Source organism: Phocoena sinus, chromosome 3 (genome assembly GCF_008692025.1).
Source record: "Phocoena sinus isolate mPhoSin1 chromosome 3, mPhoSin1.pri, whole genome shotgun sequence".
In the NCBI taxonomy this organism is placed as follows: Eukaryota; Metazoa; Chordata; class Mammalia; order Artiodactyla; family Phocoenidae; genus Phocoena; species Phocoena sinus.
In genome coordinates, this window is record NC_045765.1 from 77,432,652 (window position 1) to 77,576,830 (window position 144,179).

At 38.0% G+C, this 144,179-nt stretch overlaps 3 protein-coding genes across 5 annotated transcripts; 2 read left to right on the top strand and 1 right to left on the bottom strand.

The window, feature by feature from the left end:
* Positions 1 to 6,420: 6,420 nt before the first annotated feature.
* Positions 6,421 to 77,148, bottom strand: AP3S1 (adaptor related protein complex 3 subunit sigma 1). The gene is made up of 6 exons (XM_032626589.1): positions 76,918 to 77,148; positions 52,027 to 52,118; positions 48,561 to 48,672; positions 32,416 to 32,487; positions 16,798 to 16,905; positions 6,421 to 7,138 (listed from the first exon to the last, which is right to left on the bottom strand). Exons 1-6 carry the CDS (start codon positions 76,984 to 76,986, stop codon positions 7,010 to 7,012), a joined length of 582 nt encoding a protein of 193 aa, XP_032482480.1. The 5' UTR covers positions 76,987 to 77,148; the 3' UTR covers positions 6,421 to 7,009.
* ATG12 (autophagy related 12) lies at positions 77,148 to 102,651 on the top strand. Of its 3 annotated transcripts, none has more exons than XM_032626590.1 (4): positions 77,148 to 77,652; positions 85,905 to 86,041; positions 94,369 to 94,431; positions 98,730 to 102,651. In XM_032626590.1, exons 1-4 carry the CDS (start codon positions 77,490 to 77,492, stop codon positions 98,796 to 98,798), a joined length of 432 nt encoding a protein of 143 aa, XP_032482481.1. In that variant the 5' UTR covers positions 77,148 to 77,489; the 3' UTR covers positions 98,799 to 102,651. The 3 variants fall into 3 exon arrangements, with proteins under 3 accessions (XP_032482481.1, XP_032482482.1, XP_032482483.1); XM_032626591.1 differs by lacking the exon at positions 98,730 to 102,651 and adding an exon at positions 95,086 to 96,252 and having other exon boundaries at positions 77,182 to 77,652; XM_032626592.1 differs by lacking the exons at positions 85,905 to 86,041; positions 98,730 to 102,651 and having other exon boundaries at positions 77,360 to 77,652; positions 94,369 to 94,430.
* A 22-nt stretch (positions 102,652 to 102,673) lies between these two features.
* CDO1 (cysteine dioxygenase type 1) lies at positions 102,674 to 115,373 on the top strand. Its single transcript, XM_032626588.1, has 6 exons — positions 102,674 to 102,972; positions 103,110 to 103,315; positions 106,606 to 106,683; positions 108,276 to 108,430; positions 113,609 to 113,778; positions 114,641 to 115,373. The coding sequence occupies exons 2-6, from the start codon at positions 103,146 to 103,148 to the stop codon at positions 114,668 to 114,670; spliced, it is 603 nt and encodes a 200-aa protein (XP_032482479.1). The 5' UTR covers positions 102,674 to 102,972; positions 103,110 to 103,145; the 3' UTR covers positions 114,671 to 115,373.
* The last annotated feature ends 28,806 nt before the right edge of the window (positions 115,374 to 144,179 follow it).

The following is a 144,179-nucleotide window of genomic DNA, read 5'->3' on the forward strand; positions in this document are numbered from 1 at the left end:
TTCTTTCCCATGTTATCACTTGCATCTTACTACAGATTGTTGCTAGTTCTGCCAAACCTTATGATTTTGTGACTCTGACAGAACCCAGCTCAGTTCTGGATGTATGATCACTTCTATGATCAGATGCTTGTCTCAACCAGGGCCCAGGAGTACCCGAGGAACTGTTTTTCAAATTACGTGTAGTTTTCCACTACAGGTGGCAGTGTCTGACTGCAATGGGGTTTATGTTGTCATTGTTCAACGGCATGCCATAAGCAGCACATGGCATCTTTTGCCATAACTAACAGCTCTGATATCATTGGGTCTGTCAGGGAGTATGGCTCAAGGGGGAGGGACACTTACATTGCAGGTTGGACCTGCTGCAGATCCCTTTCCTGCTCTGGGTCTCACTCAAATCTAGAAGCTGTTTGTATGAATTGGTTAGAATAGTGTTCCCAGTATAAAATAGGCTGCCTCCAGAACCTGAAGACTCCCACCAACCTCTGTGTTTGCTTCTGAGTGGGGGAGCTGTGAAATACAATACTTTGTTTTTTACTTTGAAAGGGATAGGTTGGCATATCCTAGATCATCGGATCCCTAAAAACTTCACTGATGTGGTAGGGCCCTGAATCTTCACAGGGCTTATCATCCACCCATGGAGGGCATGTATCTTACCAAAGGCTTTGATGTGCTTGCAACTCCTTGTTCATCCAGTTCAAGTAACACAATGTTATCAAAGTGTGGACCAATGTCATAGTATATCCAGATGACCCAGATCCTTTCTGACTATGTTATGTTCTGAGGGCGAGTTAATATTCATAGTACACTGCTGTGTATCCATAATGTGAACTTTCTGGTCCTCTCACCTAACAGGGATGGAGAAGAAGGCATTTACCAGATCAACGGCCATATACCATCTATCTGAGACCTTGTTAATCTTCTCTAACAAAGATACCACATCTGGTACAACACCTACAATTAGAGCTACAACTTGGTCCAGTTTGCAGTAGTCCACTGTCATCCTCCAGGATCCACCTGTAGGGAACTGGTCAATAAATGGGTATGTGATGGAGGCCACCATTTTAAAATCTTTTAGGTCTTTAAGTGTCATACTAATCTCTCTCCTCCCCAAGACGCAATATCATTATTTATTTCCTATCTTGGCTGTGAGTATGGGGGCAATTGCAAAGCTTCCACTTAAGTCTTTCTTTCTATAATAGCTCTTATGTCACAGGTAACTGTCCATGCCAGTTATATTCGGGTATGGGAAAAATGACCAATAGGTGGATTTGTAGACCTGGCAGACTCACTATATCTGGGCCAGGACTAAATTTATTACCTAGCCCCCATATGCTCCCACTGTAATGGGGGCAGGGACCAAATGATGATATTTGGTCCCTAGTTAACAGTGTCAGCTTGGAAACTGTGCCCCCAAATCCTCAAAACATTGGGTATTTTCCATTTCCCAGTGTATGGTTATCCAAGTAAATAAGTCCCTTTAAGGAAGTAGTTGAAAAATCATTAATATTATGCACTTGCCATGGTGTGCAGGGTCCTTCCTCCTGGAGATTTGGTCCTTCTGTCAATCAATGAGTTCTGGGTCTGAGAACTGGCTCAGGACCAGAAACTGGAACAAAAGTAATGACTTTATTGTGGTGGCTGCTCTCAACCTCCTGATCATCCATTTTTTACTTCTTTAGATTATCTAGATGGGGCAACACCCTTACTGGCTGACCATCTACCTTGTACCTACTGAAGCTTCGTTCCATTAACCACCTCTACAGCTCTCTGTGGATCAGGATCTTTGGTTGCCACTCTGACCCTGCAGTTCATTAAGATAATTAACCCACTATGCACCTCCTGGTTAAGTGCCACAACCTGGCATCTATTATTTCACGATCTCATCATCCCCACTGTTATCAGGGCACCTTAAGTCCTGGCCTTCAGAAGATAGTCACTACCGAGTTCCTAAATGATGCCAGTGTCCCTATAAACAGTGACATATTCCTTACTGCTTTGGTAAATGGAGGAACTTCCAGGCTGTCTTGCCTTACACAGTATATTCACTTTAGCCCACACGCTTCTCTAAGGTTTGTAATCTCTTCTTCCCCTTGTCTGCCTGGAGGTTCTGTTATACTTCACTTAGCTGGGCCAAGTGTAGTGGCTCAGCCTTTCTCCAAGCTTCCAAGAACTACCCTAGCAGTGTGTCAGCACCGTCTCCTCAGGTCCCCGCCAGTGTTAAATGTTCTCTCATTGGAGAGCTTACATATAAAACACTCCCTCATCCAGCTTTATGTTCCTCTCCCCTTAAGCCAGAACCCTCAGGATCCAGGCCCAAATATATTCTCTTGGCTCTTCCAGGTTTATTTTGGCAAGGTTCTGCAACAACTTTGGCAGCCCTAGCACTTCCCTGGCCCAATTATGTTGTGTCTCGACCCGACTGGCTTGGTGATCAGAGCAGGGGAGGCAAATCCTGAGGAGGGTGCATGTTAACCTGCAAGGCAGAAGCTTCTGCATCCTCTCCAAGCAAGGAGGAGGAAGGGACTGAGTGGTAGCTTAACGGGAAGAAGTGGGCTACTTCTATAGGTCCGTATCCAAGACTTTTGCCCTGACCTTGGCTTAGCAGACATGATGAGGCTGGAATCCAATCTTCTCTTGAACTTTGCCAATCTTACAGTTAAGGCCTGGGCCTGATCCTCAGCTTTTTCTGTCCTCCAGCTGCAAGAGATGAAAGTCTTTTTATATGTTGTTAAGAAGCCCTTCTGGTCTTCATACATAGCCTTTAATTGGTAATTAATCACCCTCAGCATTTCTCTAATGGAATGAATGCCTGTAAGAACAGCCATCCAATTCCATACTCTTCATAATTACTAGTTCTCTTATATTTCTCAAATGCCTGGACACTGTCCCTACCAAGGCACTCCCAGTTCACCATCAGTGAAAGTTTCAACAATTACACTGCTATGGCATGCTAGTGGTGAACCATGCTCCACCTGCCACCAGTAACATGGTCTTCTGTTGCCAGCCTGCCAGTGGGTGGTCCAGCTCCAAAATCTCATTTTGGAATCTGCTTCCTCAGACCATTCTTGGCTCTAACTGTTTTAGATGGGCTTCCCTGAAAACCAGACTGAGACAGTGATTTGGATGCAAGCTAATCACTGTGATATGCCATTGGGATCAAAGCCTGAAATCTAAAGGAAGTAGGATGAGGCAGAGGGAAGAGTTAAACTGCAATGCAGGCATGACAAAGGCTTTAGCTGATCCCATGGGTAGCACTGGAGCTGGGATGGCCTTTCCGAGTTGTCCTGCCTTAGCCAAGTGGGTTGGGCTTTTATAACTTGGATGTAGGACGTCTTTGTTGAGGAGTCGTGACTTCAGGTGAAGTAGCTCCCTTCAGCTGGTGGCAATTCTCAGCAACTCAGCTGAGCGCTCTTAGCCACCAACACTGCCAGCAGCTGAGGAAATGAGTGCTTCAGTCCTAAAGGATGCATGCCAGAGCATCCACTACAGGCACCGAGGCACCTTCTCCTCTGCTTTACCCCAGAGTCCACATGCACAGCCTCGGAATTTTAAAATATCACCAATACCAGGATTACAGAAAACAATTTAATTTGGGGGGTGGGCAGGGAAGGTCTTTTAGTCTTGAGTGGTGTATAGTCAAGAGTTTTAAAGTCATGTGAAGCAGTTCCCCTTTGGGTGATTATGCCACCAACTCATCACATAGTTCAATTTATCTGCTTTGCTTTTAATTTTTAGGGGTTACTTTTTTAAAATTTAAGTTTGATCACTAATTACTTAAAATATTTACAAGGTTTCAAAACAAGGTACATTCCAAGAAGTCTATCTTCTATCCCCACACTTCTGCCGTTTCCTCCTTCTCACTATATATATATGTTGTATATATGTGTATGTATGTATGTGTGTATATATATATATATATGGTTTATCCTTTCATTTAGAAGTACACACACACCACTCACTCTCCCTTTTTCTTAGATAACTGGTAGAATACTGTGATGGTTAATTTTGTGTGTCAACTTGACTGGGGCACGCGAGTGCCCAGACATTTGGTCAAACATTCTGGGTGTTTCTGTGAGGGTGTTTTTGGTTGAGAGTAACATTTAAATCAGTAAACTGAGTAAAGCAGATTGCCCTCCATAATGTGGATGGGCCTCACACAATCAGCTGAAGGCATGAATAGTATTAAAAGGCTGACCTCTGTCCAAGTATGAGAAATTCCTCCTGACTGACTGCCTTCAAGCTAGGACGTTGGCACTTTCCTGCCTTCAGACTTTGAGTTTTATAATAAATCTCTTATTTAAACAAAATCACCAACTTGATGATTTTATTTAAAAAGACTTATTATAAGGAATGCGCCCCTGTGATTATGGAAGCTTATAAGTCTCAAGGTCTGCAGGGTGAGTTGACAAGCTGGAGACCCAGAGAGCCTAAGATGGAGTTCCAGTCCAGATCTGAAGGCTGGAAAACCAGGAGAGCTGATGGTATAGTTCCAGTCTGAAGGCTGGCAGGTTTGATACACAGGATGAACCCATGTTTCAGTTCAAGACTGAAGGCAGGAAAAAGCCAACATCCCAGTTTGAAGGCAGTCAGGCAGGAGGAATTCTTTCTCACTTGGATGAGGGTCAGCCCTTTTATTCTACGCAGGCCTTCAACTGATTTGGACGAGGCCCACCCACATTAAGAAGGGCAATCTGCTTTACTCAGTCTACTGAGTTAAATGTCAATCTCATTACACACACACACACACACACACACACTACTACTACTACTGGTTCTGGAGAACCCTAATACACATACCATCAATATACTTTTTTCCATCTTGATTGTTTTTCACTTAACATTTTATACTAGGGATCAATTTTCAGCAATATAGAGAGATATTTTTCATTTTGATAGCTTCATAGGACTCCATAATGTGGATGTAATCCAGCTTTTCAACCAATCTCCTTCTAATGGACATTTGGGTCATTCCAGTCTTTTGCTATTACAACTAGTGTGGTAGTTACAATAATTTATTCAACATTTCCTTACTGGTGGGCATTTAAGATATCTCCAGTTTATTATTGTTTTATTTTTAAAAGTTGATGAAATAATTACCTTTGTATATAAAGATATCCAGTAATGCTAAGAGAATAGAGAGTTCCCAAAGTGAGTCACGGGGTATGTATGATATGTGTATTTTTGATTTTTAAAAATTTTCACAGAACTTGGCACATTCTTTTTTTTTTTAAGTTACAGTAAATTACATTCCCACGAACAATGTATGACAGTTCTTATTCCTCACATCCTCTCCAACACTGGATACTGTCACCCCTTCTAATTTTTGCTAATATGACAGGTGAAAATAAAATCTAATTGTCCTTTAAACTTGCATTCCCTGGCTACTACTAGTGAGATTAAGCATCTCTACATATTTAGTGGTCACTGAGATTTAGTTTTCTATGACTTGCCTACTTCTGTCATCTGCACATGACTGGGTTTTCTTTTTCATACTAGAATATAGTAAAAGATGAAACCCTTTTGACTATTTCTTGAGGTTAAAGTATGATCCGGCCCAGAAGTTTCCCTAATTTTGGTACATTCTAACCAAGTCAAAACTTAAATCTTTCCATAATCCACCCCCACCCCCCAAAAAAAGGGAAAAGAGAAAAGTGTGGTACTGCATATATGTCCATGAGGACAGGGACTTGTTCACCTGGCACATTCAAATGACTGAAGACCAGGGACCTCCCTTCTGCTTTGTATAACCTTCCTCTAGGACTTTTATACATCTCTGAACTGATGGAAATCCCAATAATCACAGACTGAGTTTCCTGTTGCCTCAGCAGGATGGGGCTTAGCGTCAGATTAATTTTATTTAGAACAAATAATGACTTTTCTTACACCCCAGAGCTTGGAGTAAAATTCATACATGCCACACATCTAAGGAAATGTTTCAAAAAATAATATTTGGGGAGGGAGGACTAGAACTAGAAGGAAAACCTTAGTCCAACTGGAAGAAGAATCCCACTCATGGATCCCAAGATAAGATTAAATAAGAAAATGTGGGCAAATTATGAGAAACCAGAATATGAGAGTATTAGGACTTAAGAAAGTTTTGACTTTGGGATGAAACAAGTGGGGCCCCAAAGGGTTTTGTGTTCAAAAGCAACTAAGTATTTGCTATGAAATTATTTTTCATCATCTCAGCAAGAAGGGATCAGATGCAAGACTTAAACCTATGTGTGTAAAACAGATTTTGCAATTTCTCAATATGGATTTTATAAAAAGATTTGTCATCTCCCCCTCCAGATCTCATCCTACACAATATACTATGAGATACACTACTCTTGACTTGTGAAATAATTGAGTTTTAGAATAATGAGGTTCTGAATATTAAAAATGTAAGTATAAATTAAATAAATCAACATTAACAGCTGCTTAACAGTGATAAAATATATTTTTATTTACTTCGTTGAATCAGAGGGTCATAAAAAAAATTATTGCTAAAGTAGATACCAGGCAAACAGAATGGTGCTTTAGAAGTCCAGTTACCTTGGAGTTTATTTAAACTAAGAGAAAAAGGTCATAATGTTTTCATGCAATACATACTTCGTTCTTTAAATAACAATTCTGACAAATAACAGAAAGAATTAAGGAATGCTGTATTTGTGATCCATACAAAACACCAACATTTTGGGTTATACATAATTTAAAGAAATGTCCCAAACACTTTTCAAAATACTGTAGTAGCCAATACATAGAGGCATGCCTTAGGTGGCCATAGGAATGCAGTTTAGAAAATAAAGGAAAAAATCACACTGTAACTACTCAAATTCTTCAAAATCACTGAGCAAGAAAAGCAACAATGAACTTCCATACTGATTTTACATAACTTCTATACAGTACCTTGACTTAAATCCAAGAGCAAAAGTTAAGCCTCTCCTCCTCTATTTTTGGTAAACAACTGCATGGTAAACTTAGATGACATTTCCCCCGGATTTTACCTGGGAGTGGCCTTTTAAATTTTTTATTTAAAAGAGGGCAGGTTTGGCACTTTTATACTGATGTCACCAATGTTAATATTTCTTGGGATCTCAGGAAGATTCATATTCTTTACAGCTGATACAGCACGGGCTGGAGCTCCTGCTAAGCCAGCCTGTATACAGAAGCAAATAAAAGAAAAAGAAAATGTACAGCTCAGGTGTAGCCCATCAAAAAACACTAAAACTGGAGGACAATGATAAAAGAGTTTCATAAAACAAGCTTAGAGACCAGATGGTAGTTTGAATTGGTATGGAATGGTTACTTTGAAATACTAATCTATAAAGAGAAAACAGTTGACACCTTAAAAAATACAGTGAATACATGCAATGATAACAATGTAAAGATTTAAATACAAATTAACCTGTGCTACGGAAACATCACACACAATATTCAAATGACAAAGCTAGATCTTCACCTATATTTTGATTTAACTGACTTATGATGTAAGCATAAAGCATATTTTACATTAGTTTCCTTATTAGACATCTCTTGCAACAACTGTGATAGATTTTGGGTTTTTGCTTTTCAACTGTCATTTATTATTAATATATGCTGTGAAATAAAAACTGAAAGTAATAAATCATGTTCGTTTAGTTTCTTAGGGCTAAACCCTTAAAACATTTCAAAACAATGAAGTTTTTAAAAATTATTTTTTAAAATTGTAGAGGCTCTTCTAAACTTTTCTAGGAAAGTTCTAGGACATTTAAAAAAAAAAATCAGGCTTTTAAAGTGAAGCCGTCAGGACTTCCCTGGTGGTCCAGTGGTTAAAACTTTGCCTTCTAATGCAGGGGGTGCGGGTTTGATCCCTGGTCGGGGAGCTAAGATCCCACATGCCTCGCAGCCAAAAAACCAAAACATAAAACAGAAGCAGTATTGTAACAAATTCAATAAAGATTAAAAAAACATAATAAAGTGAAGCCTCAATCCAAAGAGAACGGCTCTGCCTAAAAATGAAACTGCAAGAACAGGATCAATCCAACCCTTCAATGAATTGGTAAAAATATAATGATTAAAAAAATTTTGTCATATAAAGTAGATTCAACATATGTTCACTTTACAATATACAAATTTAGAGAAAGAAGAGCATAAATGCAAAAGGTAGGATATATATAAATAAATGAATTCTAAAATTTCCAATACCATTAGTGTACAATATTTGGCTTTCATCTTAGTTGGAAAATTTATAATTTTTGAAATAATTTTGAGGGAAAATATGCTTAAAAATAAAGAAAAATGGGGCCTCCCTGGTGGCGCAGTGGTTGAGAGTCTGCCTGCCGATGCAGGGCACACGGGTTCGTGCCCCAGTCCGGGAAGATCCCACATGCCGCGGAGCGGCTGGGCCCGTGAGCCATGGCCGCTGAGCCTGTGCGTTGGGAGCCTGTGCCCCGCAACGGGAGAGGCCACAACAGTTGAGAGGCCCGCGTACCGCAAAAAATAAATAAATAAAAAAATAATAAATAAATAAAGAAAAATGCATATATATCACTTTTCTCAAATAGCTACATCAACAGTCTTCATATTTTTATGATTTAATTTATATACCAATTAGATTTCAGCAACTTTTATTCAGGTTATGTAATAAAGCCAACAAACACATGTGAATTCAGTGTCATACATTATCTTGCACAAAAGCAATTAAGTAACAAAAACAAATCTTCTACTTTGCTTAGATTACATATATGAGACAGTGTCCATGGAATCAGAAAGATTAGTTTTAGTGTCCCTTTTTGTAATTTAGTTTTTTTCTCTCATGTAATCCTACCTCTTTTGTTAATTAAAAAATAATAATAGGGCTTCCCTGGTGGCGCAGTGGTTGAGAGTCCGCCTGCCGATGCGGGGGACGCGGGTTCGTGCCCCGGTCCGGGAGGATCCCACATGCCGCGGAGCGGCTGGGCCCGTGAGCCATGGCCGCTGGGCCTGCGCGTCCGGAGCCTGTGCTCCGCAACGGGAGAGGCCACAGCAGTGAGAGGCCCGCGTACCTCAAAAAAAAGAGGCCCGCGTACCGCAAAAAAAAAAAAAAAAAAAAAAAAAAAAAAATAATAATAATAAAGCTGTTACCTGAGAAAAATCTTGACTGATACAAAATAGGCCAGTGTAAACTATATGCTGAATAAAGGATACAAACATTGTTAAGCAATGAAATAAAAGCCATAGATTATCAAGTTAGAATTGGAAATAATAGAAAAATCAGTAAAATAGTATTTAATAATATATAGTCCACACAGGCAATGATAAGGGTGATATGGATGAAAAACTCCATACCCAATTAAAGACTGAATAGGGTTGGAGAATTCAATTTTTATAATTTAATGGAGTGTAGTTGTTTTTGATGTATAACTAAAAATTTGACTGACCTCTACATTTATACCTACCTGAAGCAATGCAGTTTTTGTTATACCCCACCTCTCTCCAACTGCCCCCCAAAAGATGTTGGAGATATAGATGAATATTATTTAGGGTAGCATGAATCATATTCAAAAGGATCTTTAACTTGATCTTTTCAAGTTCAGTGTTTAACTCCCAAAATTTAGAATGGTTTAGGATCAGAGAAGACTAATTCAAAGAGCTTCCTTTTGCTAGGAAGTATGTTGTTTGCCAAGGGAACAAAAATTATTTTACAAACTTACAGATAACCTGGAACTAAGTATCATTTTTCCAGTAGAAGGATTTTATAATTTTTCTAATTAAAAAATCAATTTGCCACTATTGCTACTTTGGAATTTCTATACAGGGTGCTAATTATGAGTAGGCTATAGAAAAGTAATGACAAGGTATTTAACTATAAACATTTTAAAAGGCATGAATTATTAGAGGATTTTATTATTGAGAAAAAGAGAGAAAAGGTAGGGTGTGTATGTGTGTGTCCATCTGTTTGTTTTACTGGATGCTATGGTTAACATTTATAAGTAGTAAAAATACTTTTTTTAGTATTAAATGTCATTGTCAAGAAGCCTTCTTTTCCAAAATACCCTGTACCATGAGTAGCTAAACTAAAGAATAAAACTTCATCCTGTTAAATGTCATTAGATTAAGTCGTTTCTTTGTGACCACAGATGGTGTTGACTGTTAGCTGCTAATGAGAATACATAAAGTCAATATAGCAATTGATTTCAACAGCATACATGTGCCAAATTCATATTATGTAAAACCAAAAGAAGTTTCTAAGTCAACAAACTACAATTTCTCTAAACATAAGCAGCAAGCCATAGACATGCAAAGGATGGTAACTACTCAGAACACGCAAATGAATCAAGAGAATCAAATTATTTCTCAAGCATGTTCAATACTTTTGTGTAGTTATGTCACAAATTTAAATGATAGTAAATTTAAAAATTGTAATGTGTACTTCAATTAAGTTTTAATTAAACTAACATTTTAAGAAATCAGATTCTTTAGAATATAAAATGTAAAGAAAAATATGAGAAGGACTGTTGATCGCTATTCAGATGCTTAAATGAGCTGTCCATGTTTATATACAAAAACTCAGGGCTTAAAAAAAAAAGACTTCATGTCACTCAGGTAGTTAACACCAGAACCGCTATAAAACACATTTCAGTTTCAGACTTCCATGAACGTGAAGTCTGAAACATTTTTATTAAAGAATAAAATGTAAAAGAGGTAATTTGCCATTAGGAAATCAGTTTGCCAACACAAAGGTATAAAGGAATTTTCATCTTAGTTAAGATTTCTTTTTAGTAGGATATACTCAAAACAAGATAACTTTCATTAAACACAATTTTTTTGAACACTAAAATTTACAGAAATTAAGTTTACCTGACTTGTTAGTGGTATGTACAATTTTAAATGTAAAAATAAGATACTTCTGACAGTACAGCATAGTTCTTATAGATTTAAGATTACACAGTTGACATAAAGGAGAAATAAAAAGAATGAAACCCTACTGGAGAAATAACTTGTTTCCATCTATGTTGTTATACTTGAGCACCACCATGGCAGGTAAACTGCAGCAACTCCACTAACAAAAACAAATACATGAATCCAAAGCAGTTAAGAGTATGAATCGGATGGAAGAATGAAGTACAGCATATAAAAGAATGGTCATGTTTTCTCTCCCATGAGATTAAATAAATTAACAGAATTAAGAGAAAGAAAACAAAATGAAGTCTGCAAGTATACCAAAATGAGGCCAAACAGAAGACTTATACAGACATACTCTCAGAAATTTCAAGCACTTGAATCACAAAGATAGTAATGGATGGATATGATTTGGTTTTGATTTTGTTTTTAAATTGCCAGACCCAAAAATAAACAAAATATGTGCAAGCGAAACTGAAAAAGCAGCATTACTAAAACATATTTCAAAGAATCTGAAGACTCCCTTTTCCTCATGCAATAAGCAATTAGCTTTCTCCAAGGGAAAAGGAAAGAACCTAGATATTTACTTCATCTAACACATAAAATTTCCTACCATCTTAAAATATTTTTTCAAGCTTGATATATAGCATAATAAGATGGTAGTTGAAATAATTTGTACATACTAAAACCTTTACCCACCCATCCTGCTGGAAGTTGCTATATGCACATTCATAATTTTGACCTAACAGCAAAGTGAAAGAACATCAACATTAATAAAACACAGTATTAAATGGTTTCAGACTCAAAATCATTAACAAAATAATGGCAGGTTTTGAAAGCATGCTTTGAGCAGAATAGAAAATGTCAATATTTGAATTTCTGAATTTAAGGCAGAATAACTTTTAAACTGGGGACAGGCTTGCTCTTTGCTTTAAAGGCAGTGCTTTAATACTGCAATTATAAACAGATTAGAAATGCTGATGACGGTCCTCTAGTAAGCAAGAACTATGGCATTTTATGAAAATTTTTATCAAAATGAGAATATTTAAAAAATTTTAAACCTTTCAGTACTAGTCATTTTATGTAATCTTAAATTACAGTTTTAATTTCTAGCATAGGATTTACCTGTGTGAAATAAATATAGCAGGCCGATGTCATTTATGGATTTAATATAAATAGTTTTGACCCTCACAAGTGACCTCAAGGGTCCTCATCATAATTTTGAATAAGAGAGTAACTGTGTGTCAAAGTAGAGGGGCAGAACCAACTCACAAGCTGACTTTCCAACATCTGTATCTTAGGGCTGCTTTTCTTGTTATCTATCTTTGAAAATAGATACTTGATTAAAAAAAAAAAAGCAAATTACTAGTTCTAGTGATGGAAGTTATAAGACCTAAGTGATTGATGGTTCTTAGAAAAAGCAATTTAACATAAATTAAAGACTGGAACATAGAAACTAGCAGTGATTGAGATCAATGGAGTAAATGAGACCATTACATATTTTCTATTCCCAGGATAAAGTAATACAGATCCAGGGTCCAAAAGTGGTGTCCCTAGCTTCATGATACATAGCCCACTAACTTGGGATAAGAAATTGTAAAGCTACCTGTATGTTGCTGCTTCTTAAACACATCCAGAACGTAGTAATTTAGTGTCTAAGAAGCAATGCCAAATTCCCAGTGGCATTTTTCTAATTACTAAAGTGGTTAACCTAACTTGTTAAGTTTACACATTTTTTCCTTGCAAGGCACTCAATAAAGTATTCTCATTTTGAAATTTTTAAATGGAAGTATATGAACATTTTCATTTTCTTGAAATGTTTTTGTACAAAGAAGTTGTTCATCACCGTCTCTACATGGAAATGTTTAAAGAGTAATTCACACAGGTAACTTATGGTGTGAAAAATGCACAGGAACTAGCAGACAAAATTTAGTTTTGTACAGCTAGGAGTCTATTTAAAACATTTCCAAGTTTTGCCAATACGCTTTGCAAAAATTTTCAGGGTTTACTATACCTTATTGAGTCTTACTATGATATGCTTGGATATCAGAAGGTTGCTACAGTGAAAATACATTTTATTTTGGTCAATATATTTAATTCCATGTTTTAGAGTATTTATTTCTATTTTAGAAGATTTCTGATCTTACTTTTTGTTGGCTACTTCTAATATTCACCTGTTAGTCAAAACTGCAAAAGCAATTGTTAAGACCTTGGAACTGAAAACCATTAGGTCCGGGGAAGGGGACTATTTAACAGTCACTGTTCTAAGCCTTTACCAGTTCCCACTTTGTATGCTAATCTCTAAAGGCTCAGCTTTTGGTTTTTAAATTCACAGCTTCCAAAACCCAGCATACAATTTTATGTTAGAATCCTAATTTAGAAACATGGGGGAAAAAAATCTGTGAGAGTTAAATTAAGGTTCTGCCATATGATGCTAAAAATAAACTCTGATTTACATACAAAGTAAATTGTCATTTCTACAAATGTAATTTGTCAGTTAAATGACAATGTTTTAAAAAAAAGAACAAAAAAACTTAAACTTTCCTTTTACAATGCAGGCACACAAAACAGAACAAACATGACATCAATGATATACTAGTAAAATACACTAAGTCCAATAAAAGATGAATAAACTACAAGGAGAAACTAGAATGGAAAATAGGCTACAGGGACTATATGGGTTCATTAACACAAAGAATTTTTGAGTCTGGCCTAAATAATTAATTGCCTTTGACATCATTTTGCTTTCCCTTTGTTAAAATACATTTTTCTCAAAGTCAGCAATACCTTGTCTACCTGTCCTGTCTGGGAGATTGAAAGATAAAGGTCTGTAAGAGAGAAGAATGGAAAGAGCTAGAAAGATCAGGATGTTCGGAAAAAAGAGGACTGACTTTTAAAAAGTAGTGACTAAATTCAGACCCATTTATTCATCTTGAAAATCACATGAAATACATAAAGGCTAACAAGTCTCCCCAACCCCACCCCTCTACCTCCACCCCCAGGGAGTCCTTTTACTCCTAGGCAGATTCCTGAGTGCCTCTTACACTTCCCCCAAATCCCACCAACCTCCCAGCTTAAATCCTCCTTTCCCAAGATCCCAATGTTATAGTAAACCATTTATCTATCAAAGCAGGATAGATGAAAATATATTCAGCGCATATCTTTGCTTCTCGTCTCTTTAAAGATCTGGGTGATCTTTGCTTCTACCTGTCTAGGTAATGGGAATTAAACTGGTTCACTTTTGACTGTTACCAGAAATATACTACTTTTAAGATAAAATAATAAAATCTTTGATTTCTGACAAAGTAAAGGCGACTCGATACATCCATGTTATATTTTAAAAGCTGTATCTTAATTATATCCAGGCTTCTTAAAAGATAAATGATATTCTAAACATTACTTAAATTAATTTTTAAAACATGATAAACAGGTCTTTTCATCAATCATGGTATTCTGAATTTTAAGATTTGCTTTGTAGCTTTTTGCTTACATAATACATTTTAACTAAAATTTTGTAAGAGTAAGATTAATAAAAGCTTATAGCTTGCTCTCAAATAATTTTGGATTATTCTGCAGTCATATATTTGGTAGATATAACCAGTTTAAATAACATGGAAAAGGAACCCATATGAAAACTCTTGACATTTCACTGCATCTGGAATAAAGCTGGTAGCCTTCCAAACACACTTAATATATATGAAAATTTCTGAAAAATTACATAAAATCAACATTATTTCAACACAATTTCTTAAAGTATGATCAGAACTGTATGGCTTCACCGTGACTCAAAATTCTACTTTATGAGGAAAATATTAGCAGACATCACACATAGAGAAACACTTGATAAACATATGTTGGTTTATCCATCAGATTTAAAACATACTTTTTTTGTAAAGGAGAAAAAGAAAAACTAATTTGGTAGCAGATAACAATTGATTATACATGTTAAAAGACAATCAGTGGATGAAAAACAAATATTCACCAGTATTCAAAACCATTTTAAATAGCATGTTTCTGTTAAAGGACTTTAAGTTATAATGTTCTTATAACTATTTCCACTAAAAATGTAAATTCTTTATTTTACTGCTCTTTATAGATTAAAAAAAACTGGCTCATTAACAAAGTTTTACTGGACAATCAAAAAGCAAATATCCATTATGTAATTATTACAGGTCCTTCATGACTTCTGTCAATATTATATACAGCAAACCTAAGGAGGAAAAGGTGGGCAGGCGGGAGGAAGGGCACCACCAATGGAAAGGAGTTAAATACCTGGAAATGTGATAATTCCAGACAAGAGGTCGATATATTTTTACAGATGATTACATGGAATTCACAAATTACCACATATCCACTCATTTTAGACTAATTATTAATGGATTGTATCACTGTCTGTCTCTTGGCATTTAAAATCTATAACCATATAGTTTTGTAAAGCAAGGTTCAACAGACATAAATTTCAAGTTATCATTTTAAGACTTTAAAAACTATAGCTTAGTGTTTATGGTAAACCTTTTGCCATATTGAACAATACACTGCAAGCCAACTCTAGTAAATAATATTCTTAGTCCTTTTCCTTGTCCTAAAACAAGATTTTCTCTATTAATCTAGTTTGTTTTCCTTTTTCAAAAATCAGTATTTTAAAAATTGGCTGTAGAACACACAAAATATATACAATTACTTAAAAAGAATCATAATTTTAAGCTCTTCCCCATTACAACCCTCTCCTTTGGGAAACCAAGGAGGATGATAACTTGAGATAAAGAGAAATTAAGGACTATTTTAATTTAAAACAGAACATTGGAAAATGTTTTTATACAAAACCTCAACTGTTTCTAATCCTCAGATTTCAGATTTATCCACCATCCTGTGTTTCATTCCATTCCAATGAGCACAGCATTTTAAGCTGATCTTTTGAAAAGCCAACAAGATAAAAATTCTTCAGAACTCACCTGTTGTAAATTAATGCTAGCATATTTTTAATATCTTTCTGCTTTTATAGTAATATTTACTTTAGATCAACCAAATAACTGTACTAATAATTATAAATAAAATTAGTTTTCTGCATTATGACTATAAATACCAAAGGTAAGAGTATCCTCAAACATGTGTAGTATTGAATGAGATATCAAGACTATTCATCTTTCTAAATTTCTGTATAGCAATAAGAAACAACCAAAATCATGTAAACTTGAGAGGCTCAGCTACAGCACCTGGTACTGATATTCAGCCTTGTTATTGAGGGAAGAGTCATACAATTCTAAAGTAGAGTTTTACAAAAGGCTAAACTGCTGGTTGGTCTTCATTCACTCAATTTAGCAGCACAAAGTTAGCTGTATATAACTAACCAAATCTTTCTCTTCTAGAATGCAATAAAAGCCATGAATACGTGTATCATTATATGGAATGTATGATTTAGCTAACTTGTCAGTGACCTTTGGGAAGGATCCAGAATTAAAAGATTAGAGCATTGAATTTCTTTTTTCAATGTGCACTCAGGCCTACTAAGCACCCATTATAACATTACTTCTTTATGAGAATTCCATTTTCTCTCCTTTCCTTTTGCAGAAATAGTTTTATAAAACACTAAATTTATATATCTTTAGAAAACCAGTTCTAAGACCTCCTTGATAATTAATGACTAAGGTTTAATAACAAATATTGATTGCATTATTCATAATTTCTTTTTTAAGCAACAAGAATTGGGAATTTTATTCATTACCCAAAGCAATTACGACTGTGGCTAAAAGAATACACAAAACTATTTGGTGGGTAGTGGTCACAGAACATTTAACATACTAAAATGTGTATATTCCACTTCTTTTTAAAATTGAATAAGCATACCAGCTGTACCTAAAGGGTGATACTGAAGGACAAACAGTGAAAGCTACAAATCATGCATAATTTATGATCATGCTTACTACCTTCATTAACTAAAGCACTTTCCATTCTTACCTCAGATTTCTCCAGTTTATTTTGTGCATCAATTTGTGTAACAATCTCATTCATGTTGGTCTCCAATACCATTCCCCCCATCACCATTTCTGCAAGAATATTGTGAACCTAAGAAAGAAAATTCACTATAAGAATGTTTCATGATCCCAGTAATTTTTCTTTCAAGTACTGCTGTTTTATGAGCTGTAAAACAAAAATAATTTGGAGTGAAGACTCATAATACACTTATGTCACTACTGTGAAGCCTTAGGCAATTATACAAACCTCTTTAAATCTTAGTTTAATGAGCTGTAAAACAGAGATAATAATAGTATCTCCTTCACAGACTGATGGAAAGATTAAGTGAGGTCAGTGACCATGGAAGTGCGCAAAACAAAGTAAATAATCAATAAACATTAGCTACCATGATAGTATCAGGATTAATGCTAAAAAAAAAAAATGACCCATAAGGGCCTTTTATACCTGATTCTTAGTCTGTAATTATTAAGTTGTTTTATGCTCAAGGTACTCAATGAGGCTATGTGGCATTCCTACAAGCTCTAGATTTAAAATGAAGTAAAAGTTTCATTATATCATAGGTACTTTAATAACGCTTTTACCCCAAAGCCCTCTCTATATATCTAATTACTCAGATTTTTTATGATCAAATACATCTTACAATGACAAAAAACAACATTTTCCATTGGGGAGAAAAACTATAACCCAGGTGTTTTGTCATAAGGTATTTTACTGGATCAAAAATCACCAAGTCAAAGCTGGAGTGTCACAGAACAGTATACTGTGCTATAATTTTTAAAAAGCAATGTGGCAGCATTAAGAATGGAGACTCTGAAATTAGAAAGGTATAAATACTGACTCTATCACTTATTAGTTGTATACCCTTCAGAAGTTAGTTACTTGACCTCTCTGTTACCTTATCTGTAAAAGAGAGGTAGAAATAGTATGGGTACCTCATAGAATTATCATAAGGATTAAATAAATTCAAGTGAAGCACCTAATAGGTGCTTAAAAAATAAAACCTAATAGGTATTTTAAACAAAAACTTTTAAAAATTAAATATATAATTATACTGATTGATTTTCATTCCTTTTTAAGTTTTCATGCAAATGTACTCATGATTTTTAAAATTCCTATTATTTATTAATGTTTCATTTTGGAAAGATGGACACCTCACATACCAATTTTGAAGAATTACAGAAATTACTTTTCCTTAGCAAACAAAACCAGAAGCTACAATTGTTTTAAACAATAGTGCTAAATATCATCACTTCTACTACTATCTTTTCTGTTACTAGATACCATTTATTAAAACTCTGTTTTGATGCTGCACTTACAGTATCTGATTTAATTCTCACATTAACCTTTGTTACAGCTGAGAGAATAAACCAGCTCACTCAAGACGCATAAGCTAATATGTGGCAAATCAATGACTCAAACCTAAATCTGAGTGATCCAAGTCCAATACTTTGCTTTCTTCTGTTAACAATAATAAATGAAATTGATACAGCAAATCATAATCTACGAAAATTCAATTAAAGGTCAAGAAGATAACTAGGTGATAAAATAAAATTCCCTTATAATAGCTAATAGGTACTGTATGCATAAAAAGTGTTCAGAAAGAAAGGCCATGGCCAGGGGACAGAGATTCATTAAAACTTCTGTTTTAGCAGTGGAAATTCCTCTTTTCTTTTTAAAACAAATTCTTATGCAATAGCGTGACTTATATGCTGATAGAAGTGTAACAACTCCACCACCCCCGTTTTGCTCAGGCTTTCTTATGGGTTCATCCCTACATATACATTGTACTATTGCCTTTCGAAACATCTCAGAACACAAGCACTAGATTGGTGGAAACTACAGATTTCAGTAATACTGAAATATCTACCAACTTTAGAGGTAACAAAATATGGGCAGCCTACAAATGTGGGTCGTATGTAAGAAATTCTAAGAAATGAATGTAAATTTGTCCTTAAAGTAAAAATAATTCCTATGAAAGCCAGTTCAGATCCAGAAGAGACAGAAACTAGTATTGAAGGGCCTGTGAGCTAAATTCTTAAACATAATCTCACTTATTATAAAGATAATAAATGCCTAAAGAGTGTATTCTCAGTGAGGAGGTACAACACGTTACGTAGAAATTTAAGGAGAGGGCTTCCCTCGTGGCACAGTGGTTAAGAATCCGCTTGCCAATACAGGGGACACGGGTTCGAGCCCTGGTCCGGGAAGATCCCACATGCTGCAGAGCAGCTAAGCCTGTGTACCACAACTACTGAGTCTGCAAGCCACAACTACTGAGCCCATATGCCACAACTACTGAAGCCTGCATGCCTAGAGCCCATGCTCCACAACAAAGAGAAGTCACCACAATGAGATGCCCACATAAAGAGTAGGCAACAAAGAGTAGGCCCTGCTCGCTGCAACTAGAGAAAGCCCACGCACAGCAACGAAGACCCAACGCAGCCAAAAATAAATAAATAAAATAAATTGAAATAAATAAATAAGAAATTTAAGGAGATAAACATCGTGGGAATGAGAACTATTAATTGGGAGGCTACTCCAATGCTATTCAGGTTATGGTGTCCAAAGTAAGGTATGTCACATGAGGAGGGGAAATTAAGAAGGTGAACATGTCTACTGATAGAAAAATTCATGTTCCAACAATTGAGAAGAATTTTTGGCAGACTTAATATGAGAAAGAGGATGATAAAGCTCTGCTTTTAGCTTAGCCCTAACTCATATGGTTGACATATTTCAGTATTTATAAATTTTACTTAAAACAGATTTTTATGGAAATAAAAGGGTAACAATTTGCTTATAATACAACTCATCTACTAAACTGCTTTGATGTTCACCAAAAAGTTCAACGAGTTTTCACTCTCTCTTATGAATTTTTATAGGTATTTAAGTGTTTAAAAAGTGACAAATACCACACTAACTGTATTTTTGCCTTTTTCTTCTGGACATAGACCGTAACTTCTAAATTTCATTTTTATTTTTTTAAATCACAATATAAGCCATACAGAAACTTATATATAAAAATAGTCTCTACCATCCTCTGCTTCTGTTATTAGGTCCCTCTAAAGATAATCACAGTTAATTGTATCTTATATATCCTTCTAGAAAACTTGTTATGCATATACTTGTTATATGTGTGTGTGTATATATCTAATGTACACAAATGAGATCACATTGCACACATTATTCCCACAGTTCTACAAGAAAATAAAGATTGAATTGTCGGTGCTTTGTGACCACCTAGAGGGGTGGGATAGGAAGGGTGGGAGGGAGGGAGACGCAAGAGGGAAGAGATATGGGGATATATGTATATGTATAACTGATTCACTTTGTTATAAAGCAGAAACTAACACACCATTGTAAAGCAATTATACTCCAATAAAGATGTTAAATGGGGAAAAAAAAAGAATGACAAAAAAACCAACTGAATTGAAAGTTAGAGGCAAGAGAAAATGAGCATTATGAGTTAATAAAATAATAAAAGTTACTGGAGCCAGATATATGTACAAGAATAAGAATGATCAATGAAACTGTTGGTAAGAGCAAAGAAAAATACAAAACTAAAACGGTGAATCTACACTATTATCACACACCTAAAAATGAGAAATATACAGATTCCTCAGAAATATTGGTAAGTTATTAAATGAACAAATGAGAGGAACAGAACGATATCTATAATATGGTCCCACTGAGGTATACTAAAAAAATTACACACACTTGGATATACCCAGAAAAATTTTGGAAAGGCACGAAAATAATTAGAAAAAAAAAGACTTTATTTTTTTAAGAGCAGTTTTAGGTTCACAACAAAATTAAGAGGAAGGTACAGAAACTTTCCCATACATACAGCCTGGCCTCTGACATACACAGCTTACCCAGAGTGGTAAATATATTACAACTGATGAACCTACACTGACACATCATAATCACCCAAAGTCATAGTCTACCTCAAGAGCTCTCTTTTGGTGGTGTACATTCTATGGGTTTGGATAAATATGATATATACCTACCATTATGGTATCACACAGAGTATCCTAAATATCCTCTATGCTCCACCTATTCACCCATCCCCCTCCCTCCCCAAGCCTGACAACCACTAATCTTTTCAGTATATGCATAGTTTTACCTTTTCCAGAATGTCATATAGTTGGAATCACACAGTATATAGCCTTTTCTGATTGGTTTCTTGCACTTAGTAATATGCATTTTAAGGTTCCTCAATGTCTTTTCATAGTTTGATAGTTCATTTATTTTTAGCACTGAATAAAATTCCATTGACTGAATATAACACAGCTTGTTTGTCCATTTACCTACTGAAGGACATCTTGGTTGCTTTAAAGTTTTGGCAACTATGAAAAGAGTTGCTATAAACATCCATGTGCAGGTTTTTGTATAGACATAAGTTTTCAACTCTTTTGGGTACATACCACAGAGCACGATTGCTGGATTGCATGATAAGAGTATGTTTAGTTTTTTAAGGCATCGCCAAACTGTCTTCCAAAGTGACTGTATCATTTTGCATTCACACCAGAAATGAATGAGAATTCCTGTTGCTTCACATCCTTACCAGCATTTGGCGTTGTCAGTATTCTGGATTTTGGCCATTCCAATAGGTATATAATGTGCTGCAAATATTTTTTTAATAGATAGTAGTTGCCTAAAGAATGGGATTGGAGGACTGAGGAAGAAAGGAGACTTAGCTTTCTTTCATAGTTTTTGTTTGTTTGTTTATTTGTTTTGAAAACTTTTAACATGAGCATATATTACTTAAAAAAAAAACACCTTCCTAAAGAGTAAGAGAGATCATTCAGGGAACAATATTAAAGGCAATGGCCATGTACCTATTTAAGTTATTTATTTATTTATTTATTATTATTATTATTTTTTTTGCGGTATGCGGGCCTCTCACTGTTGTGGCCTCTCCTGTTGCGGAGCACAGGCTCCAGGCACGCAGGCTCAGTGGCCATGGCTCACGGGCCCAGCCGCTCCGTGGCATGTGGGATCTTCCCGCACCGGGGCACGAACCCGTATCCCCTGCATCGGCAGGGGACTCTCAACCACTGCGCCACCAGGGAAGCCCCTATTTAAGTTATTTAAGAGGTAGCTCAAAGGTGTTGAATATTTGTTAGTGATAAGAGAAGCACGCCACTTTTTACATGTGTTAAACAAGAAGTCTTTTTATGTGTCAATGCAGAACCTGAGACTTTGGCTTAAAACTACTGTAACACATAAGATTAAGTGGTCTCTATATTATTTTATTATTATTTACAAAATATTATAATGCACACAGTTGGCATCTAATAAATATTAGATGCCAACACTTCTTTCTTCAAAATCATTTATCTCAATTATCTTAAAATTCAAAAGTTAAAAGAACACGGCATTTTTTGTACTTAGTCTAACTACCCCATCAGTAAACCATATTTATTAAATATTTACATACAGTGCTTACAGACAGCAGCATCTTAGTTGAGTAAAGCCTACATAACCATTGGAGAGTAAATGAAGATTAAATCAAATACATTTCACTTTTTACTGTTTTGTTTTGTTTTTTTTGTCACACTGCACAGCATGTGAGATCTTAGTTCCCCGACCAGGGATCGCACCCACCCTCCCTGCATTGGAAGCATGGAGTCAACCACTGGATCACCAAGGAAGTCCTACATTTCACTTTTTAACAGTTACAGGTCAACCAGGCAGAACCGAGCATCTAAAAACAAAAAAATGAAAGGAAGTCAAATTACATAGAGCCCTTTCTATGGATTGTCACTTGTTTTCAAAGAATAAAGCTACTTTGCTATAATTTATGCTAGAAATGAGGTCCTTTGCACCAAACATCTTTTAATTTGACTACATTAATATCTTACTACAGGGGTGGTCAAGTAAAATATGGCATATACGTTCTACACAATATTTCACTTAAGAATAAAGCTGATACATATATATTGATATGGAAGGATCTAAAGAGAGATGAAGTTAATAGAGCAAGGCATAGAACATTATGTGAAATAAAAACATGCTTTATCACTCACTGAACCAAGAGAACTATGCATATCTTTGGAAACATATAGAAAGAAAGTCTGGAAGCCTACCTAGACAAACTATTAAGAGAAATTACTTCACGGAAGTGGGGTAGCGGTTAATAGGTATAAGGAAGGGGACAAGGTAAGAAGAACTTTCATGTTTAATCATATAGCCTTCAGTACTATTTGACTTCTTTGTTTCAAGAAATTTAAGTATTATTATTGTAATTTTAAAATAACAAAATATATGAATAACACTGTAATGTTAATGGTTTGTGTCTGTGAGACAGACAAAGACACAGACACAGGCAGACAGACACCACACATCTTCCTAAAACAATTACTTGAGGACTGGGGTAAGGACATATTCTTCACATAACCCTGCAAAGTGTTAAGCACTCAATAAATATTTTGTAAAATGTGTTTTGCAAGGAACACCTCCCTCTTCTCCTCTTGAAAAAGAAAACTGAACAGGAGTTTTAAAAGGGGTTGAAGGGGAGGCAAAGCAGAGTTATAAGTCTACTCTAAAGTCCATAATACTGTAAGAAATGTTTTTTTTATTATTAAGAAAATAACTGATTTTGATGAAATGACACATTATTTTAAATATGTTAGCAAATTTCCATTTATGTACCTGTGGGTCATACTCTTACTAATTTGATAATAAAATGTTAATACATGTATTTTCTAATAAAAATTTAAATAATGTACCTCAAGTAATCTATTAATACCTGTATTTATAATTCTAAATGGTCTAAACCTCACTTCATATTTTGATATTTCTTCAAATGTAAGTACAATTGATCATAAAAAACATCATTACTTTACATACCACTGAAAAGGAAAAGTGCTGACAATTAAATTATGACAAGCAGCCAACCTCGCTGCCTCAACCCCGCCAGGGTAGCGGCCAAGCAGAGGGCTGTTGGGGGCAAGGTACGCATGGGGTCTTCAGATGCCTGCCTCCCACCCATCTGCTGTTGCCAGACCAGTGGGAGGACAGAGCGACCTACTCCACTGCTCTAGGGACTTTCCTGGTGGCGCAGTGGTTAAGAACCCGCCTGCCAACGCAGGGGACACGGTTCGAGCCCTGGTCTGGAAAGGTCCCACATGCCGTGGAGCAACTAAACCTGTGCACCACAACTCCTGAGCCTGCACTCTAGAGCCCATGAGCCACAACTACTGAGCCCTCGTGCCACAACTACTGAAGCCCGCATACCTAGAGCCCATGCTCCGCAACAAAAGAAGCCACCGCAAGAAGAAGCCCGTGCACCACAACAAAGAGTAGCCCCCACTTGCTGCAACTAGAGAAAGCCTGTGCGCAGCAACGAAGACCCAATGTGGCAAAAGAAAATAAATTTAAAAAATAAAATGTAACTACCAGAAAAAGTAAAAAAAAATTATGGCAAGCTATAGAATTGTAAATGCATACTGATCTCAAAAATGTTAAAATGTGAAAGAAAATCAGCATTTTTAACAAAGTATGATATTTTCTTGTCATGCTTTAGCTCTATGGGTATTTATAAATAAAAGCTATAATGAAAAAATTTAAGTAAGAAAATGGATGTCTTTGGGTTTTACTGGAGTCACTACCAACATTTAAAAAAAGAAGCTTAGCTTCAGAAATACATCCTCTCAAAATATATTTATCAGAACTTCATTAAATCTAAAAATATATTAAATTTTTGTATAATTATTCTCCAACAGGATAGCTGACATATCAAAGTGTTATATAAATCAAAACTTTCACCTGGGGACTTCCCTGGTGGCACAGTGGTTAAGAATCCGCCTGCCAATGCAGGTGACACAGGTTCGATCCCTGGTCCAGGAAGATCCCACATGCTGCGGAGCAACTAAGCCCTTGCACCACAACTACCGAGCCTGAGCTCTAGAGCCAGCGAGCCACAACTACTGAGCCTGTGTGCCGCAACTACTGAAGCCTGTGCGCCTAGAGCCCGTGCTCCACAACTAAGAGAAGCCACTGCAGTGAGAAGCCCGCGCACCACAATGAAGAGTAGCCCCCACTCGCTGCAACTAGAGAAAACCCGCATGCAGCAATGAACACAGCCAAAAAATCAAAACAAAACAAAACTTTCACTTGATAATATCATTAACCTGAAGAAAGTGTTTGCTAAGGAAATAATCAGTGCTACAGGTATGTGGATATCTTGAGATTGATGCAGTTGAGCAGGTTCTCCTGCTAAAGAGCATAATCCCCACACAAACTTCTCTCTTCTTTAATATTATATCATGAAAGAGAAGTCTAAAGTATGACAATTTTGTAAGTAATTTTGAAAGGAATTAAGAGTATATTTTGTTAGCCATCAAAATTTTGATAAAATTTTCAAGACAAAATAGAAAGGTTAAGTATATAACATACTTTAACATACTATAATATACTAATAATAATGAGGCATTTGTTAATTGCTGACCAATGGAAAGCAACAGTGGTATAGTAATTTAAAGCAACAGGTAAAGGAATTCCCTGGTGGTCCAGTGGTTAGGATGCAGTGCTTCCACTGCAGGGGCACAGGTTTAATCCCTGATCGGGGAACTAAGATCCCACAAGCCGTGCTGTGTGGCCAAACAAAAAACAAAAATAAATAAATAGAGTAATAGGTAAGAGTGATTCTATTTCGTTACACAATGCATTTTATACTCACACTGAATATGAATGTTTCAAATCGGAAAATTCAAAATATTCAAGTCTGAAAAACTAGAAAGCTGTTCTACTTGCTATTCTATATTTTGGGTTGATTATACAGAAATCCTTTTTAAAGGCTGCTTATCATAAGGGTCATGGATGCTCATTAAAAGACCTTAGGGGCTTCCCTGGTGGTGCGGTGGTTGAGAGTCCGCCTGCCGATGCAGGGGACATGGGTTCGTGCCCCGGTCTGGGAAGATCCCACATGCCGTGCAGCGGCTGGGCCCGTGAGCCATGGCCACTGAGCCTGTGCGTCCAGAGCCTGTGCTCCACAACGGGAGAGGCCACAACAGTGAGAGGCCCGCGTACCGAAAAAAAAAAAAAAAAAAGAAAAAAGACCTTAAAATATTCCTGGCTTACGTGTTATTGTTGACTTGTATTTTAATGCTACAATTTTTTTTCATTTTAATCTCATAAGTACTTTAAGAGTCAATGTTCTTTTATCCTTACCCACAAATTTACTTCTTTCTTTGCTCTTCTTCCCTCTTCAACTCACTCCTTATATTTCAGATTTCTTTCCATGTAAATTGCCCTCTTTAGAATTTCCTTTAGTCCAAAGGCTTGCTGGTTGCAAATTCCCTCATTATTTCTCAAATAATGTTTGTATTTCACCCATAATCTTGAAAGATGGTTTTGCTAATTTTAGAACTACAGTTGACAGTTACTTTCTTTCAACACAACATCTTCTAACTTCTGTGGTTGCTGTTGAGAATTCACTTCCCAGTCTGACCACTGCTCTTGTGAAAGTAATATGTCTTTTATTTCTGGATGATTTTAAGAGCTCTCTCTCTGCTATTCAATTTTACTATCATTAGTCTATGTGTAGATTTCTTTTTATTTATTCTGCTTGTGATTCTTTTATCTGTGGATTGGCATCTTCCATTAATTCTGGAAAATTCTCGGCCATTAGATACTCAGATATTGAATATGCCTCGTTCTTTCTCTCTTTTTCATTAGATATTTCTTGCTCTATCTTCCCTGACCTGTAAACTATATTTCACATTTTCAGGCTTTCTTGTCCTTTTATGCTGCATTATGGACAATGTATTCTACCTTTCTATTTACTCAGATATGTTTATGTTTAAATCCATCCACTGAAAATTTTAATTTTGACATTTTTCTCTTCTAGAAATTTCATTAATTTCTTTTTCAAATCATCTAAGTTTTTAAAAAGTACTTTTATTTACTGCAATTTTTTTTATCAGGTTTGACTTTCTAACAACTTGCTCACTAGAAGGGGGGTGCCAAGCATTTGACTAGTGCTGGCAGGTGAGGGTGAAGCCCTGCATGTCTGGCTTTGAATGGCCCAGCCAGGAGCTGGGTTATAGAAAGGAAGGATTAAGCAAATTAAGTAAATGCATTAACAATAATACAAACAATAGGAATGAGAATAATCTCTCACTGTCAGAGAAGTGCAGATATGGAAAAGATGAAGGCTAGAATAAATTCTGTAGAGTTGCACTAGACGCTGGGGTATTAAGAAGAACTCAATGATTTTTAATATATATAAAGATATAGAAATAGGCAGGTGTGTGTGTGTGTGTGTGTGTGTGTGTGTGTGTGTGTGTGTACATACATCTATTTCCTAGCTTGGTTCACTGAGAACCAGAAGTAATAATCACACCTCTACCAACTAGCATACATGTTGCTAGGACTGTCATTTCTATACATCATCATCCACTAAAAGGAACCTTACAGAGAGAACACTAACATGAGGGCTAAGGCAAAAAATACATAAGACGCTCTGCCCATAGAAAAGGTGGAGAAACAATGATCAACCTCATAATCACAAGCACCTCCATCCAGACTATGATTTCTCCATACCATTTCCCACTTAAAAAAAAAAAAATCAGGGCTCCTAGAAGGAATGACTGATAACATATCTAGAGCCAGAAATAAATAAAGTGAATCTGGAACACCTAGTTGTACCAGAACACAAAGCAACTATCAAAGTCATGGAGGGGGAGAGGGGTCATGTCAAAAGAATCCAGAAGACAACGTGAAGGGGTTCCCCCACTGGCCAAAGACAGGGCAATTTGAGCATCAAAAAGAATAATATCCACAGTGGATTAAAACAAATCAATTATGTTAAAATTCGTATGTCACAAGGGTACTAAAAAAGAAATTCCATGATCACTTCTGGTGACTACTGGGGAACCAAATGTTATGGAAACTGGTTAATAAAGGGAAATACTCTAGAATTTATCCTGTCTTTCCTATATACGCTGTACTTTTTTTTTTTTTTTTTTGCGGTATGCGGCCTCTCACTGTTGTGGCCTCTCCCGTTGCGGAGCACAGGCTCCGGACGCGCAGGCTCAGCAGCCATGGCTCACGGGTCCAGCCGTTCTGCAGCATGTTGGATCCTCCCGGACCGGGGCACAAACCCATGTCCCCTGCATCGGCAGGCAGACTCTCAACCACTGCGCCACCAGGGAAGCCCCAAAGCTGTACCTTTTTAAACTCATCATCTCCGACTTTTAATGGATTGTTTCATTCAATTCACACTTACTATACTGAATAATACATTTATTTTAAATAATTTCCCTTTCCCCCAAAATTGGTTGTCTTGATCAGATTTTATTTATATTATTTCCCCCTTTTAAATCAGAGATTCTACTGTTTATAATTTTTATTAATGAAAACTATCTCTTTCCTTGCTCTTTTAATCAAATATGACTTTATTCTTATTTGTAAAATATCAAGTCTTTCTATCGCTGAGATGCCTTGTTTTCCTACTAAATGCTCTGTTATTCCCTACTCTCCTTTCCCCCAGGTGGTAACAGCTTCAAAATACTTTTATAATACATGCTAAATACTTCATATTCTCTTACCTTTTCCTTCATGTTTTCTATCTCTTAATCTTTCAATTATATGCTTTGAGATTATTTCCTGCATTCATCTTCTATCTGTAATTCAAGCCTCAACTGTGACCATTCTCTTCTTTAAACTCTGTAGTTGAAAACACATTTTTAAGCCCCAGGAAGACCTTTTCGAATTGCATCTCCTTAAGCACTTTTTACCATTTTAAAATTTCAAGTGTTCACTGATCTCCTGTAGTAGTTCTTTTTCACAGAGCATATGTTCTGATTGTTCAGCCTGTTCCTCATCTCTCTGTTGAGATGGCATTCTTTTTTCTCTGTTGGCTCACTGGTACTTAGGTGTGGTTGCTGAGATACTCTTAATGGTTAGAGTTCTTCAGGTGGTGAAAGGAAAAGGAGACTCTCACTCTGTATCCTGTGGTTTAAGGATAGGCTATCAAACTCCTTAAGAGGGACTGGGCTAGAGGAAACCTCTCCACTCTCACTCTTAATTCTTCATTCTCCTGGCCTGGAGGGTAGGAAAGACACTGAGGCCTCCAATCAGATCTCCCTTACCCTGATCTTTTGGGGGATGGGGGGAATGCAGGGAGGAGTAGACCGAGCACTTCTATAGCTGTCCATACATGTCATACATGCTCCAAACCAAGCTCTTTATAAATCCTTAGCTCTTTCATCTTTGCCCCGGGATTTGATGCTGTGCTGCAGTAGTGGTGACAACCTGGGGCTGCCCAATTAAAGCCACAGTGTTCAGGAAATGGGCAGGTAACACAGTTGCGCAAATAAGCAGATCTTCCCAGCAAATCCACAGTGGCCATGCAGTATAAGTAAGAAATAAACCAAGTTACTCATATTTTAGGTGTTATTACCACAGCGTAACTTAGCTGTAATAGAGTCTGACTCCATTTTTGATGCCTGCCTGCTGACAGCTTTCAAATCCCACTGTTCTCCCTTCCTCTTCTGCCCACATGTGGGCAAGTTGATAAGAAAGTCCAGGTGCTCCTTCCTTTGCACTGGCGGGCAGTTTAAATTACACAAGACCTGGCCTGAATGTGGAAACCCTCAACCCAGCCCTACCCCCTAACCACATAAAACCCCAAGATAGTCGCTGTTCCTTGTTTTCCCCCGAAAAGTTTATTATGTAAATGATAAACCTTTTCAGATCAGATCCTCTTGGTGTACGTGTGGTATCTTCAGTCTCTACATCCAAATCAATTTTGGGCAGGGGGTTCTGTTCCACTACTTCAGGGTGACTACAAATATTAGCTTATGTGACTGATACACAAATTAGTACTTGAAGGTTTGTAATGAGAAACTGATAACAATCACAATAAAGGAAAAGACACTGACTTAGGGGTTGGGCAGTAGGCCACATGGAAACTATTATATCGGAGGCTAGAAAGTTAGTGATCCATGCTTGTAGTGGCAAAACATTTGGCAAAACTATCATGTGTGATAGTCTGAAAAGCAGATCAATTTACCCATGAAAACTCTTTTCTCTCTGACATAAAAACTGATGATTTTCCAGATACTGGCAGCTTTGTCACCATGGATTCCAGACTGACAGCATGTGGGACGTGATAAACATACTGTGTGAATTAGAAATACTCTGATATTGTTACCGCAGCATAAACTAGCCCATCCTGACTGATAACAAAAGGGGTATTCTTTACAACTTCCTCCTTCCCTCTATCCAAGTGTAGTATAACAGCACACAGAGGACTGCGTACAAAACTCTGTATTTGCTCCTAGGAAGAAATGAGTTGAGCTATTTAGGAGATCTCTGACTGTTGGAAGGTCCAGGGCTGCTTGAAAGTTGAAAACAAGCCTACTTTCATAGAAGGGCTGAAAACAAGACTAGCATTGTTTTAGACAGAGAGTACAGGGACAGGAAGTGTCTATTTTACTGGTCTCTAACTCTTGTTATACTGAAGCTTTTTTCTCATTGCATTGAAAAAAAATTAAAACAAGAGTTTAGGCCAGCTAATTCTAGCAGGTTTCAAAACAGTGATACACTGTTGTGTGAAATGAACAGGCTATACAGACTACATATGTGGTCCTATTTTTGATTTTTTAAAGACATATTTGTTTCAGTACTCATTTGTACAAAAAAGTCTAGAAATACACATACTCTAAAATGTTAACACTAGTGTTAATTAAAAAAAGGAGGCGATTAGACTGAGGCAGCTCTAATACATAAGCAAAGCCCAACCTCAGCCTAAAATGCCTCAAGGTTAAGAAATCAACACGTAAGAACAACCAATCACAAACAGCCAACTTGGCTTTCCCAAATAATATAGGTGCTTAAGCAATAGCCAATCAGATAATTCCCTTGCTTTGCTTCTGCCTCTTCTCTATAAACGTCTTTCCCCTAGCTCCTGTCAGCGGAGTATTCCTAACCATTTCTGGTTTGGTGCTGACCAATCTGAATCAATTTTTACTCAAATAAACTCTTAAAATTTTTAGTGTGCCTCAGTTTATCTTTTAATACTAGTCAATCTCTGAAATTGAGATAGTGTCTATTTATTCTCCTCTTATTTATACTTTCTGATTTTTCTAAAATGGACATATATTAACATAAAATAGAAGTTTTAAAAACACTGTGTATCATGTATGGAAGTTGTATATATGTAGAGCTTAATTTTCCTATTAAGGAAAACTTTTATTCTCTGCTACAAATGTGACAACTTTACTCTTGCTACAATATTTTACAACAGAATCTTCAATTTTCTCAAAAAATTGCTAGATGCAACATATAATCTAGTGATCTTTGAGCAGTCATTTTAAAAATAGAATTTTAAACATTTTAACCATGTACCAAAACATACTTTAGAATATCGTGAACCTTAATGCCTAAAAATAACAGGAGTCTTTGTAAGTGCGAACAGCATAAGACAGATAATAGAGAAAAGCAGTAGAAAACTAAAATAATTCTCTTACAGTATCAAGTTTAAGTTCTATATCCAAAATGAGTCAATATATGAAATTAAATCATTTAGTAAATGAGAAATATGATCTAAAGGACCAGCTAATAGTAAATGTATTCTTTTGATGTTCACAAATAATATAATGCATTCCTTGTGCTGTATCTTGATTGTGGTAATGGTTACATAACTAAATGCACGTGCCAAAACTTAGGCAAATGTATGCTTAAAGCTACTGAATTTTCATGTGTGTAAATTACACTTCAATAAAGCTGATTTTTAAAAATCACAATTTTTTGCTAAAATTTTCAGATTATTTCCAGACAATTTTATTCAATGGCTTAACCATTCAAAACAGCCTGTTACATTATATGAACTTATAGAGAAAAAAAAAATCTATATATAGCAAAAGTGGAATCTCTTCCTCGTAAATTTCCTATCCCCAATACCCAGTAAAACTGGCTATAGAATTTCAGTCATTCTTCCTTTCTCTCACCTCCTTTCAATAGGCCATCAAGTCCTATCAATTATATACTTTCTTTCATCCCTACTCTACTGCCTTAGTTCATTTCTTTCTGGACTACTGCAATAGACTTTTAATTGATTTCCTTGACTTTAATCTCCCACCTACCAATCCAAAATCCTTAACACAGAAAAAAACAATTATCTTGCCCCCGCAAAAAATGAACAAACAAGGCAACAATAATGTTAATAGAAACTTGTTTTAAAAAACTAAATTGCTTCAGAATGAAGCCCAAAATCCATGTCACTAAAGGTACTTTAAGGCCTCATGATCAATATCAAATCCTTCCCTCACAAAAAGCATGTATTTTATATTTCTGCCTGTAGAGTCATCCTCTCCTTTTCTGTCTGTGAAATATCTACTAATCCCTAAAAAAATCTAGTTTAAATATAATTTCCTCCATTCCCATTGTCCTCCTCTAGATGTGAATTCCTCTAGGCCAGGGTCTGAACCTTCTTCACTAAGCACCATGCCTGGCTCAGAGTAAATATACTTATGAATTGAATAAAGGAATAAAAACAGTATTATTCACTAAATCTATTTTTACTTTAACAAATTAACATTTTTTTCTAAGATAAAAAGCTTAGAAAATTTGATAATGTAGAAACTGTACCTTGTCTACATGGAAAATTAAATCCAGTTCACAGACGTTTTCAAAACACTTGTCTAATGTTTCCACAAATACCTAAAGAAAAGAAAAAAGGTTAAAAGCTTTTGAGAACTGAATAAGTTCATTCAAATCTATTACCTATAAGGCAGACAATTCTTAATTGTGAATTAAAACTTCTAACTCTATTATCACATTTCTTTTTTAAATTAAAAACTGTATTAAGTGCAAAAGGAATAATTATAGCCTGTACATCTAAACTATTTTTCAATACATTAATAAATGAAATACAATAAACAAAATAAACTTCACTGAAAAGTACTAAGACCTAAAAATTGTTAGCACCATTACTTACAAAAATACTGAAAAATACTCAAATCAGGCTCCCTATCTTCATATGAGGAAACAAGAAAGCTTGCCATAAGTATCTATCAAGCTAGATGGGCACAGTCCAAGTCTCAAGCACATCTAATATAGCCAATAATTTTTAATTAGCAAATCAGTATAAAAGATCACTAAAAATTAAACTTACGGAAAGAGCACAGACTCTGGAATCAGACTTACCTGGACTCAAACTCTGGTTCAAACACCTTGTATGACCTTGTGTGGGAAAGGGTTAACTCAGTAAGCCTGGGTTGTTCAACCCCTATATGTTTCCCAAAATGGCCTGTTTTCAGACGAGCCTTTGGCTAGTTCCTGGGAACTGAGCTCTGAGCCCTTGGAAAGTTCTGTCTGAGAAGAGTGTTTCTGCATGCTTGAGGCCCTGGGCCACACAGTACCAGTGTGAGCAGACAGTTTATACTAACAGTGTGATTTACAATGAACATATTTTTTCTCTGAGGTTCTGGAGCTTAAGTAACCAAGGTCAGTCATGGAGGTGTCACATGCCTATGTGACTGACCCCCAATAAAAATCCTGGAAACCCAGGCTAGGGTGAGTTGCCTAGTTTGGAACACTTTGCACATGTCATCACATATCACTTCTGGGGGAATTAAGCACATCTTGTGTGACTCCAGTAGAAAGGGACAACACCTGGAAGCTTGCACCTGGTTTCCTCCATACTTCCCTTCATGTGCCTTTGATGGTTTTACTCTGTATGCTTTCACTGTAATAAACCCTAACCATAAACATAGCAACTTCTGAGTCCTGTGATTCCTAGCAAATCACTGAGATGGTCTTGGGGACCTCTGATACAAACTTTCAAAAATTAATCTCTTAGGGCTTCCCTGGTGGTGCAGTGGTTGAGAGTCCACCTGCCGATGCAGGGGACACTGGTTCGTGCCCCAGTCCAGGAGGATCCCACATGCCATGGAGCGGCTGGGCCCGTGGGCCATGGCCTCTGAGCCTGCGCGTCAAGAGCCTGTGCTCCACAACAGGAGAGGCCACACCAGTGAGAGGCCCGCGTAGCGCAAAAAAAAAAAAAAAAAAATTAATCTCTTAAATTCCACTTTGCATGGTTGTCACGATTCTATCACTATTTCTGTATCCACTACCCTTCTCAGTGGTAATTTTCACAGATAGAATGGCCGTAAGTTTATCATTCGAACTGGGGGGTATTACGAGTAAAAGAGAGCATCTACTAATTATTATATTATAATAACAGTATGCAATGTTATTGTACTATAATAATAACCTGGAACAACAGATGTAAACCAGGACTGTTCCAAGCAAACTGAAATGTATGGTCACTGTATTCATAGGTGATCCTACCGGACAGAATAGAATCTAAACAACAGGCTTCTTGCTATAACTACTCCAATCTGAGGCCAATTTACACAGATCCACAATCCAAGGCTCCTTCCTGGCATCAATGTAGATGAATAAGACAGGTGAAACAATGTATTTAACTATATGACCATGATCAACATTGTCTTAGACCAAGGGTTGGCAAACTTTCTCTGCAAAGGGCTGGAGAGTAAAGATTTTAATTTTAGGCTTTGTGGGCCATACAGTATAGCACAAAAGCAGCCACAGACAATACATAAGCAAATGAGCATGGCTCTAGTCCAATAAAACTTTATTTATAAAAACAGGTAGCAGGCTGAATTTGACCTGCAGGATGTAATTTGTTGATCCTTGACTTAGATCAGGAGAAATAAAAGATCAGTAGTAACCAAGAATATACAGTTTTATACATAGTTTCATTTATGACAAGGCAAGTTATTAAGATGACCAAGTGTGGTGCATACAAAGGTAATCCTCAAGTGAGTGCCTAGTTTGTTTCAATTGTGTGATAAGTAGAAAATATATATTGTTGAGTACCTATCCAAACTCCCAACTTCATCTATTTCTCCTCAAGGTCTTGGTGACGTGGTCCATGAAATGACTTTATTCATTCTATTTCTAATTCTGACTCATTTTTCTTCTTCTTATAACACGTTCTTGTTATGAGGATAGAATGGGATAACGCTGCTTGAACAAAGAATAAGCATTTAACAAATACTGACTTCTTGAGGAGTCCAAAAGAGAAAATTTTCCCATTGAGAAAGATGAATTTATTTTTGACACAGTATCTCTAACATGGAAGTGGTCTGAATACATTTATAAACTCATAGTTAAATAAGTTACAGGAAATAAAACCATTTAAGTTCTATCCTTCAGTAAATTTTTACTGAAGTATAACATACGTACAGAAAAGTACACCACACTGTTTGTAGGAATGTAAATTGGCGCAGCCACTGTGTAAAACAGTACGGAGGTTCCTCAAAAAACTAAAAACAGAACTACCATATCATCCAGCAATTCCACTCCTGGGTGGGTATACAGCTGAAGAAAAAAACCCCACTAACTTGAAAAGATGCATGTACCCCAATGTTCATAGCAGCGTTATTTACAACTGCCAACATATGGAAGCAACCTCAGTGTCCATCAACAGATGAATGGATAAAGGCGTGCTATACTCACACTGACACACACACACACACACACACACACAGAGAGAGAGAGAGAGAGAGAGAGAGAGAGAGAGAGAGGAATACTACTCAACCATGAAAAAGAATGAAATTTTGCCAGTTCCAACAACATGGAGGGTATTATGCATAGAGAAATAAGTCAGAGAGAAAGACAAATACTGTCTGTTATCACCTTCATGTGGAATCTAAAAAATAAAACAAATGAATGAATATAACAAAACAGAAACAGACTCACAGATATAGATAACAAACTAGTGGTTACCAGTGGGAAGAGGGAAGGGGGAGGGGAAAGATAGGAGTAGGGGATTAAGAGGTACAAACAACTATGTATAAAATTAGTAAGCTACAAGGATATATTATACAGCACAGGGAATATAGCCAATATTTTATAATAGCCAATATTTTATAATAACTTTAAATGGAGTATAGTCTATAAAAATTGTGAATCATTATGTTGTACACCTGAAACCAATGTAATATTGTAAGCCAAGTATACCTCAATAATAAAAAAAGTACACAAATGGTAACAATGTACAACCTGATGAATTTTCACAAAGTAAGTACACCTGTGTAACCAGCACTTAATATTCAGGTGTTAGACTATTACCAGCACTGTAGAAGCCCGCTCATACTCCATTAGGCAACTATCAACATCAAGGGTAACTACCCTGCTTTCTAACATTAAAGATATATTTTGTCTATTTCTGAACTACTATTGGCCCTTGAACAATCTGGGCTTGAGCTGTGTGGGTCCGATGCTGCGCGCATGCTTAGAAACAAGTTTTTTTCAATAAATATAGTACTATACTACCCATGGTTGGCTGAATCCAGGGATGCGGAACCCACAGATACAGAAGGCCAACTGTAAGGGACTTGAGCATCCACGGATTCTGGTCACAGCAGGTCCTGTAACCAATTCCCGGCAGATACCAACTACCATACCAAGGGACAACCGTGTATTTAAATGGAATCATACAGTATGGAACCATATGAGTGGCTTCTTCTATTCATTGATTTGTTTGCGAGATTTATTTATTTTGTTACATAATATGAGTATAACAGTTCATTCATTCTTGTTGTTATACAGTGTGCTATTGCAGAAATATACCACAATGTATTTATCTATTCCATGGTTGACAGAAATTCGGGTCCGGCATGGGGCCATTACAATTAGTACTGATACTAATTCTTATATAAGTCTTTTAGTGAACATATATACACATATCTACTGAATGTATACCTAAAGTAGAATCACTGGGCCATGGAGCAGATAGGTTTTCAAAGCAATTATAAAACTTTACAATCCAGGGACTTCCTTGGCAGTCCAGCGGTTAAGACTCCACACTTCCACTGCAGGGGGTGCGGGTTTGATCCCTCTCAGGGAACTAAGATCCTGCAAGCCGTGTGGCACAGCCATTAAAAAAAAAAATTTACAATCCAAATCATAGTATATGGGAGTTCCCACAGTGCCACATCCTTGTCAACCCTGTATGTTGTCAATCTTTTAATTTTAGTCATTCTTATGGGTGTGTGGTGGTCTGTCATTGTGATATTCATTTGTATTTCCCTGAAGCCTAAAGAGATGGACCACCATTTCATATTTACCATTTTGATATCCTTTTTCATGATGTCTATTCAAGACTTCTGCTCATTTTTCTGTTCAAGACTTCTGCTCATTACCTGTCTTTTTCTTATTGATGTATAGAAATTCTTTACATAGCTAGATACAGTCCTGTCATACACACATATTACAGATACCTTTTCCTACTCTGACTTGCCTTTTCATTCTCCTAATAATGTTCTCGGAAGAACAGAAGCTTTAAATTTCAATATAGTCCAACTTATCAGCTTTTTTCCTTTATGGTTAATCTTTTTTTTGGTCCAATTTAAGAAATTTTTGCCTATAGCAAGGTCAGGAAGATATTCTCCCAGAAGAAAACAAAAGCTTCATGGTTTTATTTTTCATGTTTGGACCAAATCTATCTGGAATTAATTTTCGTATGTGGTGTGAGGTGGTCTTTCTTAATTTAAAATTATTATTAAACTTACTATTCAGAATAAAGTTTCCAGTATGGCTTTATTTTTTCATGTTTACTTTTTCCAGATCCACTGGTTTGATTACCCATATACTGTAGCCATTCTTTCTTAACCATCAGAAGATGACTATCTTGGTGAAAATGCTGTCTGAATAGTTTCCCTTCACTTATGTGTTACTTATGAAGGATCAGTGGAACCCACTGAACATAGACTATATCTGACAAAGAGAGAAAAAAATTTCTTGGTAGCATTGAATGTGCCACTGGTGAACTATAATGTACAAAAAATATGAGCTGTCTATAGAGGCAGTATAGCAAAGCAGTGAGGAAACCACAAAGACCTGACTTCAAATTCCTCCTTAGCTACTACCTAGCTATGTGAGCCTAAGTCACTCAACTCCTCCAAATATCAGAACTATAAAATAGTTATACAACTATCTACCTTTCTGGATTATCTTAAAGATTTAGTTAAATAATTTAGATAAAGTGCTGAACACTGCCCAAAACACATCAACTAAACAAAAGCCAGTACTATTTACCTGGCTGTTCAAAACGTATGATTACAAAATTAAAACAGAAAGAGAACATTCTAATTCTACTAATAAACACTGATATAAAAGCAAGGTAACTACATACTGTGGTGTCCAAGTTTTTGGGATTTGCTTACTAACTTAGAAAGAAAAAAGGCTGTCAATATTTAAAACAGAACAATACCAAGTATGAAAAATGTAAATACTTTTTAAAAAAGTGCCCTGCAGCAAAATATCATTACAACTACATGTTCTTAACTTAGGGAAAGAATTCTTAAGATTTAAGGCATTCAAATGCTAAGTTTGGATGAAAACTTAAAAACCCACTTCAAAAAACTCTCCATTAATTTTCTTTTGAGTTAGCAAGAATTACTTAACGTTATTAGAATCTAGAGCCCCAAGGTAGATATACACTGCTGATTCGTTACATGGACAAGGTCAATACAAAACTAATAATCTACAAACTGAAGTTAAGAAATTAAGAAAAACAAATTAATGGGCCTTGGGGGTTCTAGCCAGGACAACCAAAAAAATAATAAAACTGCTGTTGCATTATATTTCACAAAGAGAAAGATAAAAAGACTAAAAAACTAGAAGTAACATGGTACATGGCACCCTCTTGTGTTTTATTTTTAAATGATAAAAGTTTAAAGTCAATTTCAATATAACTGTTATCTACTAAGTAGCTACTCATTAATCTCTGGCCTTGGGAATTCAAAGGCTGGTGGAAGAAAAATTACTTTTAATTTATTAAGAATAATATTTTAAGTTTTCCTTCATTTTAATAATTACATAGTTTTCCAAAAGTAAATATAAAAGATAGAGATATTCAGAAAAATGCCATATCCACATATAAACAGAGTTTCCCTTCCCTGTGCCCTTCTATCAACAAAACTTCCTTGTGTTTCCTTTACCTTTAATTACAAATTTATATGCCTGGATCACAAAGGGTAACAGGAATCTATTCCAAAGCAGCTTAGTACTTAAGAGTACTTAGTATTCTACTAAAATTCCAGCTTAGCCTCTGACTATGAAATCTAGGGCAAGTTATTTAATTCTAAGCCTCATTTGGGTATAATAATAGTGCCTATGCCATAGAGTTGTTTTAGTGATTAAATAATAAATATAAATGGCTTAGAACAGTATCTCACCAAAAAAAGTACTCAATATATTTTAGCTAGTATTATAATACTATACACAGATGCAAAAATAAAAATGTGCACTAGATAAAATAAATTCCACAAAAATATCCTTAAGCAATATCACTTATTTGGCAGGCTCTCCTTTAGAGTTTCTAGGGGAAAAAAAATTTTTTTTTCTGGGTTTGGGGAATTCTGTTAAATTTCAGGAGGAATTGCTCTTACTGTTTCTAATCTATAATATTAAATAAAATACGTAAATGTTAAACTGACATGTTATAAGACAGGAAAAGTCTTAAGCCCAAGAAAAGAAGGCATAAATTTAGGAATATGCCAAGAGATCTAAAAAAATTGTTTTTCAGTCAGCAGCAAGATGTTCTAGAGAGATACTGGCTTAGCTTAAGTAAGGAATCAAAAAATACCACCAAAAATGTACCAAGAAAGCTAGGGAATACAGACTGAACTTAAAATCAGATTAATTAGCTTTGAAGAACAACTATGAATACAGCACTGTTGCATATAATATTCAGAATCTTTTTAATGTATGGTGTTTAAGGTGTGTAAGTAGCACTCGGGCTAGCCTATGACTGGATTCTGAACTGGATTTCCACTAAACCTGACCTAGACACTAATGTGCCCATGAGGACGGATATTTTTCTAACAGTAAAAATAGAGACATTTATTGTGCATTTATTATGTACCAGTTAATTTAGACATATTAAACTCTTGACTTCAATATGAAAAAATTAAGAGTTGATGAAAGGACTGTCTTCTATATTGATGTCATAATGATTCTTTAAGAGTTCTTAAAGAACTCAATGATTCATATTGTGTGATTTATTTCTTTCTATTTTTTTAAATAAAATTTTTTTAAAAATTTAAAAGCTAACAATGATAATAGCACTTATTGAGTATATACTATTATGGCACTGCTATTGTTCCAAGTGCTTTAAATAGATTATTTTGTTTAATCCTTCACAGTAATCCCATAAGGCAGGTACTTTTTATCAACCATCTGCAGAAGAGTAAGTTAAAGTACAAAGTTAACTAACTACCAGCAGTTAGGTAGGAGAGTCTTCACTAAAATCCAGAAAGTCTCATGGCAGAACCCACACTCTTATTCACTAGAGATACTCCCTTCAACAACAACAAAAATCATCTTTTATTTTTAATGTAGTAAGAGGTGATTATTCAGAAAATTTAGAAAATACATAAAAGTGTAAAGCAAAAATTTTAACTGTCCATACTTTTATCACCCAAATTAACAACAGTATTGTGCAAAGACTTCTTGTACTATAGGAAATTTAATTACATTGTAGTCTCTCCATTAAAGTGACTTAATATGATTTGTATGTTGGATTTAGACATCTAAGGAAGAAGTAGGGTTTTGAATTTATAAGGCTAATATATCAAATATTAATTTAGAAAATGAAAGTAGCCTCTGCATTATTTCTTTTGGTGCACAGAAGCTACTCCAAGAACATTTAAAAAACTCATATTGACATCAATTGTTAGAACTCCATTTAAACTTCCAAGCAAAAGTTGATTTTTTTAATGGTATTTGGCCTTGAAAGATATTCTCTTGTGTATAATTGAATATGGTACAATTGCTATCTTGAACAGACTTAAAACAAAATAAAATGAATAAAAATCTTAGCTTTTTCTTACAGAATAGCAACTAATAAGTATAGAAATCATGATGGGAAAATCACTATTTGGCAAACACCACAATAATTCTTTCAGGCAGGAATCATCAACAGATGCTAAAAGTAATGACCAAATTATGATTAGAAAAAGGATATTTATATACTCAAAATTATTCCCCATAGGATACTTCTAAGCACAAAGGGAAAATGGAAGTTTAAGTAGGTAAACCTGGCAGGCACCTCATTAACCAAGGAATCAGAATAAATACCACAAGTAATGGGGTAAAATGATATCATGTATCTCCTGAATATGATGCACTGAGAAGGACATAACATCACTTGTGATATTCGAAAATACATAATCCGAATTTAATCATTAAGAAACATCAAATCCAGGGCTTCCCTGGTGGCGCAGTGGTTGGGAGTCTGCCTGCCGATGCAGGGGACACGGGTTCGTGCCCCGGTCCGGGAAGATCCCACATGCCGCGGAGAGGCTGGGCCTGTGAGCCATGGCCGCTGGGCCTGCACGTCCGGAGCCTGTGCTCCACAACGGGAGAGGCCACAGCAGTGAGAGGTCCGCGTACCGCAAAAAAAATAAAAATAAAAATAATTGTCTAGTACTCTTCAAAGGATCAAGGTAAGAAAGACATGAATGGAAGACAGATGAAGAACTATAACTGAGTAAAGGAAACTTAGGAGATAAGAAAACTAACACTCTATGTAACCTGAATTGAACTCTAAACAAGAAAAATTACATTAATGGGACAACTGGCAAATTTTAAATAAGATCTACAGATTAGATAATAGTATTCTATCAATGTAAATTTCCTGATTTTAATTACCTACTTGAGGTTATGGAAGATGTTAAATTTGAGGAATCTGGATGAAGATACAGTATGCAAAAATTCTTTGCATTATATTTGCCACTTTTCTAAGTCTGAAATAATTTCAATGTGAAAAGTTTTTTTTTTAATTTTTAAAGAAAAAAATGTTTGAAAAACCAAGCTCAAAAGGAACTCTTCTCCTCTATATCCAATCCCTCCCTGAAACCTACTATTCTACACTGAGAAATAAGGAATTCACCTTAAACCAAAGAAAAATACCAACATAACCTGAGTTTTTCACTCTCTCAAACCTACTTTGAAGGGGAAAAAAATAAATTTTAAGTTACTTCTAGCTCCAAAATTCTGACTTTAAGTACTTGAGTTCCAAAATACTTTCTTCACCACTATAAAGTAAGTAATAACAATGTGTCTGCTATCTTCTAGGCCCTGTGCTGACTGCTTTATATACATTAGCTCCAATTCTTAAAACAATGCTGGCAAGGTAGGTATGAATATCAACATTTACAGACAAGAAAATTGGGGATGAATAAGCCTAAGTAATTTGCTCAAAGATATAGAACTGTTAGATGACATAGCCAATATTTAAACCCATACCACCTAACTCCAAACACAATAATGCCTCCCAAGAGGACTGCCGAGAGGTCAAAAGAACATGTAAATTAGAATGGTAAGTATCATCAAATTGTTACCTGGGTTTATCATTAAGAAGAAGCAATGTAAATAACTGAAAAGTGAATTATTACCTTTCCAATGACTGTAAATCAGACTTTTCAACAATGAAAATAAGATAGGAAAAGGATTTTAAGAGTGCTGAATCAGGCTTCCCTGGTGGCGCAGTGGTTAAGAATCCACCTGCCAATGCAGGGGGCATGGGTTCGAGCCCTGGTCCAGGAAGATCCCACATGCTGCAGAGCAACTAAGCCCGTGTGCCACAACTACTGAGCCTGTGCTCTAGAGCCCAGGAGCCACAACTACTGAGCCCGTGTGCCACAACTACCGAAGCCTGCGTGCCTAGAGCTCGTGCTCTGCAACAAGAGAAGCCACCACAATGAGAAGACCACGCGCCACAACGAAGAGTAGCCCCTGCTAGCCGCAACTAGAGAAAGCCCACACGCAGCAATGAAGACCCAATACAACCAAAAATAAATAAATAAAATAAATTAATTAAAAAAAAAAGAATGCTGAATCACTCTAACAGTGTCCAATTCAAATTGTTTATAGAACTATTTTTTGGTTTCTTTCATATGTAAGAAACAAATATTATTAAAAACAGAAGTTTTTAATACTCTGGTAACACAGTATGGTGTAGTAAACACCATAGAATTTTCCTAAAATGATCCTGGGCATTCACTCTGGATTGCCTGGAAAATAAACAAATTGAGTCTGGGCGCTCTCTTTCTCCAGCAGGAGGAACTGCACCAGAACTCATCTCTCCATGGGACCAGGGGTTTATCCCACTCAATCCTCCAATAGGTGAGCTGCAACTTCCCACAGTTCTCAAGAGCTGGTGAGGGAGTTTTCCCAGGCAACTCTTAAAGACACGTGGCACCTAAACGTGTATAGCTCAAAGCTTAAGTAATGTATATGCCACCCCACTGACAAGGATGCTTTCAATGAGCCTACTCTTGTAATAAAAGAAAACAATGATGTGGAGTGGGAGGGGTGAGGCCTCTATTGGCAAACTATTCTATGTTTAGTAGTATCTACATCAGCACAGCTTCCTATGAGATAGTGGAAAGATCAGGGGATCTTTCTTAAGTATTCTTGGCTTACAAGTTTCCTCAATTAAGCCTATTCTTTCACATAATTCTATCACAATGCAGAATTCCTTCAAAGCCATCAAAGAACATATAGGATAAATAGATTCACAAATTCTTGTAAAAATGAAAAAGAAAAAGGACTTCTTTACCCAATTCAGTTTGTGTACTGATGAAATTATACGCCTTCCTTATAAAATACATGCTTTAACGATAATGTTAGCTAAAAACCACTGACTATTTCAGGTCAGTCATTTAGCGACAGGCTTCACATACACCATCTTTTTTTAATGCTTTCACATGTTCTATGAGTTGGTATTATTATTATTACCTCCACTTTGCAGATGAACAAAATCAGGGTCAAAGAGGTTAACTAATTTGCCCAAAGTTATATAGCCAGTATAGAGAAGGGCCTGAATGGTTTTAACCACTACTACTTTGCTTTAATTCACTGATATTTCTAACAACTCATGAGGTCTATAGGCAGCATACTGAAACAGGCATACTTTACAGGTAAAAAATGCAAGGTCTATTAACATTAAATGACTTGCTCAGTATCATACTAAATTGACGCTAATAGCAATAAGTAAAATAACTTCACAAAACTCAGTCTAACGCTCAGTACTGTAGTACTGACAAATGCTATATACATAACAGTTCTAATTTATATACATATTCTAACACCATGGTCAAAACATATCTTTCTAAACCTAAAGATAAGTTTAGTTGTTAGTCCTCAATTTTTTCCTAACTATAACTGAACAAGGCTGATGCTGATATAATTGTTACATGTGATACAGAAAACTGTTACAAAATTTGGAATTATCTAGTGAAATTTTATGCCTCCATATCAGCGTGGCAACTAACTTAATTGAGGGCAATATGACTGCTTATAAATAACTCAAACAACCAACATTAATATTTAATTAACTTCTATTCTCACTCTGTAAATATTTTAACACTTCCAATGACAACATGCTATAACAGAAAGGACTTCAAAAAAGGCTAGCTATCAACTCTGAAACTAGCTTATATTGTAATCAATATCACATTAAAATAGTACACACCAGAAACAAAAAAAGATCACCTTTTTCTCCCAACTAACAAAGAATTAAAAGAAAACAAAACAGAAGCTGATTATTCAACCTGGTGACATACTAGTATAATTCTCACATGGAATTTACTAAGAATTCCTTCTCTCAGATTTTATATAAGGTAAAAAGTCAAATCTGGGATAATACATACATACCTTAGAAACACAAAAGCTTTGCATAAAAATATAAGCTTCTAATGATCATTTGAATTATAACATTTTTAATGTTCAAAAAACCAAAATGATAAAATTCAAAAAAAGTTTTTAAAAAATTTTAATTCTGGATGACAGGAATATAGGTATTTATTGTTTTATCCTTTGTGTTTTTCTGTATTTTAAACAGTTCTAGAAATGTAAATAAAAGTAAAATACAAACATTCAAAAAAAAACAAATGAAACTGTGTTTAGTTATCACATGTTGATGTTTACTAAGTTTTCTTGACCCATTCTCTAAAGAAAATACAAAACCAAGAGGCTTTGGTCTAAACTCTCTTGATTTATAATTTTCCACTTTTATTATATTTCTCAAAACTAGAGGATGGACAAAGCAAGAAAACCAGTTCTAAGTAAACTCTGAATAGCTGTTTCATGAAACAGAAGCAGAAACAATAAGCTACTCCCTTCCATCTTTGTTCACTCAACCAATGTTTTTAAAGTGCCTGACTTATGCATGCTCAGCACTCCCTCTTAAGTATTTAATGATCTGTAATAACCACCGGTGAAAGACAGCAACTACAGAACTTCCAACATGTTCAAGGTAGTGACAGAATTCATCCTTGTAAGGTAAAAAAAAAAACTTACAGAAAGTTTCTTTTTTTGTGACATGATAGATCAACATGTAATAACTCAATGGGATCTTCTTATAAAAACTGTTCAAGCCTACGTTAGAAACGGGACAATAAGAAAATCCTCCTGAAATTCTTTTTTCTGTATCTTATTTAATATCAAGACAAATTACCAACATTTCAAATAATAATGGCTAAAAACTTTTGCAAAACACAAGACATAGTTTCCATTTTCCACAAATACATGATAGAATTTACTTCAGATATGATGTAGGATATTTGTTTTTTGACAACTCCTTATATAATTCCCTTCTAAGACATAACAACCATGCTATCATAACCATTAAGACCAGCAACAGCATCAAAATAATAATCGATGAGGGGAGAACAATCTAGGTAGAAAGATCAGCAAGTACAAAGGCTCTGAGGTAAAAGCATGCTAGTATAATCTGAGCAACAAGGAGGCCAGTGTCGATGGAGCAAAGGGGAAAAGAGTAGAAAATGAAGTAAGATACGTAGTAGGGTTCGGCAAGGGGAGTCAGATCATGTGAGGCCTCATGGGTCATTTATAAGGAATTTGGCTTTTACTCTTAGTGAGAAGGGAAGCCATTGAAGAACTCAAAATGGAAAAGTATAAAATGTAACATATTTGAATAGTATCACTCCGGTTGTTTTACTGAGAAAAGACAAAAAGGAAAGGACAGTGGAAGCAGGAAGACCAGTCAGAAAACTACTGACATAGTCCAGGCAAGAGCTGATGGTGGGGTGGACCCATGTGGAGGCAGTGCAGAGAGCAGTAAGTGGATTCTGCATAATCAACAGGATTTGCCAAAGAAGAAGACGTAAGGGAGATCAAGAAACTAAAATGAAGCAACTGAAGTAGTAGCATGCAAACCAGGTATCCTAGAAGCCAAGTGAAGAAGATACTTCATGAAGAAGAGAGTAATAAACAATCTTAATCAAATAAAGGAGGACTGATGAGAACCTTTGGATTCAGCAACAGTAAAGCTGAAAAACCTGATTAAAATGTGTTCAGGAAAGAATGGGAGAAGAAAAATTTGAGACATTGCATACAGAAAATGTTTTTAAAGTGTTTTGCTATAAAGAGAGGGAAAGAAATGAGGCAGTGGCTGGAGAAGGAAGTAGGGACAGAATGTTTTTTTTTTAAGACGGAAGAACATATTAACATATTATAGACTAGTGGGAATGATCTAGAGAGGAAAAAATGATACTGAAGAGAGAAAAATGCTAGAGCAATGAGGAAGAAGTAAACTAGTATATAAGTGGGTGAGTTGGCCTTAGCTAAGAGCAAAGTTCATTCATCTCTTATAGAAAAGAGTACAAGGACACAGATACAGAGTCTGTAGAAGTTCCCTTCTGATTGCCTAGCGAACTTGGAAGCTACACATTAGAAGTGCTACAGGTTTGAGAGGGGAGGAGAATGTATCAGCAGTTGTCTAGGAGTGTGGGAAAGTGAAATGACCAGGGAAATATAATGTGATTACTGGGTAGCATTAAGGAATCACTGAGGTCAGAGATCATGAATTTAAAGTGAGGCCAGCATGTATGGTTATCTTGTTTTTCTCTACATATGTTCAGATGTGTGGATTCAGGCAAAGAGCTGAGTATATACAAGCCTATGATTATCATGATTGACCATGGAGTTTAAGCTGGGCAAGGAGAGTAAGACATCAGGAGGATCAGGGACAGTGAGAAGATAGATTTAAAAGACAGAAGGTCCCAAAGACACACTGAAAAGATATAAGGAACACAGGAAGAGAATACAGGATTCTGGATATAAACATGTCTATTTTTCTAAAGCTGCCATTTATCTATTAATAAACATTGAACAGTTCAAAAATGTACAACTATACCTAGAAAACTGTCAATAAAAATTTTTATCCTCAAAAAAAAAACCAACAAAAAAAGGGACTGAAGGTCCCAATGGGCTCAAAGAACTGTTGGAGTAACAGTAATTGTGATAAGAAAAAATAAGAGATGGTAGCAGAGAGTGGAAACTGTGAAATTAAGATGATGGAGGGACTTAAGTCTGGATAAAGACATGGTCTAGAAATGAACAGTGAAGCGGGGTAACGGGCAAAATTCATTGGAGAAGAGGAATTCCAGTTTGAAGATACCAGTGTACTGAATGAACTATCCACATGAACGTTGAAATAACCAAGAATTATAACACAAGTAGTACTGGAGTGAATGTCAGTGAACTAAGAACTAAAATCTGTTAGGAGACAATTCTTCATGGGTGTTCCATTCCTGCACACCATGTGAACAGAGGTACTGACTGCCTTTATTGTGGATTATCTTTTCAAGCAAGCTCGTATAGCCAACAGCCCTGGAAAATAGATAGTATTTCCCTCCAAAGCAAAGGGTAAGTTTATCTATACTTTGCTTGGAAGATATTCTCTTCCTCCAGGACATGGGCAGATATGCTTCGTGTTCATTATAAAAGATTCCAGTTCACTAAGCTTGGGCTTCCTCTCCTATAACTCAATCCACTGTGTGTGCAGGTCTTACCTGCACCTTATCACGTCACACTTTAGGAACTGGGACTTGAGTAACCAGTGTAAGCAAATGCTGTCACTTTGACTACTGCTTTGGCTGTCAGAAATAAAGTCCTTTGTTTCTGGCCCCGAAATCTCCCATCTTCTGTCAGCATCCATGAAACTGTGGTAGTTAACTTGTTAGCTTGCAGATAGAGTAAAATCTCAGACTATTGAAAGTTTTTGACAAAATCTCCAATGAATAGGGAGTGGGAATGAGAGATTACTGCAACCGGATTGGTAGAAGCAGGTATAGTTTGAGAATATGAGATAAAGTCTGGAGATGTTTTAGAAGAGAAAAAGGTCTGGAAAATGTAATGAGAAGCAAAGAGAACACCCTCCAGCCTCAATGGTATGAAGAAAGTGAAAGAGAAAACTGCTGCTACTTGAGAGGGTGGCAGGTAGTTTCATCGGGGAAGCCAGATTTAACCTACAGCAAAAAGGTGAAGATAATATTAACAGAAGAGATTGAAGATAAGGAGAAATTTGCTGATGACTGACCTTGAGTTCCAGGGCCATTATGAAAGATTTTCAGGAGATAGAAAGGGGTGGGTTTGGGGGTTAGATCTGGATACATATGGTAAAAGACCTATGAGTGTTGGGGTTCTTGTGGTGACTTACATGAACAGGAAAAAAGGGCATGAGGAAATTAGTTGCAGTTAGTCTTAATTAGATTAAATGACTCTGTGCTACATCCCTCATCCCTCTTTTATCCACCCAACATCTACTATGGAACACTTATTTCTTACCAAACAAAACATCATTTTAGAAAATTTAGAACACAGAAGTTTTAAAAAATTGAAATGCCAAAATTGTTGTTTAAGACAGAAAGAGGCAAGTGTTAACTTACTTGAATTAGATCTAAAATGCCAAGTTCACTTTCTGAAGAATCCACACAGAAGACAAAATATAATGTTGCATAATGTCTATAAATCAGTTTGTTGTCAGATCCTCCAATTAATCTAAATGACAAAACAAAACAATTGGAATGTTATAGCTACAAAATAAAAAACATTTTCATTAGTTCAAGAAAACTGACAATTTGTTTAAAACCTTCTATAAAAAGAAAGGTAACATTTAATGACACAGCATTCAAGTGAACTAGATGGTTGTTTTCTTCAGAGAAGTCAAGTAAAAGATGCCGATGCTTAATATTAGTTCATTCATTCATTCAATTATTTACTGAGTACTTACTATGTGCCAGGTACTGAGAGTGGGTAAGGAGCAATAAACAAACAAAGAAAATATTATCAGAGTGGAAGGGACTACTCAGAGAATCAAAAGAGGATGATGCCACATTGATGGATTTGCTACTTCCTATTGGGTGTTAAAAGAGTTGATGTTTAAGCTAAGATCTAATGATAAGGAACGTGCCATGAAAAAATTTAGAGAAGAGCATTTCAGGCAAAGGTAAACTAATAAAAAGGCAATTTCATCAAGAAAGAAATATCTGTGTTCAAGAAAGAAAAAGGCCTGCGATCAATGAAAGATTAGTAAGCAATTAGGTCAGAGAAGTAGGCAGAAATGAGATCATAGGGCATTTTTAAGAGCTTACTAGATTTAACTCCATAGGTCACAGTAAGTTACACAGCTTAACACTGATTATCAACTAGGAAAAAAATGTGACATTTATTCATAAGTTTTGGACATATTTACCATCAAGATCTTCTCCAAAAACACATTTTGTTTTGGAATATAAATGCAAGAAAACTGAGCTAAGAGATACTCAATCCTTTTGCCAAATATTTTTATTTATGTTGACTGGAATTTCAGCATTTTAAAAATAATAATTCAGGAATTATTACAAACACCTTTCGTTTTTCTAAATACAGTTTCACTGTTCCATAGTTAAGTTTACAACAATTCATTCACCTTCTCAAAAGACCCTTTAACACTAACGAAACATAAAAAAAATCAAGGCTAAGTGTAATCAGAGCTAACTGAACATTCAAACAAGACAAAGGAAAATAACACCTATTTCTTTTTTTTTTTTTGGCTGTGCTGGGCAGCATGCGGGATCTTAGTTCCCGATCAGGGATCAAACCCATGCCCCTGGCCGTGGAAGCATGGAGTCTTAACCACTGGACCGCCAGGGAAGTCCCTATTTGTCACTCAATAAAAGTAATACTAAATTCACAAGTTTTGTAGAAACAACTTCTCTACATATACACTCATTATTTTTTATTACTTTATATCCTCTAATACCAAAAGTGAAAATGATCTTTGACAAGAATTAAAAACTCCTACTATCTAGAAAAGGTATGCAATTTAAAAATATGTACAAGCACTTTAAAGATTCTCTGAGTGGTATTTATAGACTATCATTGCAACTGTTCCTTAAAAGGGACAAAAAGCAGCAACAGCAGACTTTACATCATCCTAAATCTGCAATTTAGTGATTATCTAATTTTTTGTTTGGATCTGCTTTAAAAGAAGACCAAACTTTTGAAAACTGTAAGCTGCAAAATGGCAATTAGGGCTTCCCTGGTGGCGCAGTGGTTGAGAGTCTGCTTGCCGATGCAGGGGACACGGGTTCGTGCCCCAGTCCGGGAAGATCCCACATGCCGTGGAGCGGCTAGGCCCGTGAGCCATGGCCGCTGAGCCTGCGCAGTCTGGAGCCTGTGCTCCACAACAGGAGAGGCCACAACAGTGAGAGGCCCACATACCGCAAAAAAAAAAAAAAAAAAAAAAAAGGCAATTAAAGTTATTAAAAGAAAACAAAATATTAATATAAGTACACGTTTATGTTATAATTTCATCTTTATACTATAGTACAATACTGATTCAAATTCTTGTATAGAATGCAATACACAACATAAAAGCTACAGAATTTTAGAAATCCTTAGTCCAAATATCTTATTTAACATAAGAAGAGAAAACTGAGGTACAAAGAATTTAAGTGACCTAACCAAGAAAACCAGCTTGTTAGTAACAAAACTAGGACTAAACCAGATGTGTAGCCTCATCTCTGATGCAATATTTACTTTCTACTTTTTGTAAGGTTGGAAAAGAATAATTACAAACTCAAGTCATACTTCTTAGTTCAAACAGTGCCCTGGTTAGACCAATCAATTTCTTGCACTGTGCTGGGTGATTAATTTCCTGTGAGGTTAGAAGATTAAGGAGCTGAGATAAAGGGAAACGATGGTAATGGCAAACACAACTCAACTACAGTTTAAGAGAGATAAGTAAAGTACAATTAAAATACAAAAACAGAAAGCAAGTACATCTGTCTCAACTATTAAATTGGAGGCCTCGCGTTAACAGCAAAATTTACAAATCATAGGTGTGTATTTGCAAATTTAAGAGCAGCATGATATAACCTTTCAAGAAACGCAAGTAAACTTTCTACATCATAAAAAGTAATTTATAGTCAGGTAAGAATGAATTCTGTATTATGAAAACTGTTTTTCATAATATGCATCATACACCTTAAAAAATACAGAAAAGTGTACGTTTCTCAGACTAATCTCTGATTATTCATAATGAGGTTCAGCTAAAGTTTAGTTTTTGAATTGTCACTGAGGAAATATCTTGTTAAGAAATTAAACATATAAATATGGGAAGGAATGTTTATGAAACTATTTGAGAACAAATTATTTTCATGAAACCCATTAATTTAAAACTATTTACAATAGTTGGCAAACTAATCATAAGCAGTTTTTATTTATTCATTTTAAAAATAGAGAAGTCTTAGATGAATTCGAATCTGTCTATCTAGACACACATATATATTTGAAAAGCAGACGTCAGAATTGATCATAATATAAAATAAAGGGTGTTATCTAAATTCTTATGAAAACAGGTCCATTCACCCTAAGGAGTACTCTGTAGTCATTAAAAAGAATGAGTTTGCTTTAGATGGGTTTATATGCAGAGTTTTTCAAAGTATAAGTGCAAACAAGCAACACGAAAATCAGCATACATGTGTGATCCCGTAAGTAAAAATTTTTAAGGTTATACTTTTATATGTTAGTGCAAAATTAATTTTCTAGAAGGATACACAAGAAACTGGGAAGAAGGACTAAAGCTGGAGGAGGAAGACTTGGTCTACATTTTATACTTCCATGTAATGTTTGAATTTTTGCCATATGAATATATTACCTTTATATAAAATGCCTTTATAAATTTTTAAAAGAAAAAGATTAAATATCTTCAAAAAATTATTTAAGTTAGATTTATAGTTAACATAAATGGCAATTAATTCCCCCAATCCAATTAATCAAATTAGGAAATTTTAAGATAAAACGATTAAACAGTATATATTTTACTCATATAGTCAAAGATTAGAAATGTCCATTAAATGCTTTACTTACAATCCTCCTTCTAGGAAATTACAAACATTTTCATCTCTCTTAGATACCAAATGGAATGTCTCCCTGATGATTTGCTGTTGTGTATCTTCACTCTGAGAAAGAATAATTCATATATGTTAGGATCTAATTTCTAGGTTTAACAGCATTATAAGAATTAAAAAAATAAAAGGTAGTAGTATCTGTCTGGGAAATTCATCTAAGAGTGCAGTCCTTGGAGAACTAACCTATCATACCTTAAAAGAAACAAAACCCAACATTTTAAAATTAAAAACAAAACAAAAAATCAGCAGTTTATAGTTTACCACTTCACTAAAACTTATTTCTCAGCTTCAGAAACCAACAAGAAAAATATCAGACACATGAATTATAGACACTAGTAAAAGGGACACTAGATGTTAACTAGTCAAAGCCCATTGTTTTACAAATGAGTAAACTGAAATAAAGAGATGAAGTTATAAATAATTCACATAGCTAATCTATATTTTAATGGAAGAAAGTACAGAAGTTTGGAGCTTCCAATTAAGTAAGTTTAACTAAATGCAAATTGAAGTAAGAGTCTATCCATCTTACTCATTTATATATAAGCGCTGCCTAAAACCAAGAATTGATTCACTAGTATTTATTAAATTCACCAAGCAATTCATATCCCAGTAAAAAAGAGTCAGCTTCTCAAACACTGCAATAGAAAACTGGAAAATAGAAAATCATGAACAGGAATTTCACAGGAAAGAAAATATGATGGTCCATAAACAAATAAAAGGATGGTAAACCTCATTAGTAATGAAGTGAAACACAAGTTAAAGTAACAATGAGATAACTCCACATGTACCATATTAGCAAAAATGTAAAATTATGACACTATCAAATGTTGACAAAGATGTGGAGTCAAAGAAACTCATCCTACCAGTGGGAAGGTAAGTGGTATAACCACTTGGGCAAAAAGTTTTACAATCCAGCACTCACTCCTAGGTACAATGATAATCCATATGAAACCGTTGTTTTTGAAGGTCAAAAACAATAGAAAATTGACCAACTACATATATATAATAAATTCTTAACCTGTATACCAAGAAGCACAAAGAAGAATGTTCATAAAAGTACCATAACAACAACAAAAAGCTGAAAACAACCCAAATGTCCACCAACGACATATAAATTATGGTATGCTTTTTTAAAATTAATTAATTAATTAATTTTTGGCTGCATTGGGTCTTCGTTGCTGTGTGCGGGCTTTCTCTAGTTGCGGCGAGCATTGCGGTGCATGGGCTTCTTATTGTGGTGGCTTCTCTTGTTGTGGAGCATGGGCTCTAGGCATGTGGGCTTCCATAGTTGTGGCTCGTGGGCTCTAGAGCGTAGGCTCAGTAGTTGTGGTGCATGGGCTTAGTTGCTCCACGATATGTGGAATCTTCCCAGACCAGGGCTCGAACCCATGTCCCCTGCATTAGCAGGTGGATTCTTAACCACCGTGCCAACAGGGAAGTCCCTGTGGTATGCTTATAAAATAGAATCCTATAAGCAGTAAAAATTAAATCAGTATATTATACCCATCAATATGAATGATTCTCAAAAGTTTAATGTGGAAAAAAGGAGTTACCACAGCTCAAGTTGCCATTAAAAAAATACCATAGACTGATGGTTTAACTAACAGAAATTTATTTTTGCACAATTCTGGAGGCTAAAGGTTCAAGACTGAGGTACCAGCATAGTTGGGTTCTGGTGAGTGATCTCTTCTTGGCTGGACCACCTTCTCACTGTGTCCTTACATGTCCTTATGGGGAAAAACAGCAAGAACAGGTTCTCTGGTAAGGGCACTAATCACATCATGAGGGCCCCACCCTCATAATCTCATCTAAACCTAATTATCTCCCAAAGTTCCAATCCCAAACACCATCAAATTGAGGGTTAGGGCTTCAACATGTGGATCTGGGGGGTACACAATTCACTCTACAGTAGGGGAAAAAAGTAAGTACCAGAATGATATGTAATCATTCCATTAGTATAAAATTCAAAAACAGGCAAAACTAAATTTTACGTAGTGACAGAAATTTGGGGGTGATAAAAATAAAACTATAAAGAAAATCATGGAAATGATTAACAAATTTCAAAGGAAGAAACAAAACTGTCAGTCACAGATGAAAAGATTTTCCACATAGAAAATCTAGCATAATTTACACAGAAGTGTTGTAATTAGTAAAAGGTTTTAATCAGAACACAAAGAAAGACATTATATATAATTCTACTGCCATTCTAACCTTCTGTAAGTATGAGTTGTAAAATATAATTTTAAAAAGATAACATCAAAAACCATGCAGTGCCTAGGAATAAAGGAAACAACAAAAAAAATGCAAGAGAAAATGTAAAACTTTACTGAAAAAATTAAAGAATACCTAAGTAAATAAAACAATGTACAATGCCTATAGATTGAATGATTCAATATTATAAAGATGCTCAATCTCCCCAAAATGCTCCAAAGACTTAAGGCAATTCTAATCAAAATCCCAACAAGGGTGTAGGGGGAGAACTTGAAAACCAGTATGACTCCAAATGTGACTCCTCTCATGACTTACATATGAAATCAGAGGACTAGAATAACAAGACACTCTCAAGTGGAATATAAGAGGACCTGCTGACCAGATTAAGAATTATTGTAAAGCCACAGTAATTAAGGCAAGATATTGGTGCAGAAATAGGGAAATTGACTGATGGAACCAGAAACACACCCACATATAAATATAGTTATTTAATTTAAAACAGAATACTCACTGCAGATTAGCAAGGATGGAAGGGCATTTCCATAAATGGTGCCAGGATAAAAATTTTTCTTTTTGTTCTAATACAATGAACTTCTAGCTCTCACATACTCAAAAATCAATCCCAGATTGATTAAAAATAAATGTCAATGGTGAAGCTACAAAAATTTTAAAATATAATACAGAAGAATATCTTTATAACATTGTAATAGTGTTGGACTTTCAAATAAGACACAAATAACGATAACCATAAAGGAAAAGGTTGGCAAAATTGATCACATCAAAAGTAAGCACTTTTTTTTTAACTTTTTAAATTTATTTATTTATTTTATTTTTGGCTGCGTTGGGTCTTTGTTGCTGCGTGTGGATTTTTCTCTAGTTGCAGCAAGTGTGGGCTACTCTTTGTTGCGGTATATGGGCTTCTCACTGCAGTGGCTTCTCTTGTTGTGGAGCATGGGCTCTAGGCGTGCAGGCTTCAGTTGCTCCACTGCATGTGGGATCTTCCTGGACCAGGGCTCAAACCCATGTCCCCTGCATTGGCAGGAGGATTCTTAACCACTGTGCCACCAGGGAAGCCCAGTAAGCACTTTTAATGCTCAAATGACACCAGAAAAAAGAATTAAGAGAGCTACAAACATGACAAGCATATCTGCAATACATAAAAACTTACAAAGGAATAGTTGCTAGCATACATAAAGAACACTTAAATGCTAGTAAGAAAAAGATAAACATCCCAATAGAAAAATGACTTGGCAAAATGTAAGACCTGGAATACATCAAACTAAAAAGTTTCTGTATAGCAAAGAAAACCATCAACAAATAAGTAACCTGCTGAATGGAAGAAAGTATCTGCAAATTATATACCTGATAAGAGGTTAATATCCAAAATATATAAAGAACTTATACAACTCAGTAGCAAAAATACAGAAGCAATCCAATTTAAAAAATTAGGACAGAAAATCTAAATAGAGATTTTTCCAAGGAAGACATACAGATGGCCAAAAGGTACATGAAAAGATGCTCAACACCACTAATCATCAGGGAAATGCAAATTAAAACCACAATGAAGTATCACTTCACACCTATTAGAATGGTTATTATAAAGATGCTAAAAATAATGAGTATTGGCGAGGAGGTGGAGAAAATGGGACCCTTGTGTACGTCGGTGGGAATGTAAATTGGTGCAGCTGCTATGAAAACCAGTATGGACGTTCCTCAAAAAATTAAAAATAGAACTACCACATGATCCCGCAATTCCACTTCCAAGTTTTTATCTGAAGAAAATGAAAATACTAACTTGAAAAGATAAAAACACTCTCATGTTCATTAGGACATTACACACAATAGCCAATATATGGGAACAACCTAAGTGTCCAACGGTGTCCATGGATGGGTAAAGAAAATAAAATGTGATGTATATAAAGGCAAACCTTGGAGATATTGAAGGTTTGGTTCTAGACCATAATAAAGCAAATATTATAATAAAGGGAGTCACATGAATATTTTGGTTTCCCAGCGAGTATATGTTATGTTTAAGCTATACAGTAGTCTACTAAGTGTGCAACAGCATTACGTCTAAAAAAATGTACATACCTTAATTTAAAAATATTTTATTGTTAAAAACTGCTAACTATCATCTGAGCTTTCCATGAATTATAATCTTTTTGCTGGTGGAGGGTCTTGCCTCAGTGGCTGCTGACTCCTCAGGGTGGTGGCTGCTAAAGGTTGGGGTGACTGTGCCAATTTCTTAGAATATGACAACAGTAAAGTCTGCCTCGCTGATGGACTCTTCCTTTCATAAAGAAGGAATCATGCAATGCTGTTTGATAGCATTTTACCCACAGAAGAACTTCTTTCAAAATTGGAGTCAGTCCTCTCAAACCCTGCAAATACTTTATCAACTAAGTTTATGAATTATTCTAAGTCCTTTGATGTCATAACAACAATCTTTACAGAATCCTCACCAGGAGTAGATTCTATCTCAAGAAATCACTTCTTTGCTCATCCTTAAGAAGCAACTCCTCATCCACTCAAGTTTTTTATCATGAGACTGTAGCAATTCAGTCACATCTTCAGGCTCTGCTTCTAATTCTAGTTCTCTTGCTATTTCCACCACAGCTACAGTTACTTCCTCCACTGAAGTCTTGAATCCCTCCCCTGCAAGTCATCCATGAAGGCTGGAATCAACTTCTTCCAAACTCCTGTGAATGTTGATATTATGATCTCTTCTAATGAATCATAATGTTCTTACTGGCATCTAGAATGGTGAGTCCTTCCCAGAAGGCTTTCAACTGACTTTGCTCAGATCCATCAGAGGAATCACCATCTATGGCAGCTATAGCCTTACAAAATGTATTTCTTAAAGAAGAAGAGCTGAAAGTCAAAATGACTCCTTGATCTGTAGGCTGCAGAATGGACACTGTATTAGCAAGCATGAAAATAACATGAATCTCACTGTACATCTCCATCACAGCTCTTGGGTAACCAGCTGCACTGTCAATGAGCAGTAATATTTTGAAGGGAATCTTTTTTTTCTGAACTGTAGGTCTTAACAGTGGGCTTAAAATAAATTCAGTAGACCATGTTGTAAATAGATGTGCTGTCATCTGGCTTTGTTGTTCCATTTATAGAACACAAGGAGAGTAGCACAATTTTAGCATAACATTAGCATAACTCTTAAGGGCCCTAGGATTTTTGGAATGGTAAATGAGCACTGGCTTCAACAAAGTCACCAGCTACATTGGTCCCCAACAAAAGTGTCAGCCTATCCTTTGAATTGTTGAAGCCAGGCGCGTCCTAGATGGCATCTTCTTCCAACAGAAGGCTCTTTTGTCTACACTGAAAATCTGTTGTTTAGTACAGTCACCTTCGTTCATTATTTTAGTTAGATCTTCGGGATAACTCAGTGTAGTTTCTACATCAGCACTTGCTGCTTCACCTTGCACTTTCATGTTATGGAGACGGCTTCTTTCCTTAAACCTCTGCTAGCTTCAAACTTTTCTTCTGTAGCATCTTCACCTCTCTCAGCCTTCATATAGAGTTGAAGAGTTAGCGCCTTGCTCTGGATTAGGCTTTGGCTTAAGGGAACGTTATGGCTGGTTTGACCTTTTATTCAGACCACTAAACTTTCTTCACATCAGCAATAAGGCTGTTTCACTTTCTTATCATCCGTGTGCTCACTGCAGTAGCACTTTTAATTTCCTTCAAGAACTTTTCCTTTGCATTCATAGCTTGGCTAACTGGTGCAAGAGGCTAAGCTTTCAGCCTACCTTAGCTTTCAACATGCCTTCCTCACTAAGCTTAATCATATCTTGCTTTTGATTTAAAGTGAGAGACATGCAACTCCTCCTTTCACTTGAACTTAGAGGCCACTGTCAGATTATTAACTGTGTCTCAGGGAACAGGGAGGCCCAAGAAGTGGGAGAGAGATAGGGGATTGGCTGGTGAGTGGAGCAGTCAGAACACACACATTTGTTTCGCTCTCTTATGTGTGTGGTTCGTGGCATTCCAAAACAATTACAACAGTAACATCAATGATCACTATCACAGATCACTATCACAAAGATAATAATAATGAAAACTTTAGAAATACTGCGAGAATTACCAAAATATGACATAGAGGCACAAGTGAGCAAATGCTGTTAGAAAAAATGGCGCCAATAGACTTGGCTTGAGGCAGGGCTGCCACAAATCTTCAATCTGTAAAAAATACAGTATCTGTAAAGTGCAATAAAGCAAAGTGCAATAAAATGAGGTATGCCTGCAAATTTGTGTTGTTTTTAAGTCACTGAGTTTGTGGTCATTTGTTAGAGCAGCAGTATAAGTGAATACCAGGCCATACTGAAAACAGGGTGGGTTAAGAAAATGTCAACAAGCCAGATGTTGAAATCCCTAGTCCTTTTCTTCAATCAGTTCCCAGAATTCCTACAGTTAGGCCTTCGTCAGCCTCCAGGCTAAAGCCTGGAACAAACTTCTCCAGGAACTGTACCTAGATCTAAAGTCAATGACGTTGGAGGTTCCAACTTCGGCAGAAACTGTTATCTGGTCACCAAACTCTACTTCCCAAGCACACAATTCAAGAATATTTTCCACCCTCCCTTGAATTTAAGGGAGCCATACAACTCAGTTTTGGACAACGTGATGTGGTAGGCAGTTGCAGTGGTATACCAGAGCTGGCCCAACTGAAAACAACAGTGCGTTATCTCTTCCCATTTCTGCATTCAGTCACATGATGTCACTACATCACGCTGGTAGCATGAAACTGACCATAATGGAGTACTTACATCATGTAGCCAATACTACAAAATAGAGTTCTTTCCTTCCAGGTGAGCCAGTTGTTAAAAATACACTGTCCATGTACCTACTGGTCATCTGTATGTCTTCTTTAAATGCAAATCAAAACTATAGTGAAGTACCACCTCACACCAGTCAGAATGGCCATCACTAAAAAGTCTACAAATAACAAATGCTAGAGAGGGTGTGGAGAAAGAGGAACCCTCCTACAGTGTTGGTACCAATGTTTTGATAAGCTGGTGCAGCCACTATGGAGAACAGTATGACGGTTCCTCAGTAAACTAAAAATAGAATTACCATATGATCCAACAATCCCACTCCTGGACATATACCCGGACAAAACTATAACTCAAACAGATACATGCACCCGTATGTTTATAGCAGCACTATTCACAATAGCCCAAACATGGAGACAACCTAAATGTCCATAGACAAATGAATGGCTAAAGAAGATGTGGTACATATACACAATGGAAAAATACTCAGCCATAAACAGAACGAAATAATGCGATTTGTAGCAACATGGACGCAAATAGAGATTATCATACTAAGTGAAGTCAGAAAGAGAAAGACAAATGATATCACCATATGATATCACTTATATGTGGAATCTAAAGTATGGCACAAATGAACCTATCTACAAATCAGAAATAGTTTCACAGACATAGAGAACAGACCTGTGGTTGCCAAGGGGGAGGTGGGTGGGGGAGAGAAGTACTGGGAGTTTGGGATTAGTAGATATACTACTAGCAGCAGATATACTACTAGTAGCAGATAAACTTCTATATATAGGATGGATAAACAAGCTCCTACTGTATAACACAGGGAACTATATTCAATATCCTGTGATAAACCATAATGGAAAAGAATGTAAGAAAAAGAATGTCTACATGTGTTTAACTGTGTCACTTCGCTGTACAGCAGAGACTGGCACAACACTGTAAATCAACTATACGTCAAATAAACTTCTTTTAATTTTAAAAATATAAATTTTTTTTAAAAAAAAATAGACCATCTAGGGGCTTCCCTGATGGTGCAGTGGTTAAGAATCCGCCTGCCAATGCAGGGGACACAGGTTGAAGCCCTGGTCTGGGAAGATCCCACATGCTGCGGAGGAACTAAGCCTGTGTGCCACAACTACTGGGCCTGTGCTCTAGAGCCCGCGAGCCACAACTACTGAGCCCACATGCCACAACTACTGAAGTCCGCATGCCTAGAGCCTGTGCCCTGCAACAAGAGAAGCCACTGCAACGAGAAGCCTGCGCACCGCAACAAAGAGTAGCCCCTGCTCGCTGCAACTAGAGAAAGCCCGCATGCAGCAAGGAAGACCTAATGCAGCCAAAAATAAATAAATAAAATAAATTAAAGAAAACAATGCACCATCTAAGCCTCACTCATAAAAATTCCTGCACAATCTTCCATGTTAACTAGATGCAGAAGTTCCATTAACATCATCTCAAGAATGACAAATAAATGCCCACAAAGAAGGTTCTAGCTGATCAGAAACACCAATACTATATGTGAGTGAGAAATAAACTTTTATTGTGTTAAGGCACTAAGACTGGGGAGATTGTTGCTACAGCAATTGTTACCCTAGCTAAACTGCCTAGCCACACTGTCTCAAGTAAAGCTCATATAGATAACCTCTACTCATGGATTCAGCGTTTCCAATTAGTTTTCAGTATCCTATCTTTACACAGAAGTCAACCAAAGATTAGTGGACATCGGAAGACAGCTCGAACATAAAAGCTAAGGACAAAAGTAGGGGAGAAGAGCAACTGAGAGGAAACAAACCAAGTAGGAAGAAGAAAAATTTTAAGTATATATCATTAATACCAGAGAGATAAGAAAAGATAATCCAACTAGGAAACAGGAACAGCATAACACAAAACAGTAACATTCAGAAAATTTTTTTAAAGAGTTCACGTAAATTAAAAATATACAGAGAAATTTTAAAATTTGGGGTAAAGGATGGAAAATAAAGTGAGAAAATCATTCAAAAAATAGGACCAAAGGGCGGAAAGACAGAAAATAGAAGAGAAAGGATAACAAAAGTAGAACAACAGTCCAGAGGAATGCTGAATAAAAGGAGATTCAAAAAGAGAAGAGAGCAAACTGAGAAATTTTTCAAGGAAAGAAAACAAGAACTTCCAGAATTAAAGAGCCCATCAAGGATCCAGCACAACTAATGAAAACAGACTCATAGCAAGGGTCTATGAAACTTTAGAAATTGCTGACAAACAGGACTCTACATATTTTCTGGACAGTAAAAACAGATCATACAAAAAAAAAAACCAGATCATACACAAAGAACAGGTAATCAGAATTGCATCAGGCTTTTCGATAACAATCCTGGAAACTAAAAGGTAATAGAGCAATGCCACCAAAATTCTGAGGAAAAGTTATTTCCAACCAAGAATTCTACAGGCAGTCAATGTAAAGTTATACTCTTTTCAGACATGCAAGATCTCAAAAATAATCTACCTCCCATGACCTTTCTCAAGAAGTTACTGGAGGATAACTCCTGTAAGCTCCACCATGGTAAGGTAATAAACCAAAAAAATCAAGCAACAAGGGATCCAACACAGGAATAGGCAAAAGGAATACCTAAGATAACAAAGATCCTAATATGACTGCCATAAAACAGGTCCAGATTGGACTTGGTCAAAGGATTCCAGGAGGGATTTCTTCAGGAACATGAAACTGATAGAAGATGTATATGACTGAGACAACTGGCAAAGACATGAATTAGTGATAAGTAAATAAAAAACTTGATCAAAGGAAAAGGCGACTGTATCTGCAAGGAAAATGAAATGTCAGGAAAGGAAAAACTAAGCACAGTTTACAACATGGTTCAGCTGAGGATGTTTACACAAGAAATTAATATAAACACCAAATACTGATCTAATCAAAATTATGAAGTAACTATGAAAGGACTGGTAGGATACAGAAGCTGGGTGGGAGGGGTGGAAAAGGAGCTAAATAATCATTTTCAATAGCAGAAGTCAACAGATCACGCCCACAAGTGAAAAATCAGGCAACAAAACAAGCATGTTATTTAGAGACATGTAATAATCACTGAATTATCAAATAAAAGTACGTACCTGTGGGAAGGGGGAAATGAGACCATGTTGTTTTTTCATTATAAGCCTTATAGAACTATTATATTCTTTAACCTATGCTAATGTATAACTTTGATAAGCAAGCTAAAAATAAAAAAGGGAGGGAGGAGAGTATGGATTCTGCAACCAGACTATCGGGGTTTATTCCTGAATATGGTCTATATTAACTGGGTGACTTTGAGCAAGTTACTTAACCTCTCTGTGCCTGAGTTTTCCTCATTTGTAGCAAGAATAACAGTATCTACCTCACAGAGTTGTTGTGAAGATTGAGTTAATATATATAAAGCTCTTAAAAACAACAGCTGGGGCTTCCCTGGTGGCGCAGTGGTTGAGAGTACGCCTGCCGATGCACGGGACGCAGGTTCATGCCCCGGTCCGGGAGGATCCCACATATCGCGGGGTGGCTGGGCCCGTGGGCCATGGCTGCTGAGCCTGCGCATCCGGAGCCTATGCTCCACAACGGGAAAGGCCACAACAGTGAGAGGCCCGCGTATCGCAAAAAAAAAAACAAAAACAAAAACCAAAAAAACAACAGCTGGGGCTTCCCTGGTGGCGCAGTGGTTGAGAGTCCGCCTGCCGATGCAGGGGACGCGGGTTTGTGCCCCGGTCTGGGAAGATACCACATGCCGCGGAGCGGCTGGGCCCGTGAGCCATGGCCGCTGAGCCTGTGCGTCCGGAGCCTGTGCTCTGCAACGGGAGAGGCCATGACAGTGAGAGGCCTGCGTACTGAAAAAAAAAAAAAAAAAAAAAACAGCTGGCACATAATAAGTATGGATTAACACCTACTTACTTTAGAAAATCTGCCTCCAGGCCTTGTTAGAATTCTAATGATAGTGTAAAGGTCTTAGAGAAGTTTTATTTTAAGGAAAGTTATCTTTTTGCATTATATTATTGTTTATAAACAAATAACAGGTTAAATATGCTGAACCTTAATTATGTTTCACTATTTTAACAGTGAAAAGAATTTCTCATATGAACTTCGAGACTGTTACTTGGAATCATCTTTCTTAAAATACCAAGCAATACTCAACTAAGAAAATCAATACTGGTAAGAAGTCTTGAAATTTTAATCAAATAACTAGTCTAAGCTAAGATTAAACAAATTAAGTCTCTGCTTACATAAGACAACTTCCCTTTCTTTAAAAATCAATTTAATTTAACAGCTTTCATAAAGAAGCCTGGAGCTTGCCTCAGGCTGATCAGATTTCCTAACACTATGTTTCATAACAAACATATTATTTCAGTCAGTCACAACTCCCAGATTACATCAGTCTAAAGACAACTAGAGTTACATAAAGGCAACAACTTTTATTATTTTAAATACTTCTTAATGCATGCTGAAAATTAAATTTTAAAACTTCAGTATCCCACTAAACCTTATCTTTTCCCATGTTTCTTCCTTGTTCCTACACATATATCATAAAAGGCAACTTTAAAACCCAAACTTTCCTCTAATCAAACAGTAAATATGTCATTATTCTCTTCCCTCCCTCCCAAACACGAAGAAATTTTTTCTAAAATGCATTCATTCGGGCTTCCCTGGTGGCGTAGTGGTTAAGAATCCACCTGCCAATGCAGGGGACATAAGTTCGAGCCCTGGTCTGGGAAGATCCCACATGCCGCGGAGCAACTAAGTCCGTGAGCCACAACTAGTAAAGCCTGCGTGCCTAGACCCCGTGTGCCACAACTACTGAAGCCTGCGCACCTAGAGCCTGTGCTCCACAACAAAAGAAGCCACCACAATGAGAAGCCTGCGCACCGCAATGAAGAGTAGCCCCCATTTGCCGCAACTAGAGAAAGCCCGCAAGCAGCAACGAAGACCCAATACAGCCAATAAAAGAAAAAAAAAATGCATTCATTCACTCCACTGAATGTTGGAATATCAAGAATTACCAAGATGAAAGAGAAAGTTTCTTTTCCCAAAGAGCTTAAAGCAAGAAATAAAATAAATATAACTACTTAATATTTTTATTTCATGTTCTTTATCTTGCCTTTTTTATATTTCAAAAAAGAAATAGATGTCTTTATAATAAAAGGGGGCAATCCCTGACATAAGAACAGCACAAATAATATACTATAAGAAGGGGAACAAATGATTTTCAGCAGTAAGATTATTTTCAAAGAAAAGTGACAGATATCTAGGAACGGCCTTAAAGAACAGATAGAATTCAGAAATGCAGAGAAGAGGGAATGTGAAGTTACATGATATTGGAGGCAGAAGGAAAAGTTTGGGCCAAAGCATGGAATCAAGAAAGCAAGCAGCATATATGAGGAATAATAATTAGTTAATTTTGCAAAAGGAAGAGGACTGTTTTTCCTAAAAGGAAGAGAAGTTTGAAAACTAAGCCTCAGAGCACTCCAACATTTAGGAATCATGAAGAAGAGAAGGCCCCAGCAAAGAAAATTCAGTGGTTTTTTTGCCAGACCTCTCCCAAGTAGGAAGTCTGGCTGAAGATTTGATATATGTGAGTAGGCTTCACTTTAGCCTGAGTGTATAAAGAACAGTCATCATGGGGCTACCCTTAAATCCCAAACAACAAGCAGGGAAGAGGGCACCTGCAACAGAAATTATATTAACACTTGCCCAGATATTTCATTAAATTGCTTTGACCTCTCTGGCACTTTCCCCCACAATGTATAAAACTGTGTTAAAAATACTTAGCACAAGAAAGAAAGCACTCAATAAATGACAGCTATTATTAACACTAAAATTAACATCTACCACACTAAAATGTTTCCCACTTTCAGTGGCAAAAACCTTATTATTTAATTTAAATAACAAACAGCTGAGAAGGTGATAGACCGAGAGTTTGAAATATTTAAAGAGAAAGCCTGAACAGTGGTGGAAGCTGAAAGGTCTGAAAACTCAAAAACAAAGTAAAATTTGGGGAGGAAAGTTGGAGTAAGGTATCTAGACAATTCAATGGGAAAAGAATAGTCTTTTCCACAAATGGTACTAGGAAAACTGAATAGCCACGTGCATAAAAATAACATTAATCCCTAGCTCACACCCTGCACAAAACTTACTCAAAAAGGATCACAGACCTAAGTGTAAGAAAACTACAAAACTCTTGGAAGGAATTATAGGTACTAACCTATATGACCTTGGATTCGACAAATCTTTCTTAGATGTGCAAAAAAACACAGGCAAAGGAAAAAATACATAAATTGGACGACATCAAAATTAAAAACCTTTGCACTGCAAATGATATCAGCAGGAAAGTGAAAACAACAAAACAGGAAGAAATATTTACAAATCATACATCTGTAAGGTACTTGCATCCAGAGTATATGAAGAACTCTTACAAACTCGATAACAAAAAGACATATAACCCAACTTAAAAATGAGCTAAGGATTTGAAAAGACTTCTCTCCAAAGATATGCAAACAGTCAATAAGCACATGAAAAGATGCTCACTGTCAGTGTCATTAGGAAAATACAAACCAAAATCACAATGAGATACCATTTGACATTCACCTGCATGGCTAGAATCAAAAAGACATATAATAAAATAACAAGAGTTAATTAGGGACTTCCCTGGTGGTGCAGTGGTGAAGACTCCATGCTCCCAATGCAGGGGGCCTGGGTTCAATCCTTGGTCAGGGAACTAGATCCCACACGCATGCTGCAACTAAGAGTTCACATGCTGCAACTAAGGAGCCCATGAGCTGCAACTAAGGAGCTGGCAAGCCACAACTAAGGAGCCGGTAAACTGCAGCTAAGGAGTCCACCTGCTGCAATAAAGACCTGGCACAACAAAATAAATAAACAAATATTTTTTTAAAAAAAGAGTTAATGAGGATATGGAGAAATTAGAACCTTCATACATTGCTGATGGGAATGTAAAATGGAATAGACAGTCTGGAGAACAGTCTGGTAGTTCTTTAAACAATTAATAAACAAAGTTACTGTATGACCTAGCAATTCCATTCCTAGATACACACCCAAAAGATGTGAAAATATATGTTCACAGAAAAATTTGTACATGAATGTTCACAGCAGCACTATTCATAGTAGCCAAAAAGTAGAAACAATTCAAACATCCATCAACTGATAAAGGGATAAACAAATGTGGTATATCTATACAATGGAATATTACTTGGCCATAAAGAAGAACGCAGTACTGATATGTGCTGTGACATGAGGGAATCTTGAAAGCATCATGCTGAGTGAAAAGAAGCCAACCACAAAAGACTACATATTTCATGATTTCATTTATATGAAATGTCTAGAATAGGCAAATCTAAAGACACAGAAAATAGATCAGTGGTTGCCAGGGGCTGGGGGGAGTACAGATTGGGGAGTGACTATTAATGGGTATGAGGTTTCATTTGGTTTGATGAAAATGTTCTAAACTTAGATTATGGTGATAGTTGCACAACCATGATTACCAAAAACAAAATCATTGAATTGTACACTTTCAATGGGTGAATTTTATAGTATGTGAATTATAAATTATATCTTAAAGTTTTTTTTAAATGTTAGGTAATTCTTTAAAATTAAAAAAAAAAAGCTGGGCAAGTTTTTTAGCTTTCTCCTTAAAACATCTCTCAATGAAACTCTTCTCTGGAAGAATCCTGAAGGACTTTGTATTTTGTAATAAGAAGGAAGTTCATTCCAAAACAAGGTCTACAATTCATTTTGAGGAAATAGAGTATCTGAGAACAAGCTCTGGAATGTTCTACAGTCCCTAAGTTATATAATTTTCCAACTAAGGATAGGAATTAGAAAGAAGTAGTAATAATAAAAGTAATAATAATAAAAGTAGTAATCAAAGTTATTATTTATTTAGGTAAAGTATTGAGTCTTTATTATGCATCAGGTTTTATAAGTATTTTCTTATTCAATCTTCATTTAAAAAAACATTTTTCAAAATAAAAGTCCACAGTAGAAGTCTAGTTAAATAAATTATGATACACTATACAACAAACTATTATGTGGTCATTAAAAAATTATTTTCTGGATATAACACCAAAAGCACAGGAGAAAAAAAAAAAAAGGTAAGTTGGACCTCACCAAAATTAAAACCTTTTGTGCATCAAAGGACACTATCCTTTGAAAAAGGATACCATTCCTTGGGTGAAAAAGCAAACCACTGATTGGGAGAAAATATTTGCAAATCATGTATCTGATAAGGGATTGATATCCAGAATGTATAAAGAACAGCTCAACAACAAAAAAATCAAACAGCCAGATTATAAAGTGGGCAAAGTACTTAAACAGACATTTCTCCAAAGAAGCTATACAAATGATCAGTAAACACATGAGAAGATGCTCAATGTTACTAGTCAGTAGAGAAATGTATCCTATGACCCGTGTTCATAGCAGCATTATTCACAATAGCCAGAAAGTGGAAGCAACCCAAGGATCCCCTAACAGATAAATGGATAAACAATGTGTGGCACATACATATATGCAATGGAATATTATTCAGCCTTAAAAAGGAATGAAATTTTGACACATTCGACAACATAGTTAAACTTTTGACACATTCGACAACATAGTTAAACTTTTGAAGACATCATACTAAGTGAAATAAGCCAGTCATAAAAGGACAAACATTGTATAATTCCTCTTTCATGAGATTCCTGGAGTAGTCAAATTCATTGAGACAGAAAGAATGGTGGTTACCAGTGTCTGGGAGAAGGGGAGAATGGGGAGTTAAGTGTTTAACAGTGTACAAAGTTTCAAGTGGGGAAGATGAAAAAGTTCTGAAGATGGAGGGTTAGTGATGGTTACACAACACTGAGAATTTACTTAATGCCACAGAGCTATATATACTACCTAAAATGGTAAATTTCACATTACATATATTTTAGCACCATAAAAAATTATTTTGTAACAATCACACTAAGATATATTGATGACAGGAAATGGAAGAATATATGTGTGGTGGGATACACTAGCAATCTTCCCCACTTAATTAGACAGCACATAGTAATCAAAACAATTCAGTGGGTCTGACACACAGATAAAGAGCCCTCTCCTTCTGGGTAACAAAGGGAACAATGACTGACAGCTACTGATTTTTGAATTACAAGGCTCGAAGCAAGGCAGGAAAGATGTAGATGCTTCGCACAATATTAGAGGTGGTTTAGTGGCTTCACATAAACTTTGCTCATCTATAATCAAGGCTGTGAGGTGTCTGGGAAAAATAAATACTTTTTTTCTTGAGTTGTATTACTTCACAGGTTACTTAGGAAACGAAACCAGCTTGACCACTGGTCTCATTAGTATAGAGGTTGCACAGAATTGAGCACTCACTTTTACCTTCACTCACTGTGTTAGCTCTCCTACCTCTCCAAACCAGGTAGAGAAGAAAATAATTGAGCAGAGTCTCATTACTGAGCATCACTGACTCTCCTGCAGAGGCCAGAGGCATTGTTCAATTGTGCAAAATACAAGTAGGATTCAAGGAGAAATACCACTTCTTGTGGAGAGCATGTTAGGGATGATGTCATCAGACTGAAAGATTCGAAGAGACTGTGTGATTTGGCATATGGGCATGATCTGTCCCTGTCTTTCTCTCTGACTTCATCTCTTGCCACTCCTCCCTGTGATCACTCAACTTGCCTTCTTGCTATTCCTCAACACAAATTTCAGACCCATGTGAGGGATCCTGAACCTCTTTCTGCCTGAAACATTCTTTCCTCAGCTGTTCTCAAACACTCCCTCACCTCATTCAGTTCTCTTCTCAAATGTCACGTTTTTAAAGAGGCTTTCCTTGATGATTTTATTTAAGATAGCCTCTCCTCCATCATTCTCTATCCCCCTACACTGTTTCATTTTTTTTATAGGCTAATCACAGTTGTTACATAATTTGTTTATTGCCTATTTCCTATCACTAGAATGTAAACTCATAGGGCAGGAAGGACATGAGTCTTACTCATTACAATATCAGCAGTGCTTAGAACAGGGGCATACAAACAACAAATAGATACCTGTTGAAGGAATATGGGCAGAGGAAGAGAGCATAGAGAGTGCAATGGACAGGTCAGATAGTATCCAAAAAGGCCACTCCTACTTTCAAAGGACTAGGTCCATATGTGCCTCCCCTTGGAGACTTAAGAACTTAACACCTGATGGCTAGTATACCGGCCTTTACTCCTCCTACACTGCAGTATTCTTGAGCGTTGCCTGATCCTTCAGTAAATAAAGTTGTTTACCTATATTGCAGTTCAAAGGATTTGGTAAGAGGAAGGCTCATAAGGCTGAATGTGTAATTTATCCTAATTTGAGAGTTTTACACAACAAGAAACTAGAAGGGGACTGGCTCCTCTAGGTGGTCTACAACTCAGAATCACCTTGGCTTAGCAGCAGCAGTGAAGAAATCCATAACCCAAAAAGCACAAAGACAACTCCAAGTGTTAAAGAATGAATTCTTTGACTTTATAACAAAAATTAGCAAATATTGCCCTTTGGGATCAAAAAAGGGAAGGGCCCTGATACACTCAGGTTACTTACAGAAGTTAAACTATGTGGGGAAAAAAAAAAGATATACACAGAGAAAAAAATACATGCAAATTATTAAAGTGCAATTAACATACACTATTGTATTTTTAAACATTTAACAATAGAACAGCCAGACATTAACCAGATATTTGGTTATCTTAAAGCCACAAGTGTTCCATAAATCCAACAACAGCTTCAATGCATTCTTTGTGTTAGTAATGTCTAAAAGGTATATACTCTTCATCGGAATATTCTGACAGAAAATATTTAAGAAAAAATAAACAAGAAATACACTATCAATAGTTATCAATGGGTGGTGAAATCAAGGATGTCCCTAGTGATCTTTTGTTTTTTTGGCCACGCCATGTGGCATGCGGGATCTTAGTTCTCCAACCAGGGATCGAACCTGTGCCCCCTGCATTGGCAGCGTGGAGTCTTAACCACTGCACTGCCATAGAAGTCCCCCAGTTAACTTAATACTTAAATATTTTCCATGTAATCACAATAAAGAAACTTATTTAAAAATTAAAACAATAAATAATTGAACAATCAACTTTACCAAAGAAACATAATACAGCCACATTATACAAGACCTTTCTCAGTCCTGAAAGGCAGAGGAATGAACTATAACACTGTCCTATTTATAACCTTTTCCCCCAAACCAATAAAAAAATCACTGTAATCGTGAACATTTTATTTCTTCCTTTCAATACAATTTTCAACAGGTTTATTAAACTTAATTTTTTAAAGCAAGTTTTCAAGCATACTACCCAGAAAAATTGTGATTATATTTGAATTTTTCAATGATCCATTGGTGTAAGGAATACCTTGAACTAAGTAAGATCTTTTGTGGCACATGTTCAGAACCACGTATTATCAAGAACCATTCCTGATAGTAACATCCTCAGAAGCAATCTAAAATTACAGAGGAAAAAACTACCTATTCAAAAGAAATAACGTGAGCTAATGAAGAGAGAATAGTGGACACTTCTTTGCCTACCCACATCCACTCTTCTCTTCCACCTTTCCAACAGAATACCAATTTTCTTCATGTTTCCACCCTCCTCAGCTGCAAGGGTGGATGGATCCCCATCCGTATAAGCTGTTACTGGTCTTGGGTAGAACTAATCAGGCTGAAGGGAAACACACAGCCCAGGATTACAGGAACAGATCACTCTCTCCTTGTGCATTTTATTGATTACAACTGATTTCAAGGAGGAAATCAGTCTTTGGACATCAATTTTGTGAAGAGGAGGGCAGAGAAAGAGAAAGAAACTGGATCTATGATGAAGTCATTGATTTGCTGAATCAAATAATTTTGTAGTTTGTCTACTAGTCTGCACTTCCTATTCTGTATCCTAACAAAGTTCTTTTTAAGCAAATTTGAGTCAGGTTACATAAAACCCAACTTACTAGCCAAAAGCATCCTAACGCATATGGAAGGAAATCAAATCATTTTGAATTATCTTGTTAACAAAAGTCAAATTTAATATGTGTTAATACCTTAATTAATACTTAGAACTGTTGACAACTACGTCTCCATCATAAAAATAAGTTTAAGTATCCCATGTCACGTTGCCTTAATAGCTGCCAAAAAAAGACATCAGTAAACACCAATGCATCTTTCTTAAAGATTTTTTAAAAAGAAAAAAAGTTATACATACTTACACTTTATATTTTTTATGTAAATACATTCAAAAAAAAAAAGGAAAGAACAATCTGAGAGTTCCTTCTAGGGCTTGCATTTGGTTGACAAACAACTTAATAATCAGACATAGTTTATAAGAATATTGAGACAACTCGTGTATGTAAGAGTTTGAAAACTTTCTTGTTGCACTTTGTGTGTATGCTTATACATACACAATTTTTTATATGTGTAGACACAACTAAGATAATTAATATTAAAAAACACTTTTGTTTTATTACAGATATTCACCAAAGGATATGCCATGGTGCATTAATAACATGAGAATCATAACCCAAGAGCTTTTTTTTTTGCTTGCTTGATGGCTATGTAAAAATATATCTGGTGGGGCTTCCCTGGTGGCGCAGTGGTTGAGAGTTCGCCTGCCAATGCAGGGGATGCGGGTTTGTGCCCAGGTCCGGGAGGATCCCACATGCCGCGGAGCGGTTGGGCCTGGGAGCCATGGCCGCTGAGCCTGCGCGTCCGGAGCCTGTGCTCCGTAACGGGAGGGGCCACAGCAGTGAGAGGCCCGCGTACCGCAAAAAAAAAAATATATATATATATATATCTGGCTTACGAAATATAAATCTCATTAGTCATTTATAGTAATACACAAATATTGCCAAGCAAACATAAAAACACTAAAGTTTACTGTTGCCAAGTGCTATGGCTAAATATCAATTAAAGAAACAAACCAAGAAAAACATTTGAACTTCTGCAGTCATAGCTCAAGGATACAGAAGGTAAAAACAAAAGTGGATGCATTCTAATGTAAATTGATACAGCCACTATGGAGCACAGTATGGAGGTTCCTTAAAAAACTAAAAATAGAACTACCATACGACCCAGCAATCCCACTACTGGGCATATACCCTGAGAAAACCATAATTCAAAAAGAGTCATGGAGCTTCCCTGGTGGCACAGTGGTTGAAAGTCCGCCTGCCGATGCAGGGGACACGGGTTCGTGCCCCAGTCAGGGAAGATCTCACATGCCGCCGAGTGGCTAGGCCCGTGCGCCATGGCCGCTGAGCCTGCGCGTCCGAAGCCTGTGCTCCGCAGCGGGAGAGTCCACGGCAGTGAGAGGCCCGCGTACCGCACAAAAAAAAAAAAAAAAAGAGTCATGTACCACAATGTTTATTGCCTCTCTATTTACAATAGCCAGGACGTAGAAGCAACCTAAGTGTCCATCAACCGATGAATGGATAAAGAAGATGTGGCACATATATACAATGGAATATTACTCAGCCATAAAAAGAAACGAAATTGAGTTATTTGTAGCGAGGTGGATGGACCTAGAGTCTGCCATACAGAGCGAAGTAAGTCAGAAAGAGAAAAACAAATACCGTATGCTAACACATATATATGGAATCTAAGGAAAAAAAAAAAAGGTCATGAAGAACCTAGGGGCAAGATGGGAATAAAGACACAGACCTACTAGAGAATGGACTTGAAGATATGGGGAGGGGGAAGGGTAAGCTAGGACAAAGTGAGAGAGTGGCATGGACATATATACACTACCAAATATAAAATAGATAGCTAGTGGGAAGCAGCCGCATAGCACACAGAAATCAGCTTGGTGCTTTGTGACCACCTAGAGGGGTGGGATAGGGAGGGTGGGAGGGAGGGAGATGCAAGAGGGAAGAGATATGGGGATATATGTGTATGTATAACTGATTCACTTTGTTGTAAAGCAGAAACTAACATACCATTGTAAAGCAATTATACTCCAATAAAGATGTTAAAAAAAAAGAAAAGTGGATGCATTCTGAGTCCACCCTTGAAATCTTAACGTCTGACTCTAGCCGAATGAATCAAAAACTTCAGTTTAGAAAAACTGGTGTGACTTCGTATGTCCCTCACATAACAGCAGGTTGGAGGCACAATCAAACCTAAAAATCTATTACAGCGGGAACTGGAAATATGTACTATTAAAGGGTAAAGATGAACATATAAATTGTCGTATCATGAGGGAGGATAAATAAGAAATGGAAATCCAATGCAGTAAGGGAAACTGGTTCGCAAATGGTTAAACAGTTTTCAAACTCCTCAGTGTCAAATCAATATTGTTGGACTCAAATCTCAGCATCCTATCAGAGTACAGAACTGGTACCCCAGCCACACACCTAGATATCCCTTAATAAATTAAACTAAAAACTGTCAATATTATTGGATATCTACTTCTTAAAGACTTTTTTCAGCTAAAAACAAACAGTTGCAGTTACAGCTATTTCATCATTACTTCTGTCCTAAAGGCATGGATTCTTAAAACTTCTAGTTAATAAAGGACTGAATTTTAAGAGTTGGAAGGGGGACTTCCTGGTGGCACAGTTGTTAAGAATCCACCTGCCAATGCAGGGGACACGGGTTCGAGCCCTGGTCTGGGAAGATCCCACATGCCGTGGAGCAACTGAGCCCATGGACCACAACTACCGAGCCTGCGCTCTAGAGCCCGCGAGCCACAATTACTGAGCCCACACGCTGCAACTACTGAAGCCTGCGCGCCTAGAGCCCACACTCCTCAACAAGAGAAGCCACCGCAGTGAGAAGCCCGCACACAGCAACAAAGAGTAGCCCAAGCTCACCGCAACTAGAGAAAACCAGCGTGCAGCAATGAAGACAAACGCAGCCAAAAAAAAAGAGTTGGAAGGAACCTTAGGAAATCATTTCTAATCCACACTCCATCTCAAGCTAGGAAACTCTGATGAATGCATTTAGCAAAGATGTATGGAGTTCTTTATATTCAAAGCTGAATGTTGATTGCTGGGGGTAACACAAGTATATCTAAAACCTGATACCTTCCTTTAAGGAATCTATACGATGCTCCAAGGAATTTTGGGATGCGAAATAGAATATTATACCATAATAAAGATAAAAATAAAATCCTAAGAACCAAGAGAAGTCTTTAAGCAAGATAAAAGGATTCAGTGGATGCTTAAGTGATGTTTGAGTTAAGCATGGAATCTAGACATTTGGCAGTGGAAGGGAAGGACATTCCAGGCAGTGAGAATAGAATAAACTCTGATGCCCTGTACATGCAGACTTCATTTCCAACTCCTCTTTCCTTACATAGTCTGCTTTTGCCAGTCATCTTGGCACCTATTCTTCCAATAAGACAGGTTCTTCAAACAGGCATTCCCTCCTCAGGGCCTTTGCATCTGCTGCTCCCTCTGCCTGGAAAGAACTTCCCCCAGATACCTGCAAGGCTGCCTTTCTCACCTCCTTCAAGTCTTTGCTCAAATATCATCTTCTCAGTGAAAACTTACCTGACTATCCTATTTTAAAGTGTCATCCTTGCATTCCCTATCACGCTTCCCTGCTCTATTTTTCCCACAGCACTTATTATTATCTGGCATGGTATATATTCTACTTATTAGCTTTGTCTATGCCCCTGCTGAAAGAGCAGAAGTTATCTCTTTGTTCACCTCCAAATTTTAAAACACTGCCTGCACATGGTAGGCATGACATGAACATTTGCTGACAAACAAATGGAATAAAGAGTGAATAAATGAACTGACTGAATGAAAAAGATTTCTGCCCTCAAACAGGTTATGATCTATCAGAGAAAGCAAATATATAAATAAATAAATTATCTTAAATTATTCCTGAATGACAAAAGTAAATACACAGTTAGCAAAACTCAATTTATAAAAGACCAGTAACAGTTCCTAGCATCCCCACTTCCACACGTCCAGCAACCACTAGATTCTTCTTTTTTACATCTCTCAGCTCCCTGCCCCCACCCCCGTAACACTGTCATGTAGCAATGACCATAAATGACACCAGAGCTGCCACTGCTGCAACAACTGTCTCTTCCCACATTAACCTTCACTGCTACCTACTGAGTAAAGTAAAAGATATTTCTGTTGCCATCGTTGGACAAGAGAAAGATGTATTCCTGGATTTCCAAATTCAATACATTTTTCTGTACGTGGTTAAATTCTACACTACAGAAGTGGTTACACTGATATTAAAGAATAGCCATGAAACCTTCTACTTTGATTAGTGCTTAGTTATTAAGTGGAGATATGGAAAAACACATTTTAAAATTGTTTCACCATTGGAACACACTGTTTCTACACTGCAAATGGATGGCACAGGCAAAATGGCTAAAAGAAAGATTCCTTCAATAAAGGCTAGCACAGTACTATATTTTAGGCAAATGGGTAGCAATATAAAGTCAAGGGGATTTTTTCCACTCCGAAGAATCAACTAGAATTTTATCCTGGATGAAAGAATGATGTAGAATTCTTAGAGCATTAGTATTTAAATTACGCTACACTAAAACCAAACAGGAGTAGTAGAAAATATTCTTTATCGCCAGCAAAAGCAAAACTACTTAAGGAAATGAGGAATGAGCTCAAGATTTCTCACTTCAGCTAACACCTCCACAGACTGCATTATCATTTTAGGCAAAGTGACATTTCACATTTAATTTTTAACAGCAGGAATGATTTCCATCTGGGATTTATCTGCATAAAAGTGTTAGCCTTGGCACACTTTCAGTATTTAGCTGAAAGCTCATTTTTTGGCTCTAAGCAAAATGCCCAATACTACGCAATAGGTATTATCTCTTTACATTACATTAATCCCACCACTGAGAGCCTAATATTGTGTTCTACATAGTGGTGAATTTTGCCCTCAGATAAGCACATCTGTCTGTAACCCTGCCTCAAACACTGATAAATTACTTATCTTCACTACCTTAAAATCTTCTGCATTTTTCAACAATATTTACACTTCTAAAAGAGTTTAACAGATATTACTATTCTTCGTAAGGAGAAAGAAAAACTATAAATTAGGACAAACTCCCTTACGTAGAAAAATGCCAAACCAGCCGCTGAAATGGTAACTTTCAGGTATAGCATCACAGTTCTAACTGGTCAAACTACAATCCTCGCCAGTTATTGCAGGAGTAGATAAATTGCAGCCACTGGGGGAAAAGCCACATAAAAACGTTAGGTCCTCACTTATCTTTTTCGTTAAAAAGGAGACACCTGAAAGTCACAGGGGCAGTAGATCCCGTAAGGCAACCTACTGGAGAGACTGTACTGAGCGTGCATGTCTCCAAACGCAGGAAACCAAAGTTCCTGCGTGACGACAGGATGGCAGCGAAAAACAGTAGCCCATCCGTCCACAGGAGAAGAGAAAGAAGTCCACCAGGAAAGGCTGGGAGTCACGGAGGTGGAGCTGCGAGACCTACCGGCTCCGCGCCGTCTCCCTCGGCTGCTAACAGAAGCCGCGGGCTGCAGATCGGCGAGAGCGCCGGGTGGGCTCGCGGGCGCAGGGGGGCTGCGGCTGACCGACTGGCTTCGGCCCCGCACAGGGAAGTCTCCAGGGCCTCGCCCGCGCAGCCGGGAAGCCACCCAGCCCACAGACAGGCGGAGGAGCCACCTGGGCAGAGCCACGTCGGAGGAAGGGAGCGCGGCGGGAGGTGGGCACCCGGCACACCCACCGGGAGTCTGACAGCCCGGAGCGCGAGACGGCCGGGGCGCGAGAAGGGCCGCGCCGCGCTTGAGGGGGTCGTCCTGAGGGCGCCGCCGGCCGCCAGCGACTCCCCCTAGCCCGAATCGGCTGCAGCGGGGTACTCACGTAGGGCTGGTAGAACTTGGAGAGCCGCGGCTTCCCGTGGTTGTTAAAGATGAGGATCGCCTTGATCATGGCTGAGCCGGGCCGACCGGGTGGGAGCTGGGGGCCAGGGCGGGGGCGGGCGCGCGAGCCTCGCCTCGGGATCTCGCTGGCGATCCTTCCCCACCCGCCCCCTCCCGCACACGCGCGCGCCCGCGCGCCCCGGAGCTGCGGGGCAGGGCTTGGATAGGGCGGGGCCTGGGCGGGGTCGGCGCGGAGGGAAGCGGAAACAGCTTCAGGCCGGAGCTCGAAGCATAGGGGCGCTTGCGCTCCCGGCGGCTCACGGGGACGTTGCCTACCGACCTTTTCCGGAAACTTGCTGTTGGGGGGGCGGGGAAACAGTAGTTGATCTATCAGCGGTCAGGGGACTGCAACAGGTTCGACGCAGAGGACCAACCTGCAATTCCGACTCTCAGTGGTGGTTTGGGTTCTCCCCGCCCCTACTCCGGCACCTCCCTAGCGCCGCTCTTCGGCGCAAAGCACGCCCACTGTATGCGCGGATCCACCACTTCCGCCCTCACCTCCCTCCAAGCAAGATGGCTGAGGAACCGGAGTCTTTGCTGCAGCTTCCTCCCTCAATTGCTGCTGAAGGTGAAGGACCCACGGAGGTCTCCCCAGAAACAGCCACTCCGGAGCCCCCTTCTTCCGCTGCAGTCTCTCCGGGAACAGAAGAACCTGCCGGTGACACCAAGAAGAAAAGTAATTTTCAGAGCAGTTTCACTCTGGGCAGAGACGGGAGGTTGAGGTTGTCTTCGAATAGGGATGGCGGCTAATAAAGAAACAAAATTTAGAGGAGGGCCGGTTCCAGACGAGGTTTTTGACCAGTCAGGAGAGAGGAGAGAGGCTTTTAAGACGTTTGGGTTAAGTGCCTCGAAAGAAAGCTATCTCTGGACGCACCTTCGCGGTGTGGTACCCAGTTTTTGAATGTCACGGCATTTATTACGCTGTACTCTTATCTTCCTTTGAAATGACCAGACTGAGAGCTCTTTGAAGGTGGGAACTCTGTGGGATCTGGATAGTTCCAAGTACTTATAATGATTTTAGCTGATAAGGATGGTCTGTGGCAAATCTGAATTAGCATCCACACCTTCCGACTAGGTCGCTGTTTTTTATACCAAATGAGTGTGAATTCACACCTTGGACCAAAAAACTGGGGTTTTACCCAGTATGAAGACTGCTAAGGGAAAACTAAAGGCAGAGGCATCGCCTTTTTTAAAAAAAAAACAAAAACACTGTTTTGGAATCTTTGTAAATGAATCATTTCGTTGCTTAAACTGGACCCTTTATTGCTTGAGAATTAGTCCTCAACCCTTTATTTCTTGAGAATTAATTCGCCATTGTAAAATACAGTAATTCCTAAGTGGAGCACTCTATGTAGAGTTGCCTATGAGAAAATCAGGAATTCGTTTTCTCATGTTGTGCTCAGTGATATCATGTCCTTTCATCCATCTTCACTTTCTGCTGCTGTGGAGGATAATGGTCTCTCCCAGCACTGTCCCCCTTTTAAGTCAGACTGCCTCTACATTTGGGGGAAATCTTTTCTGTCATTTCCACATTATTCACCAATAGATAAACAAAAAAACTATAATTATTTCTGTAGGTAACCACTAGACTCGTTCTTCAGATGAATCCCATGAGTTTGAGATTCTTTTTCTTTCTTATTGGAGTATAATTGATTAACAATGTTGTGTTAGTTTCTGCTGTACAGCGAAGTGAATCAGTACTGTTGTTCCCTTTTTTCCCTTGCAATTTACTATAAGCAGAAACAGACTTTCAAAGAGTTTGTCTTAATATCTAGCAGTCTTAGTCAACAATTAACTACGTACTTGACCCTGAAGATTGCTGTGTAATACTGTGGCTAAAAAATAAGGCCCACATTCCCAGATATGGCCTGAGGTTATATGGCATGTTTTCTTGAGTCTGCACAATTTATGATTTTTAACTATCATTTAAAAATCGAATTTTCATCTTCTGGCTCCTGTGAGCATTTGAGTTAGCCTCTGTGATAGAAAACTTACTTTCTAGCTATTTAATGTCTACCCTGAAGTTGTCATCCTTTTTTGAGGACCTTTTCTCATGGAAAAAGCTTAACTATTTCATATGCTCCACCTTTGGTTTAATCTACATATTACTGAAGCTGACCAAGCTTGTTAGTTATGGCGGCACTTTAGGATCACCTGAGGGAGCTTTTAAACATAGCAGTGCCGAGGCCCTATTTCCAGAAGATTCTGATTTAGTTGATGTAGACATCTGTTTTCTTATACATGTTCCCCCAGTTGAGTCTCCTGTGTAGCTAGAGTGGAGAACTACAAACAAATCACCTTTAGAATTAAAAAAATTAGTAATAAAGTACAGCTATAATCATAATAAATATTTTTCCTTCGAGTAGCTTCTTGCTGTCGCTCCCTTCTTCAGTAGTACAACTCACTATTTTCTTCTTCACTTTCTTGCAATGCCCAGTTGCAGTTGACTGATTGATAGCCCCAGGGGATTGAAGGAACAGGGACAGGGAGGTATGGAAGGTGAGTTAACCAAAATCTCCTTAGCTATCTCCCAGTTCATCTCTTTTGCTTAGATAACTGAGGGTAGGATTACTAAATGGAAGAAGGAAGATAAACTTTAGTAGGAAGATAAACTGTGCATTATGTGTTCTAGATGGCTTCATTCCAGGGGTAAACTTCAGTAAATTGATCTCAGTAACCTCATTGGGACCCAATTTTTAATACCAAGGAATGGGACAGGAAGGTTGTAATAGAATAGAGTTGACTTTAGGGGGCAGCAGAACACCTCTGCTTTCAGTGTTTCCTTTGATTATGGATGTCTTTTTTTTTAATTTTTTTAAATTGAAGTATAGTTAATTTACAATGTTGTGTTAGTTTCAAGTGTATGGCAAAGTGATTCAGTTATACATACATGTATATTTTCTTAATCAGATTCTTTTCCATTATACGTTATTACAAGATAGTGAGTATAGTTCTCTGTGCTATAAGCAGGTCCTTGCTGTTTACCTATTTTATATATAGTAGTGTGTATATATAAATACCAAACTCCTAATCTATCCCCCCATCCCCCCCATAAGTTTGTTTTCTGTTTGTGACTCTATTTCTGTTTTGTAAATGAGTTCATTTGTACCATTTTTTAGATTCCACATATAAGTAATATCATATGGTAATTGTTTTTCTCTGACTTCACTTAATATGATGATCTCTAGGTCCATCCATGTTGTTGCCAGTGGCATTATTTCATTCTTTTTATGGCTGAATGATATTCCACATCCTCTTTACCCATTCATCTGTTGATGGATACTTAGGTTTCTTCCATGCCTTGGCTGTTGTAAATAGTACTGCTATGAACATTCAGGTGCATATATCTTTTCGATCATGGTTTTCTCCAGATATATGGCCAGGAGTGGGATTGCAGGGTTTTATGGTAACTCTATTTTTAGTTTTTTAAGGAACCTCCATACTGTTCTCCATAGTGGCTGCAATTTACATTCCCACCAACAGTGTAGGAGGCTTCCTTTTTCTCCACACCCTCTCCAGCGTTTATTATTTGTAGACTTTTAAATGATGGCCATTCTGACTGGTGTGAGGTGATATTTCATTGTAGTTTTGATTTGCGTTTCTCTAATAATTAACAATATTGAGCATCTTTCCTATGTCTTTTGGCTGTCTGTATCTTCTTTGGAGAAATGTCTATTTAGGACTTCTGCCCATTTTTTGTTTGGGTTGTTTGTTTTTTGATATTAAGCTGTAAGAACTCTTTGTATATTTTGGAAATTAATCCCTTGTCTGTTGCATCATTTGCAAATATTTTCTCCCAGTCTCTTCATTTTGTTTATGGTTTCTTTCACTGTGCCAAAGCTTTTAACTTTCATTAGGTACCATTTGTTTACATTTACTTTTATTTCCATAACTCCAGGACACTAATCCAAAAAAATATATACATATATATCGCTGCAATTTATGTCAAAGAGTGTTCTGCCTGTGTTTTCGTCTAGGAATTTTATAGTATCCGGTCTTACATTTAGGTCTTTAATATATTTTGAGTTTATTTTTGTGTATGGTGTTAGTGAATGTTCTAATTTCATTCTTTTACATGTAGCTGTCCAGTTTTCCCAGTACCACCTACTGGAGACACTGTCTTTTCTCCATTGTATATTCTTGTCCCCTTTGTAGTAGACTGCTTGACATAAGTGCGTGGGTTTATTTCTGGGCTCTCTATCCTGTTCCATTGATCTGTGTATCTGTTTTTGTGCCAGTACTGTACTGTTTTGATGACTGTAGCTTCACAGTATAGTCTGAAGGCAGGGAGTGTGATTCTTCCAGCTCTGTTCTTCTTTCTCAAGATTGTTTTGGCTATTCAAGGTCTTTTATGTTTCCATATAAAATTTTAAAATATTTGTTTTAATTCTGTGAAAAATGCCATTGGAAATTTTATAGAGATTGCATTGAATCTGTAGATTGCCTTGGGTAGCATAGTCATTTGAACAACACTGATTATTCCAATCCAAGAACCCAGTATATCTTTCTGTCTGTTTGTGTTGTCTTCAATTTCTTTCATCAGTGTCTTATAGTTTTTGGAATACAGGTCTTTTGCCTCCTTAGGTATGTTTATTCCTAGGTAATTTATTCTTTTTCATGCAATGGTAAATGAGATTATTTCCTTGATTTCTCTTTCTGATATTTTGTTGTTAGTGTGTAGAAATGCAACAGATGGGACTTCCCTGGCGGTCCAGTGGTTAAGGCTCTGCACTCCCAGTGCTGGAGCACAAGTTTGATCCCTGGCCAGGGAACTAAGATCCCACATCCCTCACAGTGCAGCCTAAAAAAAAAAAAGGAAATGCAACAGATTACTGTACATTAATTTTGTGTCGAACAACTTAACTGAATTCATTGAAGAGTTCTAGTAGTTTTGTATCACATTGATTGATTTGCAGACATTGAAAACTCCTTACATCCCTGGGATAAATCCCACTTGATCATGATGTGTGATCCTTTTCATGTATTGTAGGGATCAGTTTGCTAGTATTTTGTTGAGGACTTTTGCATCTATGTTCATTGGTGATACTGGCCTACAATTTTCTTTTTTTGTGATGTCTTTTTCTGGTTTTGGTATCAGGGTGATGATGGCCTCATAGAATGAGTTAGAAAGTGTTCCTTCCTCTGAAATTTTTTGGAATAGTTTCAGAAGGATACATGTTAATTCTTCTCTAAGTATTTGGTAGAATTCACCTGTGAAGCCATCTGGTCCTGGACTTCTGTTTATTGGCAGTTTTTAAATTACTGATTCAATTTTAGTATTGGTAATTGGTCTGTTCATATTTTCTATTCCTTCCTGGTTCAGTCTTGGAAGATTGTAGCTTTCTAAGAATTTGTCCATTTCTTCTAGTTTGTCCATTTTATTAGCATATAGTTGCTCAAAGTAGTCTCTTATGATCCTTTGTATTTCTGTGGTGTCCGTTGTAACTTCTACTTTTTCATTTCTCATTTTATTAATTTGGGCCCTCTCCCTTTTTTTCTTGATGAGTCTGACTAAAGGTTTATCAATTTTGTTTATCTTTTCAAAGAATCAGGTTTTAGTTTCTTTGATCTTTTCTGTTGTTTTCTTCATCTCTATTTCATTTATTTCTGCTCTAATCTTTATGATTTCTTTCCTCCTACTAACTTTGGGTTTTGTTTGTTCTTTCTCTAGTTGCTTTAGGTGTAAGGTTAAGTTGTCTGAGATTTTTCTTCTTTCCTGAGGTAAACTTGTATCACTATGAACTTTCCTTTTAGAACTGCTTTTGCTGTGTTCCACAGGGTTTAGATCATTGTGTGTTTGGTTTCATTTGTCTCTGGGTATTTTTAATTACCTCTTTGATTTCTTCAGTGAGCCATTGGTTGTTTAGTAGCATATTGTTTAGCTTCCACATGTTTGTGTTTTTTGCAGTTTTTTTTCTAGTAGTTGATTTCTAGCCTTGTAATGTTGTGGTCGGAGAAGATGCTTGATATGAATTCAGTTTTCTTAAATTTACCAAGGCTAGCTTTGTGTTGCAGCATGTGATCTATCCTAGAGAATGTTCCATGTGTACTTGAAAAGAATGTGTATTCTGCTGCTTTTGGTTGGAATGCTCTATAACTATCAGTTAAGACTGTCTAACCTAATGTGTTGTTTAAGGCCTGTATTTCCTTATTGATTTTCTGTCTGGATAATCTGTCCATTGATGTAAGTGGGGTGTTAAAGTCCCCCACTATTGTTGTGTTACTGTCAGTTACTCCTTTTATGTTTGTTAACATTTGCCTTATATATTGAGGTGCTCCTGTGTTGGGTGCATATATATTTACAATTGTTATATCTTCTTCGATTGATCCTTTCATTATTATATAGTGTCCTTCTTTGTCTCTTGTAACAGTCTTTATTTAAAAGTCTATTTTGTCTGATATAAATATTGCAACTGTGGCTTTCTTTGGAGTTCCATTTGTGTGGAATACCTTTTTTCCATCTCCACACTTTCTGTCTGTATGTGTGTCTAGGTCCGAAATGTGTCTCTGGTAGGCAGCAAATATATGAGTCTTGTTTTTGTATCCATTCAGCCAGTCTGCCTTTGGTTGGAGCATTTAGTCTGTTTTCACTTAAGGTAATTATCGATATGTATGTTCCTATTGCCATTTTGTTAATTATTTTGGATTTATCTTTGTAGGTCTTTTTTTCCCCCTTTTATTCTCTTCTCTTATGACTTGACGACTGTCTTTAGTATTATGTTTGGATTAATTTTTCATTTTTGTGTGTGTGTCTATTATAGATTTTTGTTTTGCAGTTAACATGAGGTTTTTGTATAGGAGCCTATATCTGGATGTGCTTGTTTTAAGTTGCTGATCTCTTAATTTCAAATGCACTTTAGATACCCTGCATTTGTACTCTTCTCCTATCATGATTACTGTTTTGATACTATATTTTACATCTAATTGTTTTGTGTATCCTTTAACTGACTATTATGGATATAGATGATTTTACGAATTTTAACTTCCCTACTAGCTTTGTGCGTGGCTGATTTCCTGCCTTTATTATATGTTTGCCTTTACCAGTGAGCTTTTCCATATCATAATTTTCTCATTTCTAGTTGTGGCCTTTTATTTTCCACCTACAGAAGTTCTTTTAGCATTTGTTATAAAGTTGGTTTGGTGTTGCTGAATTCTTCTAGCTTTTGCTTGTCTGTAAAGCTTTTGATTTCTCCATCAAATCTGAACAAGAGCCTTGGTGGGTAGAGTGTTCTTGGTTGTAAGTTTTTCTCTTTCATCACTTTAAGTATATCATGCCACTCCCTTCTGACATGAAGAGTTTCTGCTGAAAAATCAGCTGATAGCCTAATGGGAGTTCCCTTGTATATTGCTTTTCATATTTTCTCTTTACCTTTAATTTTTGTCATTTTGATTACAATGTGTCATGGTGTATTTCTCTGTGGGTCAATCCTGTATGAGACTCTGCACTTCCTGGACTTGGGTGACTGCTTCCCTAGGTTAGGGAAATTTTCAGCTATTATCTCTTCAAGTATTTTCTCAGGCCCGATCTCTCTCTCTTCTCCTTCTGGGATATAATGTGAATATTACCACATTTGATGTTGTCCCAGGAGTCTCTTAAACTGTCCTCATTTCTTTTCATTCTATTTTCTTTATTCTGTTTGACGGCAGTGATTTTCAGTATTTTGTCAGAAGAACTAATACATTCTTCTGCCTCATTTAGTTTAATGTTGATTCCTTCTAGTGCACTTTTCAGTTATTGTATTCTTCAATTCCATTTGGTTATTCTTTATATTTTCTAATTCTTTTTAATGAAGTAACTTCAGGAGATAGATTCATAGTCTTTCTGTTTGCATCTTTGTATTTTGAATTATTGAAACCTTTGATTTCTCAGAAACCTTTTTGGCCCCTAGTTTTTGTATTTTCTTTAATAATTTTTATTGTTTTCCTTTAGTTAAAAGTTTATTGTAGAAAACTTGGTGGTTACAAAAAGCACAAGTAAAATCAAGTGATTATCACCTATAATATCCCTACTGGGAAATATCATTTTGGTGCATATTCCACATTTATGTGAATATGTGCCTGTGATGGTTTTAATGAAATTGAAATCTTATGCTGCTTTATATTTAGTATTTTTTGATAATTTTTTCATACTATTAAATATGCTTTTATAGTATCTTTAATGGTAGCTTAATTATCTTAAGGTTTAATAAGTGAGTTATGATCTGGTACTGTTCTAAACACTTTCATGTATTCACTTAATCTTCATAACAGTCTTATCAGGTTGCTGCTATTATCCTCATTTTACAAGTGAAGAAACTGTGGTACAGAGAGATTAAAGAGCTTATCTATATATATGTGTACATACCTAGCAAGTGGCAGAGCCAGGATTTTGAACCCAGGGAGTTCAGAGTGTGTGCTTTATATCTTTACTACAGTATATACATCCTACCATAGAGTATAATATCCTTTACTTAACCAATCTCCGCTAAACATCTTTGTTGGAAATTTAGGTTTACCTTTTTTTTTTTCAATAAAAATAAATGTTTTGATGAAGGTGAAATTCTTCTAAGTGAATCTTTTCATATCTTCCATTTATCATCTCAGGCATACCTCCAGTGTCATAAATACATAAACTGTATGTTAATTGAAGGTTTAACTTTTCTGAAGTATTTTATATCACATTCTCTTTAGATGTTTCAGTGTACTTGTTAGTATAGTTTACCGTTGAACAACATGGGTTTGAACTAAGCAGGTCTACTTACACATGGACTGTTATCAATAAATACGTACTAGAATACTATATAATCCGTTGTAGGTTGAATCCGCGATATAGAACTGTGGATCCAGAGGGCTGAATGTAAAGTTATAGGTGGATTTTCGACTGTGTGGACATGGATGCCCCTAATTCCTGTTTTGATTGTGTCAACTGTATTTCTTTTTCCTTTACAGTTGACATCCTGCTAAAGGCTGTGGGAGACACTCCTATAATGAAAACAAAGAAATGGGCTGTAGAGCGAACCCGAACCATTCAAGGACTCATTGACTTCATCAAAAAGTTCCTTAAACTGGTGGCTTCAGAACAGTTGGTAAGAAAACAATGGTGATCATTTCCCTACAAAAATTCACAAAACATTTGTCTCTCAGTATTCAAGGGGGATTTCAGGAGCATCCTTTGCAGATGCTCAGGTTCCTTATATAAAATGGCATATTTGTGTATAATCTGTACACATTCTCCCTTATACTTTAAATCATTTCTAGATCATTTATGATACCTAACACAATGTAAATGCTACATAAATAGTTGCTGGTACACGGCAAATTAAAGTTTTGCTTTTTGGAACTTTCTGGAATTTTTTTCTCCAAATATTTTCCATCACATTTGGATGAATCTGAGGGAGGATGCAGAACCCATAGATATGGAGGGGGTATTGTAGTTCCTAGGCAACAATGAATAACTGTTGTATATAGAAATATATATGGAACCACATATGTTACTTCAGTAATGTCCTTTTATTTCTTTTGTTAGTGGAATTTCTGTGCTTTATTGAAGGATTCTCTGGAGAACCCTGAAAAGAAATGAATTTTAGATTTGCTTTTAAGTGTGGACTGACTTTTTTTTTTTAACCTACCGTATTGGTTGTTTTCCTCAAAAAGTCACTGAATGCCCATGCAGAAAGATCTATCATAGAATATCGGTATAGAAAGTTTTGGGGTTTTCTTTGTTTTGGTATTAATGTTGCTTCCTTCCCATTCTCAAGGTAATCAATATACCTTTGCCATGTGCTGTAGAAGAACTAAGAGGTATACAGTTGACCCTTGAACAACATGAGTTTGAACTGCAGCAGTCCACTTATCTGTGGATTTTTTTTAGTAAATACATACTATACTACTACACAACCTGCAGTTGGTTGAATCTGCCTTGTATACACAGATATTTGACTGTGCAGTGTGGGCGCCCCAACCCCCTCATTTTTAAGGTTCAGGTGTACTTATTTCATATTATGATACATGTTAAGCATTTCATGGTGAGTTGTTAGGATTAAAAATTTAAATGCCACAGGTTTTTAATTTGGTTTTTTTTTTTTTTTTTTTTGCGGTATGTGGGCCTCTCACTGTTGTGGCCTCTCCTGTTGCAGAGCACAGGCTCCAGATGCGCAGGCTCAGTGGCCATGGCTCACAGGCCTAGCCGCTCCGCGGCACGTGGGATCCTCCCGGACCAGGGCACGAACCCTTGCCCCATGCATCGGCAGGCAGACTCTTGACCACTGCGCCACCAGGGAAGCCCCTTAATTTGGTATTTGGCCACAGAAATTTAAATGTCTACATGTATTTGACATTTTGTCACATGTTATGTTAATACATAGAACGCCTTTATCTTCAGACCACAATTTTGGTCATTGTTAACTCAGGTAATGTATATGTGGATAGATAATTGAAGAATCACTAAGTATTTTTTAAATACAGTTATGTGTAAGGATTGGGTGATTATTTATGAAAGTGAGGTGTGTTGGAATTTATTATTTATGAAAGTGAGGTGTGTTGGAATTTATTATTTATGAAAGTGAGGTGTGTTGGAATTTATTTCTTTTTGTCAATGAAGAGGTGGAAATGACTCTGATCTAAGATTTTGGTCGTAAGTGGCTTTCACAAAAGTGTCATGTCATGGCTACAAAAGTAAGTGCAAGATAGTTTAATCACTAGAAGTTATTTGAGGTAAGGATAGCATAGAACCAGGGATTCCTCCAAAGGAAGTTGTAAGGGGAAAGTGATGGGGATTTTTGAGTTTTACAGGTGAACATCTCTGTTTGTGATCACTCGGAACGAGAAAAGATCTGTTTTATAAGAGTGCCGTATAGAATTTAATTAAATTTCAGAGATGGGCAAGGATATTATAGTGTCATCCACTTGCATATGGTAGCTAAAACCTGAGGAGCAGAGGACCTTGCCTAGAGTCCAAGTCTAAATGGAAAAGTTAGGGTAATGAGGACATACACTTAAGAGAAATGAGCAGAGGTTATCTCTACTAACGGTCTACCATGAAGAGTTGGAGAGGTAGGTAACCAGAGGAGTACCAAGTAATTAAGGCATTACTTATATAAATTTGTGGATAGAAGAAAAGTTGAAAGAATGCTGTGTTCTATGTTAATGTTAGAGTTTTGACATTTTGTATTGCTTATATTCAGTAATCTGAAAGGACTTGGTTGATGTCAATATATATTAGGTTGAACCATGTAAAACTGCCATCAATCAATCATTTTAACCAAAAAAACTCAGCAATTTCACATGGTCCAACTTTAAAGCTTTGTAGCAAATCTGATTATCTCTTCCCATTTAAGCAATAGGAAACATAAACAAAAGTAGTCGTTTTGTCACTTTTCCTGATTAAACTAGAACTCACATCTTCTGGCTTCATAGAGCTGTACCCTACCTTATTTTCACAAAATAAATGTCAAAAGAAAAAGTAATGCTGGGGATTCTGGGAAGATAGCAGTGGTGTCAGAAGGCATGAATTCCCACAAAAATGTAGTCAACTAGAAAGCAAAACCAAAACCCCATGATCAGTATACTTACAAAAGAACTTAGATGACAAGTATCCTGAAACCTAAGATTCAAGTTGGTGGGAATACCCACCAATGACCACAGGATCTGCGTTGTATTAGCAAATGTGCTGAAAAAAATAAACAGTAGGATTGGCATCTGATAGCACTGAGAAAGGGAGAACCTGGAAATAGCTAACAGGTATTCACTGGAAAGTACAGTGGGCCAATTTAAGAATAGTAGCTGAAATTGAGAGTGTTTGATTCTCTCCAATAGCAGGCAATTACAATATATCTGCATAAGGAGGACTTAAGGGACTGGAGCAGTCTAGCCCCTGAGAACTCTCAAAACAGACTCAGGCTCCCTTCCAAGACAAGATCCCACACTGAAGAGGAACTTCTGGAAGTGAAACACATTTAAGCAGGGAAAGGAAGGAAAAAGAAGGACCAGGTCAAAATGGAGAGGAACAACCTGGAAAGCTCAGAAAGCAGACCTCCGGCACTTCCCTGGTGGCGCAGTGGTTAAGAATCCGCCTGCCAGTGCAGGGGACATGGCTTTGAGCCCTGGTCCGGAAAGATCCCACATGCCACAGAGCAACTAAGCCCATGCACCACAACTACTGAGCCTGTGCTCTAGAGCTCGTGAGCCACAACTACTGAGGCCATGCGCCACAACTACTGAAGCCCGCATGCCTAGAGCCTCTACTCCACAACTAGAGAAAGCCCACGTGCAGCAACGAAGACCCAGTGCAGCCATAAATAAATAAAATGTTAATTGTTAAAAAAAAGAAAGAGGGGCTTCCCTGGTGGCGCAGTGGTTGAGAGTCCCCCTGCCGATGCAGGGGACGCAGGTTCGTGCCCCAGTCTGGGAAGATCCCACATGCTGCGGAGCGGCTGTGCCCGTGAGCCATGGCCGCTGAGCCTGCGTGTCCAGAGCCTGTGTTCCACAACGCAAGAGGCCACAACAGCGAGAGGCCCGTGTACCGCAAAAAAAAAAATAATAATAAAAATAAAGCGCTGTGGAGTTAGCAAAACTACACTAACTCATTTCATTCTAAAAGTTGAGGAAAACTGATTTCATATACAAGTAAGCAACAGAGAAGTATCAAGGTCAAATCCTGCACAGTGTTATAAGGAAGCAAAATAAACAGAGTAACATCCCTAAAGACAATGAAAGCATGCCAGAGAAAAATGTGCCTACAAGCAGGTCAGTAACTGATTTATTATGTCAAAACAAGTGTCAAAAGAAAGATGATACAAGACACGAAAGAACAACATAAATCAGCAATAGTACAACTCGAAGTGACAGAGCTCAGGAAAAGAATTACAGGTTAAATTTCAGAAATGGAGACTAAACTAGATGGAATATAAGAGCAAATAAACAACAGGTAATGGCTGAAGAAAAATAGAAGGAAAAAAGGAGAATTTTCAAAATCAAAAAGATATACCTAGGAATAAACATACCTAAGGAGGTAAAAGACCTATATTCTGAAAACTATAAGAAACCAATGAAAGAAATTGAAGACAACACAAACAGAAAGATATACTGTGTTCTTGGATTGGAATAATCAGTGTTGTTCAAATGACTATGCTACCCAGGGCAATCTACAGATTCAATGCAATCTCTGTAAAATTTCCAATGGCATTTTTCACAGAACTAAAACAAATATTTTTAAATTCTGTATGGAAACATAAAAGACCCTGAATAGCCAAAACAATCTTGAGAAAGAAGAACAGAGCTGGAGGAATCACACTCCCTGCCTTCAGACTATACTGTGAAGCTACAGTCGTCAAAACAGTACGGTATTGCACAAAAACAGATACATAGATCAATGGAACAGGATAGAGAGCCCAGAAATAAACCCACGCACTTATGTCAAGCAGTCTACTACAAAGGGGACAAGAATATACAATGGAGAAAAGACAGTGTCTTCAGTAGGTGGTGCTGGGAAAACTGGACAGCTACATGTAAAAGAATGAAATTAGAACATTCACTAACACCATACACAAAAATAAACTCAAAATATATTAAAGACCTAAATGTAAGACCAGATACTATAAAATTCCTAGAGGAAAACATAGGCAGAACACTCTTTGACATAAATTGCAGCAATATTTTTTTGGGTCAGTCTTCTAGAATAAAGGAAATAAAAGCAAAAATAAACAAATGGGACCTAATTAAACTTAAAAGCTTTTGCATAGCAAAGAAAACCATCCACAAAACAAAAATACAACCTACTGAATGGGAGAATATATTTGCAAACGGTATAACCAATAAGGGATTAATATCCAACATATTTAAACAGCTCATACAACTCAACTTCAAAAAAACTAACAACCCAATTGTAAGGTGGGCAGAAGAACTGAAAAGACATTTTTCCAAAGAGGAAGTGCAGATGGCCAACAGGCACATGAAAAGATCCTCAACATCAGTAATCATCAGGGAAATGCAAATCAGAAACCACAGTGAGGTGTCACCTCACACCTGTCAGAATGGCTGTCATCAAAAAGAACACAAATAACAAATATTGGCAAGGATGTGGAGAAAAGGGAACCCTTGTATACTGTTGGTAGGAATGTAAATTGGTGCAGCCACTATGGAAAACAATATGGAGGTTTCTCAAAAAACTAAAGATAGAACTACCTTATGACCCAGCAATTCCACTCCTGGGTATACATCTGAAGAAAACAAAAAAACTTGTTTGAAAAGATACGTGCACCCCTGTGTTCATAGCAGCATTATTTACAGCTGCCAAGATATGGAAGCAACTTAAGTATCCATCAACAGATAAATGCATAGAAGATGTGTACGTACACACACACACAGACAATGTAATACTGCTCAGCCATAAAAAAGAAAGAAATTTTGCCGTTTGCAGCAACATAGATGGACTTGGAGGGCATTATGCTAAGTGAAATGAGTTAGAGAAAGACAAATACTGTGTGATATAACTTTACACGGAATCTAAAAATACAACAAACTAGTGAATATAACAGAAAAGAAGCAGACTCACAGATATAGGGAACAAACTAGTGGTTTCCAGTTTGGAGGCGGGAGGACAATTGCGGGGTGGAGGAGTGGGATATACAGACTGAAAGATGCAAGATAGGCTGAAGGATGTGTTGTACAACATGGGGAATATAGCCAATACTTAGTAATAACTGTAAATGGAAAGTAACCTTTAAAAATTGTGTAAAAATTTTTTTAACTTAAAAAAAAATGTTAAACAGCATCTGGTTGCTCAGGCTTGGGGATGGGACGGGAGGTAGAATGAAATGTAAAAAGAATTTGAGAAAATGACAAATGCTGAGTATAAACAAAGGAGAGTAAACATAGAAATAGGAGTCCCTGAAGAAGAAAACCAAAGCAAAGGAACAAAACAAATACTTAAAATTATAATTCAAGGGAAATTTCTTCTAAAAAGATTTGAAACTACGTATTAAAAAAATGTACCAAGATCCTGAGAATACCAACCCAGTGTAATAATCACCGAGACACATTCTGGTAAGATTACTGGATGTGAAATAAAAAGAAAAATCCTTTGGACATCTAGGGGAGAAAGGACATGGCTTAGGAAATTAGGTTACCATCAAAGTTGAGCAGCAAAGATACAAAGAAAGTGTGAGATAAGGATTTTATTTACTACAAAACTGATATTTAATCAGGGCACAAAACTGTTAGCAGTGTGCAAGAACTCAAGAGAATGCTGTTCCCACGAACCCTCCCTACAAAATCTCAAGTTTATAACAACCAAAGTAACTAAAGAGACATCTATATAAAGACTGGTGATTTAAAAAGAAATCATTATTCTTTAAAATTTTATCCTCCTAAGCTCTAGCATTTAGCTAAAGATTGTGTTTTGAAATTTTTACCTCCATGGAACTTCCATTTAAACTACCTTAATTACTTTTTTTAAATTAAAGTCACTTTCAGTTGCTAACTCCTGTTACAGAATTACATCAGGTTCTTATAGTTCTCTACTGTATCTGCTGTACTGTCCCCTCAACACTCACATCTTATTTTTGTTTCTTTTGCCTGCAGAGTCCTAATCATTACTCTCTGCACCTAGTTAAGTCCTAATTTGTTCCTCATTTTTTTTTTCCAGAAAGCCTCTCCTGACCAAAAGGCTAGGCTAAACTAATGCCCCATCTTTGTGCTACAGACCTTGTCAGATGCATTTTCCCCATCTATATTCTTATCTATTCAGGTATGTTTGCTTATTGAGAGGAGAGATCATATTAATCTTCATAATTGCACACCTTGTGCATTTCCTAGCACATAATAGACACTCAGGGATTGTTTGCTGAAATAAACTAAATTGTTGTCCAGAGCCCTTTTCCTAATTTAAAATGTTCCAAAGAGTAAAATCTATGTTCACTCATAGTTAAACTGTCAGGAGCTAAACACAAATTATTATATCCTTATCACAGGAAATTCACATTAAAATGCACACTGATTTCTGTTGTTTCTGAAATTATGTTAGAACCTTACTCAGCCTTAATAATGAGTTGATATTTAAGCATGAACTTTTTTGTGTGTGTGGTACGCGGGCCTCTCACTGTTGTGGCCTCTCCTGTTGCGGAGCACAGACTCCGGACACGCATGCTCAGCGGCCATGGCTCACGGGCCCAGCCGCTCCGCAGCATGTGGGATCTTCCCGGACTGGGGCACGAACCCGTGTCCCCTGCATCGGCAGGCGGACTGTCAACCACTGCGCCACCAGGGAAGTGCCACCAGCATGAACTATTTTTAAATAATTTAGTAAGTCTAACTAATGTCTATTGAGTACGTATATCAAGCACTTACACTTGATGTGTACTGTCTCATTTTATTTTTCCCAGCAGCTTCAAGAAGTATAGGTCCTGTTATTTTCTGTATTTACAAACAAGGACACAGTTTGAGAAAAGTTATTTGTATTTATAGCCGAAATTCAAACCTAGATCTCAGTAGAGCCCCTACTCTTAATTACCACACTGTATTGCCTGAAGGAGAAATATAAGTGATATTTATTCCTGTTCTAGCTGGTGTCCCAAATAGTATCTATCACCTAACTATTCTGATAGATATTTTTAAGGTCTATGTGAAGCCCAGGAAATTTGTCTTAAAATTTGATTGTAGACAAGGAAAATTGAATATGTTAACCTGCAAGTAATGTTTTGTTTTCTAAAAAGAAAACTATCAGAAGTCACTTGGACACTGATCTTTTGTTTCAGTATCTTCAGGAATTTTTTAAGTACTAAAAATGTTTCAGTAGAAACAGACTAAACTGAAACATTGAACAATGAATCCTTTAATAAACAAGGTTGTAAGGACATTAGGTTTCAATTATGCTACATTTTTGCTACTTCATTTGGCTGCAAGTGACTTTACAGAGGTCTCACCCAGCCTGAAATTCAGTACTTCTGAGAGTTTTCAGAGGTGGTAATGGTCAAAAAAATCCAACCGTGCATGTCATTTACTCAAGAAAAATGCACCAACTATCTCAATTATTAGATGTTTTTATTTGAGGCTGTGTGTGTAAAATTTTGTTAGGAGAAATTCTGTCTTTAATTATGAATAAATGAGAAACTTGATATTTTTACTTATGTCATTTCTTGGATAAACCTTCAAAAGCTGTTTGTAAAAACAAAAGTTTCTTAGTTATAAAAAGCTGGGAACAAAAATTTTGTTATTCCTCCAGAGGAAAGACATGCTCTTCATAAAGTTCTCACTAATTGACTAATTTATGAGAATTAGAAAGAAGGGGTTTAGGGAAGTTTTCTTCAGTTCTGAAGACAAATAATTTGAAATAGCTGGCTGATTGGCACCCAGAAAAATGCAGATTAATCTGGATACCATTAAAACTGAATCACCATAATTTTCTTCTTTCTTGCAGTTTATTTATGTGAATCAGTCCTTTGCCCCCTCCCCAGACCAGGAAGTTGGAACCCTCTATGAGGTAAAACATTACTGCTTTATTTTCTTCATGGAATATGCTCATCTGTGTATAGTATGATCATTAACTCACATCATTTAAAGAGATGATAAGCCATTCTTAATTGTCTATCAAGAAAAGAGATTACTTTCTTGTTCTCTGTTATATCTCTAACACCTTGAACTTAGTTGGATCTCAGTATACAGTGATTGAAGAATTAAATAATGAATAACACAAACAGAAGATGACTATGAAATATGCCCAGAAAGTAAGATCTCCTTTTTTACCTACATGTAGTATCTTCTACATTGTTTTTATAATCAGTAATCCAGATCTCCCTCCAAGAAACTGAAAAGGAGACTATGTAGGAATGACTTTATTCAGCATTCTTACAGCATCATTACTAGAAAATAGTACATACATTATAGTCAGATGTAGAGAAGGGACAAGGTTAAAATGTCTGCTTATCTATGCTTAAGGTGCTTAAAGGACAAGTTTTATTAAACATTTATGATTACTAATGTGTCCAATAGTAGCTTGCATCTGTTGAAAGAACTAGCCTTATAGATACATGTACATGTATGAGGATATTTATGATCAGTATAACATTTTTTTTCTTAGTTTCATCTAAGAATAACAAAAATTGAGTTTAATTCATTGCCGTTTTTCTTTTTGTAGTGTTTTGGCAGTGATGGTAAACTGGTCCTGCATTACTGCAAATCTCAGGCATGGGGATGAGCTACAGAGGAAAAGATATTGATAACTTAAAATGAATCTTCACAAAGCAAACAGCTCTGAAAAGTTTTGATCTTGTGGCAAGAGACTTGTGGATGTGATCTCTTCAGCATGCATCTACTGTGACCCATGTCTATACATTTAAAATATCCACAGAGTAGATGGACTCACAAAAATGTGATTTGTATTAAAACACAAATCAGCATAAAAGATTGACATTAGGGTTTACCCATTACTACAACTATTGCTCCAGAGCTGCCTCCAAAGTGTTGAAAAGGAGACTAAGATTATATAAAGCTGCTTTTGTACCACTTCTCAAAATGACTGAAACTGTTTACTTGAAAAATTAGCACTCTGCTGATTCCCCCCCCCCACTTAAAAGTCAATTTACTAAAGGATTCTTTTGGGGCTTATTCAGGGGAGTGCAATTTGTTTGAGGTATGTGTTTTGCCTTTTCTCATTTACATTTCTATCTACAGTGTTACCTTGTGAAACAAAGTTGCATTGACCTTCTGGCTTTATTACCTTGCATAGTCCAGTAGAGGGCAACCCAGCTGACAGAAAGAGTTAGGCAGTTTGGTTTTACCTCTTTGCCAGAAGACAATAGCTATTCCTGCTAATCTCTAGCAAACATCTAGCCAAGAGAGCACACACGTTGACACACTGGAAGATTGCTTTAGAGAAAATTCGTGGTTTCGGTTTAACTGTTTTATTGGGAAACAAGGAATTTTACAAATTTTGGACAAATGAGTCATCTGACTCTTTTCAATCTTATCATTTAATGATTCTTGAGTCCCAGTGGTTATAACTGTGGTATGAAACTCTCTCTTATTTTTACAGTGTCAAAAGCACTCAATGAGTAAACAAGGCAGCATCTTTCAGTTTTTTATAATGTATTTTCCAGCTTGAAAATGCTCAAAGAATAATTGAAAAATAGCTAGATTTTATGTGTATTTCATGCCATGACTAAAAGTACCATTTTTTACTGATGCTGTTAAACTGATAATTGCTTTAAATAAAATTCAGCCTTTTTTCTTCATTCTGTATTGTATTTATAATGCAACATTTTTTTTTTAATTCCAATAAATTGAATGGAATGTTCAAACAGGATCTAAGGTGTATACAAGAATTCTAAGTGTTTATTTTCAAAGGTGATGAGAATGGTATGATTTTGTCAAAGGACTTTGAACTACATTTATGTCCTTTAAGTCCCAGAATGTACTTTATGGTTAATGATCTGCCATACATTATCATTAAGGGATGCTAAGGAACAATTCCGTTTAAGGTGATGAAATCACTGTTCAGTTCACATTTTCTGCCCGAGAACAAATTCCTGAGTCCCCTTATAATGATGTCCCTGTTTAATAAATTAATGCAGCTAGTATTAACACTGAAATAATTCAGGTTGAATTGTGTAAAGGCTAAGTAAGAAATTAGTATGTATGTTGAAAGCTGGAAAGAATGTTGTTTTCAGGTCAAATAAGTTGAATATGGAAAGGATCTGTTCTCTAGTTTTGTGCTCTTTCAGTTTACTGAAGGATATGAATATATTTATATGCATATATATTTAACAGATGGGAAAAATGTGTTTAACCTATGTGTATCTTATGTTTGCTGCTAAGGTTTCAAATGATATACTATTACCTTAACAGTCAAAACTACTTGAGTTTGTGTCATCAACTTAATTATTCTTTTCTGATCTAAATAATTTACTAACTTACTCAATCTGAGGTTAGCTAAATATGTATACTTTGATTTTTTCACTCACAACCTTTAAGAATATGTAGGGCTTTACACTTTTTAAAACCGTATTTACATTATTCTGTGCTGACTATATAACATTTACTCATAAGCCTGGATCCCATAAGTTATTTGGTTATTAGAACCTAGAACGCAATTCACAAAATATTTTTGCACATGTCTGGTTTAAATGAGCTTGGGGGGGGACTAAACCCTCAGGTTATATTTTAAGTTTTCCATATTTATGAATGAGAAAATCAACATCAGTAATGCCACGCTTTATCTTACTGTGCAAAGATGACCCATTCTACATACAGTGTATATAATGTTAGAATAGTGTGCTTTGCGTCTTTGAAGCTGCCTATGCCGAGGCCTTCACAGTGAGTTCCCCATATTTAGGGTGTAAGGTAAGCTAAGAATGTTTATCTGGAATCAAAATAAGATTGAATACTTCCTGGAATCTATGATTTCTGTAGACGTTTTAACCCTGAAGGGACATTTAATATCATCTACTCTGATAAGATTAGAAAACTCAAAGAGAAGTGCAGACCATGCTTTTAAATTATATAGCATTAGTCAACCAGTTTAGTTGTGTGTAACCCAAAGCGGGAAAGTACAGTGTTCAGAGGTATGATAATGAAAATCACCTTTTGTGCAGCTTCTGCTTCATTTTTCAAGGATTGTAATATACTTAGTAAGCTTCTGGACTAAGGGAATTCAGCTACAGACCACATAATGGAAGGAAAGTATTCAGAAAACAGTTCAGCAGGTTTACTTTTACAAATACTATTCTCCTTCAAAATTGTCCAACCCACACTGGATTATTCGCTGTTTCCTGAACGTGCATTGTTTGTTTGTTTTTCTGTTTCCTACACCTCCATCCCTTCAAATCCTACCTCTCTGCCTAATTCATTTTTTAACTTCCTTAAAGCTTATCTGAATCTCAAGGAGGAGATACTCTCTCCCTCATAAGAACACAGCAAACTACCACTATTACAGCAGTTACTGCGCTTACTCCCTTATAAGCATGCCCAACACCCTTTCATCATTGTAATATCCCTGAAAATAGGATGTTTGGGGGTTTTTTATTTGGTACCCACACACATAATACTTAGTACATTTCCTTATGCACATATAATCAGGAATTCATTATATATTGAGTATGATGTGGTTTGCAGAATGATTTAAAGCAGCAATAAAGGAAATTTGCATGTTTTTAATTTTTGTATGGCAGAAGATGGAAATGTTTGCAACATATGACAGGGTTTTGATGTCCAATAATTGAAGAGCTCATTTCAGTTGATAAGAAAAAAGACCGTCTGAAAAATGGGCACAATACATTAAAATGTAATTCCAAAAAATAAAAATATAGATGGCTAATAAAGCATGAAAAGTGCTGAACATCATTAGTTATAAAAAGTACAGGTAGGGCTTCCCTGGTGGCGCAGTGGTTGAGAGTCCGCCTGCCGATGCAGGGGACACGGGTTCTTGCCCCAGTCCGGGAAGATCCCACATGCTGCGGAGTGGCTAGGCCCGTGAGCCATGGCCGCTGAGCCTGCGCGTCCGGAGCCTGTGCTCCGCAACGGGAGAGGCCATAACAGTGAGAGGCCCGCGTACCGCAAAAAAAAAAAAAAAAAATACAAGTAAAAACTACGAAATGCTGAGTATCACCTTTCATAGTATCAATAGTTAAAACAATTGTCAGTATTGGCAACATTGTGGGGAAATAAGTCCTGTCATATTCTTGGTGAATGTAATGTGAATTGGTACTACAAGTTTAGGGGACATTTTGGCAATCTCTTTCAAAAGCCTTGAAACTATAAATTTCCATTTGTTTATTCACATAGAGTGCCTACTATGTCCTCAGCATTGGAATAAGACATAAGATTCCTGTTCTCCTGGAACTTTCATTCTGATTGGAAGGTAGATTGTCAGGTACGAATTTAAATAATTCTTGAAACTTTAAGTTGATTTTTTGAAATAATAGTAAAAAGATAAAATTTGATACCAAATATTAGATTTACCTGTCTTTTTTTTTTTTTGCCCGCACTGCACGGCTTGTGGAATCTTAGTTCCCTGACCAGTGATTGAACCCAAGCTCTCGGCAGTGAGAGTGCGGAGTCCTAGCCACTGAACCACCAGGGAATTTCCTGTATTTTCTTATATGATATGGATGAAGGAAGGATAAAACATGTATGTATATTGAGTGTGATTAGAATCTTGAGTTAGAGGAAACCTTATAAACCATAGTTCTTTCTATGTTCTCATATGGAGCAGATATACCTGAAACTTATTGGTTACTTACTGATAGCCATAAGGAAAGCCCTATCCATTTTGAGGTGGATTTATTCTTTATAGAACTCTCTTCCCTCTGCCTTCCTCCTAAAACTATTTCTTCCCAGTTCTATTATATATCTAGATCTATGAGGCATATCTTTTCCCCCTTTCCCACCTCAGTTCTCCCAAGTCTTCTACTAAATTAATCATGGCAAATCCATTCCTTCCAATTGCTCAACTAATTATTAATCCCTCTCTAACCCACTTCCAGTCTATCAGCAAATCCTGACATCTTTACCAAAACATGTTCAGAATCCAACCATTTTTCATCTATTTTCCCACTCTAGCCAAGCCACCATTATCTTTCACTTGAACTGTAATAGCCAGCTAATTGGCTTCCCTTTATCTGCTCCCTGGCCAAAATCCCCAAGTGGCTTCCCATATCAGAGTAAAAGTTGAAGACTTTCATTGTCCTATGTGATCTGCAGTCCCCATTTCTACAGCTTACCACCCACCTCCGTGTTCATCTGTGTTATTATCCAAACACTAGACTTGATCCCATCCCAGGGCTTTTGTGCTTACCATTTCCTCCATCTGGAAACTTCCCCCAGACAATTACATTTCTCACTAACATCCTTCAGTCCCTGTTCAACTATCCCATGACACCTCCTCACCACCTTCTACCTTCTTTCTCCTGCTTTATTTTTCTCCATCCTGTATTGTATACGGTACTATGTGTCCATTTCTCCATATATACCGTATTTGTTGGGGTAGCTACCCCCAGCCCCATTAGAACATATGCCCTCTGAGGGCAGAGACTTAAGTTTTGTAAGCAGTGCCAGGCATATAGTACATGCTTGTGAAAATGTGTCAGATGGATGGATAGACCAATATTACTGAACCTCTAATAATTCTAACTCCTTTCTCTGGATATCTATCACATGTCAACGTCTGTCTTAAAATGTGATGATCATTGACGTGGGCAATGCAGAGTGCGGTAGAACTACCACCTCTGAATCTAGGTATTCTACTTATGTCAATAGAGCCTGTAATGTCAGTCACTTTGGGGGGAGGGAGGGACAGTAGTTAATTTACAATGTGCAATTCTGTGGGGAAGAATGTGGGTTTTCTTTACAGAGAAACCAGAAAGAAAGAAAAAAAAAAACCTTGAGAGAAACAAGTCTAGTCTGCTGGATTTGAACGCACAGCCCCAAGGATCCTTAAAACTAGCAGTTGAATTACTCTAGCCAATTACCAGTAATGTTTTTGCTGAAGTCACCATTCATGCATACGCAAGGCACTGTGCACTAGGCGTAGAGAAAGGAATACAAAAATAAAATGTAAAAGGAGCCTGTCCCAAACGTCTCACTATCAAGATAATCCACATAAGTAACTACAATACCTGCTGCAAAGTGGTAAGTGCCATAAGAAAGATACTGATTATTGCCTTAGTTGTTCAAGAGGAGATATAACTTATTTGAGAGGAAAGCGTTTGAGCTAAGACCATAAGGTAGGATCTGGACATATTGAAATGTCTTTCTAGTGTCTAGGCAGAAGGAAAAGCTTAAAGCAGAAGAATGGATTTGGTAACCACAAGAAATAGTGACTAATATAATCTGACTGGAAGACATTTGGTAAAGAAGAAAAGTAAAGATAAAAGATGAAAAAGGAAATGTAGAGCCAAAACATAGAGAATTTTAAATGCCAGGTTGACAAACCTAGTATGTAGGAAATAAGAATTATTGAAAGTTTCTGACCAGGAAACATAACCAGTCTGAGCTTAAGTATAATTACTGGATGTGAATAAAGGATCTGTACTGGGAAGGGCCAGCATAGTAATCCACCCAAAATTAGAATAGAGGCTTGAGTGGAGTAGCAATAAGAATAGAAAGGTGGAAAAACATAAAAGATATTCTGGAGGTTTAAAAAAGTTAGTTATTGGTTGAAAGAGCTTGAGAATGAAACGGGAAAGAGTAGGCAGTGGTGGATGAGGTTCTTGAGCTCGGGTAGCCTCATTGTGGAAATTGAACCTCCAGGAAATGAAAAGCATGTTTGAAAGGAGTTTTAAATATGGTATATTTCATTTGAGGTGCTAAAAGGTATTAGAGATTACTCTCAGCATGTGAGATTAGAGAGATGTGGGAGACATCCACATAGAAGGGATCAGTGAAATTGTGTTGGGGGGGTTAGAGAGGCAATGAATATGTGAATATGGCTATATTATTAGGAAAGATCCTTGAGGTCTCTGAATGTCAGAAGGAGCCAGAGAAAGTAGAAAATGAACGGTCTGAAAACTTTAGAGAAGTGTAATCCACTATGAAATGCAGAAAAGTTTGTGTTCGATTTTTGTTGTTCATTCCCAATATTTGTGGATTAAAATAGCTGAAATGAAGTAATTAAGAGACTCAATAGAAAACACTGACGAGAATAAAGAAATTATGAGTAAATGATGAAAAGGGTACGAGTTACTCTGTCCCATAATTCTTTAATTAACCACCTCTACATCACAAAAGGTAGGCCTCTGGAATGCTTTGTACCTGTAGTAGCCCTTTTGGAACAATGATGATTGAGGTGTTACGTTTACTTCCTAACAACATTGTTAGAATAGTTTTAGTGTAATCAGTTTAATCAGGGATGTTTAAGACTGCAGGTGGCACTAGTAAACTTAAATATATACAGTATATACACATATACGTACATATGTATATATATAAAAATACCTTGGAGCAAAGTCTGGGAGAAACAGACCAGTCTTCCAGAAGTCTAGACCTTTAATAACCCTGAATCCATCTATAGTGAGAAAGAAGGAATCTCTACTGGCATTTCTTCTGTCCTTCACTTTTTCCTTATTTTCATTCATACTTAACTTGTGTTAATCTCAAAGCTGCTACGTGCTATGCACAACATAGAAATGCATATTCTTGTGTGTATTACCGGTAGGCTACTTCAAGCACAAGCCTAGAATTGAAGGATTTAAATAATCTGATTAGAACCCTTTAAATTACTGTATTAGGAATCCAAAAAAATCAGCATTTCTTTGTCCCATTATTTGACACATCAGGTCTTTGCCCTGGATATATTATCAATATTTTAAAGGAAATGTTTGATTTTAAAAATCAAAGAGGGATACCCGGCCTTCTATTGTTTCACCAGTGTTGCTCTAGACACCAGCCTCCCTTGTCAAGCTGTAGTTTAAGCACAGCACATTTAAATTTTTTTAAAAGAAGACTTTGACTTATTTTCACCTAGCCTTAGAGCATATTATCGATGGTTTCAATCGACAGAACAGAAGTTCTCCACCTTGGGAGTGGACTCCATACTCAGCCTTTGTAAACTGTTCAAAATCACTCCCTCGGCTCCATTTGGAAGGAAGCGTCCGTGTCCTTCCTCAGCGTCCTGCGCCCCTTCTCCAGACCCCTTCTGTCGAAGTCCTAGCGTCGCAAACCAAGGCAGCACAGAGGAGCCTCAGGGAGCGGGGGAGGGGGGAAGAGGGGTTGGGATGGGCGGCCGAAAGACGGTATGTTACGGTGGGGGAGAGATTGCGCGCAGCCCACCGCGAGCACCGGGACCCGGGAGAGAAGGGTTCCGCTAGGGCCGGGGTGCCGAGGGGGCCGGGGCCGTGTGCGTGGGCCTTGCCCGCACGCTCTCGCCGCCTCCGCCACCCTTCTCAGGTCGCTCCTCGCTTCTCCCCACCCTCCGAGGGACGTTGGTACATTCCCGGTGACTCCGAGACCTTAAAAAGGGCCCGGGGAGGCCGAACCCAGCAGGTTTGGTCCAGATTTGTGTGCGCGGCCCGTACTCTGATCCGCCACGGTGGGTATCTTGGCGGGGGTTTCTTTACGCTGTGGCACTCGTGCATTTGGGGGCTTCGTGGCTGTGTGTAACTGTCTGGCTAGCAGCTAGGAACTCTCGCCCCCGGCTCCTCGGCTCACTCAGCTCCTCCGTCGCAGCCCAGCAGCGAGACGCGCGCCGCCAGTCCGCAAGGGATGGAGCGGACCGAGGTGCTAAAGCCACGCACCCTGGCCGATCTGATCCGCATCCTGCACCAGCTCTTCGCCGGCGAGGAGGTCAATGTGGAGGAGGTGCAGGCCGTCTTGGAAGCCTACGAGAGCAGCCCCGCCGAGTGGGCAGTGTACGCCAAGTTCGACCAGTACAGGTGAGCGTGCTTTCGCCCTGATCGCCGAGACTCTCCGGCGCCGACTCTTGAGTCCGAGCGGGCGCCGGCGCGGGCGCGTGGGGAGCGGGTCTTGACTCCCGGAGAGCGCGGGCCGCCCGGCGCCCGCAGCGCCCACCCTCCCAGTGCTCCCGGCCGTCTCCCGCACTCCAGCGCCGCGCCTCCTCGCCCGCGAACACCGGGGCGGGCGTTCGGCGCTTTGGGCCGAAGGCGTGTCCCACCGGCAGGAGTCTGCGTCAGGCTCCCAGAGGGGAGGCCACCGAGCGGTGCAAGTTTTCTGTTCTTTTCTTGTTGATCAACCCCTCGGCTTCCGAACGGCCACTCCTTCTGCCACCCGCATCCCCCCCACCCCGCAAGCGGAGCCGTCGCTAGCCTAGAATATGGAGGAGATGCGGGGAGACCCCGGTGTCTGGATGCCCTCAGACTCTGGCTGTCTGGACTAACCGGGGTGTTATCAGGAGAGCACTCCAACAGCGGTCCGGAGAAAAGGGTGACGGTGGAGGACGCAGTTAAACGACACCAATTCTCCATCACTTCTCCCTCGGTCGCTTGCAAGCAGGCGTCTGCCAACAAGCATTTTTGTTAATACAAAATAACGACTTGGGGTTGTCAGCTGCTATTTTTCAGTTTATGATGCCCCCTTTCCCAAACCAGTTGGACTCCCCGGGCTGGGGGTTTATTTAAACCCACTGTCAGGTTCTCAAAATAAACGAGTGCTTTTCTTGCAGCCCCCAAGCAATATGCTTTTCCTTATCCTTAGATCTGAGGGTCTGGAATGTAAATTGGAGACCCCTGCTCCTCAGAGGTGCTTGAGTGAGATGCCTTGGCTTGGAGATTAAATAAAAAATGAAACAGCCTACCAATCCTCTGGGGAGAGAAGTAAAATTTAATCACCCTGAAGAATGAGGGTTTCTTTTCCGAAGGGTAACCAGCGCTTCAGTCTTAATGGTTGGTTGTGATGAGGTCAGGGAAGGGAGCATAGTTGAAAGAGAAGAATAAGAAAAGATGAAGCTTTCCTTTGAAGCCATTTCAGTTAGTCACTTTACGTCAGCATATACAGTGTGTCTGGTAAAGTTTTGTCGCCAAAGGCTGTTTCAGTTGTACTTTAGGAACTGAAATAGAAAAGTGAAGTCTACTTAGGATCCTATTTTCCACTTGCAAGTGGTTCTAGGAAATTCCTTTGGTTCCTATCCTTCTGTGGCTGCCCATAAAGCTACCAGAGTAATTTTGCCATTAGCTCCAAGTAATTGAGGGCTTGTTATGGGCTCTAGTACTCTTACAATCACTTGACACATGTATTAACTGCTAACCTCACAACAGCTCTGAGATAGGTACCATTCTTATCCCTGTTTTACAGGTGAGAAATAGTAGGCAATGAAAAGGTTGGATTACCTGCACAAGGTCATACTAATGTTCCTTAGCGGCTCCAGGATTCAAATTAGCATTATTCTAGAGCCCACACTCTAAACCACTGCTAAACCCCCTGTAGACACAAGGTGGCCATAATAGTTTTCTTCTGCCTAGATTTATTACTGACCAAGTGAAATTAATTAAGCAGGGTATGCTGTATAGGCTTTTAATCTATAGAACAAGGGCATTTCCAGGGGCCTTGAATTTATCTTGATTGACAAGCTCTAAACCACTTGAAACCTTTGGATTGACCTATTCCACAGGTTTCTGAAGCACAGCTCAGTAAAATAATGGGTGCACTCCTAGGCGGGCAGTTGGAGTAGGGAGGGAGGGAGATGGGAGAGCAGAAATCAATGTGGTAGTATTTTGTGCATGTAATAAGTGTCCTAGTACTGTGAAGGAATCTGATCTCTGACCTTGGGAAGGCCAGTGCAGAAGAATCAAGAGAAAATATGTTCCACTGGGGGCCAAGCAGTAAATTGTCTGGAAGAAGCCCCAGAGAAGCAAGACCCTAGGGCTGGAGGAGGGAAAAGTAGGATCCCTGGTACAGGAACCATTTACTGTGAATTAAAGGCTGTGTGCACAGCTGCCTGCTAGGTCCTTAAAAGGGCTCCAAAGTAAAGATAACTGATATCTAAAAAGCACTTACTAATCAACTCTCTCAGTGATCCTACTCTGCCAGCACCTGGCCTCCAGCGCAGGGGAGCAAAGGGGCATGTGGGACATAAGTGAACAGATGACCATGTGAACAAACAAAAGGGGTAAAGATTCCTTTCCTTAAAAATTAGTCTATCGTAGAGATCAAGCGTCTGGATACCAAGGGGGAAAGGGCCGGGAGGCGGAGGGGATGAACTGGGAGATTGGGATTGACATATATACACTACCATGTATAAAAGAGGTAACTAATGAGAACCTACTGTATAGCACAGGGAACTCTACTCAATGCTCTGTGATGACCTAAATGGGAAGGAAATCCAAAAAGAGAGGATATATGTATACGTATAACTGATCCACTTCGCTGTACAGTAGAAACTAACACAGCATTGTAAAGCAACTATGCTCCAATAAAATGTTTAAAAAAAAATAGTCTAAATGTACGTCATAATTATCGAACTTTGTTAATTAGATGGTGTCAAGAGTACCTGTGGGACCAATAGAAACTTTAAAGTTGATTTTTTGGAGGGGGTGGGGGATGGTGTGGATGTGGTTGTTTTGGTTTGGGATTTCTGGGGGCCAATTACTAATTTCTCCTCATTGTAAAAGGTTTAGAGTGTTATTTTACTTCCCAAGTGTAGTCGCTTTTGTTCTGGTACTTAGGTCAACGTCCGCTCTATTTGTGGAGGACGTTTCATCATGATGCTTTTGAACGTGGATGTCGCTTGTGTCTGGACTCTAGTAAAACTAAGGAGAATTCTAGAACAGCTATTTAATGAAACCTTGTTTCTCAAATTCTGGTTTAGCTACAGGGAGGGGGGGGAAAAAGACAATAGCCAGCATTCTTGCCTAGAGCAGTAGTGCACTTTGAAAATGCTTTCTGTGAGAAATTTTTATTCTTTTTATCAGTTTGAGGCTGTCACATGGAGACTCAAGGAATTTAATTTTTTTCTCCTACCTTTTTCGTGCCATTAATTAGAACTGAGCAGCTATAAACACAGTGATTCAAAATACAAAAATGTCTAAATGAACTGTGAAAAAATATTTGCTTTCATTTGTGCTCGATTTCTAATTAGACAACCACATTTAAAGTTGCTTCTAGGTAAAAATATTAGCATTTGTAAATGAATGATACTGTATGACACACTTATTTTTCCCTGTGTTTGTCTCATCGACCAAATTCAAACTTTTGAAAACGTTCTTTTCAGATATACCCGAAATCTTGTGGATCAAGGAAATGGAAAATTTAATCTCATGATTCTATGTTGGGGCGAAGGACATGGCAGGTAATACAACTATTCATTCAGATATTTATTCAGTATTTATTCCAGCATGTGAAAAGTACAGTGCCAGGCTGGCGACGTGCCTTGTGAGCACTGACAAATCGCATGTTGTAATTATTTGTTCACAATGTCCCCTAATCCCAGCAAAAATTCTCATGGGAATTAGCGTGAGGGGTTTAGCATATACCATGTATTATGACAGACCTTCCCCCAAAATGAGTAGTAAATCAAAGGAGGTGGAGGTAAGTAACCAGCTTAATTTAATCTCTCTGTGTTCTGTGGAGTTAAACTTTCTATGAAGTTGTGCTAAAACTTGACCTTTGTGGTGCTTTGAAGTGTGTAAACAATTGTCGGACCAAAGACCAAAGCATCCAGATTTGGAGCTAGAAAAGCAAATCACAAATTCAGAAAATTTCTTTCTACTTCAAGCTAATTGTTTATTTTCTGTATACAGAAGATAAGACAACTTAGACTAATACCAATTCTTGAAACTTGGTCCCTTAATTTTTCCTTAGTTTATACATTTGCAAGTCTTACTACCAGTCAAGTATTGTTACCTCTTTAAGCAGATCCTTCTCAGTCTCTTGAGAATGGTAAAAAAAAAAAAAAAGAGAAAAAAGCCAATAATCCTGACCCATTTTTGGTGGGAAAAAGTAAACATGAATTTACAAGATTTTGGAAAGTTAGGTCTATAGAGTGCATTTACTTACTCATATAGAATGAGGTTGTTTTCATTCTCTCAATATTTCTTGAAAGCAGATTATACGTCAGGAGTAGAACAAGGCTCTGTAAATTAGAAAACAAGTTCTCATGATACATATATGGGGTAACAGAATTCAACATATGAAATACATGCTATAGCATATACAGGTTCATATTTTTTAATCTACCCTATAGCTAATACTACGTACTAAACTTAAATACTATTTAAGATTATAGGAATAAATTCTTTCCCCAGATCCAATTTGCTTTTTTTCTCCCATCAATACTGGGAGGTAATCACAGATAGGATACTCTAAATGTATAAAATATTAACATTTCATATGCTTTATAGTATAATTTTCAGCTGGTAACACACATGTGCATACCTTTTGTCCCCCAGAAGAAGGAGAAAAAAGAAAAAGCCTGGGGAAAAAACACTGTTATGTGATCTTCTCAATGTGATGCAGTTACAGATAAAGGATTTTTTATCCACTCTAAAATTTCTGTAATGTAGTTTTTAACTCAAGTTCTAGCCCAGCTTAATTGAGTTATTAAAAGCTATATTTTGGAGAAGATAAATGATTACTGGTTTTATGTTTCTGTTATCAAAGGAGTATTACAACAAGGTTTAAAAAGATGAATTGTTCTTCTGTAAGGGTATGGGTCAAAACTGTACCCCTTATATGCATTGATATGGAAGACATAGTATTTTATTACTTTGCCCTGAACAATGTTGAATTATAAATTGACGACATTTAAAACTCCAGCTGAAATGGATATTGGCCTGGGAGACGTCCTATTGACAGTTGGCAGCTGTAAGCTCTGGACAGATTGTTACAAGTGTGGGTTCTGGACCATCTACTGAGTTTAGTTGTCATTTTGTGTATATATAGCAGTATCCACGATCACACTGACTCCCACTGCTTTCTGAAGATGCTGCAGGGAAATCTAAAGGAGACATTATTTGCCTGGCCTGACAAAAAATCCAATGAGATGATCAAGAAGTCTGAAAGAATCTTGAGGGAAAACCAGTGTGCCTACATCAACGGTAACATCCAATTTTTCTAACAACAAGTGGGAAAAACCTTGAACTTCCACTTGAAATATTGCTTGCTTATATGTGTGCAATAGAACCTGCATCGTGGCGTCATGATTTCATCTGCTTAGGAAGTGATCTAAAAGCAGTGGGTTTTGTCTTTTTAAAGCTTTGCATGTGGATTGGAATCACTTATTAAAAACATATGCATGCAGGTTAGTGTCCACTGAAGAGTCATTTACCTACCAAGTCTTAGGACAGTTAGAATCGAACATGAATTTACATAAGTAGAGTCTTTTAATAAAGGCGTGAGGCCAAGTTGGAAGTGTTAGTCTTTCATTAGAAAATGTAAAGAAATGTTCCGAAACTGATTAAGAATGCTAGCTAGTCCCTGTTTTACTAAAGTGCATACAGCTTACTTTAAAAAGAGTATTCTCAAGAGAAACTTTTTGAAGCACATTATTTAGCAATGATTTCTAGATCTCTTACAAAGAATTAATTCTTTCTTCTAAATGTGATATAGGAGAGCCAAATGCTCTTCAGTAGAGGCAGTGATTAACATCTGTGTTCCTAAAGGACTTAGTAACTTTCCAAAAAGCTCCTTAAAGCTTCCATGAGATAACTTTTTTTATAATTAATTAATTTATTTTTGGCTGTGTGGGGTCTTCGTTGCTATGTGCGAGCTTTCTCTAGTTGCGGCGAGTGGGCTTCTCATTGTGGTGGCTTCTCTTGTTGTGGAGCACGGGCTCTAGGCACATGGGCTCAGTAGTTGGTGGTGCACGGGCTTAGTTGCTCTGAGGCATGTGGGATCTTCCCCTACCAGGGATCGAATCCGTGTCCCCTGCATTGGTAGGCGGATTCTTAACCACTGTACCACCAGGAAAGTCCTGAGATAACTTTTTATATTATTCCCATTTACAAATGAAATTGCCAACACATAGGAAGATTCAATAACCTGTCCAAGGTCACTCAGGATTTGAACCCAAAGAATTTGATGCCAAAGCCCATAGTCTTAGTTGGGATGCTATCCCACTTATATAAAACAAAATATTACAGAGGTTTTTCTGGCAAAGCAGGTTCGTTCTTCTCAGATCTTAACGTTCAGTATTGGCCTTGATACTTGGCCTAAATTTGTTCAGTTAGTTTGAGAATGCAAGTCAGTTACAGAAGTCAGATTGTATAGGAAGTTTTTCCCCCATTCACGTAACAAAGGAGTTAGTTTCTCAGGTGGTAGGAGACTCTTATTTGAGGGTTGCTGTATATAGCAGGCACACCAGATTGCTAAGAACAAGATTGCTGGTACTGCTCAAAAGCCTTTCAGAGTAATAACTTTCAGCTAGTCATAGAGTCATTATAAAGCTACATTAGATCCTGGAGAACACCTAAGTTTTTTTTTTAAGGGTCTTCAGTGCAAAAGTCTATAGGAGCCAAACAGGTAAAGTGAGTGAGTGATGCAGGCCGGAACTATGCTGTGGGAACTGGTGTGCAAGCTGCCCTGTCTAAAGGGACAACGTGGTCACCCAGCTCCAGTGAGATCGTCCTGACTTCTTTTTCCATAAAGGTGGGAAATTCTGATCGTTATGGGAAATTTTGCCAGTCAGTAAAATACTCGATAGGACAGGCGAAATATTTCTGTAGATGCATTACTGAAAAGCCACCAACTTGTAACCTTTGATTTTTTACAGATGCAGGAGGAGGGCTAGATGTGGATAGTGATTAGGGGGGGAAAGGTGTTTCAAGTACAAGAGAGAACATGGGTGAAGGCACAACCCATGTTCAAAGAATGTTGTTCATTCAAACATTGCAAAGAATGAAGACTATGCAGGAACGGTCTAGCCGGAGGGGAAGATGAATGGGCTTGGATAGGAGTAGTAGGAGAGTAAAGTAAGATCAGGGCCTTAGCCTCCAAGACTAGCTTAAAGTAAAAACTTTCTTTGGTCAGCAGAATTTTGTTCAGGAATATCTTGATTAATCCAGTAGCAATATGCGTCATAGGGTGGAAGAAAGGGAGAGTGGGGCAAGGAGATCAAGTTACTTATTGTAATAGGCAGAAGGTGAACATTGCCTCAACCAAGCTGGCATCCCTAAGTATCACCAAGAAAAGTCCGATATTACTGTGACAGTACATCATTGGCATAAAGGAAAAGGAGGCAAAGAGATAATAATAATAATAATGCTGGGATTACTAACATTTAGGGATCAGATGTGAGCTTTGGGGACTTCTAAAGGGTGGGTGACTTGTTTTTGTGGGATCTTTGCTTGCATTGGGTGGTCTATTGGAGGTGCAATTGGAGGAAAAAAAGTTATTTGTATAAAGGGCAGTCAGTTCTTCAAAATGTTTAACTTTTGTTCAAAAGCAAGCCAGTGTATTATAAAAGCAGTAGGCTATAAAATCAAAGAGTTTGCAGATCTGAGAATTAGGCCCCATTTTTTGTTTTTGTTTTTGTTTTTTTGCGGTACGCGGGCCTCTCACTGTTGTGGCCTCTCCCGTTGCGGAGCACAGGCTCCGGACGCGCAGGATCAGCGGCCATGGCTCACGGGCCCAACCGCTCTGCACCATGTGGAATCTTCCCGGACCAGGGCATGAACCCGTGTCCCCTGCATCGGCAGGCGGACTCTCAACCACTGCGCCACCAGGGAAGCCCAGGCCCCATTTTGTTAAGTGACGAAGACAGAAGATCCAAGAAGTTCTGAGTTGTTCAATGGTAGTCAGTCTAGCTGGGAGTAGAACCAAAGTCGTCTGCTTCTGGGCTTTGCTCTTCTTTGTCATGCAAGCTCATGGAGCTAGATCGTAAAGCATAAGGCCAAATTAGGTGCCTATACTAACTACACTAATACACTGAATTCCTTCCTTGATTAATCTTCCAACTCTCTCCTTACTATATAAATTTCTTATCAACATAGTTATAAAAATCAAGTATTTTGTTTATTTTAATCTTCTTGAAGGCATCTCCCCCAGGCCTTTTGACTTCCTTCAGTGTGGATTGGTTGGCCAGGGCTCATCCTGTGGTCCCCTCACATCATCCAGGCTTTCCATTTACTTTCTCCTGGTGCTTATCCCCTTGTTTCCTGGTCTCGTCTGCTTTGTCTTGGGTTTGTGGCCTTGTTTTGGTGGAACATATCCTCCAACGGCCCTATGAGAAAGGGTTCATGGAAAGTAAATTTCTGAGACCTCTTATATCTAAAAATCTCTATATTACAACCCTTGCAACTTGATAGATAATTTAGCTGGATATGAAATCATGACCTGGCAGTCATTTTCTCTCAAAACTATGAAGGTAATCTTTTGTCTTTCAGTTTCCATTCTTCTTGTTCAAAGCCTGGTTGGTACCATTCTGATTTTTGAATCTTACTATGTATGTATCCGATTTTTTCTCTCTAGAAACTTTTGGGGACTTCTCTTTGGGTGTCTTTTCTCTGTCCCCAGTATCACAGTGATGCAGTTTGTTTCATGACACTCATTGTGGTGGAAGCTCAGTAGGTTCTTACAATCTAGAAATTCATGTCCTTCAATTCAAGAAAATATTCTCAAGTTGTTTCTTTGATTTTGTTGTTCTGTTTCTGAAACTACTGTTGATCAGATATTAAACCTCCTGAACTAGTCCTCTAGTTTTTGGGGTTTTTTTAATCTTTCCTATGTTCTGTCTTTGGCCCTTTGTTCTTTGAGTCTTTGTCAGCTTTTTCTTCCAACCCTTCTATTCGGAATTTTATTTCTGCTATCATCTTTATATTTCTAAAAGCTCTTTTTATTCTCTAGTCCTTTTAATATAGTATTTTCCTCATCTCTTTTTCTTTTTTTTCTTTTTTTTGGCCACGCTCTGTGGCTTGCAGGGATCTTAGTTCCCTGACCAGGGATTGAACCCATGCCATAGCAGTGAAAGCTCCAAATCCTAACCACTGGCCTGCTAGAGAATTCCCTTCCTCTTAGCTCTGTGAAGATATTAATGATAAGTTTTTGATTTTGTTTTTTTAAGGCTTCTCTTGAGTAGTGTCTATTTCATGTTGCCTTTTTTTTTTTTTTTTTTTTTTTTTTTGCAGTATGCGGGCCTCTCACTGTTGTGGCCTCTCCCGTTGCGGAGCACAGGCTCCGGACGCGCAGGCCCAGCGGCCATGGCTCACGGTCCTAGCCGCTCCGCGGCATGTGGGATCTTCCTGGAACGGGGCACGAACCCATGTCCCCTGCATCGGCAGGCGGACTCTCAACCACTGCGCCACCAGGGAAGCCCCATGTTGCCTTTTTTTCAGGTTGCTCTGGCCTCTTTTATTCTAGAGGCTCTGCTCACATGTGTGATGGCCTTGAGTATGTGCTAATATTTAAAAACCAGAGACAAAAAAGTTAATTGGTAGCTTTCAAACATGATGGTGTCTGTCAACTGGACTTCACTCTAGGATCGTCTGGTAAATCTTTTCCTTGAGGAACAATCAGTGGTGATATCCTCAGGACTTTTTTCTTGAGCTGATCAGATTCTCAGAGAAGCTGCTTCCCATCTCCTGCCTGGAGAAGAAATTCCTGTCTGGCAGCATTCTGGCAGCCATGTGATGAAGAAAGTGGAGATCTTACCACTCAGTGTGTAAATTTTCACTTAAGTCACCTGTTTTTCACCAGGTATCCACCAGTCCTGAGTTTATCTGTTGTACTCTTTCTAGAGAATAGATCTCTAATTTCTACCAGGGATGGAGAGAAGGTGAGGTGGTGAAAAAGCTTTGTGACAAAACTTAAATAGGCTTCAACCAGTTCTTGTATTTATAGCCCATGTTCACCTTCATTTCAGGAAGTACATGTGCTGCCAGTTCCTGAGCTGTTTGTTAGTTTCAGGATATAAATCAGGTTATTTCTTGGCCATCTCCAAGGGTAGCTGAGGATTTAGCTTTCTCTCCTCTGCAAAGCCATCCATCTACTTCTAAGCTTTCAAATTTTTAAAGTTTTTTTTTAAACTTTAATAAAAAAGTTTTTTCTTTTCCCTTTATCTTTGTATGTTGATGTCTTTATTCTTTTACTGCAGTTGTAGGGAAGTTTTTAGGAGAAAGCAGAATGCGTGTCATTTACTATTTTTAACTGGAAGTTCAATTCTAACTTTTAATAATTCATATGTATCAGTTGATTTAGGATCTTGGGCAATTGACCAGATTTTTACCTACAGCTAGCATCTAAGCTCCTTCATCTACCCATCCCTCTTCAATATTGTTTAGATTCCATTGGCTTACATCGAGTAGAGAATATTAGCCATACAGAACCTGCCGTGAGCCTTCACTTGTACAGTCCGCCTTTTGATACGTGCCATGCCTTTGATCAAAGAACAGGACATAAAAACAAAGTCACCATGACATTCCATAGCAAATTTGGAATCAGGACTCCATTTGTAAGTATAATTTCTCTCTCCTGTGTTTAAATGCTTTGTGGGTTGGCAGCATTACACTGATGCATTGCTTTTTTGTTCTAGGTATTATTTAAATATCTTAAGTTTTAAGTATTTTTAAGTATTCTTGAGATAAGTCTTAACTTGGAGAAAAGGCCCATTCTATTCTATTATTTTCTTTAACTTTGGAGACTGTATTTTCAATTTATAAAATAATACTTAGATGCAAAGAATTGCTTATTCAAAATTTCAAACTGTATGCTTATTCCTAAAGAAAATATTTCTCTTCATTTATTAGGGAAATAAGAGTGAGAACTATATTGATAAAACTGCTACTACTATGACTTGATGTTCATAGTTCCAGTTTGCTGAGATAACACAAATAACTTACATAGTTAACCTTTGCAAAGTTGAGACCCTATTCTGATAACAATAAATAAAGAAACTTGCCTGTTTTGATTGCCAAGTTGCTTTGTCTTTGAGTAGTGATGGCAACCAAAAATAATATGGTGTGGCAATCTTCTATCACTGAAATAAACTGGCCATTTGGGGGAATGGTCTTTAGTTAGTCCTGGGAATGCCCAGAAATACACAATGCGTGAAAACAAAGACTGAACATCCTTATCAGTCTTATGAAAGTACAGCCTTTGAAAGAAGCTAGGGCAGAATTTTCTCAAGTGATTGCTCTGCTTATTTCCAGCATTACGAGCCCCAAGAGATACTCTTATCACAGGAAGGAAACAACAGGGCTCCATTGCCATGCAGTGGATTTTCATATACTGCCAGAAAAGCAGGACTACTTAGAACAAGCAGAAATGTCTCATGTAAAGATTCTTACACAGCTTTCTTTTTTTCTTTCCTACAGACAACTTCAGGATCACTGGAGAACAACTAAGGAGCACCAGACCCTCTGAGGTTTTACTTTAAGGTCCGGTGAAAGTTTTGCCTTGGACAGGAAGCCCTCCTTCCATTTGCTGTCCAGTAATATACTTTACAAGGCCAATACTTAGATCTACTATAAGGCAGATGCTAATCATAAGGCATTAAGTAAGCAAATAGTGCCCTGAGCTACTGTAGAAGAAAAAATCCCACTAAAGATAAAAAGGCTTGTGATTTTAAAGGCCAAATCAAGTGCTCCACTCATTTTACCCTCTAAACCCATTGGAACTATACCGGGAATGTCGATGAAGGTTTTTATAGTTTTTGGAAACACTGGTCTCTGAACTATAATTAGCAATAAATAAAAACAAGACATCAAACCACCCACCTTGTTACTTGGAGGACTAAATGTAGATGTCTTCATTATACTTTGTATGTTCTTAATATTTGAAGAGAAGTTTTTGAATCTGTGCATTTTATTTTTTCAATCTTACTTTACAAATTCCCGTTCTATAAATAATAGGGTATTGTAGATAGAGAAACTTAAGGCACTTTGCCATTTGGTAATGAAATGAAGGGCAGAAGATTTAGAAAAATACAGGTACCCAAACCCACAACAAACCAAAATTATAAACTCATGTCTAACGTGTCCAGTGGTCAAAGACTGTACTGCTGCCAGAATTGCCAAATAATTTTAATAAAAGTGGATTTGAACATAATTTGAAGTTGTCTTTCTCTTTCACATAAGAATTTCATATAATTCACGGCTTCTTAGGTTCATGCAGACTACCAAAAGCACTGCAAAAGATGCTTTTATGATGTAAGAACATAAGAAGGCCAAAAACTGCGTTTGAAAGGAGCTTACCGGGCTTCCCTGGTGGTGCAGTGGTTGAGAGTCCGCCTGCCGATGCAGGGGACACGGGTTCGTGCCCCGGTCCGGGAAGATCGCACATGCCGAGGAGCGGCTGGGCCCGTGAGCCATGGCTGCTGAGCCTGCGCGTCCGGAGCCTGTGCTCCACAACGGGAGAGGCCACAACAGTGAGAGGCCTGCGTACCGCAAAAAAAAAAAAAAGGAGCTTACCTTTTGGGGCTTTTATATGTGTTCACCAACTGGCCAGAGATACCAACCCGAGGGTCTCTGGCTCTAGGGCAGCTCATAGACAATCAGTTTAGCCTGAAAATTGTTTGGGGGGTCTGTATGTGTTTAAATATGAATTGGATTCCAACAGTTAAAAACCAGAGATTTCACAGGAGAAGGAATGGACTTTGAAGTATCTGGCAAGACTGAACCTGCATTGCGTTTTCACTGCTATCACTTAACGGGGCTGGGATCTGCCCCTTGGATGGGGCCGCTTCCCTGATCTGCGGCAATCCCCAGCTTGCCTGTTTCCCTTATTCATGTTACCTACAAAGCCCACACATGCATTTGAGTTTGCTGCCCCCACTTTAGGCAATTTTCTTAGGAATATCTGTCATAATCTTGGAATTTATTATCTCTGGAAACTTAATTAGAAAGTAAAGTCCTTTGAAGATGGTTCTGGTTAGGCCATTGATTGTGGTGTTTATACCACGTCATAGAATTATTTACATCATTATACCTGTGCTTCCTCTCACCTTTGAGAAGGACGTGAACATTTACTGAGTACTTACAATATACTAGGCATTGTTACAAGTTGTTTAGATGTACTAACAAACTGAATTCCAGAAAACTTCCTTGTGAATTAAGTACTGTACTGGTTTTCTACTGCTGCTGTAACACTACCACAAACTTATTTTCCTACAGATCTATTGGTCAGAAGTCAGAAGCTTCATGGTGCCATGTGCAAGGCCCATGTCAGAGGCTTATCTTTTGGTGTGGGTTCATTAACCATATACTTGGACAAACTGGTTGATGAATGAAGGCCTCTTACCTGTGTTTCATGGGAAGGGACAGCATTACATTTAGTAATGGTGCTTAGTCTTTTTTTTTTTTTTTTTTTTCTGACTGCAACCACTTAGAAATCTCAAATGCTAAAGAACTCTCCAGAAAGGCCCACACACAACAACTTTGCATACAATTTCAGAAAAGATTCCTGGACCCTGTGAAGGCCTTTAGGCCCCAATTAAAGAGCTCTGCCATGTGTGAGGCTTTCCCAAGGCTCGTGGCAAATGGTGGCTATTTCACTTCATTTTCTGAGCAAGGAAGGTGTTAGCAAGCTGGGCTACTAGCTAACCTTTTAAAAGTTACAGTGAGGTTTCTAGGAATCACCAGACGCTGGTACAACCTTGTCTGAGACATATCTACACATTTCACAAGGTCAGTTCTCTCTAAAGACATTGCAGACTTTCACAACTTTACCTAGTTGATAGATGTTTTCTTGAAAAGTGTATGTGGGATACTGAAATAAGCCAGACACGGAAGGACAAATAATATATGATTCCACTTATACAAGATATGTAGAAAAGGCCAATTCGTAGAGAAAAAAAGGTAGCCTAGAGGTTACTAGAGGCTAAGGGGTAGGGGGAAATGGGAGTTATGGTTTAACAGGTCCAGAGTTTCTGTTGGGGTTGAAGAAAATTATTTGGGTATAGATAGTGATGGTGGGTACACAGCATCGTGAATGTGTCTGATATGACTGAATTGGGCATTTATGAATAATTAAAATAGTAAACGTGTATTTTCCCACAATAAGTTATTTCTTTAAAGAAAGGGTATGTGGGAGAAAAGTGTGTGTGTGTGTGTGTGTGTGTGTGTGTGTGTGTGTGTGTGTGCTGGAATAGATAAGACTTCCTATCATAGAGAATACAAACGATATGAAAGGCATTGTGGTGAAAAGTATCTTTTTCATCCAATCCCCAGGCTCTCAGTTTTCCTCTCTCCATGTAACCTAACCTATATTACCACTCTCTTGTGTTTCCTCATTTACTTTTCCCCATTGTTTACACAGGGTAGCATTCTAAAGTCCATATGGTGCACTTATAAGATCTTTCCATATCCGAATACAAACAGTTCACTCATTCTTTTGTACCGATGGCTGGCTGCGTGGTATTACACTGTATGAATGTATCATAGTTTAGTCCACCAGTCCTCTATTGATGGACTTTGACGTGATTTCCAACCTTCAACAGTTACAAACAATTCTGCAATGAATAACCATGTATGTGACGTCATTTCACAAATATCAGTTGACATGTCTTTATTACAAAACGACCAAGATAACTCAGCCCCCAAAAATGAGGTAATAGTGGAAGGTCATGGCAAGCTGCCCTGGCTGGAGAGGACCACTTGAGTGCAGAAGCTGTCACCTGATGTCATACTTCAATTCAGCCACTTCCACCTATTCATTGGTCAGATGTGTTCTCTTGAAGCCTCCAACTGTCAGAAGCTTGACACAGAGATTACTTATCACAAATAGGAAAGCCCTGTGTTCGTGAGAAAACTAACGATCAATTTAGGATTCTGCCCATGCTCCATACGAAAGCTGATGCGTTCCTGACATTTGGTTTTTGTTTGCTTTTGTCACTGAACTTTTTGAATGATTGAGGATGTGATGGCTTTATGTGCTATTTGAAAACATGCCTCAGGTTGCTTCATGAGGGGCATTTTGTTTATTTCTTAAGTAATTCACAAAGAGATGTAAAGAATCTCAGAGACTGAGATCTGCTGAATGTGATTTTGAGCACTGACTTAAGCCTAAGTCAGTAGTCTGAAGGATATCCTTATACAAGGAGATGGTCATCTGCTTGACATATTTAAATCTGTATATCATATGATGCAGTGGGAGGTATATTTACCTAAAAGTGCAACCAGAAAAATTCCTTGCACGTGAAGGGGAGAAATATAGAGCTAGAAAGTAATCTAATGCAATTGAACATTGATTAGCCTTCCATGCCAAGAGCCCTCCTGGGCATGTCATAAGAAAAAAAGTGTCATTACAGCAATAGATCACTAAGATGCACCTTTCAGTGAATGAAAGTATGATTATGATGAGTTTAGGCAGGATTCATCTAACTGATAAATATAGTGCTAGCATGGAATCACGAAGATGAAATGTACTTGAGCGAGCATATTGTCAAATCTTTTGATATGTGAGGAAAATGAGGCAGGTGAGGTTAGGGTTAACCGCTGTCCCAGAGCAGCATTGTGCCGGGCCGGGTTCACACAGCCCCGTGGGAGCTAATATTGAGGAATCTCACAAGCTGATTGGTAGATTAAAATTGGCCATAATGGGAATAGTTACATTGTGGCAATCTGTCAATACCACAAATCAAAGTATGTAATTCTCTACCTCAAGAGAGTCTGCTAAATATTTGATGGCATATACCACTATATCTAAGGCTATTCAGCCAATGGAAAATAAAGACAAGGTTTGCCTGGACTGTTTAAATATACATTTTTATCCTTTCACTGTTATTGGATTTTTGCATATATAGAAAAATGTTATTGTCACTTCAGAGAAATCCTTTAAAGTGAGACAGGGATATTATTTCTCCCCTCCCCATTTCAGAGATGGGGACATGTAGGCAGATGTAGATAAAATAGTTTACCCAAGGACACACCGCTAGGCAACGGGAAAACCAAAATAGATGTTGGTTCTGCCCGGGACACGTTGGACCTTTGGCAGAAGAGAAAAACAATTAAGCAGGGACAGAAAGTTAACAAAGCAATGGTGATTCTGTGGCTTTCCTGTCTGAAATCTGTCAACTGGTTCCTGACTTCATAGTTAAAAAATAAATACTCAGGAGGTACTCAGGCTGAACGGGACAGTAAAGAGTTGTATTTTGCCCAGGTGGATCCAGTTAATTATTCTGTCAACAAAGGTTGGGAGCGAGCTGTGCTTTATTCCTACTTATTTGAAAGAGCACAGGTTATAATCTTTGGGACTATGTTCATAGTTATACCCCATGGCACCAGACCAGTATTCGAGGTTGTTTTGATTAGGACTCACTCAATTGCAAGTGATAACATGTGACCCAACTGACTTGAACAAAATGAGCTCATGTAACTGTCAAGTCCAGGGAGTCCTCAGGCAAGGGAGTCAAAAGCTTCAAACAGCTTTTCAGGACTCTTACCTTGCTCTCCGCACTCTTGACTCTGAAGTCTACCCTTGTGGTGTAAGGTGATTCCCAGTATCTCCAGGCTTACAATGTCCATTTCAATTTTGGCAGAATAAGGGTACAATCTTTCCATAGAAGTTTATGGATTTAGCTATGTGGGCTCTGATTTGCCTCATATGCCCATCCCTGACCAAGTCGCTATGGACAGCAGGATATGAGCTCAGCCCTGGCCTGAGTCATCTGTTTGTCTCTGGAGTCAGGGATGGAACCGGTTCCACCAAATGAAATGGATTAGTGTTGGGGGCAAGGTCACCAAGGGAAATCAGAATTCTATTATGAGAAGAAAGGGGAAAGGGGAGACTAGAGGCTAGGCAGATAAAATCAACAGGTGTTTACTACTTGGGAGGTCAACAGATAGTTGTTGAGTTAATGAATGAAGGAATGAATGAAAGATCATAGCAACCATCACATTTTCACCCATGATAACACTAATTTAAACGGTTCAACTCTAGCTGTTTTTCTTTCACTTACTAATGAAACTTGTATCATACCCCATCACTCCAAAGACAGGAATTTACAGATAGACTTATGAGTGTTCTCCAAGGAAACCTCCAATAAGGAAATATCCTTCATCAGTTCTAACCCATGAATAACATTTTTCCACCAGAAGTACAGCTTTATTTTATAGGAGGCAAGTGGGCGTTTTTCATTGTCCCAGAATCTAGCTAAATCCTAAAGTTGAAAACAAAAGGTGTCAAAACTGTCATATTCTAAAGTGACCAGAAAGTCATTAAGAGGTAGGATCAGGCATTTCTCTTCAGGGCTTATTAGGAGTTGGTAGACCATGCTCTCCCAGCAGCAACACTACCCCATCACTCCTACCCGGCCTGTATAAAATCAGACTGAGGAGTTGGGGTCTTGGCATTGCTGTTGTGAGTTACTCAAATCCTTCTCCCTTTTTTTGCGGTACGCGGGCCTCTCACTGTTGTGGCCTCTCCCGTTGCGGAGCACAGGCTCCGGACGCGCAGGCTCAGCGGCCATGGCTCACGGGCCCAGCCGCTCTGCGGCATGTGGGATCTTCCCGGACGGGGGCACAAACCCGCGTCCCATTCATCGGCAGGCGGACTCCCAACCACTGCGCCACCAGGGAAGCCCTCAAATCCTTCTCTTAATGTTCATTCCTAAATCTATATGACTGCATAAGTCTGTTAGAACTGCATTCCAGCTCCTGCTGGGACCACACCTCATATATCTCCTGCCCGCCTCCTGCTCTAACTGCGCCCTTCTCCTCCCAAGCTGAGCCAGATTTTCCATTCAGATCTTAGGCTTCCCTAAGCTCTGGCCAAATAACACTTTCCTACCTCACTGACTTTGTTTTCCTGTCTCCTGCCTAAAATGAGGTCTGTCCCAGTACCCTCCCTTCTGAGGGTAACAGCAACTCTTCCTTCTCTCAGGCCCAGCTCAAATACCAATTCTTTCAGAAGTACCCCAGTGAGAGGGAATCTCTCCATCTTTGGGCTTCTATAGAATTTCATTTTCACTTTCTTGTAGCTGTGAAATCAAGTTCACATTTTATGGCAAGACAAGAAAAATTTTAACAGAAAGAATTTTCTCTGCCCTTTGGCCTCCTCTTTCCCCGCTACTGTGCGTTGTGTATCTGCATTAGGTATCAGCCAAACCTCCCCCGTCGGCAGAAATGCCTGCTCAACTATAAAAAGCAACGTTCTCCTAACATCAACAAGACAACTGAAAAGGTAACATTTCTTCTTGATCTTATAAGAGGCCACGATGAGGCTTAGATCTGGATTGTGTAAACTCGATAATACAACATTTAAAGTACAGCCCTCTGTCTCAAGAAACTTAACTGTGCCTTCACTTTTCTTTTTTAATAAATTTATTTATTTTATTTACTTACTTTTGGCTGTGTGGGGTCTTCGTTGCTGCATGTGGGCTTTCTCTAGTGGTGAGCGGGGGCTACTCCTCGTTGAGGTGCACGTGCTTCTCATTGCTGTGGCTTCTTTTGTTGCGAAGCACAGGCCCTAGAGTACATGGGCTTCAGTAGGTGTGGCACGTGGACTCAGTAGTTGTGGCTCGCAGGCTCTAGAGTGCAGGCTCAGTAGTCGTGACTCAGGAGCTTAGTTGCTCCACGGCATGTGGGATCTTCCTGGACCAGGGCTCGAACCCGTGTCCCCTGCATTGGCAGGCGGATTCTTAACCACTGCTCCACCAGGGAAGTCCCTGTGTCTTCACTTCTAAAGGGTGGAACAGTTCTCTGAGCTTTCTGAGATGCTGTTTCCAGGTTATAATGCTCGTATTTGGCTCAAATAACATTTTTCATTTCTTCCTTAGATCAACTGATTAGTTTTTCTTCAGCATAGCATTTACCACGTTCTGCTCTAGGTTATAGGAATTTGTTTGTGTTTGTTCTACTACCAGATAACAGACTCTTGAGGCATTGGACAGCCCCTAAGACAGAGTCCTCTTCAATGGGCCCAGCTAATTCGTATTGTATCGAGTTATAGGAAGACAATTTTTTTTTCAGAATATAATTTGTGTCTTATTTTTGCTACTTTACAGAAATCAGAAAGAATATGGGCCATTGAGTTTGTTTGTTTTTTTCTGATTGTGTCTGCCTTTGAGTTCTCTTGCCTCAGGGGATAAAGAAGTGACTTCAGAACAACCTGTTCTGGGCTTTTTTATTTTATTTTTTCCCCAACAGCCTAAAGCCTAAGCTGATTGAAGAGACTATGGAGAGTGTTCAGGAGTTGGGTATGGTGGGGACTGTGGATGGTAGCTGAATGGACAAGGACATGGTTTCTTTTAGAAGGGCTTGTGCCCCATTCCCTGGGAGTATTTTGAAAAGAGTGGATTTATGGTGCCCTTAGGAAGGCTAGACTCTGATCACTAGCACAGAGCAGGATCTTTCCAGGGACAATACAGCTTTAAGCAATAAGACTATCAGTGACTACAGGGATAAACTGAAGGCTAGAAGTATTTACTTTCTCAGTGGCACATAAGCTTCCTGAATTCTTGTGTAATCCTGAGTGGGGGAAGGAGCTGCCTCCAATAAAAACCTAAAAGTGAGTTTCCCACCAGTACGGTAGAATATTGGCCAAGAGTTGGAATTAATTTGATTCACAGAAAAATAAAGTAATACAGCTTCTGGTGTTGGATAAGAGCCTGGCTGCTGTGACCTGAATGCTGAGTCAAAAGGATTTTCTTTCAAGCTAGGTTCAGATTCATAGACTTGTAGTCCAGGACCCTGGGGCAAGAAACTGCTATGAACGCCTAGGTTTCTAACTCAGAAAAGACCCAAATCATGAGCAAAAGAGCACAAATAGTGTAAGAAGTGGGCCATCTCAGAAGGCGAGAGACCCCGAAATATAGGGCCGTTAGTTTTCATGGGTTGGGTGATTTCATAGGAGGATTATTCCAACTATTTCAGGGAAGGGGCCGGGATTTCCAGCAATTAGGTCATCACCTATTTTTTGGCCTTTTATGGTCGGCCATGGAACTGTCACGGTGGGCATGTCCTTTAGCATATGCTAATATATTACAGTGAGCGTATAATGAGGCTCAAGGTCTGCTGGGAGTTGAATCTTCCACCACCTTGGGTCTTGTAGGTTCTAACTAGTTTCCGTCATATCCACAACAGCTCTGTAATTCACAAAGGGTTGTGCCCTGCCCCCCTCCCTCCTGTTTCACAGGGATCAGGTGGGTGTCTGCCGACTATGGATCTGAGAGATGCGCTTAGTTTTGCCTCCTTCTGAAAATGTGCACCTCCTCATTATGGCATCTTATATACAGTGGTCATTTTTGGTCCCTGGCAGACAACAGGCACTTATCAGAGGTTCAAAATGCACATCATCATCAACAAATACGGTAGTTAACTACCACCTATAACGTGTGAATCATGGGAAGCCTTCAAATCTTTGTCAGGTAGAAGATAAATAAGTGTTATTGGATACCCTGGTATTTTTAGAAACTTTGAGGACAATAGAAATTTGGGAAAAAATATGATTGAAATATTGTTAGAACTTTCTAAATTTATGTTTGCGAAAGACTAACTTTTTGTTCTTGGAACATGGATAAATACATAAATACAAGCAAGGAATCAAGGAGCCCCTACATCTTTGCTTTTAGGAAAACTGTGGTGTTATCGTTTCTCTCTCTACAGGTGTTGACATAAATATGCTAAATGCTCTGCGTGTCATATAAATTTGGTTTCTGTCTTTGCAGACTTTGTTGTTACTTTGGAGCAAATGGATCTTTTGTCTGTATAGCGTGTATGGTCAAGCTGGGGGCCGCAGGAGACTACCTGCGGAGACCTATAGGAGGGACAGGACAGCCTCACAGTCACGGTCACCTCACTCTGCGGAAGATGGTGGAAAGGAACTGGACTGGCTGGAAGTCATTCTGCAGGCCTTCCTCATCGGACAGAATACACCAGACTTTGCCAAGGTATTTCTGTTGGACTGTTTTCTGTGTGGGTGTCCTGCTGGAGCCAGAGGGCCAGGTCATATCTGGGGACAGGAGTGGGGGACAGGGTAGGTCAGGCTTTTCCTGAAGGCAGTGTCTGTTTTCTCTCAGCCATTCTGGGACGAGGCAGATTCTGGTTGAGGGAAAGAGACGGTGGGCCACAGACTAAAATAGTGTGAAAAGTTCCTTCTTCTTCCCCAGCAGAAGAGTGTAAAATGTGACACAAGTCTGGGGGCTTCTGTAGGGGGAAGGGGCTGCTTTTTCCAAGTGGAGGCAGGAAACAGCCCTTTAAGGGACCTCAGAGCAGGTCTGAGCCTGAGGTCTCAGGAACCCATATCTAGCAGTACTGTGAGGCTCTGTACTATATACAGTCCATTTCATTGTGCCCAACCCTTCAGTGAGGTCTTGTTCACTTCAACTTAGTTTTTGTGGTGGCATGAGGATCAAAGGAAGATTTGGGTTGGATCTGCAAAGGGCCCTTGGTGTCCTCTCCTTGAGACCGGAGCTGGGGATACAGTGATGGACCCAAGGCCCAGTAATCTTCAAGAATCATTGGCAGCATCAGTAGGTAAGGCAGCAAGGATGAACAAAGGGAATTTATTGTACACACACAAGATATCATTCTACATGTTCTCAGAAATACCTAGGCATCACTTTACAAGGACTATGACCCAAACTCATGCTGGTGGGGTCTGGAAGCTTCATCACGACTATATATAATAGAATGTGGTGATCTAAGGTTAGAGTTGCAGGCTGGTGAGAAGTTGTTTTTTGGACCCACTGCCTGGGCAGCATCCCAGGTGAGGCAGGCCACCAGGCCGAGCAGGTCTTATTCTGTGCCCTCAAGTTTTGCCTTTCCATGAGATGCTTCCATTCCAGTTCCTGTTGCCACCACCCAGCTTAATCCCAGGGAATGATGCTCCCTCGTCAACACTTTGGCCTGAGCAAGGATAAAGCTCAAATCTCTTGAACATGGTGCTATCTCAATACTAAGAGAAGTTAACTCACACTAAAATAAATAAATTTAAATTTTTACCTCAAAAAAGATCTGTAAACAAATATTGAATTCTAATTAATTACAAATAGGCTAAATTGTTTTAGGCTATATGTTTGTAATTGTTCATAATAAAATATTGGCAAAAAATACTTTATTAGAAAAAACATTGCACACAATACAAAGTTTTTTAATATGAAGATCCAGATCCTACAGTAATGTCACCATCGTGCTAGGGCTATTTCACCAATATCTTCTCTGAATTCTTTTTTCCTACATTCCAGCCTGTCCCCACGGGCCAAGTACCATCATAGTCTCTGCCACAGGGCAGTGGTGTCCTGAAGGCTTTGTTCTCTTTCTCATCCTAGTGATCTCTCTCGGTGCCCACCCCAGCCCCTTCCTTACTTTCATGCTAAAGGACAGACCTTCTTCAGAGTTGATAAACAATCCAGAGGAATGGCTACGTAGACTCACAATATCATAAGCAATGACCTAATTGTAGCATATTCTTACAACAGCAATTATACAAATTTAGTAAGAGGAAGACAATTTCTCTTATAACCTGCTACTCTGTGTGGCAGATTATATTTTCCCGAATGGCTCCAGCAGTACTTCTGGGCCCACATGCTCTTCCAGAACCTATCCTATTTCCTCTCCTCAAACCTGGTTCAGTGAATAGAACGTGGCAGCCGTAATGCTGCATGGTTTCCAAGGCTAAGCTATCACTTTCTACCTGTGTTTTTTTCTTTTTTTGGCTGCGCTGGGTCTTCGTTGCTGTGCATGGGCTTCGTTGCTGCACATGGGCTTTCTCCCCATTGCTGCCACAAGTGGGGGCTACTCTTGGTTGCGGCGCCCCGGCTTCTCATTGCTGTGGCTTCTCTTGTTGAGAAGTCCCTTTCTACCTGTTCTTAATCTCTCTCTCTCAACTCTCTCTCTCTCTCTCAGCACGCTCACTCTTGGAACCCAGCCACCATGCTTCAAGGAAGCCCAAACCAGCTCATGCAGAAAGATCACATAGAGAGTCCCATGAGAACAGAGATTGAGGTCTCCAGCCAACAGCCAGCCTACACTGCCAGCCATGTGAGTAAATGAGCTTTCAGAGAATCCCAGATATCATAGAGCAAAGAAGAACCGTCCCCTGTGTGCCCTGTTTGAATTCATGACCTTCAAAATTATGAGCATAACAATTGGTTGCTTTACACCATTATATTTGGGGGTAATTTATTACTCAGTTGTCATAACTGGGATGTGCTGGGAGATTCGAGATACAGATATCAACTAAATCCATGTTCACTGTCTTCATGGAATTTACACTCCCATATTTCTGAGATTCCTTTAATAGCTGCACATACTGTGGGAGTTTCAGCAGGCCTGAGTTTGGAACAAGTTGAGAGACATTCTTAGGAGTCAGCCATACAGAGTTAAAAATATCAGCTTTGTTTCTGATCATGTTGGTTGGTGCATATGGCTTCAGGACATTAGCCAGGTGTGTTTGCTAATATCTCACTCCTTGATTATACTCACTCACTCATCTAGGCGCTGGTCCAGTTGGAAAACTTCAGGCCTCCTCCCTAACCATTTTCCCTTCACACACCTTTCCCCAGGAGCAGTTAGTGCTGCTGAGCAACTTCCACTGGGAAAAAGGAATGTCATACCTCCCACCATATTAATATTAAGGGTTTATTATGTCTCTTAAAATTCTTTCCACTTTAACCTTGTCCTAAGCAAAAATTCCGATGAAATTGGGGATTTGATTTGCTAATTATACATTTTTCTGATATACATTAAAAATAAGTACTCTTTTAATCAACTATTAAAAATGGTTTGTCCATGTACCATTTAAAATAATTTCACATATATCAGTGGATGTATATTACACTTGGGGAAATCATGCTATGAGATATTGATGTGATGTCATCCCACGAAAGGAGTAAAGTCCAACTCAGGCAGATATACAGTTCAATGTTTGGTCAAAGGCAAATATAAGACATGAAAATTGATATTAAATTTTAAAAAAAGTTATAGGTTACATTTTACTATTTTTTTCAACGGTATAATCCTTAGGTAGAAAGGTACAAGATTCACGAAGCAGGAAATAGAAATCATATGACATTATAATGGAGTCTCCTGATTCTTCCAATAATTCCAGCATTGTGGGCATGGTTCAGAATGATTCTATATTGTTCTGGATTCTGAATCTTTGTGCATTTCCCAACTGCCATTCTATGAGCCTTGGAAGCAAATTTTTGTTGCCTTGCATGTGCTCTCCTCAACCTTGGTGACAACAGCTGTTGTCCCATTTCTCTCTCCCCCTTCTTCCTTTCCTTGCTGCTGGAGCCCACTGCAGAGAAGTCAGAGGGGGATGCCAGCCTAGAGTGCTGTCATGGAACCATACATAGCTGGGTGGGGCTTAGAGTGTTCTTGGTGTCTAACAGTGGTCTCTTAGAGCTGTTTCCATATGTGATATCAATGTAAATTTTTAAAATTGAGGTATAGGTGATGTACAATATTATATGAGTTTCAGGTGTACAACAGTGATTCACAAATTTTAAAGGTTATACTCCATTAATAGTTATTATAAATTATTGGCTATAGTCCCTGTGCTGTACAATATATCCTTGTAGCTTATTTAGTTTATACATAGTAATTTGTACCTCTTAATCCCCTACCCCTATCTTTCCTCCTCTTTCCCTCTCCCCATGGTAATCACTACTTTATTCTCTATATCTCTGAGTCTATTTCTGTCTTGTTATACTCACTAGTTCGTTATATTTTTTAGATTCCACATGTAAGTGATATCATACAGTATTTGTCTTTCTCTGTCTGACTTATTTCACTTAGCATAATACCCTCCAAGTCCATCTATGTTGTTGCAAATGGCAAAATTTCATTCTTTTTTCTTTATCCATTCATCTGTCAATGGACACTTAGATTGCTTCTATGTCTTGGTTATTGTAAATAATACTGCAGTGATCATTGGGGTGCATGTATCTTTTCGAATTAGAGTTTTCCTCTTTTCCGGATATATGCCCAAGAGTGGGATTTCTGGATCATATGGTAGCTCTATTTTTAGTTTTTTAAGGAACTTACATACTCTTCTCCATAGAGGCTGTACCAATTTACACAGAAATCTACACTTTTAACAACTTTCCCCAGAAATCCAGGACATTCTGATGCAGAAGGTCTACAGAACACACTTGAAGAAACACCCCTCTCATTACCATTGCTGGGACTTTCTTTTGCTATGACACATATGCCTAAACTATTTCTTAATAATTCTTCTCAATTTTAGTCTGTTTCTCTTTTGACTTTGTTTTCCTATCACAGCCCTGTTCTAGGAGGAATAGAAAGAACACTCAGCCAAGAGACCTGGACTTCTGACCTTGCTCTGTTCCCAGCTTGTACTGGGCTTCTAACTTCTTTGGGCCTTCGTTTCTTCATCTTTCAATTAAAGGAATTTTTAAATACTGTGCTCCATTTAAACCCTGGGATACCTGAATTTTCCCCAGACCCAAAGATTTAATGAGGGGGAAAGGATAGGCTAATAATCTGGGATTTAGCTACCCCTCAACCCCCAACTCCTTCAGCAACCAAACCAGCTTGGCTTTGAATTTTAACTTTATACCTTGGAATTCCAACAATGGTTTTGTTTCATCAGGCGAGAGACCTCACTGCTGATTTTTTTTTTTTTTAATCTGCAGGATTTAGAGGTCTTTAAAGAGTCCCTTGATCTCTAGTGTCTATGATACCAGAAACCCTGGGTGGAATCCCTGGCACAAATCCTTCTTTGTGGGAAAATTCCACCCCATCTCATGCCCAATCGATGGTGGCTAGCTTTATTAGGCTGGGGAGAAAGGATTTACTTCTGGGAAGCATGTTGTATTAAGAGCCAGAGATGTGAGTGGGTGACATGGGCATTGTGACAACCAGTGCTTACCCAGGGATCAACTCAAGCATCATTTAAGCCTAATCACCCCATCCACACCTGATCAGTCTCCACCAGAGTTACTGCTTCCCCTCCATGTTACCCCCCTCACAGTGATGTCCCTGATAAACAGACTGTCCAGAGGACACCTGGACATTTAAAAGGTACAGTTCCACTCTGAGAGACGTCATATCATCTCAAAACGAGATGATTCCTCTGAGTTCTTGCTTTCTATTCAAGGACAGTATGCTATCACCCCAGCAGGAAGGCCCTTGGACTGGCAGCAAACGAGGGAGATATCCCCCCAGTTTGGGCAGGAGTGCCGTGTTCAGCCATGGAAATGCGCTATCTAGGAAGAGTGAGGGCTTCCCTGGTGGCGCAGTGGTTGAGAGTCCACCTGCCGATGCAGGGGACACGGGTTCGTGCCCTGGTCCGGGAAGATCCCACATGCCGCCGAGCGGCTGGGCCCATGAGCCATGGCCGCTGAGCCTGTGCGTCCGGAGCCTGTGCTCCACAACGGGAGAGGCCACAACAGTGAGAGCCCCGCGTACCGCAAAAAAAAAAAAAAGAGTGAGTACCAACAACTTGGCAGGAGCAGACAAAGGTCTTCCTTTGGCCAGAGAACTTGAGGTACTAAAGGCATTAATGACTTCCATTAACTGAAGAATCAAGAGGTATCTTTTCTATGCATGGGTAGACGTAAGGAAAGTGCACCACAAAGAAATCCTTGCCCTCTCTGGACGTGTTGGAAGACACCAGTGGTACCTGCCCTAGTCTGCCAGCATCATCATCTTCTGGGGAGTCCCCTGTCCTCTGCAACAAGCACCTTGTCTACAGAATACAGCCTGGCAGCCACAAGTACTTACATGACCTTGGACTAACTTGTCCCCACACCAGTCAAATCATCTCCTGGCCAGTAGGACATATAGCATCACTGGCAGACCCTAAGTTGGCTATTCTTGTTGTCACCAGTAGAAAAAGAAAAAAAAGTACCCATATGTATAAAACCTGCTTATATATAATTAATACTTTCTTTATCTATAATGCAGTAAACTTTGCCCAAATTTCAGGAAACCCTATTAGAAAACTAAACTTTGGGGTTACATAAGTTGCAGAAAGAAAGTCTTCCTTGGCAAAACCCAATTCAATAAATGAATTCATTTATTCATTCATTCAACAGACATCCAGACCTGTGTGGCCAGTTGCAGCAAATAGAACACAGCCTCCATCCTGAACAGGAGTATATCACACACATACATGCGATAAATGTCAAACTAATGAAAATAATGATAAATGTCATGAAAGAAATAAACCAAGAACTGTGGAAATTGAGAATGAGAAGCTGCTCTGCCTAAAGGACAGGTAGGATTTTCACAGGTAGACATGAAAGATCATATATTGTAGAAGGGAAAAGTCTCACAAGAGCCAAGGCTCACAACCTTCCGTGTCACATACATTTAAGGAGGCTTTACTATTTAGGAAAATTGTGAATCCAGTTTGACTAGAGGGCAGGGTGGAAGTGGAAGCTTGAGGAAAAAAGCAGAGGGCAAACGCTGAGGACTTTGGGCTTAATTCTGAAAGCAGTGGAGAGTGACCCAAATAGAAGAGTCATGTGATCAGAGCTGGGTTTTAGGAAGTTTTACCCAGTTCTTGGTGTGAGTTGGGTTGGGGGAAGAAGAGAAGTAAAGACAGGAAAGTCATTTTAGAGGCCTCGGCAGCAGTCTTGACAGGGACATCTGGACTAGGAGGTGGCAGTTGAAAGGACAGAAGCCAAGGAAGAGAGGAGCCATTGGCCAGGCCGAATCCTCTGTGTATTGGCTGGAGGGAGCAAGTAATCAAAGATGACTCTGACATAACCACCAGGCTCCAGGGAGGAGCGATAATATGTATTTACCGCAGACAAGTCAGGAAGAAATGTATCTCGTAAAGATAAAATTGTTTAATTTGGGGTAGTTTCATAGGGACATAAAGTTTATGAGCTGATCTGCTTCATACTAATTCTCTTATTAAACTGAATTGCACTGCTATCAGTAGAATACAGCCTGAAGGGAAACATGAGCAAGGTGGGATGAGGAAAATCAATGCAGTCAGTGAAGTTGCTTCACAGGGACAGCCAATTCTGTGTGAATTGCCAAGACAGCAACATGTAGATTTGCTGAATTTATTTAATTCATTCTATTAACAACAATTTTATTCAACTTTATTGAGGTATAATTGACAAGTAAAATTATAATGTATTTAATACGTAGAACATGATGATTTGATGTATCTATACACTGTGAAAGAATTCCCACCATTGAGTTAATAACACCTCCATCACCTCATTTATTTACCTTTTCTTGTGGTGGGGGCCGCATGGAGGTGAGAACAATTAAGTTCTACTCTCTTAGCCAATTGCAGTTGTACAATCCAGTGTTATCAACTACAGTCACCATGTTATACATTAGATCCTCAGACCTTATTCATCTTGCAAGTGAAAGTTTGTATCCTTTTACCAGCCTCTTCCTATTTCTCTCACCCCCAGGCCCTGGCAACCTTTTTTTAAGTGCAAATGAGTTGCACTTAAAAAAGTAAATTCCACATATAAGAAGATTCACTTAATCTATTTGGGTCACTAGATTGTTGCGAAGTAGATATAACAGAGTCTAATTCTTAGGCACATGATGGAAAGAATTGTCATATTAGTTTCTTTTGGGGAAAAAAAATCGCCATGCAAATCATTAAGGGTGTTTTTTTTGTTTTGTTTTGTTTTGTTTTGTTTTTTTTGCGGTATGCGGGCCTCTCACTGTTGTGGCCTCTCCCATTGCAGAGCACAGTCTCCAGACACGCAGGCTCAGCGGCCATGGCTCACGGGCCTAGCCGCTCCGCGGCATGTGGGATCCTCCCGGACTGGGACACGAACCCACGTCCCCTGCATCGGCAGGCGGATTCTCAACCACTGTGCCACCAGGGAAGCCCCAAGGGTGGTTTTAAGGCTGCCTGAAAAGCTAGTTCTCCTTATTTTACTATGCTTTATCTTTCTCCAAGATATAAACTTGTCTGCATGTGTTAATCCATTCCTTGTTTGCAAGACCATCAAGTTTTTTTTTTTTTCCCATCTACGATATTTTAAGTACAGTTTTGAGTCTGACGCGTTCTTTCTTTACCCAGACCAGACATCGGCAGGAATTTGCAGTGACCCCAGTTGGGAAAAATTTTATCTTTAATTTACGGGTTTCACTTTTAGTCTGGGCAAGTCAAACCCAACTTCAATTTTTTTTTTTTTTAACTTCAAAATGGTCGGAAATATAGAACTGTTTTACTTTATAATTTTCAGATTTTTTTTCAGAATAGTCATACAATGATCTCTTTTGACCTCCTTTACCATATCATCACTTCACAAAACGTAAAGAAACTGATCAAGTGAACAGAGCTCCAAAAAGCCAATCCAGTCTACCTCCAGGCAGGAGGTTTAATCCCGGAAATGTCCTGGGTCTCAGCATGAGAGGGTGGTTTTGGAATTACAGAGCAAAGTCACGTAGAGAAGAGCTAAAACAGGGGTCAGGGTGTTGAAACCGAAGTCCCTGGCTAACCAGCTGAGTCCAGCTGGCCCCTGGGCTCGACCATCTGCACGGGCTGAGCTAATCCCCTCAAATAATAAGAACAATAATAAAAATAAAAATCACTACTGTAGCATAGATACTTACACTAGGCACTGCATGCATATTCACATATTATTTCACCCCATTTCACAACAACTTTGTGAAGGGTTACAGATAAGGACAAGCCACAAAGTTGCAGGTTTCTGGCTGGGATCAAGTTCTGACTGACTCCAAAGTTCGTGCTCCATGCATCCTGCCTCTCTGGCTCTCCAACAGGTTTTACTCACACTCTTGAGCTGGAGGCTAAATATGCATCCTGGGTTCAGGCTGAGCTGTTCAGATGCTGTGAGCCAAGAAACTGATCCCTTGGGATAAAACTGAGACTCTGTCCAAACTCTCCTGGCAAATGGCCCTCATTTTAGTTCTTACTTACGTTGCCGTTGCACTGGAGGTTGTTTTCTAATTTCTCCTACTCATAAAATAGATATTTTTCTACTATTATATAAAAACAAGATACTAAAGGGTTCTATTGCCCTTCTCCTCATCCTCATGTTTTTGCTTCCTCGTTCACTGAAGGAGAGCTTTAGGATGCAAATAATTCCCTTACTTCGTACCTGTGCCCGATTCCTATTGGCTGAGATCTTTGGTATTTTTAATTCTAAACTATTTTTAGATTTTTCACTGCCATATGTGTCGTCCACATCTTCAGTTTTGAGACTCTGTATTTGCCACTTACATTACATATTTGCAACCTCTCTGCCACTATTTCTTTAAAATATAACAATATGAGACTTCCCTGGCCGTCCAGTAGTTAAGACTCCGCACTTCCAATGCAGGGAGCCCGGGTTTGATCCCTGGTTGAGAAACTAAGATCCCATATGCTGCATGGCGTGGCCAAAAATTAATTAATTAAATACAATATAACAATATGTGTGTCAAGGTTCATTGCTCGTCACTCTTGCATCTTCTCTTGAGATTCCCTTAGCTTGAAATGTTCTTTCTTAGTATTTTCCTCAGGTGAGATACACGTGGGATATATAATCTAAATCATCCCGTATTCATCAACAGGTTTCTTTTTACTCTGGGAGGTGGATGGCATCTTGGCTGAGTGTAGGCTTTTGAGATTGCCTTCCTTTCTTTCCATGCCCTGTAGATACTACTCTACCATCTCCAGGCTTCCACAGTTGCAGTTGATACTTTGTCTTTTGTCCGGAAGCATGTAAGATTTTCTCTTTGTCCTTGCAATTCAGAAAACTCACCAGTTTTAGAAATAGATATATTATTTATGTATGTATTATATATTATTTCTTTTTCTCAACCTGCCTGGAACTCAGTAAACCTTTTCAAGGTGATGACTTCAGTCTTTGTTTAAACCAGAATTTTTGTTCTTTGTTTTGAGATATGTCTTCAGCTTGATTATCACAACATTAATTGGATTCTCAATTGCATCTCTTCTCTCTTTCCATTTTTTCACTGAATTATTGAGTTTCAAAATAATGCTTTTTAGGCCCAGAAAGTCCTGTTTATGCTGTAATAGGATCTCCTTGAGTGAGTGTTGGTTTATTATTAAAGTTGTCTTCTGTAGCCTCTAGCAATGACTACAGTAGGAGCTCACCTAGTTCTGGGTGTTCTGGCTGCTCTTCATTCTATTGTGGCCGCTGGGTTGCTTAAGACAACTTCTTTGGCTTAGGAAATTTGTCTTGGGTCTATCTTCCCCTGAGGTTTAGTCCAGCTCTGGAGGTATGTTAAGCAGAATAACTGCAGTTGCAGTGGTCTTGGCTGCAGTGGGCCTGTGATGGACAAGCAGGCCAGTTGTGACTCCTTCCTTGGTCAAGGACCAGAGAGTAACTTCCTGCTCTCATTCTTCTCACAGATAAACACTGGTGTTCCTCGGGGGAAGAGGAGAACGTGCTCCTGTTCAGCTGCCTCAGGGTGTCCAGCAGTTTTCCATGGGCTACTTGGAGGCAGATCGGTACAATCTGTCCTCTAGGATGGAGGTCTACATATCTCCTCAAGGCATTCTCTCACCAAGATCCAGGCCTCATCCCAGGATTCTTCCCCCATATTTCTCAGACTCAGATCTGATTTGCAACAAGGTTGCCAAGACTATTCAATGGGAAAAGAAGTCTTTTCAATAAATGGTGCTGGGCAACTGGATAGCCACATGCAAAAAAGAAAGAAAGAAAAAAGAAATTGAATGCTTACCTCACACAACATACAAAAATTAACTGAAAGTGGGTCAAATACCTAAATTTCAGAGCTGAAACTCTAAAATTCTTAGAAGAAAGCCTAGGGGTAAATCTGTAGTACCTTGGATTTGGCAATGGATTTTTAGATATGACAACAAAAGCATAAGCAACAAATGAAAAAAATATATAAATGGAACTTAAAATAAAAAAAACACCTATGCTCCTAGGGACACTGTCAAGAAAGTAAAAAGACGACACAGAATGAGAGAAAGTACACTTGACCCTTGAACAGCATAGGTTTGAACTGTGTGGGTCCGCTTATATGCAGTTTTTTTTTTTAATAGTAAATACTATACAGTACTACATGATCCACAGCTGGATGTACTCTCTGATGCAAAAGCACAGATATGGAGAGCCGACTCTAAATTATACCTGGATTTTTGACTGTATTTGCAAATCATGTATCTGATAAGAGACTTGTATCTGGAATAAGTAGGGAGTGCTTACAAATCAATAATAAAAAGGTAAATAAAGCAATGTTTTAAATGAGTAAATGATCTGAATAGAAATTTCTCCAAAGAAGATCTACAAGTGACCAAGAACTATGAAAAGATGTTAGACATCATTAGTCCTCAGGGAAATGCAACTCAAAACCACAATGAGGGCTTCCCTGGTGGTGCAGTGGTTGAGAGTCTGCCTGCCGATGCAGGGGACACAGGTTCGAGCCCTGCTCCAGGAAGATCCCACATGCCTCAGAGCAACTAAGCCTGTGAGCCACAACTTCTGAGCCTGTGCTCTAGAGCCCACGAGCCACAACTACTGAGCCCACGTGCCACAACTACTGAAGCCTGTGCACCCGAAGCCCATGCACTGCAACGAAGAGTAGCCCCCGCTCACCACAACTAGAGAAAGCCTGCGCGCGGCAACAAAGACCCAACACAGCCAAAAATAAATTTAAAAAAATAAAATAAAAAAAAGAACAACCTTGATAATGAAAGAGATAAATTTTTCATCAATTCTTTCTTCAGTTTTCCTTTGAAAAATGTTGTTTGCTCTTCTTTCAATTTGCATCATATTCTTGCTAAATTGATTAAAAACTATGAACAAGAAATAGGTAGCCCTCACTTAACAGATTATTAAAAACTCAACAAGAATTTTACGTCCATTTTCTTCATAATTAAAGTATGATTTCATACTTTGTGACAAACTGAGGATTCCTTCAAATGTATTTGTTAAATAGAGCCAGTAGATTTTTTGAGAGAACTGAATAATGCCAACAAAATCACAAACTTTTAAAATTGCTTAATACGAATATCATAATGTCATTAGAAAGCATAAATGCTAAAGTAAAAGAATAATTTCATAACAATGTCATGGCAATGTCTATAGAAAGAACATCATATGCCCTCTGAGCAGAATATAGCCAGGACAGCCAACACAGTCAGTGGAATCTCATGCTTTGCTTCAATTTTGAAGAAACTTTTTTTTTGCACCTTTACGCAAACATCTGCATCATCTACAGCGAAAGCAGGAAAATTGATCTCATCAACTCCTAGCTCAGTAAGAGAGTCCTTCCTGAAATTTTTTAGTGTTTCTGAAGTCTCATCTGGAAGGTATTTCACTCACGATGACTTTGTGAGCAAGCCTTTTTCACAAGAAAAATATTGCAGGAGCAAAAGGAAAATTTTTTTCTCATTGTGATTATTTGTGACTGTGCTGCAAAAAGGTGAGGAAGCATTTAGATCTTTGATAACTTGTAGTAGTAAATGCAGCCATAACACTCCTTATTATGGCTGTAGATTTTGTCCTAGCACTTGAGTATTTGCTTGCAGTTTTGGAATTAGAAAATCCTTCTGATAGCAATACATTTAAACCTTCGAGCTCAAAGACAGATGGTGACATAGACTGTGAAGGCCATTATAACTTCTGCTGTGATTATTTTATCTTCATCTGAATTTCTTGCAATCAAAAAATTTATTATTTTATCATCTTCTTTGGTACTAGTTGAAGAAATCATACATATCTTATGCTCAGCTGTTAGTATATGCTGGTTTATACCTAATGGTTTTTATATTGAATGAATAATTGTGTATTACACAAAGTCTTCAAAATAACTTTTTTTCTCATTTAATAAGTGTCCACAGTTTGGAAATTCATCACAAAATTACTTTTGTGTTTTGGCATTTGAGGTTTCAAATATACACAAAAAAATATCGATTTGCTATTATCAATTACTGCAAAATTTGAGACAATTGAATTTGATAATCTATGTCTACATCAATGCCATTGGTCACTCACAAATCTGAACTCATAGGAACTACACACAGGCTTGCAAGGTTGCCAAACAACAATAAACTGAACTCGATATCTGTTGCAAAGAAGGTAATCTTCCTGCTTGCCTGCAAGGGAGAGCTACACTTGTAAGACAGTTTTCGTGAGCAAAACCAGAGTTAATCTTACATAAGGTTTTGAGAAGCTTGACATTCAGGGACTAGTGGACTTTCAGAAGCAAGAGTATACACAGCTTGAAGGACTTTTTGCTGTGTTGGGATGGTCACTGGAGGAAGGCGGCTGTTGGTCAGCTGACCAACCTCCAGGAGTACGCTACTGGAGAGAGGCACTTGCTGTTTGGTGTTGTATATAGAAACATGGGCTGTCCCAGAGCGCTGACTTTCAGGACTGGGGATTTGTCACTGATTGGCTGGCGTTCAGAAACCCGGGCTGTTACTAGATGCTTAGAGTGAGGCTTTTGACTGGCCAGTTTCCAGAAGCAGGGCTGTGGGAGTGAGCCTATAGCTATTTGGCTAATATTCGGAGCATATAAACTGGTACCAAGTTATCTTGAATTAACAATGGTTACTTGTTCGCAACTTGGCAATTTGGCCAGAGAAAGGTGTTTCCTTTTCTTGAATATGAAAAGTAAACTTTTATTATTATTATTTTTTTTTGCTGTAAGCGGGCCTCTTACTGTTGTGGCCTCTCCCATCGCGGAGCACAGGTTCGGGACACGCAGGCTCAGCGGCCATGGCTCACAGGCCCAGCCGCTCCGCGGCATGTGGGATCTTCCCGGACCGAGGCACGTACCCGCGTCCCCTGCATCGGCAGGCGGACTCTCAACCACTGCGCCACCAGAGAAGCCCCGAAAAGTAAATATTTCTAATTCTCCGTTTCCGCTTTTGATCTCCCTTCAACCAAACCTTCAGGAGAGACAATAAGAGATTGTCCAGATGTTTGTTTGTACAAGTATGCTTTTCAGCTGGTATTGCCATTTAAGTGATTTAAGCACCAACCTCAGTGGTGGAAAAATAGCTCTAACTGATGAATTTTTGTAATTTCTCCAAGAGAAGCTGAATACAGGGCATTTGATGTGTCCTGACAAAGTCTATACAGGACATAGGACATGATTAAATACAGAGCTTGTCCCATATATACAGGATGCCTGACAACCCTATTTAAATAGTTTCTAGTTAAAACAAACATTAAACATTTTACGTAACAGTAAAAAGATTTGCTTTCTAAAATTAAAAAAAAATTTAAGATCATTTTATTGACCTGATTATCTTTAAAAACATCAAATTAAATTGAGCTTATGCCTTTTTCTCTCTCTCATTTAATCTCCCCAAACTATACAGACGTATTTAAGATCTATTCTGTTAAAGGAGGTGCTAATTTTTTTTTTTTAATTTTATTTATTTTTGGCTGCGTTGGGTCTTCGTTGCTGCGCGTGGCTTTCTCTAGTAGTGGCGAGCGGGGGCTACTCTTCGTTGCGTGTGCGGGCTTCTCATTGCGGTGGCTTCTTTTGTTGCAGATCACGGGCTCTAGACGTGTGGGCTTCAGCAGTTGTGGCATGCAGGCTCAGTAGTTGTGGCACATGGGCTTAGTTGCTCCGTGGCATGTGGGATCTTCCTGGACCAGGGATCGAACCTGTGTTCCCTGCATTGGCAGGCAGATTCTTAACCACTGCAGGAGGTGCTTAATTTTTTTGATGTTGATGATGGTAATAATTTCTTACCAAAATGTTCTTAAAATAAGATCTGAGTTTGCATGTAATGATTTTGCTTTTGCTTACCTCTTTGTTTTTATTCGAAGCTATAATTCTACTTTCTAGTGAGAAAGATGCACCAATAAATAAGAGATCAATAAATATCACCAGGAAAGTGATTAATGCCTAATGTTGCCTTTTTAAAACAGCAAGCTGAGAGTTTCATATTTCTTTAGAAGTTTTTAAAAACCATTTATGCAGGTCATAAAACAAAGATATTTTTTTCTTTTTTTTTTGGTCATGCTGCTTGTGGGATCTTAGTTCGCCGACCAGGGAGTGCTAACCACTGGACTGCCAGGGAATTCCCTAGCAAAAGCACTTTTAAAGAGGCTTCAAGAATTCTCATAAATCTCAATGGTGATTAAATCTTAATAATAATACTGATGTAAATGTGCTTCATTTTATGCTCTGTGTAAATTCTCTAGAATAAAAGTTGTTGTTTAAAGGAAATCTGTTTTAAGTAACTGAAATCTAACTGTAGTTCCAGGAACCTGTAAACCCATTCAACAGATGCAATGAAGCAGAGGGAGGCCACAGATATTAAGTAGGGAATCCTGTGCAGAGCAGCTAGACAGGTCAGCCCCTCCCCTTTCTCTCACTCACACTAACAGTGGCAGCAGCAATTTGACACTCACAATGGACCGTGGGGATAAAACAGCACAGCAGTGCTCCACAGAGCTGTTGACTTAGTGAGGGACAGAAAGACCTCTCACACAGAAGATATCTATTGGGACATCTCCTCCAGACCACATGTTCTGTCCCACCCACAATCCCTGGAAGCAAGTTGTAGTAAACAGAAGCCAAATCCACAGACGTGTATACACAGAGCCATAGATACAAAGATAAGCACACAACTAAGAATCACCACTTGAGGAATACTGTGAAAGAGAGGCACCAACCTCAACCAAAAACCCAACACTCAAAGAAACAGAGATAAGAGAACAAATAGAAAAGACTCCAAAATAGTTATAATTAATAATTCTTGTGTGATAAAAGAGGACTACAGATATATATTCCATACAAGATAGACAATTATTAAAAACTCCAAAATTCTTAGAAATTAAAAATATGATCACAGAAAATTTTAAAGCTCAGTAAATAAGCTTAATAAGAGAATGGACAAAATTGAAGATTAAATATTGGTTAGAAGGTCTGGGTGAGGAATTTGCTTATAACCTAGCACCGTCTTGAAATTCTGATGTCCACCTTCGAGGAGGGAGGAAGAGAGGGAAAGGGGAGAAAGCAGAGGGGGCTCTAAAATATAAAGTAATTTTTAAAAGATTTAAGTAAAGAATAAAAATAGAGTAATGAAATAACAGACCTTTAATAGATATTAGTAAATATTGACACATTTAATGTATTTATGCATAGACTTCATTGTAACACAACATATTTTTCTTCTCAGCTAAATAGACAAGCAAGTCAAATGACTAGACTCATACGGGCTAATTCAGACTATAGAAAGTGTTCCAGGCATACATAAAGATGAAAAGTTTCCTACCTCATTCTATTAGGCTCAAATACCACCAACAACACCACAACAACGAACAAACAAACAAATAAAACTATAGGCCAACACCAATTGTGTACCCAGTTGTAAAAAGCACAAATAAAATATTAACAAATGAAGGTCATTGGTGTATTAGCAAGTAGAGTTTATCTCAGGAAAGCAAGGATGCTTCCATGTTACAACATATATTAATGTTATTTACAATAGTAAGATACCATAAAGAAAAAATGTTATGATCTTGAGGTAAGAAAGACATCACTTAAGCAAGGTTCAGTCAAAGCTTAGAAACCATGAAGATTAAAAAAATAATAAATTATGTTTAAACTGCAAACATTTTAAAACTCTATAGTACAAAATTTACCATAAACATGTAGAAGACAACAACCAACAGATCTTTCAGAAAATATCTGAAACATAGGATTAATATCTCAAATATATAAAGAGTTCCTAAAATATATAAGAAAAAGACAAAGGTCCTGTGAAAAAATGGAAGTAAATTAGCACGTCACAGAAGAAATTCAGGTGACTAAGAGCAAATAAAAAGATGCTCCTCTCCATCAATAATCCACAAACTGAATATTAGAACTTATATTCTTCACTCCCAAGACTAATAGAAAGGTGGAGAAAGGGCCATTTTGGCAAGTACATGGTTAAAAGGTATTCTCTTATCCTTTGGGTGAGAGTTCAAATTGATTCAGGTTGTGTTTTGCTGTAGTGGTGGTGGTTGTTGTTGTTGCTTTTAGGGTAATTAGCTGAATCTATTAACATATTAAATGTGCATACATTTTAAGCCATAAACTGCACTTACAAGAATGTCTCCTAAAGAAATTCTAATTGCACAGGTTCTCAAAGGTGTAGTTCAGTGAGGTGACAGTTTGAGAACTTGGACATTTTGATTTACTTTCCAAAATCCCTTCCATTTCTCTACTATTGAAAGCTGCAGGGCAATTTGGGGACACGGACGTCAGCACAGATGGTGGGCCTGAATAGTCTGAGTAATCCCAAACTCATTGCCATTGATTGGTTCAGAAATGAACAAATTTAGCCAGTGAAATGTGAGGAACCTTGAGTAAAAGTTTCTGAAAAAGTTCTCTCTCACTCTTGAAAGAGACACTGTTGGGAAACAAATCTTTTTCCATTGGCTATGCAATTAGAAACATATAGCTTCTGGTCACTGTCGTCAGTATTTTATGTCCAGAGGTGAGCCAGCCTTGGGATGAAATGGATGCTGAGACTGGCAGGGTAGGAAGATGGAAAGGACCTGGCTCCATGATGGCATTGTTTGTTTTGTTTTTTTAAATTTATTTTATTGAAGTATAGCTGATTTATAATGTTGTCTTATTTCTGCTGTGCAGCAAAGTAAAAATTCAGTTATATATATATATATATACGTTCTTTCTCATATTCTTTTCCACTATGTTCTATCACAGGATATTGAATATAGTTCCCTGTGTAGGACCTTGTTGTTTATCCATTCTATATATAAATAGTTTGCATCTGCTAATCCCAAAACTCCCACTCCATCCCTCCCCTATCTCCCTCCTCCTTGACAAGAACCACAAGTCTGTTCTCTATGTCTATGAGTCTGTGTATGTTTTGTAAATAAGTTCATCTGTGTCATATTTTAGATTTCATATATAAGTGATATCATATGGTATTTGTCTTTCTGTTTCTGACTTACTTCACTTAGTATGATAATCTCTAGGTCCATCCGTGTTGCTGCAAATGGCCTTATTTCATTCTTTTTTAGAGCTGAGTAGTATTCCATTGTATATATGTACCACATCTTCTTTATATATTCATCTGTCGATGGACATTTAGGTTGTTTCCATGTCCTGACTATTGTGAATAATGTTGCTATGAACATAGGGGTGCATATATCTTTTCAAATTATAGCTTTGTCTGGGTATATGCCCAGGAGTGGGATTGCTGGATCATATGGCAACTCTATTTTTAGTTTCTTGAGGAACTTCCATACTGTTTTCCATAGTGGCTGCACCAATTTACATTCCCACCAACAGTGTAGGAAGGTTCCCTTTTCTCCACACCCTCTCCATGATTTTTTTTTAAAAACCAACGTTTTCACGAACCTGTTTTTTTTTTTTAATTTTGTTTATTTATTCGGTTGCGCTGGGTCTTAGTTACAGCAGGTGGGCTCCTTGGTTGTGACATGCGAACTTCTTAGTTGCTGCATGCATGTGGGATCTAGTTCCCTGACCAAGGATCGAACCCAGGCCCCCTGCATTGGGAGCGCAGAGTCTTAACCACTGCACCACCAGGGAAGTCCTCCAGCATTTGTTGTTTGTAGACTTTTTAACGATGGTCATTCTGACTGGTGTGAGGTGGTACCTCACTGTAGTTTTGATTTGCATTTCTCTAATAATTAACAATGTTGAGCATCTTTTCATGTGCCTTTTGGCCATCTATACGTTTTCTTTGGAGAAATATCTACTTAGGTCTTCTGCCCATTTTTCCATTGGGTTGTTTGGTTTTCTGTTGTTGAGTTGTATGAGCTGTTTGTATATTTTGGAGATTAAGCCCTTGTCAGTCGTATCATTTGCAATTATTTTTTCCTAGTCCATAGGTTGTCCTTCCGTTTTGCTTATGGTTTCCTTTGCTGTACAAAACCTTGTAAGTTTGATTAAGTCACATTTGTTTATTTTTGCTTTTGTTTCCATTGCCTTGGGAAACTGACCCAAGAAAACTTAGGTATGATTTATGTCAGAGAATGTTTTGCCTATGTTCTCTGCTAGGAGTTTTATGGTGTCATGTCTTTTGTTAAAGTCTTTAAGCCATTTTGAGTTTATTCTTGTGTATGTTGTGAGGGAGTGTTTATTCATTTACATGCGGCTGTCCAACTTTCCCAGCACCACTTGCTGAAGAGAGTGTCTTTTCTCCATTGTATATTCTTGCCTCCTTTGTCGAAGATTAATTGACCAAAGGTGTGCGGGTTTATTTCTGGGCTCTCTGTTCTGTTCCATTGATCCATATGTCTGTTTTTGTGCCAATACCACGCTGTTTTGATTGCTAGCTTTGTAGTACAGTATTGTCTGAAGTCTGAGAGGATTATGCCTCCTGCTTTGTTCTTTTTCCTCAGGATTGCTTTGGCAATTCTGGATCTTTTGTTGTTCTGTGTACATTTTAGGATTATTTGTTCTAGTTCTGTGAATAATGTCATGTCATGAGAAATTTGATAAGGATTGCATTCAATCTGTAGATTGCTTTGGGTAGTATGGCCATTTTAATAATATTAATTCTTCCAATCCAAGAGCATGGGATACGTGATGGCATTATTGAGCCAATAAATCAGCCAGCAATAAAGCCTGCTTTATCTCTGAAATCCTAGTTATGTGAGCTAAAAATGTCTTTATTGTTAAAGCAGTTTGAGTCAGAGTTTCTATTACTTTCAGCCAAATGCATCCTAACTGATGTAATGTATACTGCAGCACCATTGGTAATAGAGAAAAATAGCCAAACAACCTAAATGCTTATAAGCAGGGGAATGGTTAAATAAATATAGCATATCCATATTGTGGAATATTAGGCAGTCACTAAAATAAATAAGGTAGGTCTGTATGCATAGATTTGCAAAATTCTTCAAGACCTTGATACGTGAATAAAGCAAATAGTGGAACAATACATACAGTACGTAATCCCTTTGACGTTTTAAAAATCATATATGTAAACATTTGCAGTCAACTGCATAAAAATAGAACTAGAAGGATACACAGCACTGGGGACTAAGGTGGGAGTGTGGGGTTGGAAGTG

Bases quoted from the DNA above. Each gene is read 5' to 3' on its own strand.
- AP3S1 (XM_032626589.1), bottom strand. From the start codon at position 76,986: ATGATCAAGGCGATCCTCATCTTTAACAACCACGGGAAGCCGCGGCTC. The intron at 52,119-76,917 runs GTGAGTACCCCG...ATTCTTTCTCAG, and splicing joins CCAAGTTCTACCAGCCCTAC to AGTGAAGATACACAACAGCA. The intron at 16,906-32,415 runs GTACAGTTTCTA...TTTCTTTCTTAG, and splicing joins TAATTTTCCATGTAGACAAG to GTTCACAATATTCTTGCAGA.
- CDO1 (XM_032626588.1), top strand. From the start codon at position 103,146: ATGGAGCGGACCGAGGTGCTAAAGCCACGCACCCTGGCCGATCTGATC. The intron at 103,316-106,605 runs GTGAGCGTGCTT...CGTTCTTTTCAG, and splicing joins GCCAAGTTCGACCAGTACAG to ATATACCCGAAATCTTGTGG. The intron at 113,779-114,640 runs GTAAGTATAATT...TCTTTCCTACAG, and splicing joins TTGGAATCAGGACTCCATTT to ACAACTTCAGGATCACTGGA.
- ATG12 (XM_032626590.1), top strand. From the start codon at position 77,490: ATGGCTGAGGAACCGGAGTCTTTGCTGCAGCTTCCTCCCTCAATTGCT. The intron at 77,653-85,904 runs GTAATTTTCAGA...TTTCCTTTACAG, and splicing joins CGGTGACACCAAGAAGAAAA to TTGACATCCTGCTAAAGGCT. The intron at 94,432-98,729 runs GTAAAACATTAC...TTATTCACATAG, and splicing joins AAGTTGGAACCCTCTATGAG to AGTGCCTACTATGTCCTCAG.